The sequence below is a fragment of the Alligator mississippiensis genome, chromosome 3, assembly GCF_030867095.1.
Source record: "Alligator mississippiensis isolate rAllMis1 chromosome 3, rAllMis1, whole genome shotgun sequence".
Classification (NCBI taxonomy): Eukaryota; Metazoa; Chordata; order Crocodylia; family Alligatoridae; genus Alligator; species Alligator mississippiensis.
In genome coordinates this window covers 7033432-7145741 of record NC_081826.1, presented here as the reverse complement: position 1 = coordinate 7145741, position 112310 = coordinate 7033432, and the positions used below count along the sequence as shown (strand labels likewise).

Here is a 112310-nt window from a genome sequence, read left to right as displayed (position 1 = left end):
CTTTCCCCACCCTGCGCCTGACCAAGCGACTCGCATGCTAGAGGCTGCTGTAGGCTGGCTGGGGATTCTCCATCAACACGTTGCAAATCCTGAGAAAGCTGAGAGAGACTAGAACGAGAGTCACAGGCCACATCTACACAAGACTGACTGTGCAGTTGTGACCGTGCAGCCATTTAGTACTTACAAGTACAAAGTGACTGGGCAGTACTGCGCAGTAGTGTCCCCGCACGGCTGCTTGGTGATGCTGACTGCACGGTACCTCGTTACTACTGCGCAGTAGCATCGCATCACGCTTTGTGCCACAGGACCCTATCATGCTAGTAACGAGCTACTGTGCAGTAGTAACGAGCTACTGTGCAGTCAGCGTCTTAGTTTCATAGTTGGTCGGGTTGGAAGGGAGCTGAGCAGATCATCAAGTCCGACCCCCTGCCACGGCAGGAAAGAGCACTGGGGTCAAATGACCTCGGCCACGTGTTCATCCAGCCTCCTTTTGAAGACCCCCAGGGTAGGATCCAGCACCACTTCTCTTGGAAGTAGGTTCCAGCTCTTAGCCGCGCTGACTCTGAAGTAGTGCCTTCTGATGTCTAGTCTGAATCTACTCTGAGTCAACTTATGGCCGTTGTTCCTTGTTACTCCCAGTAGTGTTCGGGGGAACAGGGACTCTCCCAGTGCCTGCTGGTCCCCCTTGGCCAGTTTGTAGATGGCCACCAGATCCCCTCTCAGCCTTCTCTTGTGGAGGCTGAACAGGTTCAGGTCCCTTAGCCTCTGCTCATAGGGCCTGCCCTGCTGCCCCCTGACCATGCTAGTGGCCCTCCTCTGGACCCTCTCCATGCTGTCCACATCCCTCCAGAACTAGACGCAGTACTTTAACTGCAGCCTGACCAGTGTCGCATAGAGGGGGAGGGTCACCTCCTTGGACCTGCTCGTGATGCATGTGTGGGTGCATGACAAGGTATGGTTGGCCTTCCTGACCACGTCCCCACATTGGCAGCCCACGCTCATTTTGGCATCAATAATGACTCCAAGATCCCTTTCTGACTCTGCGTTGACAAGAAGGGAGTTCCCCAGCCTGTAGGTCTGCTGCTGGTTCCTCCTCCCCAGGTGCAGTTGATTGAAACCCATCCTGTTCTCATCCGCCCACCCTTGTAACCTGTCCAGATCCAGTTGCAGCCTGTCCCTCCCTTCTAGCATGCCCACTTCACCCCACATCTTAGTGTCATGTGCAAAGTCTCATGTAGACGTAGCCGTTTTCTTGCTCTGTGTGTGTGTGTGTGTGTGTGTGTGTATGCCTAATGCAGTAAAGAATTACATGCTTTATATGTGTGTGTGTGTGCATATATGTATAAAGCATGTAATTCTTTACTGCATTAGGCATTTCTCTACAGATGATGCAAGAAGTCAGTCAGGGAGAAAGTCATCTGCTGATCAAGTTACTTTGCTTCTCATCTGTCTGCATCTGCCTCCATTTTCAGTCTCCCAAACTTGCTTTTGCTTAGCTTGCCTCATGGGCTTTCCAGCACAACAGGAATTTGGTAACCAGCACCTGGAGACGAGGGGCCAAACCAGCTGCCACCTGACGTTCCTGGAATTGCTTACAAGGATAAAAGAGCACGTCTAGTGAATGTCATGGAATAATTTTCTTTTTTTCAAATTCCACTCTGCTCCTGTGCTGCTAGAGCTGTCGTGCACTGGCATGGCGTTCCAGATCAGCAGGGTAATTAAAACAAGGCACCAAGGACATGAGATGCTTCAAACCAAGCAAAATATGCCCAAGCACTACCTGCTGTTCTCACTGGGCACTGCCTGCCCCCTTCCCCCCTCCCCGAGGGACTGCTCAAATATGGCCAGTGAAGCCCAGCACCCAGGTCCCAGTGCCGCCCTTGGATCTGGCGTTGATCTGCAGGCTGTGCACCAGGCCGGTTCCATGCGCCAGGCCCAGGACCTGCGCTGTACTTGGTGCCTGCTCTGCCCTGTCCAGGACTAAACCCCATGGTTTTTAGTTCACTGCACCCTATTTCTTTATTTCTTCTTCCTCAGCACCAGGGGCATGCAGTCCTGATCCCAAGAGGTTCTTGTTTCCCTAAAAACCAATGGGAGTTGTACTCAGCACCCTTAAGGATCGGGCCCCCTATGTGATCTCGCCTTGCCAGGGTTTGGAGTACAGCTAGTTTCTGAGCACTGTTGCTTGAATGTCCCCGAGCCTGGCTGCTATGAACAGATCCTTGGCTGCTGTGCCCAGACAATATCCATCTACTCTCCATTTCTTCATTAGCTTCTGACCATTATTATAAGAGACTGAACAGCGCAGCTATAACACTTCATTTTTTTCCCCCCCTAGTCACCTGTTTGCTTTCCTTTCTCATTACCTCTAACTCCGGCACTCGGGGATGTCAGCTGTGGAGCAGAGCCCCATGTAACCAGAAGGGGCCCTAGGGAGAAAATGCTGGTCAGCGAGATGCCGGACAGTCTTGGTGCACCAGACACCCAGCTGCTGCCAAGGTTTTGTGTAGCGGTCTGGGCAAAGCAGCTTTCCAGGGAGGCACTCGGAGGAAAACAGGGCAGTGTCTTTTTCTGCGTGTTGATGTGAAACCTCTTGCGAGTCTGAATGGCGGAAGGGGAGGAAGTGCAAATGTACTTGTTTGACATTTTACCAAGGGCGATGGAAGAGGATGTCATGGCCTGATCAGACACCAGACTGCTACACTACACTGCACTTTGCTTCCTGAGCCTGTTGCCATGCCCGTGTCTGCACACCCGAGCCATCGCTCACCCCCACTGCTCCACCACAAGTTTAGGAGCTTTGGTACGAAGACCTCAGTTTCATAGTTTCTAGGTTTCGTGGTTTGTAGGGTCGGAAGACAGATCATCAAGTCCGACCCCTGCAGAGACTGGAGAACAAGAGACACCTGGACACCGCTGCGGTGCTGGGCCCCTCCGCTGTCAGGGAAGACGCGCTCCGGTGATCCTAAGAAGGGGACCATGTCCCGTACGCAGAGAGAGCCTCTTCCTCCATCCCACGCACGACCCTTGCCACTCTGCCGTGGGGTGAAATCCCTCGCTCTCGCAAGGAAGCAGAACTCGTGGTACAGGTGATATCTTTTATTAGATCAACTACATGTTTACAAAAAAAATCCTTTATTTGCAAACATTGAGTTGGTCTAATAAAAGATATCGCCTCTACCACGAGTCCTGATTCCTTTTGCCTCTAGACCAATATGTCTACAGCCTGGATACTTAGCTCTCACAAATGTTTTCACCCTGAGTTGTCAACGGGATCCTCCCACCCAATATCAGAGAAGTTTTCAGTACCAGTCAGAGCACCCATCTTACTTCCGTGCTTCAGGAAGAAGCAAAGGTAAGAAGAAAACCCCCAAACCCTTAGAAGTCAAGTAATGCAGTTGAATCCTCCTTCCTGAGCCCTGGAGGTGACCACAGAAGCCCTGAAGCATGGCCTGACTACGCCATGACCCCATGCGGCCTACAGGATGATAAATGCATTAAAAGCTCTAGAGCAGAGAGGAAAACCATGGGAAGGAAACCTGACCTGGAAGGCTCCAGAAAATCCCCTTGCCTGGCTGAGCTGCTTTGCTCGCTCTCTGAGACTGCACCTCGCTGTACAATCACTTTCTGTGGCCCTGAGCCTTGGTCCGAGAAGGCAGCGCTGCCGACACCTGCGTTTCTGCACTGATCGAAAACGTGCTTCTTTCCTTTCCGAGTTCCCGGTGCGTGAGATGGCAGCTGGTGCCCGGATGGGGTCTGTCTGGGACTTACACGGCTGTCAGCACATGCTGCAGGGGCTCAGGGCCTGATAAAGAGGTAAAAACCCAGCAGCGCCCTAGGCCCTCAGTCCAGATAGCAGCGGCTCGTGCTCCTCGCTCTGGCCATCCCTGTCCAGGCGCCGGTGCGCTGTCCACCAGCAGGGCCGGTCTGCGGCACAGACGGTCCCTGCTGCACGAGTGCAACGTGCTGGGAACGGCTTTGATTTGCTCGAGTTGAGCGTCCCTGTCTCGAGCGGTTCTGACCCGCACGCAGACGCATGAGCCCTAGGAAGACCCGCTGCCGCTCGGCCCGCATCGCATTAGGAGACGGTAGCTAAGAGACGACACCAGACAGAAAACAGCCTCACCTGTTTCGTTGTGCTCCCGTCTTTTCGGTGTCCTTAAAAGCTCCTTTCCTCCCGCTGGCAGCAGAGGGTGCTGCCGGGTTACTTAAGAGGGAGAACTCGGCTCCTCTTCCAAGAGAGCTCGGCATCAGCTCAACAGGGAGGACGTGGTCACACGGGTTCGAGCCCTTCAGGGGACGTCTGGGACCAGATTTGCCCCCACTTCTCTTCTTTGCACGTGGGGCCGTGGCAGAACGTGTCGTGCCTTTGCGCCCACCGAAGCTGGTGTGACAGAGCAGCCCCCCGCGTGCAGCCGGCTCCAGGGCCCGGGGGTTAGATCGCTGCTTGAGGGCAGGCAGCCGTTCTCCATGAGCCGATGCGTCCCCCTCACCACCACTTTTTCAGAGGATTCAATGCAGGGAAGAAGTAGGAGCCAGCAGAAGCCGCCCCTGGCTGGGGATGTGGCCAGAGGATGACGGCGCTCACGGGAACCCTGTCGTTACGGGGACACGTGCTGCGTGTCGTTCTTGAAGGACTGCAGCGTCCCGGGGCTGAGGGGCGCCGCGCTCAACCCAGGAACAAGCCAAGCCGATCTTAGAAGCTCCTGGGCTTTGCTGGAAGACCACCAGGGGATCGGGCAGCTCTTGCCCCTGTCCGCAGCAGCTCCTTTTCCTTGCGACCCAGCACGTCTGCTTGCTGTACCACCTCCCACCCTGCAAAGGCAACGTGGGTGCCAACGCGAGCGCTGCCGCAGCTCCGAAGGATCCCCACCGGCACGGCAGTGGGCCCTAAGGCTGGTCCACCAGCTTGAAGCTCCCGCGGCCCTTCACACCTGCTCCCACAGCCAGCCCACCGCGGCCAAGGGAAAGCCACCTGGATTATGTCTCTGCTCGTGTGGCTGCAGGGCGGCACAGGGGAAAATGGTTTTCGGAGCAAATGGCTTTCCCGCCTGGGCAGGACGCGGCCCCCACCCCCGCCCCCACCCCCGCCCCCTCTTGCTTCTGACTTTGTGGGGGCTTTCCTTCCGAAATAATCTCCCCAAAATGCGTCTGCCAGGCTCCTCCCCGAGCCCTGCTCAGCCCCCACCCCAGCCCCTCGCACGTCCCTGACGGCCCGAAGGTGCAACTCGACCTGCCGCTTCCCTGGGCCCGCGTGAGCTGCGGTTCGCTCGGAGCCGCGAGCTCAGCGGCTGCCTCCTGGGCAGGGCGTTTCGGGGACTGCCGCCAGCTTGATTCGGGAGCCAGTCTTCCTCCTGGGCCCCCGGGCACTGCCTCTTCCTGGCAGCGTCACCAAGCCCCAGGGCTGGGCTTGTGCTGCCTTCATCAGAGGTCCTCCTCTCCCTGCAGCGCTACTCATGACCCCCCGACCTCCCCGCAGCCCCCCAACCTCAGCCCCCATGAGCCTCCATCGCAACACAGGCCAAACAAACGGCTGTGGCAGGAGCCCACCGAGCGCATCGGCGGGGGCAGAGCGCACCCGGAGGAGCTGGTGCTGGCCCTTCTCCGTTTGCAGCTGGTGCTGCAATGGCCCGGCCTTGGCTCACACCCCAGCTTTACGGCCCCGAGGGCTCTGCTACAGAGACCGCTGCGTGGGGCCACCCCTGATGGACCTGCCACATGCACGGAGCCTGGGGCACGATGGGTGGGGGGTGCAAGGGTGTGGCTGCACCCCTGCCATCATCTTTCAGTGGGCATCACTGCAGGAGTAAGTCCCTGCATCGAGGGGACGCGGGTTAAACGAGCAGCCAAGGGCAACAGGTAACCCCAAACCCCAGCCAGGAGGTGGTGACCCTACCTGTGGCACCTCCAGCCTGTGGCCTGTGCTGCCGCTCGGCGTGGTTGTGGCTCTGTGCTAGTGAGACGCGCCCCCTGCCCCGGCCGTGGGCCTGGTGCCTGCACACACCTCCCTGCGCTGCCGATCTGGGCAAACCCGGGTCATCCGTGGTGACGTGGGGTCAGTGGCCCACCCCACGTCACAGGGATCCTGCTGGGACAAGTGCAGCACGGACCAGGAGGGGCAGGTCACAGGTGTTGGGGAGTCGCCGAGGGCGCTGGGCTTGGCGGGGGGGGGCCTCAGCTCCTGAGGATGAGGGCAGGTGCTGGTGGAGGGGGTGAAGGGGCACTACAGCAGCATAGGGTGAGCAGAAAGTACCAGGCAGGTGCCTGCCCCCGTGGAAATGCCACAAGCGTTTGCATGGGGGTAGGAAGTGCCTTCCCCGGTAAGGAGGGCGGCCTGGGCCCTGCAGCACCGAGCCCTGCACTCAGCCCTTGCAGGGGGGACCAGCCGGCAGCACCAGTTTGGGGAGCTGCCTTTTAAGGGGACATAAAGCGGAGAGGATCTCGGGGAGAGTGGCTAAAAGGATTGCAACGCAGCAGGAGAAGTTGAAGGCGCCGGGTATGTTTAGCTTGGAAAGAATGAGATTCAAGGGAAACGTGAGAGTAACTTCCAAATACTTGAAGGCTGCCGTAAAAGCAAGAGAGAAGGAACTGTTCCCCCTTCCCACAGGGAGCGGGCCGTGCGCCAGAGGTTTTGAATTGCAACGACGCAGGTTTAGATCAAATCTCAGGAAAAACTTCTTTACTCTAATTTCCCAGTGTCCCCAGGCAGCTGGTCCCACTGTGCTTCGAGTTGCCAGGACAGGCCTCTGCCTGGGATGGTTTAGGAATAAATGCCCTCGCTGAAGCCTCCTGCTCTGCTGCTGCATTCAGAGCCGCGTGCGCCGGCCTCCTCTGACTGCAAGGCCCCACGCTGAAGTGATGGGTTTATTCCTTAAGTCAGCCCTAGCGGCCCATGCCTGTCCACAACTGCTTGAAGGAGAATGAGAAGTCACCTCCTCGCAGGTAACGTCAGATCCAGGAGCTCCCTGGGAGGACGCTTACCTCGGAGCAAGGAGAACCGGTTTCAAATCCCCGCTCGTCTTGATTTGACATCTGTCCAAATCTCCCCCAGCCCCGAGGCGCCTTGCCACCGCCTGGTTTGGTCATCGAGTAAGGCACCTGTGGTCTCTCCTGTGGAAGCTGTGTTGCTTTGCATCTTTAATGAAGCAAGCCTTGACTTTGGGTCTCCTCCTCCCCTGCGAGTGCCTTGATTGCTGTTGCTTCTCAGAAAGCCAAAGAAAAAGTCCTTAATATGAGGTAGAGCAGCTCCAGGATCGATCTTCACCCCCAGTTCCCAAGAGGTAGGTGGGTATCTTTTGGGGCTAGGAAAGACCTGGGTTCATGCCCTCTCTCCTAATCAGGCAGAGAAGGGAGTCCCACCTGCGTGCCCCCCTCCCAGGGAAGCGCCCGGCCTCTGGGCTGCAAGTCTGGCGTGGCCGTCTCCTTGCAGGCTGCCCCCGAGCCCACAAGCATGCCCGCGACGGGCCAGGGGACGCTGCTTAGGGCTGAGCCGGAGCTCGGATACCAGCTCCGCAGCGGCAGGATCCAGGCGGCTTTGCGCAGGGCCAGGCGGCAGCACAGCAGCGCAGGGCCGGCAAGATCCTTCTCAGGCTGCCGTGGAGCATTGCTCAACATCAGCACGGCGAGGGGTGCAAACCCCTGCCAGAGGGTTCAAGTAGGAATTCACAGCATCAAAACCATGCTGCCCTGCTCTGGTCTCTCCAAGTTCTTTGCAAGGGGAAAAAATGGCTCTGGCGTTTTTTTCTTAGTCAGAAAAAAAGTGGAAGCTCGGAGCCAGCATTTTCCAAGGGGGGCTGGAGTCTAACGAGGGGGTCGAGAACCACCGATTTAGCCCTACACATAGGGTCAAGCTGTTGGAGTATAAGAGCTCCTTGCACTTGCTACCACGACAAAGCTGTACCATCGTTTCCCGGCACAGCGAATCGCCAGGCCTTGCTTGTGTAGGTTCCCTGGACTGGAGAACTGTGAACGGCTCATTTCCATCGGCTTTGCGGGGAGGCGATGAGGTGGAAAAAGAGGCCAGCAGGCACAGGGAATGAGGAGTGCTCACGCGCGTGGGGCTGGAGGGAGCAGTAGCTGCACGGGCTGCAGAAAGGGAAAGGATTTTAAGCTTGGAATTGGCGGCGCCGCCTGCCAAGCGCTCGGCCTGGGAAGCTTTATTCTGCAAGCCGGGCGGCAGAGCAAGTGCACCGAGAGCAGACAATGGCTTCGGTGAGTGACGTCCATTCACGTCAGCGGTGCTTTCCCATTGGTGCCGAAGCCCCCTCCTTCTCCTCGGCCCACGTCCCGGTGCTCAAGATCAGGCCGTGATCACAGTTATTCTGCACAGCAACAGTGAGCACCAGGGCAGTGGGGTTGATTCACAGGGGCTTTGGGGGACACTGCTGTGCGGGGAGATCACGTCACGCAGCACCGTGAGGTCAGCGAGCCAGGTGGCTGGTCATTTCTCCCGAGCTATACAACGGGCATTCTTCTCTTCCCTTTGCAGCAGGCTCTGGTACAGCAAGGGAACATCGTGGCTCGTGGTTCTCGTAGATCAGGCCTGTTCCACGTCAGGCTTTGCTTGTGGTCTGCTGGGACGCAGAAGAGTCTGCCAAGCTCCCCTTTCCTCAGCTGAGCTGCCTCGCATCTCCCATGCAAAGCAAAGGCCGTGAAGCTGCATCTCCCCAGCTCAGCCCCTTTTCCTCCGAGGAGACGGTCCATCCAATATTGATGCTTCAGCACAAAGGCAGACCAGGGAGGCTGTGGTTGGCCGGAGAAGACCAGCTCAACGGGGGAGCAGGCAAAGCTGGACACCACAATGTCCCTTCTCCCAGAATACGTGCGGTTATGGGCCAGAGGTGAACAGAGGCACAATGTTTTACACCAGCTGAGGGTCTTGTCCCACAGGCACATCCCCCTTAAGAATCATTTTAATTTAATCAGAGGCAAAAACTGAACATCTTAGTAACTGGTTGTACCTGTCTGCCCTGATGGTAGAGGCCATACGGTAGTGACACGACGGTACAGGTGCTTTGAGCCGTCTGCAGCTGGACTGAGATGCAGGGTGGCCCAAGCAACCTGGGACCAGGAAACACCTAAAAGAAGTACAAGTAACTCTTGCAATTGGTCCTTCCTGCAACGGCTACTAAACGCAGGCTGTGCTTGGTTTTCCCTAGTTCCTGTTGCCCTGACTCAGACAATTCGGTTTCTTGGCTAGGGACATAAATTACACATAAACCGGTTTAAGCGACCAAAAATTGGTGTAAACCTGTAACAGAACAGAAGTTCAGTGCACATCAACCAGTTTCAAAATGGCCAAAACTGGTTTAAGGTAAACCTGGTTGAATGTAGTATCACACTTAATTGATTTAGGTCAAACTGGTTTATGAAACTTCTGTCCCAGATCCCTTCCTGGTTCAAGTTGAATCAGTGTCCCCCAGCATCCCAGGATGCTTTGCAGCCCTGGGCTGGGCAGTGCTGTCTGCTCCAGAGAGCAGGGTTGGCCATGCCCCTCTGCTCTCTAGCTGGAGCAATGAGGGCTGGCTGACGAGGGGGTGGGAAACCTGGCTGGGGACTGCAGCCCCTACCTGGCAGGTATTGCCCCTCCCCGCCCAGGCAGACCTTGGGCCCTGGGCTAGGGCCAGGCCATGCCCCCTCCACTTGAGCAGGGAGGGGGGAAAAGCCTTGGCCCTTCAGTCCCTTCCCCTTGGCAGCAGCTGGCAGACATGCTCTAGCACCTCCCCAGCTTCCAGCCTGAGCCACTGCAGGCGTGTGGCTGCCTCTCCCAAAGCAAAAGGGAACGTCTGTTCACTCGCTTCTTGGTTTAATCTCTGCTGCTTAAACTAACCTGCAAAGACTGAATTGATTCAGCCTGGGGCTTTTTCGACTAGCTGTACTTCCACCCCTGCTCATGTTAAAGCATGCTGGGCTCAGCCCAGATAAAGTAAAATCTTATGAGATGGGAACAGGTTTCTTCACTTGACCCTTTTGCCATGAAAGGTGGGGCTGAACTAATGCGTGTAGGCATTTTCCAAGCCAAGCACAGCGGGCTTCTGTGTTCCTGAGCAATTGGGTGTTTACCCTGGAACAAGTGCCAGCTCCCAACAGCAGACACAACCCCTCATATGCAGGCTGCAGCACCAAGCCCAGGTGTCTAATGCTTGCAAGCCTGAAGGAGGATTAAAAAGGGGGTGGTGGGGGGTCAAGATGGGGCATTACCTTTGTGGGAAGTCTACTTGCTCACTTCTGGCATACAGATTGGCAGGGGCTTAGTGTAGCCCGGTACAGATTTTTCTTTTGCTTACAACTTGGCCAAACTCTCTGCAGCAAGCCTAAGGCCAGACCTGTTGGTCATCTAAACATTTATAAAAACCCAACACTTCAGGCCTAGAGAAAGCCAACTCAGGAGGAAGAAAATAGTTCGCCGACTCGTAATGCCGACTACTGAACAGCAAAGGCTTTAGCAATAGGATAGTAAAATAATTTTGGGGCCCTACTGTCTATGAAATTCTGACCTAACCTGAGGAGACAGATTAACACGGGTAAAGAGGGATAAGGCAGAGATGCACCTGACCTCTAGCAAGACTCAATCATAATCCGGGTTAGCGTCGTGTGGCAGAGAGCACTGGCTTCCCGAGAACTGCACCTGCTTATAGCGGTTCTCAACTGGTCTCAAACGAGGAAGAAGTTGCAGAATAAATCCTTGCAACAGGCAAACAGGGCTAGAGATTGACAGGAGAAAACTTGATGATGCACATATGCAAACCCAATGTGATGCTCTAACCCGACATGGATGCATCAAAGCCTTCCACAGTGCCTTGGGCTTCAGCTGTGCCATCTTTCCAATAAAACCCAAACAGTTAGTCAACTTGAAATGGTTTCTTTGGGCACAGGGCAACCTAGAAGTGGGTTTTAAAACAAGGTTGGCCTTAATTTCCTCCAGATAAGTAGAAGAAAGTTATATTTGAGTGGTTTTCACAGGTATTTATGACAGCCAAGTCCCAAGTCAGGCAGCCTCTAGCGTTCAACCATGCATGAGCAAAACCCAAGTAGGTGAGAAGTGGCAGTGAAGTTCTTGCATTGGGGAGGGTGGCTCACAGGGTACTGCCTTTGTAACAAGTTGGCTGTCACAGCCATCACTTCAGGCATCTGTCGGAGGCCATTTCTAGAGCCCAAAGCCCATGAGCTCTAGTTCTAAGTTACAAGGTCCCTCCCAGGATTTTCCTTCTACTGTGGATTACAAAAGCTCAAATGGCTAGAAGGGTTGAAGCCAGCGGTTCTTAAACTTTTTAGGTTCAAGGTCCCCCTCAGAAGACGACAGCTCTTTGCTTTCCCTCACTTTTTGAATATAGAAAAATGCTAGAGCAATTCTGCTGCTGCCAAGGACCCACTGTTCTCAGAAACGTCTTGATGTGATGGGCTCCTATTTGACTTTTACAGGTTTAATCTTGTGAGTCACATGGAGGTGTTTGTGCACCCAATAGTGCTAATATCATGTAGCGCCCCACAGCACCCTGAAAAGGATCTCATGGCACCCTGGGCGAGAATCACTGCTCCAAACCCAGACGGCTGTCTTCACGCGAGGCTAGAATCGTCTTTCGTGATCGCCCGGTGGAGTTGAGCTCCTGTTGACTCAGTAGGTGACAGCTGCTCGTTACATTCAGGAAAGGTTCAAGACCGTCTTCTGCATTTAAGCTCGCCGCAAGTGCTGGCTGCTCTTGGTGCTTGGGACCTGGGATCTTCTAGACTCCCGCCCCATGGTGGCCTACTGTCAGCAGTGTTCACCGCCTTTGAAGAACAACACTGAAGTAGTTATTTATTTTATGGACACTGAATTGAACTTTATAAAGCTGGAGAGGTTGGCGATTTCATTCCCAATGGACAGTTGAGGGGTACGGAGATGAGGGGAAGCAGATTGAGTTAGTGTTATGAGATGTATCACATCCCCATGACAAGCAACTCATGTGTTATCCCATGCTCATGGCTAGAATAGACAACACGTGTTGGCCCTTGCACCATGACCGACAGCAACACGCCACACAAACTCTGAAATGTTTATTAAGATCGAACTTCAGAACAACGGCTTGGAACACAAGGTAATGTGAAGTAGACCAATTTCTAAATTGATTTCTTTTTCTATGCATAAAAGAAAATCAAGATTATACAAAAAGAACAGAAAGTGCAGAACACAATAAAACAGTTTCTCATGCAACAAATCTTTACCGTAAATCAGAAAATAAGCTCAACAGTGTAGAAATAAAAAAAACAAACACATACATTATGCTGTCTACTCACTCAAACACATTCATCTGTGACGTTACTTTTCTTTATCCCTTTTTCCTCATAAAACTTGTTATGTGTTTAACACATGCTTATAAAACATCGCTAAACTCAGCAAGAGCTATTATAGTGCCCCAACTTAATAAGTTGATAAAAAAGTAGTTGTCATATATGGCCAGTTCACAATGGAACTAAATATTTCTTTTTTCATTATGAGATGCCTATATGCAGCTTTCTATTAATGTGAGGCATTTAAAATAAGCTGGTCATTTGGCTACCAAAAGGTTGTAGTGTCCATGTTATATCAGAAGGAGAGATTTGTTCAGAGTGAATTGCAGGCTTAATTAACTACAACCCTCACGTAAGCTAGTGCTGGTGGGTGCAGATTCAAAGCTAACGCTCCGCGTAGCGGGGCTACATTCCTCAAGCTCCAACTAGGAGATTTTAACAGTAAATTGTTATTGAATTGAATCCAGGTAATGGATTTCCTTGAATGTTTTTTTGGGGAAAAAAATAGCTCAGTGACAGTTTGCAATTGCTTTTCAGGTGGACAAAAGGTTGCACCAACACAAGTGTGTGCTTGCTGCTGCTGCCAATTCCTTTGCTTCAGGGTTAACCAGGATGCTGTGTGATGCCACAGGTTTTCAGGCTCCTGTGTCACAGCAATTCTGTTCTTGCCAGCAGTTTGCAGACTGGAAAGGCAAGGTGAAAACAAGACAGGGCTGGAGGGCTGTTTGGGTCTAGAAATCAATAAGGATAACACAAAGTCTTACAGAGAATTGTCTTAATTTATATCAGAGGCAAAACTGAGCATCTTCGTGACCGACTGGTCCTTTTTTCCCCCCTGGCTGATAGAAGCCACACGTTAGTGACCCATTATGAAAAGACAATCCAGTCCTTTCATTCTGCTCTAGGATGCTCTCCTTAGCTGACTGTACTGAAAATCCCATAAAGTAAAACCTAGTTTAATACTGGAGCTAACAGAAGATGCCTCTGCACAATTTTTGGATGCAACATGAGAAATACAAGACTTTGGGGAGCTCCACTTTCAAGGCAATGGACAATTTTTGAGTTTTGTGGTTGAAGGAAGAACAGCTCCGGGCCTATCTGTACACAGAGAAGTTCCTATCGGGGAACAATACAATTTGGTGCCTCTCACAGTCAAAGACCATTCTGTGCAGCATTTGGTGTTTGTTGCATTTATTTGGCCTATTAACAGAAAACAAGTGATAAGACAATTGCAAATAAGAACCGCTCATGCACAAGAGATGCTTCAGATGCAAAAAATGCTACATATCCTTGGAGTATCATGCAAGGTTTTTATTTAAAAAAGCTAAATATTTATAGCTCAGCTTGTGCACTGGACTAAGATGGAGGAAGCTGGAAGAACGCAAGTGAAACTCTTGCCCGGTAGACCACAAAGAGCCGTCCCGTTAACTGCACTCCCGGCAGAGCTAGACGTTGACCCATGGGTGTCAAACCACCAAACCGCTTGCCCATGTGAAACTGCTACGAGGTAAGATGTGAAATGTTGAACAAATGCTTTTGACAGCTGAAATATGTCTTGAGGAGAGAAATCATCAGCTGTGCTGTGCTGTTCCACCCATTTCCTCCCTCTGAGCAGAAACAGGTGCAAATCTTGAGTACGACCATTTGACTTCCTCCTCCTATTTGGAAATTACTATTAATCCAGAGAGTTGCAAAGTTGTATTAAGGACTTGAACCAAAACCCACTGTAGTGAATACAAAAAACAAAAAAGTCCTGCTGGCCGCAAAGGGTTTTGGGGCAAGACATTGGTTTACCAAGATCTAACATTAGGAACAAGCTGGTACCATTTTGGTCTTTAAGTACAGGCCTGGCAGTATTGCTACCTCTGCCACAGTACTGAATGATCTGGGATAGCAGCAATTCAAACTAAAGGACACAAGGTGGAGAATCCCTCTGCTCTAGCGTCTCTGCCCTTTAAAACAATATATGTCCCACAAGAAATGTGCTCGAGTCAGCCTGCTTTAGCCGTCCGGCCCGAGGAAGAGTTTCCACCCTGCAGGGTGCTCAAGAGCGGCCGATTGAGGAAATCCCGATTCCTCGCATCAGATCAGGAGGCTACAATTCCTTTCGTTCTCAGCAAGTCCTCTTAGCTTGGAAACGTGCCATCTTGTAGAAACAGCACACGCATGAGAGGATGCAAAGGCTGCGAGGAGTTTCGAAGAGTCCCGATTTCTACTGGATTCACTGTCATTTCCCCCTGACAACCTCGCAACTTTGGTGATGAAAGACGTGCGTCTTTCCATAGTGACAGTCAGAGCTGTCTGTCTGATCTAGGATAAGTCAGATTTTTATTAAAAGCCTAATGTGAGCAAGACATCAAGGAACCACCTCTGACTATGGGGATGGGAACGTTCTGCAGAAATGATTGCACCTGTCTTCTGAAATCATTGTTAGCGCACAGCACAGCCCAGCGCTGATGGGACTCTGGTAAATCAATGCAGCAAATTCAATTTTCATTTCCAAAACGGTTACATGAACACACCAGCCTGCTAACAGCACAGCCTAACAAGCCAGTAACTCGCCCCAAGAAATGCTTTTTAACAGTACAAAAATCCGATCCCGACTTGGGGGCGTCTAAATGGTGTTCAGAAATGAAGACTTTTATCCGAGTATAGTGCTGCAGAGTCTGGAGAAGCGCAGGAAGAATGAAACCCTCAAAACCTAAACCTGCTGCAGCGTGCGTCTTAGATGGTGGAGTACACAGAATAAAATAGACTGTGGTCAGATCAGCAAGCCTAAATGGTATTCAGAGCGACTACACGCAGCTCTCTCAGCACGTTCCTCCAGCCACGTTGGTGGGTGCAAGTAGTGCAACCTGATGGAAATCATTTTTGCATTTGCAGATAAGGAGTCTGGTTAGAGGAAGGAAGTGACTGGGCTTGAGAGGGACACTCCTTCAAAAAGAAAGTAAAATCGAAGAAGGACATTTTCAGAGAAACGACACCGGCAAGGGACGCCGCCTCTTTCTGAAGTTGGCTAAGGTACAGAGTGAGCTCCTTTGGTTACAAAGCTGTGCTGCACTGGAATAAAACTCCACACTACAAAACAACGCGCTCACCGATGTGCTACAGCAACTCGCTAAACCAACTCTTTAAAAGCCCAAAATAGGAGTATTCCAAATGTTCAGTTCTTAAGAAAAAGGTTTGGCCAGCACAAAATTCAACCTGCCCCCACCTGTGGGCTGGGATCCCGTGGATTTGCAATGGGAGTTCTCCCACCTTTCCCGAATAAAGCCTTGTGCGCCCTCAGCCCCCGTGAAGCAAGACGTGATGTTCGCTCCGGCAGTACAGCAAGAGGTAGCTAAACCCCCTCTCCCCACAGTCTGTCTCATCAGCTAACTAGGCCAATGCCCAATATTTTGACTCAAGAGGGTGTTGCATGAAGTAATGCCAATTTAAAACTACATTCAAACCAATGAAACGCATCTGTCAAGGAGAAAAAGGGCAAGACTGGCATTAAGAATATGATGAATGTTTTCAAACTGCAATTTTAACACTAATGGAGACCGTAAAACGTGTTTATATGCCTAAGTTAAGAACTACTCGACTGCGTCCACTTAACACAAAGCAGAGCTTTAGACAGAGCATTTAAAAAGAAATTATTAAAGCCTTTTAAAAAATGTCTAATTAGGTTTATATTTTACAAGAATGCCAGCTCCCATGGTGAAGCACAACACTGCATTCGTTATATGCGAGCGCTACCAGGATGCATTAAAACTTAACCGAGATGATTCACTCCTACAGTTCAGTTAATATATTTGTCATAACTGATTTCTTCAAGGTCCTAAAAGGTTTCAGTAGTATTATTTTCTCGCCTGAAAGCAAAATTCACTAAAAGCATTCTAAATAAAAACAGCTGTCGTGAGAAAAGTAAGGAAAAAAATCAAAAAACTTTGAAACACTTAAAAAAAATCCTGTGCAATTCTATGCTTCAGTGCTATGATATGCTACCAGCCTAAAGACAGCTTATCCGCTCCCGGGGGAGTTTGACGCGAGTACTGACTGAAGTCCTTCCACTAAGAAACGAACCTAGATGCCATTAGTAACCTAGCAATGACGTTGGCAAGACTGCATGTTAGCTTCAGATATACCAAAACATACATATTCTCTTAAATACATTGACAATTCAAGTAATTTATTAAATAAAACTGCTTTTCATTTTGAAATATATATATATATCTATATCTATATGCATCTATAATTTCTGAAGGTATATATTGCAGCATGATTCACACATGCATTTTAAAAGACTGTCGTAAGGAGTCTGAGGCAGCAGAAATATTACAACAAGCAGCTTGATTTGTCATTTTAAACATGTGAACTGGCTTCAGCCTCTTATACTCCACATGGAAATAGTCACAACTATTTCTCGTAAAGACCGGAAGTTTGCTGCCTGTATTTCTAGAAGAGCTTAAAAAGGCAGCTGCACCTCTGAGTTATGTCTGACCCAAGTATCTGGGCATTGCTAACTATTCAAATAGTCGTTTCAAATTAAACTAGTAGCACTCTTCATAGAAAATTTCTTTGCACTGCAGCTATGTCCTGAATCCAAAAAGGAAGGGGATAAAAAGAGGTCATGCTTCAGGATTAAATTCAGAGGCTCCAAGGGACAACAACCCCCATCTACAGGCAGGAACAGCAGTAAATGCCAATGGGCTGGTTAAGGCCCAAAGCCGATTTTCATATCACCAGACTATGCCCAGTTATTACACTGGCAGGTCTCTGGTTTAACTCGTTGCACTGATGCTGTGCCTTCAACTCTGCCACTGTCACTCCCAGCCAGGATGCTAAAGGATCATAAAAAGTGCAATTAAATTAACAACTTCTTTGCCCACTAATGGGCTCCAAATATCCATCCGTGAAGCTGACCTGAACAGATTCCCCTCTCCACAGCAGCTCCATCAAAAGGAGTTGATCACCTTTAAACACCAAGAGACAAACCCAACCCCAGGGAGTCCACCAGCACACAAAAGCTCCCAGCTGAAAACTGTTCTGGTGTGTTCCCACGATGCTTATTAAATTCAGCACTCCTTGCAAGTGCCAACCACCTTTTCAGCTGTTTCAACCACGCACCGACCGCCGTCAGTTCCTTGCAAACAGCAGATTTGGGAATAGATCTGTCAAATAAAGATTTCACAGCAGCTCTTGGAAACTGCAGTAGTTACAAAGAAAAATGCCAAGTAATTATTGCACCAACAAAAATACAATGAAATCCAAAGTAAAATTAAAATACGGTAGACCGATATTGTGTTTGAGGACGGAACCTCCCCACCAATCAAGATGCCTATGCATTCGCTTACAACACTAGCAAGATCTGAAGTGTTCAGGCAAAAAACTGCAAAGAATATGGCCAGAATAACGTTTGTTTTGTCTTTTTCCAATTACAGTCTAAAAATTGCTGAAACTGCTAAGTGTATACACCGTGAACCTGTTATAATGTTTTAAAAACCATGCAAGAATGATGCACCTGCAGCTTTGTAGAAGCTAGCTGAAATTTAAGTATGTGTTCTGAATTTAAAAAAGTAGCGTTCAGAAATGACATTTTCTAGGTTGAGAAAGCGATTAGCACTATTGCTACCTGTTCAAACCTATTTTAGGACTATGGAATTTAGTCTGCATTTTTGCACGAAATAGCCTTTTTTTGCTGCCGTTTCAAGCAACACATGTTGAAGGTTCTTGTTTCTCTCTTCCCTTAACAACGTCCTCCCTCAAGCGCTCGAACCACTTGGAATGTGCATGGATGAGAGGCGGCCCCTTCACACAACAGACTCGCTTTGCACTTCCGTTGAAGCGGTCCCTTTCCGTGTGAGCTTTATAACAGTTGGTTTCTCTGCGTTCACGCTGTTTTTGTCAGTCGTCTCTGGAGGGCCCAGTCCCTTCTGCTCTTCTTTGGGATCCTCAGTGACGTCTGGGTAAATCACCAAGAAGGTAGCGGTCAAAAAGCCTAGGAAGGATCCCACGGATGCCACCATCGGAATAACCCGGACTGTGCCAACGGCATCCACCACTCCACCAAGCGCTGAGGCCGCAAGGATTTGGGAGATATAAACCTGACATGACAGAATGGCACAGTCTATGCCAAATCCTCGCTTTGAGTTTCCAGGGCTGTGGTGAATATACTGAAAGAGGGAAGGAAGAAAGACCCATTAGGAGAGAAGAAAAAACGGTGACGGGCAAAATACTTAAAGCAATGAATAATCCTCCCAGGATTTCTTAACCATGTCCTGTCTGCACAGGAGGTGAAAGGCTAGGGAAGTCAAGGGCAGGGACTAAGAGGACTGCAAACTTTAGTGCATCATGCTGAATGACTAAAGGAAAAGTCACTTTTGCTTGAAGGTCACGTGGCAATGGGAAGCAACGCTACCCACGCAGCACCGAGTAAGAAGTGGGAGTGCTTCCATCGGCAGCCACCGTTCCTACTCGCTTCTCACCGGACAGACATGCAGTCGCTCTAGTTTACTGGGATAGGGCCAGCTTCAATATGGCACTTACTTCAGTCTCACAAATGTAGTTTTTTTCCTTTTTTGGTTAAGCAAAAATGAATGGCCACAGGAATGTTACCAGGATTTTTAAACAAAGCTTCAATACAAACAGATGCATTAAAACCAGTTATTCCCTTCAGGCTCTCAAACCCATGCACAGCAGTACTAAGCTGAGAGTAGCGCTGTCCTGGCTGACTTCTAGCAGAACCTTTTTAACTTTCCAGTACCCCGTACCTGCGGTTGTAGCTCCAAACCCTTACTGGAGCACCTACCACGTCTCACAAAACGGGAAACCTCGGCAGGCAGATGCACTGAACAAAAGGGTTTGCTAACACTGAAGTAATGAATGTGCATATCGTACAAGCTTTTATCCACTGCCACTGTATCCTGTGACCACTACGTCATAAGAGGGATTCACTCTGTATTCCACATGTATTTAGCTTCTTTAAATGCCCCACTTCACTTAGCACCAGGCAAACTAGTCCCCAACGCAACGTTTTCTCCAGTTCTGTCCAGATTAAGTACCAGTCTTTGCAGTCAAAGGCTACACTGCTCTGTACAAGTCCTGTAACATCGATACCCCAAATAAATGGATTTAAAGCCGAGTGACAGAAGGAAATTTGCCAGTGGTGAAAATGCTCTGTTGTGAAGGAATATTTCACCTACCTCTCTGATATCATGGTATTGTCCTAGAAGCGCGTAGGGGCAATACGATATACTCATAGACACGATGCCCATGGTGCTGATCATTATCATAGAGACGTACACGTTGGGGAACATCGCCATGACTGCGGTACCAATAGAAAAGCCCAGTGTGCCCAGAATGTAGATCACCCTTATACTAAGGTCGTAGTTGTCCAGATATTTTTGTAATAAGGCTACAGAGAACAAGAAAAAAGTGATTAGCCTATACAGGGAAATCGTACAACACTGACAGCCTTTCCTCAATCAGAGTCTCAGTCCAGTCATAAAAATGTAGTGCATGCAACATCTGCGTGCTCTTGTAGCAGCAAAACCCTTGCAACTCTAACCCCATTTCATTCAACATTAAATTTACAGCTATTTAAAATTACTGAGATCACTATAGGATCATGTAGATGTCACAGATGTGTACGTGCCCCCCCACCTTTCAAAGAGGTTAAAATTTCCCTGTCCTCAGCTAGACATTGCATTGTAAAACACTTGGCCAATATAAGGAACTTGTGAAAGGTATTTTTTCCCCGCAAGATCTCACAGGCAGGAAGAGAATTCCTGATCCGAAACCCCTCTTCACAGACCTTTAAAGGAAGGACAAACTGTACTGCAGAAACCATGTGCAGCAACGCACAGCTGACTGAAGCACGGTGGTTCGGCATGTATTCTCCGAGCACAGAACTGACTCGGTTCTAATAAAAACCTCTGCTAAATTAAACCAATTAGATACGGTTTTACTGTGGACAACACGTGTCGTTTTGCATTTTAGGATGGGAGGCCTGGCTGGATTTATATTTGACATGCCTCGATAAAGAGGCAGGTCTCCGGGATTTTTATCCGCCACTCACGTCTGTAAATATGCCCACAGATGTGAAGCAAAAGCAGATTGCAGCATGTACAAAATGCTGTATTACTGCATATACTTTGAGTCTGAATGGTAGCTCTAAGGCTTACAAGTGGTTTATCTGTCATTAGAGAAACCTAGTCCTTGAAGCTTCCCATCTCTTAAGTGCACATTCATCATTTTGCTTTGCAAAGCGCTGCCATTTAAAAAAAATACCCTCTTGTTATGAGCTTTAATTTTTAGCAGGCAGAGTCTTAGTTTAATGGCTCTTAGCCATCAGAAAGTGTCCTCAGTGCAATTCTGTATTTCACTCTACACAGGATCGTTTCACACCATCACTTCTACTCTTAAGGACCGTCTCCACACCGATTCAGCCTCACTTAAGACACCCATTATAAACATTTGAAATGCACGTAAAAAAATTTCCTCCGATCTCAAGATTTAACTGGAAGGCGAACACTAGTCTACACTAGTGTTTAAGTTACTGTCTCTGGAACTAGCTGGATTCGCCTGTTGACAGGCTTACCTGAACAAACAGCAGCAGTAGCAGCATAAATTACCAATCCCCAGCAGCCCATCTGAACTCCAGCATTATAGGCATGAAGCTCAGTAGAATTAGAAGGGCCCTGCAAGAGAGAGAGAGAGAGATTTATTATTAGGGAATCACAAAACAGGTACAAAGCAAAAACTAGTCTGCCTTAGGCAACATACACTAATTGCTCACCTTGGGATCACCTTTAAAAATGACCTGTCCCATGAAATCTGTATAAAACACAGCTTCAGCAATGATTGAAAACCAGGTTAAGAGGTGACAGAGGCAAAGTCTCAGTAGCTCCTTTGGCATCTTTAGCATGGACAACCACAGCAGTCTGACAGTGGTTTCAGTTTCCCCTTCCTCGCTCTCTGTGTCTCCACTAGAATTAGTTGCACCACTCTGATTCCTGTGCCGGTATCTCTGCCGTTGCCTCTTCTGCATGTCATAGATATCATTCATGCTGCGGGAGGACTTTATCAAGACAATGGCATTGGCCCGTCGGAAACGATAGCGGCGAGACCCTATTTTGCCATAGTATGAGAAGGTGTAAGAAGGCTGACGGTAGAACATGTGTCTCCGTCTGCGCATGGAGTTGGAAGTACTGGATGGCTTCATGCCAATTCTAGCATGTCCATTCAGGAGCTCTTTTGGTAGGGAGCCGTTTGCATTTGGGACTTTGCCTACATTCAAGTGATTATCAAGCAACATCTCCTCCTCTTTTTCATTTTCCCTGAGGAAAGCAGACAAGCGGTTGAATTTGGACTTCATAAGTTCCTGGCTGGTGGTGTGGGGTGTGTTTGGGTAGGATGCATCCTGAAAAATGGAAGGCTCAATGTCTTGTAGAAAAAGCAGCTCTGGCTCGATTTCTATAGTAGCATCAGGCATGTGCAGGATAGAATCGCTCTTGCTCCTGACGATATTCACCTCGAGGAAATCAAGGTCGAGGTCTGCCTCTGAACGACCATCGTCAGGGAACAGAGAAGCTCCATATGGATCTTCCTCACTAATTGCATTCAAACGACTGAGGGGTGGGAGACTGCCACTGTACTTGACACTAGACAGCGTGTCTCCTTCTTCATCAATTCTATCCTGTTGAGGGTTATACTGCTCTTCTTCAATACTAAAAAGATGAAGAGCTACGGAGACGGAGAAAATAATGGCTGCAAAGAAGAAAAGTACTTGTTCTTGAGATTTGAAGAGATCGCCCAAAAAGGTCTGTGTCCAGTCAAGCCCTCCCAGCATATAGCCGATTGCTCCTCCAAGACCTGAGGAAGAGAGGGGGGAAAAAAGAAAAAGGCATAAAATGTTATCAACTGGAAACAGGGATTGACTTAAAGTCTGACATCAAACCACAGCCTCCCTTCAAGCACCACGTGAAGCCTGTGATGGAGATGTAGAAATATGAGGAATTTAAGCAGACAAGGTTCCACTTATTTTGAAGGCAATATGAGCCTTTGATTTCAGGCTGACCATTTAGCAAGCGGCCCAACTTATTGTTCAGTGGTTTGTGTTTGAATCTAAAGTCTGGAAATCCAATGCCAGGCTGGAGGCTGTTCTTAGCCAGGTGTGGGCAAGAGGTTAAAGAAATGAAGACTACTGCCCCTTCTAGTAGGCAAATCCTTTCAAAATAGATTTAAAATCCCTTTTTAGATGACAACTTTGGATGAGCCCATGCTCTGAGAACGTGTCACCTGCTGGGTTTGTAGATTCATAGATGTTAGGGTCAGAAGGGACCTCAGTAGGTCATCGAGTCTCACCCCCTGTTGCTGGGCAGGAAAAAGCGCTGGGGTCAGACAACTCCTGCCAGGTGCTTATCCAGTCTCCTCTTGAAGACCCCCAGGGTAGGGGAGAGCACCACCTCCCTTGGGAGCCCATTCCAGATTCTGGCGCCCTTACCATGAAGAAGTTCTTTCTAATGTCTAACCTAAATTTGCTCTCCATCAGTTTGTGGCCATTGTTCCTAGTTACTCCAGGGGATGCCCTAGTAAATAGAGCATCTCCTAATCCCCTGCTGGCCCCCCCCGATGAATTTATAGGCAGCCACAAGATCCCCTCTCAGCCTTCTCTTGCAGAGGCTGAAGAGGAGATCTAGGTCCCTCAGTCTCTCTTCATAGGGCTCTGCCGGCAGGCCCCCAACCATACGAGCGGCCTCTGCTGAACCCTCAAGGTTAGCCACATCCCACTTGAAGTGCAGCGCCCAGAACTGGATGCAGTACTTCAACTGTGGCCTGACCAGTGCCACAGAGGGGAAGCATCACCTCCCTGGACCTGTTCATCATGCACCTGCTAATGCATGATAAAGTGCAGTTAGTCTTGCTGACCATTTTGTCACACTGACGGCTCATGTTCACCTTGGAGTCAACAACGACTCCGAGATCCCTTTCCGCTGCTGTGGTCATCCCCCAGCCTGGAAGCGTGTTGGTGGCTCTTTTTGCCCAGGTGCAGCGCTTTGCACTTGTCTTTGCTGAACTGCATCCTATTTTGTTCTGCCCACTTTTCCAACCTGTCCAGATCTGCCTGGATCCGTTCCCTACCCTCTGTTGTGTTAACTTTGCTCCATAATTTGGTATCATCTGCAAACTTGGACAGGGTGCTCTCTATGCCCTCATCCAAGTCACTGATAAAGACATTAGTATCCAAGTCTCTTGGTATCATGCCTCCAGCTGTGAAGTCATGCTCTGCCCCATGGGTTTGCAATCTGTGGCCCATGGGTCTGCTCACTGTGGTTCTTGGGGCCATGGCCACAGGAATGGTAAGTGAGGGGGGGTTTCTTGCAGCCCCACTCACTGCTTATGGGGAAGGGGCAGGAAGCCATGCAGCTCCCTGTACCACTGTGTCTGCTTCTGCTGTGGGAGCCAGGACTCCACACCCTGCGAAGAGGGATGGACAGGCAGAGCTGAACCTGTGCTCTTCCCATGCCATGGGAAAATGGAGCGGGGCAGCTCAGTTGGCCAACAGAAGCGGGGAGGATCAACCAATAAGAGCTTATGCTGCTGCTGCTTCATGGATATACAATATATTGTGTCTGGGTGCTGGCTGAACAGATGGAGGAGAAGCTGAGAACAGTTCTGAGTAGAGAAGGCAGGCTGGGGTGAGCTTGCCTGCGAGGGGCGGAGAACCTGTGCCTGCAGAGACCCTGGCTATTAACAGTACACGATTGGCAAGTAGACCACTGGATGGTCGTGGTGAAAGGTGCAGGCTGTGTGATGTTTGGAGGGCTGCACGTGTGACCTGGACCGGTGATTAGGTTCAGAACCACTGCTTTGGCCAACTGCATCAGTATTTTGTCGCAAACGAACAGATCTCTAAAAGACTTGCTCGGCTTAGAACTACGGGACTTTAGTTCTGATGCAGTTTATTAAACATCTCCTCAGAGCTGCATTAAAACCAGTTCTCCTTTCAGTCGCACTGGGGGCAACCCAGACTCATTCCACTGATGTCAATTAGCATCTCCAGGCTTAACAGAGCCTTACGGCACAACCCGGCTTGGCTCACTGACTTGTCGGTCTTTCTAACTTGCATTCTAAAGCCTTCAGACCAGAGACCGCCTCAACGTGCGTTTGCATGGGTCAGGATGATATGGATTCATTCAGAATTAGATCTCCAAGTACCTCCGTAAACAATCTTTGCACTGCCTGCAATTACTTTTGCTTTGCCGTGGCGTGATATTCATAGACCTTTCTCCCATATAGCACATCCTCAGCCTTCAGATTAGAGCCACTCTGCCATTGAGAGACAGGACACCGAGATATGTGGACCTATGGTCTGATCCAATAAGACATTTGTGTGCTTATGACAATTGCACGATACTGAGTCACGAGGACCGAGTTCAGAGAATATCTACAACTATGAGAGAACCGAGTAACGAGTCAACGTCAGAAGATGCAAGGGTTGCATGAAATGCATACAAATGAGTTACGTACCAGCTGAGAAGGCATGGATGTTGAGTGCCATGTCCTGTTCCTCGCTATCCACCACATCAAGTAAATAGGCTCGAATCGGCCCTTCTGTTGCATCAGCACAAAAATCCAACACCACCACCCCCAGCACTGTGAGAACTATGCCAATTGGCTGCTTGTCTGGGACGTCTCCAATGGCTAGACCTGTGAACACAAAGGCACCTGTAGGCATTTCATCCAAAGGGGGATAACTACTAAGAAGTAGGTTAATCTCCTTAAGAGAAAGGCAAGTCAATGCACTTACTGGACACATTCCTTTACTGAATAAAATGGCAATTTCAATTCTTTGCTACAGCTTCTGGAAGGGTCTGGGACAGAAGATACAGTTCTTTACGTTGATGAGATTGACATTTATTTCTTAAAGTGTTCATCTGTTTGAAGCCCCCCCCGCACGCTTCTCAAAGTAGTGGTTATGTGTCTACCCTGCCACGTTTCAAATATCCTCCAAATGTGGAAGGTACTTCTTTGTGAAAGGCAGCTAGGATATGAAAAATTTGGATCCTCAGAACAAAAACTACATGCATCAAACCCCTGGTTAAGTGCGGCTATTGCAACTGCATTTCTTGCATTCGGTTTTGCAGACTGCACCCTGAACTTCACATGGTGTCCCACGAGACATGTACTAATAGTTGGGCACAAGAGGACACCATAAAATGGGGAAAAAACTCCAAAACAAATCAGTCGCTCAAATTGATATTTGTTTTGGTTAAATACTCATTTTTAAAATTGTAACTTCCAGAAACAAAGCAGCAAATGAATTTGGCACTGTCATTGCTGTATAATAAAAGCATCTTATGACGATATACGTATAGATCATTACAATGGGACCAATCAGCTTCTGCTCTCATTGCAAGAGGTCCTCTTGAAGCGGAGCCGCTGAAGAACAATTCCTGTATAAAACAAACTTCTCATCGGGGAACATTCAAACAAAGGTGTTCATAAAAACCGTAATGACTGAAAACCGTCAGTGAGATGCAGGAATTAGAGGTGCCAGATTGTGACACAGCCCTTAAACCAGTGCAGTGGAAAACAATCCTGTGGGGAGCTGGACTAGATAACGCAGGAGAGGTTTTCCAGTGCTCAAGAATATTGATTCCTGAGTTTATAAGGAGAAATCTGAAAGCCAAGCAAGAGGGTCCTGTACATTAAACAAATGCTACTGGCAGGTGAGATGCGCTGCTAACATCAGTGCTATTCTTGCTTTGAAAAGCTGGACTATGCAGATAATAGACAGGGCAATAACAATTAAGGCTGTGCCTAGAGCAGAGAGGACCTGTGCATGCTCTTACGCTGGGGAGGTGCTGGCAATGCACTGATGCAATCTTCTAGCTTTACAGCCTGGGCAGCTCTCCTGTGCTCCCTGCCCCTCGCACAGCTCCAGACACTCAGACAGGCGAGGTGGCACCATTCCCCTCAGCTCCAGGGTGAAAGCAGTGGGGTGGGGTGAAGGCAGGCAGGGAGCACGGATGTGCTGAGTCCACCTTCAAGGGTCGCAAGGCACACACGAGTGCCTTCCTTTCGTATTGCCCCTCTTGGGACCTTGGCAAGCAGTACCTCTTTTCTCTGCACAGTGGGACCGGGCAAAGGGGTACAGAGAAACTAATGCCATTTTCCTAAACCAGGCATCCAATCTAGATGCCAGATCATAAAAGCTAATGTCTGAAGATTTCCAACATGGGGCTACGTCAGGGCAAGTGGTGAAGCAGCTTTCAGTTGAGGAGCGCACTTGAAGCCACACTGGGAGAAGGGAGAAAGCATTCATAGAAGGACCACCTACCCCCACTGCAATGCTGGCAAGAAAAAAGTATATAGATAGCACTCCCATGGCTTCTCCATGGACAGCTCTTGCTTCCATATTTTGGAAAAAAAACCCAAAAAAGGGTCTTTTGGAGCACATTTGGCATTAGGCTACCAAGACAGCCTGGTTGCAAAACTATTGCAGTGGCTCCAAGAGTGCTGAAAAAGGACTCCAAGTTTGAGAACAGACCCCATTCCTTTAGTGCACATTCACCAGAAGATGACAAAATATTGCCACATAAAACGTTAGCTTTCCTCTATCTGCATGGCTTGCCAAGGTCAATAAAAGCTGGCTTAAATTAACATAGAGAGGCCCCTTAAGTCAGAACAGGCTCTCTCTGACAGCAGATGGGGAGAGGGGGTGCACCATGAGCCTGACATCAAAGGGCGTCTCTGGTCTCAGGCTTGCTGCATCCCAGACCTCCAAAAGGCAAGCAGCTGCCCTTCTGCTTTAAGTTTCCAGGGTGCCTGTGGAAATGGCAACTGGGAGTCCCCAGCTCCCTATACCATTGGGCCCCAGGACACAAGGAGCTTTGAAGACCACATCTGCAGCCTTGGAGTGGAGCTGGGCTGCAGCTCCTTGGGCACCTGGACCTAGACAGCAGGGAGAGGTGGCAGCTTCCCCACCGGGCACTTTGAACACTACACCTAGCAGCTCTGGGGTGGCTGCTAGGACATGGATGATCATGGGCTTCCATGGGGTTAAAGTCCCCATTTGGGGAAGCCCTTTGGCTTACCTTGCTTCCCAGAGGCTCTGACCTCCCATGCCTGGCGACCCAGGCAGAGCTGCTGGGCACAAGGTTTTGATTATCAGTGTTGCCAGCCTGGCCTGGACAGCCCTAGTCTCTAACTGGACCCAGGATGGGGCAGCAATCAGCCGACTGTCAGCTCACCACGCTGGGGACTCGAACCTGCCTTGATGAGGCTGGGGCTGGGTCCGAGACCAACAATCAAATCAGCTGATTGTCAGCTTCAGCCCCAGACCTCGCTGATGCCGGTTTGAGTCCTTGGTGTGGTCCCAGAGTGGACAATCGGCTGATTCTCAGCCAAGCTGGACCTGTGGGAATTCCTCTTTCAACTTCCTGGTGCTGGGGGGCCAAGTTTTTGATCTCAGGATCCCTTGCACTGCCATGCTGTAATGGCACGACTGAGATCCGATCCCTGATCCCAACAATCATGCCTTCTGCCATGCCACACGGACCAAATTGCACCATTAAACATGTCAGAGGCCTAAACATCAACTAGATTGCGTATTAATCATCTCCAAGCATTAATTTTTATTTATAAAGGAAGCTAGTAAAGCATTGCAGCAGGATGCACCCAATGTCTCCAACGAGTCATCGTTTGTTCATTAAGAACGGCTTATCCTTTGCAATCTGTAGGGTAGTAAAAACAATCCCATAGAGCGTCTCTGAGGCTTTGGGAAGGTGAAATACTGACCCAAGGTTAAACGCCTGGTTCATTCCCCGAATTGTTAAAACAAATCCTCATCTTACATAAACATGAGAACAAGGAGTCATAGGTACAAGGCTCCTTTCTGTTGCATCAACTCAAAGGTGTTGTAAATGTTTCCTTAAATGTACTTGCTGCAGCACTAAATTCACAGAGATTCTTAGATTAAGTTCCCTTGTCAACTATGTTCTAGGGAAACAACTTATTTTTAACAGATTTGATGGGGGCTCGGGAAAATTTATTTTCCCACATAGAGATGTTGATAAACTAATATTAACCGTGCTCTGGACTTTTTCAATACCAGGTCTAAGAAAAGAACAAGAAAAAGTGAAAAGATAATTTTTGAAATAATGCTGGAAACAGGATGTGTCGCCAGATATGCATTAAAGGGAAAATGGATCACAACAGGAAATGTTTCCCTGTGAACAGGTTGCTACACTTTTCCCATGTCAAGAACTGGCCGAATTCATCTTGGAGCCTACAAACATTATGCTGGCAACCGTTGTATTAATGACTCAGTATCAATGGTTATAGTTATTCTGTGCTAAATATTAGCCCTGTAAGTACTGTGACTTTAAATTTTCCTTCCTCGTTAAAGTCCGGGATAGTTCACATCTTAGTTACCCAATACAACATGTTAATGTTACACTAAGCAGCTTGTAAGTTAATCAACTGCATATCATGCGTATCTTAGATAAGACACTTTATATCAGAGGCTGTAGTAAGTAAAATGGCCAGGTGATTTCCCAATTACTTACCTATAACAGAGCCATTAAGGAAAAGTGCAACTCCAAAGAGGACACCGATGGAGAGAGCGAGAATAAAAGGCCTCCGGCGGCCCCAGCTCAGGGTGCAGCGGTCACTGGCCGAACCTATGAGTGGAGTGAAGATCAAGCCCAGGATAGGGCTAAGGAACCAAGTGAGGCTGTAGTACTGCTCAGGAAGACCTAAAAACCAAAGAAAAAGGAGTTACCAGTTATATGCTGTACATGGTACATTGAGATCTAAATGCAGGATTTAGATTTTTTTTTTTTAATAAAAGGAGTATAATAAAAGAACAGCAGCACACTAATCTGTTGCAACCCCTCACCCGAGGGCACACCTGGATAAGGTCACCATAATTTTGTGCCATTCTCTAACAGGCAATAAAACATTTACACATGTTTCATAGGGAAGAGAGAACTTAATGTATAGCAAGGAGTTCACCACCTGCACATAACTACTGGAATAAAGGTTAGGACATTGAGTCACCAGCCTGCACTGATCACTGCCTCCTCATGGCCCGCTGCGTAAAGTGGATGTTACAATGGCTTTGCAAGTCTGAAAGGCCAGCGTACACGGGCATCTCTAAGCTTTAACACCTTGATAGCTGGGGACAGAGTTTTACCATCGTGTGATGAATTGTTTTTTCTAGCACACAACCCTGTGCCACTAGTTTCTGAAAACTAAGCTTGCAAGGTATGGTAGGACATATTTACAACTAGAGCGGTAGAGGACACCAGCACCCTGCTCCTCCTCTGGAACAAAATTGTAGAGCAGATAAACTGAACAATAGCCAATACCCAAACCAATTATTTTCGAACCCCGACAGCAGACACGTAGATCGCTCACCTCTGTTACCCAAAGGGCCAGTTTCTGAAAGCAGTGGGTAGGCACAGCAGAAGGGAAATAGATTTATCCTATAAAATTACTTGGGGGTGAGAGGATAGTTGTTGCCAGTGATTAATAAGGTCTAGGGAAAGAAAAGTGCATGGAAGGATGAAAACGGCAGCAAAGGAAAAGCCTCCTGCACCCAGTTACTGGGAATAATACCAGCCATCAGCCCGTAGATGGCAGAGTGTCTCACTCCACATCTGAAACATTTTCTTCTTTTTCAATGCACCAGTACTATTTCATACATCTTTTCAAAGGCAGAAGTACAAAATGGTCTGCTGCTTGTTGTCTAGCTAGCACTGGGGCTAAAAAAAGACCAGCTTTCTCACTCAGTAGAGGAAAAGGGGGCTATCAGTCACACCCACAGCATCAAAAGCAGCGAGCAACCGTTACTGCTTCATTCTGTATTTGGGTAGCAGGTGCCATTAATCGTTCAGAATAACCCATGCAGGAGGTCAGGAAAATTTAGTCTCACTGGCATTTAAAACTACCATCACATCTGGGACCTGCATGGTGACTTATGTTCTTACAGTGACTTAATGTATGTGCCAGTGAACTGGGTTCTCCCAAACTTACTATAAAGACGCTGCACATGGAGAATTTAAAGCCTTGCACACAAGCTACCGTAAGACAGCCAATTCCTCGGATGATGTCAGAGGCCAAACGCTGCCATGCCTCGTGTGATGGGATCAGCCCTGAGCAGGCTATGAAGTCCTTACCCGAAGGGCCGGACAAGCATTAGGAACATCAGACTTGTGAACTTTGTGGAGACCGGGGCTACCCCTGGGAAGCCAGACGCTAAAGCTTCCTTTTCAGTGAAGGGAAAAAGTAACCCTGGGAAACAACCTCATTGATTATGCAGAGCTAGAGACCAGCTGTGGGACTTTACAGATCCAGCTCATGTCAACTATCCGGGGGATCTACTCTCTACCAGAGAAAACAGCAACTTGCTTGTTAAGGCTCAAATAAGCACATGCATATGCTCTTTTCAGGCTAGGCCAGATAGTTAGGAATGGCCTGTGGAACGGACCTCATACAGAGAAATGCCATGATTATTGGGTGCAGCAGTGGTTGCAAGACCCAATGTGTATAGAGCAGTTCAGATTGCCACACCAGCCTTTCTGACCGGTAAAGCCTGTGCCCCAAGACAGGATCTGTGTTGAGTGGTAACAGAAGAGCACGTATCAAGATCTTATGGTGCACTTGGGGTCCACCTCCAACACTTCAGGAGGAATTAGAAACTGGCTCTGCTCCGAGACTGCAGCTCCTATATCGCTGTCCTTGGCTTAGCCTGCTGGTAAGGTGAGCACGCAGAATCAGGATGAAAGGTGGACAGCGGCATGGCACGAGCCCCTCAGAAGGCAATGACGTTTTTGGGTTTTTTTGTTTATTATTATTATTATTATTATTATTTTTTTTTTTACCAAATACTAAAATCAGAGACCTACAGCAACCACAAGCTCAATGAACGTAACAGGTCTGCTGCACGGGGCACGAGGACCTGGAACGTAGCTATCACCACTGGTCTTTTAATGCTGGGAGAAGCTGCTTGCTCTTTTAGCTGGAACACTTGGCGATATGCAACTGAGATGCCCATTTGTGGTCCCCGATAAGTTTGTACAAAACCCTGCTCCATGGCATTTGCATTCCTTTCATACCATGTCTGGGCACACTGCAAAATGCGCCTTATTTATTGGCTAGGTGAACAGTGAAAAAGGAACAAGGTATGCTATTGGCTTGTACACTATTCCAATTAAACAGATCGCCCAGATACAAAAAACTTAAAATTTGCATTTGTCTGAACTCCAAATATGAGCAGCTTTATTCATGAAGCAAGTTAATGAACTGTTGCACAAAACATCTTTTTATTTTTAAAAATGAATTTTATGACATCATCTTTTGTTTAATCCCTGCAAGGTCGTCTTGTATTTGCATAATTAACATGTGCAATAGTCAGAAGTCTGGCTGAGGCCTACGCTGTGGTCAGGTTTACGTCTGGCCTCCTAAATCTATGTCCTGCAGGCATTGAGAACAACTCAGATTTTTCAAAGAGGCCAACACGCTGGGTACTGCAGTGTGGTGGGAGAAGGCATCAGGACATGGGCAAAACCATGTTTGCTCCTATATACGTACAACTTCAGGCAAGTATTGAAAATCTGCTAGCTCTTTTAGCAGCCTGAATATTTCTCCTTAGCAAAAAAAAAAAAAAGGAGGTGGTCGGAGACCCTTTGGCACTGATTGGAACAAATGGAGAAGCAAGATCTGATCAGCTTACCCTAGAGGTAAATGGGGCTGAAAGGCAAAATTAGAGACTTATGCAAGCCTTGAGGCTACTACCAAGAAAAAGACTCTACAAAAATAATCCTTCATGTTTTTCAGCAGTGGGCAATACTTCTAAACTTGAGCTGGGAAGGAGATAACTTTATGACACTCCAACCATGATCTGAACCTTGTCATTGGTATAGTGGTAGAAAGAAAAGGAGCTGCCCCCACCCCCGTTTGAATTATTTAAACGAATGTTGTTAGAGAATTGGTTATGTCAAGAAATGCATTCTTCAATTATATGCTGAGCAGCCACATAGTCTCCACGCCAAACCTGCTGCTTGAAAATCAGAAGTTTGCCAAATCTTCCCAAAAAATTCTTGGTAGAAAGAAATTCACAGGTGGTCCGTGTGGACGCTGACTAGCGCCCCAAGAGTGCTCCAACACAACAGGCCTGAGAAGTGACACTGACTAGGGACAAGAGTTACACAAACTGCTATAAGTAATTGGAAACTGGTTCAAATCTGTAACCAAAACAGAAGTTCGTGCACATAGACTTATTTCAAGATGGCCAAAACTGGTTTAAAATACACCTGGATGGATACAGCGTCAGACAAACTGATTTAGCCTATCCCAGATGCCCTCCAGATTCAAGTTAACTCAGTCCCCCAGCATCTCAGGATGCTTTGCATCTCCCCTCTGCCCTCATACCTTTTATTTGAATGGCTCTTCTGTTTTCTGACTGGTGGGAGGGCAGTAAAATTTCAAGCAAGCTTAAGGGACAGGCAAGAGTGACAGGGGATGAGGGGAAACTCTTGGCCCTGAGAAATCCCTGACTTGCGTGGTGGGAAAAGACTTCTCACCATCCGCTAGTGGCAAGAGAGAAGAAGCAACAGCAGCATGGTCAGATGGTGCAGATCAGATTAGGCTCCTGAATGCAGAAATCAGCAGAGGTTTGCGACTGGCCTCCGAGGCTAAGAGACAAACGGTTCGATTCAGATTTGATTGCTTAGTCTTGCAACAAGCCCAGACTCACAGATGGACAATTTGTGCCCATATTGTCCCATGTTCATTACCTGGGATGTATCCAAATTAAATGCATGGCCTCAGAATAAACCGCAGCTAATTCGAGTCAATGGCCAGTTAAACTGCTTGTGTAAATGACTGTTCTGTGCCTGTTTCAATGGGAGTCAAATCTCAGACTAATCAGCCCTGGATTAAACCAGTTGTCTGCTCTTAGCCCAAGGGAATACTGTATAATAATGGGTTATTTCCATTTATGACCATCCAGGTAGTGGTCTTTTCAGCTGAGCTTTGTGTCCTGTGCTATACTCAGCTGGAAACTGGATGCTTAAGACTGATCTCATCTCGCGAGGGCTAAAAGTGGCCATTAGGCAGCGAGTAATACTGATTAGGAAGAGACCTGAACTGAACTGGGGAAGTCGAAGGGTCACAGCAGAAGTTTCCCATTGCCTCTATGATGCTGTTCCTTTGTTACAATGCAAGTTTTCCATTATTCTGTTGGCCAAATAATAGAAAACCCCAACTAAATATGCTCTGTAAATGTGAACAGTCGCACTCTGAGCTGGGCAAGATTCACAATAGGTTTTTGTTTAATTTATTTTTCTGTTGACATCTTGGGAAAAAAAATTGAAACTCAAGGACTATTATTTAGCTGTCCGTGAAAAAACACAAATCTGAGGAAATACCAAGGAGGAAAAAACACTACGGATAAACAAGCGCTAGCATGTGTCCCATGAACTGACTTTGTGGCTCAGGTTAGAAGTCAGCAAGTCCGAAGCCCGACTCAGATCAGTGAAAAAAAAAACAAAACACCAGCTTGTCTACAGCCTCTGTCCGGGGCCACTGAGACTCCAGCAACGTGGCATTTCCCAGCGAGCTGCAAACAAACAGGACACTGGCTTCTAGTAAATAAGTTTTTGTTTTCTATCCCAAGGAAAGAGAAAAAAAACGGTCCCAACAATAGTGGGACCAGCACCACTCACGGTTCACAGGAAATGCTCACTGTGTCACCACTGGTCTGAGGGCCGTGTGAGGTCACAAGTTACACGGAAGAAAGAGCAAGTCACATGCAGCAGCTTCTATTCAAATCCTCTTTTTGATAAAGTTCGGGGGGAGGGGGGAACAGTTCCTTATAAAGTTTAAGAAAAGATCTGATATGGGAATGGGAATCCAGCTTCTATTTTCAGTGATCAGGAATTATCACCTAGAGGTTTGTTTGCAGTTTAAACATACCCCAAAACTTATAACCAAGAGACGGTCAACCCACAAGCCTACATCCACTGTTATCAATTATCGTGCTTTGCTAGCACTACACAGCCCGCACTTCCTGCCCTTGCAAACATACTGAATATTTTTAATATTTCCCAATACAAAAAAAGGTGCCACTTAATTTTTTTTATCCTCCAGTGAAACTGGTGCAAGGGGCATGCTTGTCCTGGGAACTGTTGTTTTCAGCGTGAATCGCTGTTAGGAACATTGAAGTGATGACACTGCTCTGCTCCCCAAAATAAACCCTCTTCTAATCTCTCTGGAAGTCAGAGGTGGGAGAGGCTCAACAATATACTCCCCCAGAGACTCCACATCTGTCCTGTAGCACCTATGGCCGAGGGAGCCACTTGATTCGGCCTGTGGACGTGGGGCTGCAGTGGCAGGCTTGCTCTCTATGCTGCTAGGAGGAAGAAGGGGTGGTGGTCAGGTCCCATCTGTCCATTTCTGACCTGAGGTGGGTCATTCCAGCTTGCAGCCAAAAAAAAAAATAGTTTGCCAACCATTGCTCCAGCAGGCTCCTTTCATATGCATTAGGTGTCACACTGTGGTCTGCTTCCGATGTGCTCTGGGGACAGTGGCAGACGTGTTTCTGCATCTGCTGGCAACTCAGGAGGCCCCGCTGCCTGCTGCTCACCTATAAATGCCTACCCTACACAAGCAATCCTTGCCGTTCCCTTTTGAAGCTGTTCCCTCACTTATTCTCCACCCATCCTGATATTTAGAGACCCATGCAATCCATTCTTTATTCTTTTACTCCCATGTCCCACAGCCAACCTCTCCCCATCAAGGGAGGTGGTGCTATGCCTCAATCGTTCCCGTCTGATCCAGAAAGATGACAAGAAAAGCCATGGCAGGACCAGCTGAGCCGGGCACAGCGTTTGCCAACTGTCTTATTACCCAGTCTAGGAGAGGTCTGAACAGAAAGCCTGCTCCAGACCATTTCAAGACTGTGGGTCAGCTTGGAGTTGGGAAGAGCTCATTCTGCACTTCCCCATTTATTGCTTCGCCAGACAATGCAGATCACTTGCTCAAGGAATGCTGCTGGCTAGAGGGAGGAAAAGAAAATGAACAGGATGCTCCTGCCAGAGCTAGATTCAGCTTTCACAGGGACCCAGTGCATGCCCTCGTGTCCTGAACATGAGACTTAGCCTGTGGACAGAAGCATGTTCCGAGGATGCTCTTATTGCGTGATCCCATTTGAGGAGGCTCAAAAGGAGCCGAGCAAATTAAAATGCTTGCTGTTTGCCGACCAAGCCTTTCCCACAGAGAGCTATTTGCTGGTACTAGTACAAGAGTGCTTCACCTGCACAGCTTGCTCAGGCTGCGTCCCTTCACCTTCTAGCAACCCCCCAGGGGACGCGTGCTCCGATGCTCGTACAGCTGGGGAACTGGAGCTCCCTTCTACAACACAGCTCCCTCGCTCCCAACTCATTCGGAGTGAGGAAAGAGGTCTACACAGTGGTCACATTACCCTTGCACTGCACATAGCAAGCTGGAAGATTAAAACCTGGAACTCCAGTATGACGTGCAAACGCCACGACACCAGATCTCGCCGCCGCTTTGAGACCTCTGGCGGAAACTTGTCCTGATGGCCATGCATTCTTGTACCATCTGCCTGTTGGGAGGCTACAACCCTAGATCTCTGGTGGGTCCTAGAAAATTAAAATCTCTCCCTCTTGACCTAGAAAGCAGACTACCTTCAAGCAGCACCTAAAAATAGGTCTCCCCATCTCCAGAGTTTTTACTATGACAGCTGGAAACCTGCATAGACAGCTACTGGCTTTCTACAATTCTCGCTCTTCGAGTTGAGCACTTTCCCCATTGTCCACTTCATATTTATTTATTTTTTAGAGGATAGTCTTCATCAGTGTATTTTTTATAGCACTTCAATTTATTGTGCTGCCAGGCACAACCTCGCACTAGTAGCATTTGCTCTATGGTTTTTCTTTGTCTGTACTTTTGTGATGCACGAGGTCCGAGCATTCAGAACAATGCCGCTGGGTTGCACAATGTCGCCGTTCTGGCTTTTCTCAAATTTGGTCTCTCCCAGGCCAGCATGGGCAGCTCATATATACATTATGCCAGCGCCCAAAGTATGCCAAAGCAGAAACTCTTCCCACCGCACACCCAGCTTGAGAGACACCCATTACTTTTTTGATGTTATCATTTACATGTATAAACACACAAATAAGGCTAGAAGCCTGTTTGGATTTGAGAAACACCGAGAAGAAAGTACATCTCTGTATACAGTACCCACTTTCGAGATGCTGGGAAGCAATCAGGGCTCAGTGTCCATAGAAGTTGGACGCCATCAAGAAATGTGTTTTTAAATGGAAAACAGCTTCTAGGGACTTGAAAAACAAACTTGATTTTCTCTTTTTATAGTTGAATAGAATTGATGAAAACCCGTCGATTTGAGTGCCAAGCAGAGCCTTACTCTGGAGATTTTTATTTATTTTTTTTTAAAAGAAAAAGAATAAAGACTTCCTTTCGAAATATGAAGATACTTGAACAACTAAACAAGTAACTGTCATGACCCAAAGGTCTGATTTTGTGCGCGCTTCGGCACTAGAATGATCCCCGTGGGATTGCACGGTGGAGTTTTGCTGCACAGAGAACCCGCGTGCAAAGGAGAGAGTTCCTGTCACTTTGCAGCAATCTTTGCAGGGTGCATTTTCTTTGCAACACAGAAATGCACGGTGCAAAGAGTTCCCGCTCTTCGGATGCAAATTTGTTCCCCGCTATTGGCTAGTTCTAAATTATTCCCACGTGGCGGCTAGCGATTGGCCTGCTAGCCGTATAAGAGGCTTGAGCGGTTTCCGCCCAAGCCGAAGAGGACTCCACATCCATCTCGTGGGGACTCTGGGTACGCGGCAGGGTGATAGAAACCCTGTGTGGGACTCAGAGGAGCTTGGCAGCCTGATCCACCGCCCACCTCTTCCCGTCTTCGAGCGGTAACCTTTTATAAGACGTATCGACGAGTTTTGAGGCGCGCTTGTCCTGGACATCCGGAGTTGTCTGCGTGGAGCCTAGCAAGCTCTGCGTGATTGTTCGTGTTTTCTGTTTGTAACCGCAACTCAAGCAAGTTTTCAGCCTGCACCGCGACCATCCCAGTGTAAGTAAACAATCTTAAAGTCAACCGTTAAGTGTCTGTGCCTAATTCTAGCTCGGCGCCCGCCCTCTCCGACCCGGCGTGCCCGGGCTGCCGGCCACAGCCCGCGTGCAGCGTGACAAAGGGCCTGGGTTTGCGCCCGGCCCGCACAGTAACAAGCTATATAACCTTCTTGGTATGCCCATGTCAACAACGTACATGCTAGAATATTTGAATCCAGAAGCCCTGCAGGTATTAGCACTACAACAGCAACGTGTCTTGTACTGGGGAAAATGTTTGAGTAGAGCAACTGCTCTCAAAATTAAAGGAAATAACCCCCCTCCACATTATTAGTAGCCACAACAGGCTCAATAATACTTCTGAAGAAGAAAAATGATGGGTGAGCAAGAGGCCCTTTAGACAGCTTCCTGTTACTGCCAAGACTTTCATCTGCTGTGTCTGTTCAATTATTATTGCCTCTTAACCTCACCTCCCACTTGCCCTTGCTCTCTTCCCTTCTAATATTTGGCAATAGTCAAAGTAATCATCACTCATGTGAAGCTCTGTTGCTATATTCTCCACAACTATTGGAAGCAAGATTTTTTTATTTTTTTTTTAAATGCACTTGACTTGGTTATACACCGGTGTATAACCAAGTTACTTAAAAGAAAAGAAAAAAAAAAAAAAAATCAATAAAGAAAAAGGATGGAGGAAGAAGTGTAGCTGAACCAGTGAGAGCCACAGGGGCTGGGCTGCTCGTAGTGGGGCTTGCAGCCTCCGGGCAGCAACGTGCCGAGCAAAACGGCCTCGCGTGCCATGCGCGGGCGCTTGCCGACCCCTGTCCTACAGGACCCAATAGATATGACAGCAATAATCAATTTGCGTCCTGGTGCCTAATAAGCTGAAACAGGCTAGAGATTAAATGTCATGCAGCCCTCTAGGCAGCGTCTGACAAATTCCTTCTGACCTTTCAGCAAGAGCTGCATGGGGATGAAGGAAACTTAACTCCACCTACAAACGTCCCTGAAAGCTGAGGGAGATTATCCCCCCCCACCAAAAAAACCCCCAAACATTGCTCTTAGTGTCATCCAAGAATTGCACCTAACCTTTGCCCCCACCATGCTTACATTCACAGGATACATCTAACCGTTTCCCCAGGAGGCATCGCTGCTCTCCTGCTGTTGTCAATTTAAACGGCGTGCAGACAGACAAGGACTTAAAGGTCACATGCAGCCGCGCGAGGCATGCCGAGTGCACATTAGTTTACAGCTGCTCCACTGCCTAGGAACAAAGATGGATGCAAGGGAGTCAATAAGTGACTTGCCGCACTGTAATCTTTCCTTGTCTTTTTGTAAGGGACGTGATTAAAATGCATAAGCTGTGCACGGTGCCCCACATAGTCCACATGCCTTATGTAACACTGCAGTACTTACCCGTTCTGTTTCCCTGCAAGCAGAGACATCAGTCACACTGACATGTGTTGCCTGCAGATACGCAGCATCCCTGTTTACCCAAAGCTCCCGTGTTCCTCTGCCACAGTTTCAAGAATATTAGTCAAATTTAGAAGAAACAATATTTGAGGATGCACTTTAATATACTTACCCAATTTAATAATGCAAAAAGCTTTCAGTATTTATTTGACTATATCTTGATATACATTATTAACCTTTTATGGTTCCACCAATTGATTCTGCTAATATCTGTAACAAGAGCTATATAATTTTCATTGGAAAAAAAGAAAATTAAAAACATTAAGGAGAAGTAGATTTCTGCCAATTAGCTACCCTTTCCACTTAAAAAGAGTTTCAGCCACATAAAGCCAGAGATGATAATTTAGTTGAAAGGACAAAGTGATGAATGGATGTCAGTGACTGCTCTCAGCAGGTTAGAAAGTGGAGGAAATTAGTGAAGACTACGGAGGCCTACACTGCATGTAGCTTTTAGGTCTGCCAAAGTGTCCCCCGGTATGTTCTGACCAGTTATTGCTAACACCCAAGTTGTTTTAGAAGTTACCCAAAATGTATATTGTTTGGTTGTAGAAAATATTTTCTTACATTTCTATGGTACCTTCCTTCCTCAAGGGTCTCCATGCCTTTGTAAACCCTGAAGGTACAGTGCTAGAGCAGTCTGCTTGGGAATGGAGGACGGGCTCATCTCACAAACAGGAAAGTATGGGAGATGCAGGGTATAAACACTATTTTGGATGCTCCTCATCTCACGAGGTCTCATGCTGCAGGGCTCTTCGGATTTAATGTTTTAATATCTCCTCTGACCAACTCGCACACAAAGCTACGACAAATCGTACTGCTTGGCGAGATCTGGGACAAACAAAATTCCAGTTGGGGCATGACATGCAGCTATTTACTGTCTTGCCAAGCAAGCAAAGGGTGCGAGCTTGGTCTTGGCAACACTAACCAATTTTTATTTGGAGTACACCTGCATGCATGTGTGCATGGGTCAGAACATCTCCAGGATGCACAAATGCCAGATCCCTTTGGTGTCCTGTCCCTTTAGTCATGACACGCACACACGTAGGTGCAGAAAGTACTGGACTCGAATGCCTTGTCGGGAATCCCGACTGCAGACTGGCTGCCCAGTGCTACCTTCCTAATTAGCATCTCCTCCCTCTTCATGCTTAGTCCTGTTTGCACTAGACACCCATGTGGCTAAGAGGACGGGCACTGGACAGTCTCTCTTTGGGTGGATTTGTTTGCTAAATGTCAATTGGCGACACTTGTGCAACTCCCAATAATGGCTGTAGTAAGAGCTTTGCAGCACGTTGTCATCAGCTACTCCCGGGGTGTCTCGCCAAGAGCTTCATTTGGAACCCTTAGCTAGAGACCCAGACAAGACGGACAAGCTAGCGGCTATGGGAAAAAAAACAAAATACACGTTATCCTTTGCAGACTGAACAAGTCTGACATCCGAGACACTCCAACAGGAATCCACAAGATCACAGTTCAGCCCCCCCCAGTTTACATGCAGCACATTACACTTCTTCCCTGCTCTATTTCCGGGGAAGACTTCTCCAGGGCCCCCAACCTCAGACCAGGTTTTGGCAACAGCCCCATCTAGAAGGGCTCTCATGACTCAGGAGGCCTGACCTGGCTTGGCAGCTTGCAAAGCCTTCCCTGTGTGAACCGCACCCCCAAGTGACTGCAGCGACCCAGTCCAGCCTTAAAACCAAGCCTAGCTTAATAAAACCTCCCTTGATCTGTTCTTGCTGTAGGGATTAAGAACAGCCTGCAGATCTGTCTTGCCTACAACGTCATGGTTCACGGGGGGAGTCCTAGTGGCTGCAGCTGGGAGTGAGGACCAGCAGGGTTGCAGGGATGAAGCACTAGTTGGAAGAACCAGAGGGCAACCCATCTCCAAACTGAGGGGCGGGGGCCAAAGCCCCCAGTCCAACACCAATCCAGATGACTAAGTAGGGGCCTGACAACAGGAAGCAAAGCTGAGGTCAAATTGAAGTCTAAACACTGGCCCAGAGGGTTAACCAGGAATTGGGAATCCAGAAGAGTTCCTGGGACAGGACCTGTGCAAGAACTGGAGACTGTTTTGCAGCAAGGTGCAGGAGGGGTTGGTTAAGAGCAGACCCAGAACCAAAGGCTAGGACTGGCTGGCACTGGTTAGTTCGTTAGGCTCAGTTACTCTCTGGCCTCACTTAGTCTTGCCCTTGCAGGCGAGGCTCAGCTAGCCCCGGTCAGTTTGCTGGGCTCAGCTGACCCAGGTAGTCAGGCTTCGCCCAGTCCTGACAAAGCTCAAATACAGCCATTTCTGCAGGCTGGGCAAAGCCATTTGCCTGCAGGCTCCATCTCTTCCTGTCATGCTGCGGGGCTTCTCTCCATTAACTCCAAGGTCCTTTCCCGCGGAAGGGCTCCTGAGGTTACAAACTGGGAACCCCACCCATCCTGGAGATACCACCAAGCCTTTGCAAACTGCACCAAGGACAACATGTGTCTATCTTCCTAAGGAGCAGCAAATGGGATAACTCCAGCAGGGGTCAGTTGCCCTAAGAGCAGAGGGGCCACGATGTGGCTGGGCACCTGGGGCAGTGGTGACTTCTGTTTGCCACCGCGATTCCCACCAGCTGCCCCAGTCGCTCTACCTTAGTTATGCTACTGCCTGAAGAGCCACAGAGCAAAAGCTACAGGATCCAGAAGCTAGGGGCACACAGTTTTATGGGAAGGGAGTGTGCACAAGTGCTATTTTTTTAAACCAATATCTAATCTCACGCTTGCACTTGCAAGAGTGACTTCAGGGGGAAGACAGCTGAGCTGAAAACCAAGTGCGTAGACCCAAGGAAGAACGTCTCGCCTTCGGAAGCTTGTCTACCCTTATCCCAGCTGCACAGTTGGCCCAATAAAAGGTATCACCCGAAGAAATCCTAGACTGCTCCAGGGGTGTACATTTGGCATTGAAACTTTTGCTTCTGTTTTTAAATAGTGCAGCTACTGAAGGGGCACTATTTTGCACAAGTATTTTGTTGTCCATTGCTAACATGCTGCAGAATCAGCCCTCTGTCCTCTCTAAAGGCTTTAGGACTAGCGGCTGGTTTTGAATCGAGACAAACATGTTCCCATTGGCCCAGGCACATTGTGTGTCTAGTTGTGTTACCGGGATACAGTACTAACAGAGGCACAAAAGATCCACACGCTCACTCACTAAACTATCTGTTAGTTTAAAAAGTTTGCTGATTTAGACATTCTGATAAAAACAATAATCCCTTCAGCCCATTATTCATCATGGATGCAAAAAAAGAAGAGGATGTTCAAAAATAACATTCACTAAGCTCCTAAAAAGAAAGTACATCTTTCTATACAGTTGTCATATGAGGCGTTAACCACAAAAAAAAAAAAGACATCAAGGGGGGCACAAATCCTATTATGGCTTTAGCAATTAGCTTAGATGAATGAATTGTGGGTTTTAGTTTGGATGTATGGTTTACTATTTAGTTAGACAATCGTTCCAGGAAAGCACAACAATACAGCAGTTGTTAATTGAAATGCTGTATGAATGGGCTGCTATATGCACTCACGCTGGTAAAAAGGGCTATCGTGTAGCTTTTAAAAATCAACCGATAAATAGCTTTTGTTCTGGTTTATCTTCTTTTTGCAAACACTTCTCTCTCTAGAACTGTGGTGTATATTCAGTAGAAGTCCATCGGCTGTCCTTGCTGTCTGTACTCGATACGTATTAGTTGTATAACCATTAAGAAAAAAAAAAGAAAGAAAAATCAAGAAGGTTATTAAAGAGACAATGTTCAAGCCAAAAACTGAAGGTCCTGTAGGATAGTATGCTTTGGAAGGTCTGAAGGAGCATCTCAACTTGGTGTCAGAGCAACAGTAGGCTATTGTAAGTATATTCTAAGCACTTTCCAAAAAAAGATTAAAAGCAGTTAGGCCATGTATACTGGCATTTTGGGTTGTTTTTGGGTTTTTTTTAATTTTTTTTTGGGGGGGGGGGGGTTGCAACTCCAGCATTTTCAAGGACCTTCAGTTCAGCAGACATTGAAATAAGTTGCAAAAATATTTCACAAGTATAACAGTGCACCTATCAACCTGTTTTTCTGGTTGTCATAAAATATTAAGCCATCTTAATTATTAAATGTCTTCAATGACTATAATGACAACCATGTTGAAATGATCCTTTCTGAGCACACGACCTCAATCTTTATAATTTTCACCTCACACATGTGCCATTCAGTAGCTCACAAGCCTGTTCATGTAAAGCCGTGATTCTTAGCAAGAGGGCCAGGACACCCTGGAGTGCACTGAGGTGTCTTCAAGGGTAGTGATCATCAGAAAATTGCTATTAGACCATCTCTCTCAATTTAGAAGGGCTACCCAGCCAACCTAATGCAAAGACATTTTTTCTTATTTGCAAACCAAGAGATGAGAACTAGATTCAATAGCAATACAAAAGCAGATGAAAGATCCTGTTTCAAATAGAGTTATTTGTACTGCAGTTTGAGAAGCAGATTTGCTTCTAGTTAAGGGAAGAGAAGACACTTTGCAAAACATGCTGATTCCTGAGATAAGTGATAACACAGTAACCATAAAATGCATGACTGGAAAGAACCCCAGGGGGTCAACCTTGTGCTCAAGGCAGGACCATCCCTGCCTAAACACAGTCCTAGACAAGTGTTAGTCTAACCTGCTCTTAAACACCCCCCCCTCCCCCCAAACACCTTCCGGTGACGCAGACTCCATAATGTTTCTAGATAATCTGTTCCAAAAGCTAAACCACCCCCCGTAATTAAAGTTATTCTTAATATCCAACATAAATTTCCCTTGCTGCTATTTAAACCCATTACTTTCTTTCCTGTTCCCTATGAGCAAAGAGAACAACTATCATCCTCTATGTAATAACCTTTTTTATTTGAAGACTTATCAATTCCACTCTTGGTCATATCTTAATTCAGACTAATTAATCCCAGTTCTTCCCATCTTTCCTCATGCCATGTTTTCCTAGATCCCTAATGATTTTTGTTGCTCTCCTTTTCTAATGTGAATACCAAGAGCTTGTTGAATTATGAGATATTAAATACATCTTCAAATCCAGAGAGAAAACTGCCATCTGAAGAAATGAGTGTTACAATTTTAAACCATTTGGGAGAGTTTCTCAAGTGGAACAGGCTAGGTTACACAAATAGAGACATCTGCAATACGGAAAATACATCCTTTGGCTTTTCATTTTCTTCTGTAAAGCCTTGTCATCTTAGGCTGTTTGACAACTATCTACTTTTGGGCAAGAGACAGAAGTTACACATAAACCAGTTTAAGGGATCAGAAACTGGTTTAAACCTGTAACAGAACAGAAACTCGGTGCGTATAAACGCATTTCAAAATGGCTGAAACTGGTTTAAGATGCACCTGGCTGAATGCACTATCAGATGCAACTGATCAGGGTCAAACCGGTTTATGAAACTTCTGGCCCAGACTCCTTCCTGGTTCAAGTTAAAAATCAGAGTTTCCCAGCATCCCTTGCACCTCTGGACTAGGCTCTGCAGAGTCCTGATGCTTTGATGCCGGAAAGCAAATCCCAGAGACCTTGGTAGCAGGAAGAAGCAGCAAATACACAGCCCATGCTGGCTATGGGCCAGAGAACCATGCTCTTGCACCCCACCCCTCCGGCTTCTGGCTTGAGCCAACTGCAGGCATGTTGCTGCATTTCCTGAATCAAAAGTGAATGTGTGTTTGTTTGCTTATTGGTTCAATCTCTGCAGTTTAGTTTAAACTGCAAAGGCTGAATCAATTCGGCCTCGGGCTTTTTGACCGTCTGTACTTAGGCCCTGGAGAACATCTGGCAGAACATGCGTAATCAACCATCACCAGTGGTGAAAAACTGAACACAGGAAGGGGGAGCTGAGACTAAAGAAAAAGGGGTGAGGCTGCCAGAGTATTGCTTACCTATGCTAAGGAAAAGCAGAGGGGAGCTCTTTACATGCTCACCATCACTTCTTTCCCCCCCAAACTGCCCAACCTCCAATAATCCCTCTCTTGCAGCTTCTCTACAGTCACAGAACAGAGACCACTACAAGTGGTATCTCTTAATTACAGATCTGAACACAAGCTGATGCTGATTATCTCGAGGCCATTAAATCAGTACAAGTTTGTGAAATTCAAGAAATTCGGCTGTCCTGTTTAACAGAAAATAAAAGGTTTGCATTGTTTCATACTGAAAAGTAGAAGAGCAGCAAACCTCTCACATTTCAAATGGATGGCAAAGTTACCCTTTGTTCCCAGGGGAGTGTTTGAAAAAAAAAAAAAAAAATCACCATGCAGTCAAGCAAGCGGCATAAATTTAGGCTGTAAGGACCTTGGCATCAGGCCATCTATTCTTTGCTCTATAACAATAGCATTGCAGAAAACTTTGAAGCAGCCTGCTTTCTAAAATACAGATTGAGACACAGAATGGACAGCCCTGGAGATGGCAAACTGACAAGGCAATTTTGTGACCAAAAATGACTCTGCCATAGTGCTACTGAAAGGATACCAAGAAAAACAAATACTGCAGAAATCAGGGGACAGCAAGAGGGACTGATGAATCAGGCACAACTCTGTAAACCATTTGCTTTAAGATTAGTGCAATGCAGAAGGGCAAAAAGTTCCTCCAAAACACATGGAGTTTCCTTAAGCCTGTCTAATCTGTATCAGCATAACAGAATGAATTTCAAGTCGCACAATATAACTCATATAAGATACAGCAGGTATGTCTGTTATGATGCTTCCTGGCCAAAAAAATGTCTGGACTGCTAAACTGCTGTGCCTGACTTTCCAAATCAGGAACCAAAAAACAGAGCTTGTGCCCCAACGGTACCCACTGCCACTGACTCTGCCCGTCATAAACAGTCAGATTTCTGCATGAGAAAGGCATTTTGTACTGTTTACCTTAAAGCCTAAACTGCTATTAATTTAGAGTCCTAATAGCACTCCTTACAAGTGGGAAACCACTGGTCTGCATCTCCATTTACAAAAGGAGGAACAATTTATATTTAACTGGCTCAGAAAGGGATCAAAACTGAAGAGGAGCTAATTTTACTACAAGGGTTGCTCTTTTTTTGGACCATTTATATGAATTCTTGAGAACCTCAAATCAATCTCCATTTGCTCAAGAAGTGCTTTTATGTCCCAAAGTGCAGTCACGGTACTTCCAAAGAAATCAAAAGCACCAGCCCAGACCATGCATTCAAGTCAGATTTCTGAAAACATCCATCCACCCCCTGCACCAGTGAGACCAAGTCACTGGCAGACCATATTTCAGACACAAGGGGTATCAGCAAAGGGATACTTTCTACTAGGGGTGCACTGATAAAGACTTTCATGGTCAATACTGATGGCTGATTAGCCAGCCATATTGGGCAATACCGATTCGATAGCTAACGTGCAGCCCAGCAGCTTGGAGAGCAGCGTCAGGCCGATAAGTCTGTGGGGAGGGGTGTGTGCAGACAGAAGCCCCCTCAGTGAAGGAGGGAGTGGGGAGGCATGGGGGATGTACCCCCCAGATTTATGCACGGGGTGGAGGCGGGCTGCACTGGCCTCTTCCTGGTAGGGGGCTGGGCCTGGGCTGCACTTACTTAGGGTGGGAAGAAGGGGCTATGGCAAGTTTTGGGGTGGCTGTAGCCCCCCTTCCCAGTGCTACCTGCCCCAAGCACAGCCCCAGTCTAGTCTGCCCCCCCTCCTTCCTAGAAGATGCCAGCTCGGCCCCTGGCACTGCACTTGCAGCCCACCCTTGCCCCACACAGATCTGGGGGGCATGTGCCCCCCCCCCCATGCCTGCCCCAGGGGTGGGGAGCTCCCCTTTCCCATGTTCCCCAGATAAGCTGCCCACAGCTTCGCTCCATTTCCTGCCCCACCCCAGCTGGACAGCGCCTGCACCTGCCCCACTCTCTCCCTCACCATGGGGGCCTCAATCTGTTCCTTCCCCCCCCTTGCACAGCTCTTCCCTATGCTTCTTTCTCCACACAGGTTTACCGGCCTGATGCTGCTCTCCAACCTGCCTAGCTGCATTCCTGGCCGCATGCGCACAGTATTTATCAGTGACATTATTAACTACACTGGCCCAAAAAAGCTTTTTGCCAATAATGTCAATTTTCCATTTATTGGTGCCAATTCGACGTGGACCAATATATCGGTGCACCTCTAATTTCTACATCTTCAGAAAGCCAACATGCAAGGAAGGCATAGAGGGAATTGACCCTTTCAGGCAGAACAACAATGAACTAGCAATCAAAATATGAAGGGCATAGGGCTTGAATAGCTTGACAAGGATCATCAAGTATATTAAGGAGTGACAGCCCCCTTTGACATCTACCAAGAGCAGGTTACAGATGTACCATGAGGCTAGGTTCTGCTTCTATGCATCTGAGGCATCCATTCCTGGCCTGGTGGCAAGCTGCTATGTAACACCACCATCTCCTGCACAGCAAGACCACACTAAATGGTAAAGCACATGGGGCGAGGGATACTAGGACAGAGAGGGGACATGTCTCTTGAAGGCTCTCAACGAGAGGGTCAGAGAACAGAATTTCTGGGACCGTGAAATATTTGCCTTTTTTCACCTTAGCTGAGGCTAGTGGAAGCAGTCAGACTTATTTTTCGGACTAGAGGACCAGCAGGTCTCATATGCCTTTTGATTCAACATGGGTCTCTCTGCTCACGCTGTGCCTTTATCAAAAGACAAATCAACAGCTCAGAACGATTCAGAGAATTTCTGGCAGAATGACCTGCAGGTTACACATCGCAGGCCTGCCCTGCTCACACATGTTGTCGGGTCAGAAAAAAAAAGTGCGATTAAAAAGGAATCTCAGAGGACGCAGCTACATGTTCATTAATGCACTTTAGGTAACGTGCATTAAATCTAGTACCTCCACTGTGAAGTACTAGAAGAATGTGCATTAGCTGATTTTAATGCACATTAGCTAAAGAGCATGTGTTTTTGTGGTGCTTTAATGTGCATTAATAGGCTAATGTGCATTAAAGTGCACATATAGACATGCCCAGGTGAGCTATGAACAGGGCTCTTCTACCAGGTATACACAACAGTTGCAGGCAGCATCAGCTCTAACAGTGCAGTGGCAACAGCAGAGGAAAGGAGGGTGCCAGAATTGCAGTGTTTTGTTCTTATTTTTGCTTGTTTAAAGTGCACACACGAACAAGGCTTCTCCTGTGACAGCCTCTCTTTGAGAAGAGGAAAAAGGCTTGTAGCTTTACCTTGGACGGCAGCTCATGTTTCTTTCACTATGACGGAAACAAGTGTCCTGTGATCTGCAGGCGAGGGACTTGCTTCACTTTTCCAGCTCAAAAAGCTTTCATACAAGAGGGGATCAAATTCCAAGTCTTGCACTTTTGTCAAGCTTCAGTAGCTTTGTGCCTCCCCAGAGTATTCCCTGGTCCAAGCACAGACTTTGGGTAGCACTGTGCATTTCTACAAGAAAGTGCTTTTTGTGCCACCCCGAAGCAGCACCAAGGCTCCCAACTCGGGGACAGTCCAATTCCTCCCGAGTGACCAGGCAGCTCTCAGTTTGGGATGAAGGGGCTTGAACTGCAGCGATGAACAAACAAACAAGTTCAGTGCAAAATGCCTCTAGTGAGCATGCAGGCCAACAAACCAACCCAGCGCTGATGCATTCTGGGGCATTGAAAAGGAAATGGAAACAAGGATGATCTACAAGGACTGCACGTAGGCATGGATGTAAAAAAGGAAAGTCAAGACAAGCAAAAGGAAGTGGTTGGGCAATATAGTCTAGCCAGCCAGTCAACATATTCTTCAGACATGCATCACGGTTCCCAAACTGTGGGTCGTGACCCCAAACGGGGTCCTTGATTAAGCAAGGTAACTGGACCCCTCCTTCAAGTAGAGCCATCAGTTCCAGAGTTAGCTGGGTTTTGGCTCCTTGCGGTGCACCCTCCAGGTATGGTTTCCCTGGGACCTTTTCAGATGAAGCACTGGTTCTACCTCCACAAATGCAACCCTGGGAATGCTGTGGGGGACATGACTGCATCTGAACATGGCAGGCCTCCCTGCATATGGAGTTTCCTCCTTAAGGAGCCCTTGCCTAGTCGCTAGGCAGCAGCTCTTCTTTCTCTCCCCCCGCTTATCTTTGCACAGCCGCTCCCAGAAATGAGAGCACAAATCTCCCAAAATGGCAAGGCAGCTCCACAGCACATGAAAAAAATTCCACAAAGCGACATGTCCCCAAACACAGGTTACACAAGCAATTGCTGAAACCTGCCCCAGCATCTTCCACTAATGAGACTCCCCATTGCTGCCTGCAGGTTTCTTGCAACATTTTATGATGCGAGAGGGGAGGGGAGAAACCAAGCATTTTATAGCAGCCTCATATAGCAGTTAGTCCAAAGCAATAAGCTTTCAGGCAAGTTAATGACTGTTGACTAATGCTATTTTGGGAAAATTATGTTGCATTTGTTCAATGTAAAACATCCTCAGGGTTCCCCTCGGGGCATAAGATAACCACAAGTGTTTCCTTACCAGGCTATGAATGTTAAAAGCAACATCTTGGACCAGGTTAACAATTTGGTATAGTCTTCAAGTTGGGGTAACACCCCAGACAGTCTCCCAGCCAGGAATACAGGAGGGCTGTATCTTGGGAAGATAAAGCTGCATTCAGAAAGTCACGTCCCTCTTAACCAAGCCTACCTGCATGAAGATTTACGTTTAAAACTTGCACAACAATCCAGAGTAGAAGCCCTACTACTCAGCTTCAGGACAGCAAAACGAGCGCTGTTTCCACTGGAGTCAGACAGCATTGCCAAAAGGGAACCGGTCTCATGTCTGTTTTTCAGGGGATGAAATTTTAGATTATGACATTTTCCCATAGAAACCCAAACCAACAAAAAACCAAAGAAAAATAGATGTTTTAAGAAATTAACCATGTTTATAAAATGCATTTTTCCCCCTCTGGAGAGTTCACGCCCAGAGGTTCACACTGTTAAAAAAGCACAGATTATGCAGAGCAACAAACAATATAGAGGTTGAAAGCAATCCTCATCACCCACAGAGACAGACTCTCAAGGGTAGCAACAGGGTGGGCCCCTAACCTCGGGGAGGATCACAAGAGAGATCCAGCAAGTCTCCCTAGGGCCTGGCAGAAAGTGGAAAGCAGATCTGTAGTGGACTGATGGAGCAGCGTGTGCCCATGCAAGCAGCAGCCCAAAGAGCTTTGACACGGGATTCGAGTTCCAGTTTTGAAGCCTCTCTGCTTGCGTATTGATGCATTCACATTACAAACGTAAGATTCATTAGCCAACTACTGCTAACCAGTCCCTGGTCATGTAGCTCTGCACTCCTGGAGTAGCAAACGGAGACAGGGGAGATGCAACCCTCTGAAGCAAAGCTGCAGCTACTCAAGATGGAGGGAGACATGCCGAGCAGGAAAGGTTTGGTGTCAAGGTGGGTCTGCAGCAGAGCAACACTGCCTGGGCTTCTCAGACAGCAGGGCCAAGACTGGAGTTCATTTATTTTTTAGTTGGTTTTAAAAAGATGTCTCAAGTTCTTTCTAAAAGGCTGCAGAGACGTTATCCATTTCTTCAAACAGAAAAAAAAAAAGAAATGAAGTTCAAGCTTCACTTGCAAATAAGAGGAGGAATCAGATGGTTGGAAGAGCAAATGTTTTTGACCTACTTCTTCAGAAGCTGACTTCATAAATTAATTGCATTTGGCATAGAAATGTGCATGGATTAGACAGCCAGGTAGCTTGCTCTTAATGTCCTGTGTGTGAAGTCATTTATTTGCATTTATTTATTATCTCGGGCAAGGTTTTTGGTGTGGGATCTGGCGGATCTCTCTCACAAGAGACTCGGAGCATGAGACTACCTAACAAAGGAGTTGAAGAGCACTTACAGCAAACTAGCACATTCTCATGTGTAACTGCATTACGGCTATTATTCGTGCTAAGGAAAACTGAACTGATTTTTTGTTTAATCCTCTAATCTAGAAACCTTAAGAAAATCATCAGGCCCTTGACTTGGGGTCAAAGAGTTTAAGGGGAAGCAAGCTTTAAGTAGAGAAAAACTGAGGGAATACCCTATTTCACTGCTTTAGAATTGCTTCTTCCTAGGTGGATCTTAACTATACCCTGCACATCCAAGAAAGGACAGAAAAAATCCCTTACTCAATATTTTGGTAGAAATATTCAAGCCAGTCCATGGACTCGAGACTTCTTCCATTTGTATCAAAAGAGAACATTTTCTACATCCCTTGAACTGCTTGACATTCAACTTCCCTTTCTAAGACTATTAGCATTAATCCAAATTACAGAGACGCCAGGAACGTAGAGCCAGCGTCAAACCCTCATTTTATCTTTGGCAAAAAGCCTGCCTGTTCGTTATCAAGAGCATCTCTGAAGCCCAGGCTCAAAGCTAGCAAAAAGCAGCAGATTAGGCTCGTAAAAAGCTATTTTTCCAAGTGGTATGGTTATTGCACAATTGCCAAAGTGTGTGGCACTCTGCCTTGGCATGAAGGTAGAAAAAAAATTAAAAAATATACATCTATTGATCACAGTATGCAAAAATCTTGATGAATTGCTTGTATAGCATCCTTCACCCAAGAATACTGCGTGGATTCTAAACCAGTCCTCCTTTGGGGGGTGGGAAAGAAGTAATCTGATGTCCTGGCTGTTAAAATTACATCAATAGTTATTAACTACAGAACTGGGAATCGCACAAAGAAAATGTGACTCCTTTGTTCTTCAGCAGTAAGTACAGCAGATGCCTTATTCAACTCCAGCAGCATGAATTAGTCAGTAATTAAAAAGTAATAGGTGGGGATGTTTTATGGGGCTATTATCATTTGCCCCAGGTGCACCGTTCACAGCATTATGTATTCAATCATTGGAGACCTGTATTAAGAGAATAAACACACTGCCTATTAAATCTTGTGCTAAGGATAGGGATGTTAAGTTAGCTACTTAAAACAGATTTGTAAAGCTCATTTTAATAATTGAGGTGGATTGGAGAAGTTCTCCCCCAGTCTCCAGCTTTCTGGCTTTCCAGTGGCAAGTGGACAAAACAACACGCTGTTTTAGTTTGCAAAATAAAGCTTAAGAGCAGCCCAGGTTACCACACTGAGCTGATGAACAGGCCGGAGCACACACCCCTTGCAGCTGGCACGCTTGTGTCCGCAGTCAGCAAGTCTCTCGCCGATGTTGCACAGTACAAGATACCTAGTGGGGGCTGTCACTCATGTGATTGCTTTGATCCTACTTGGTAGCTGGGTGGGCTAGGCCACGTCGCTCCTGGGGACAGCGTGTCAGTATGGTGCGTCTGCCTCCAGCCTCTTCCCCTGCCGAGGGTGGCATTTTATTAAATTTGCCCTCATGGGCCAAGTGCATGGCACCAGCCCTCTCTTCCCCCTCGGTTCGAGTGGATCTAGATGCTCATCATGGGGTTGGCAGCACCAACACTGATTACAGCCAGAGGTCTCTGCAGAGCTGCAGGACTCATTCAGCCCACCAGCTCTTTCCATTGGAAAGCTCTTGGGCTAGCCCCTTCTTTCCTAGGATCTGAGATTAAGATCTCCTTTGATCCCAGGCTTAGCCTTAGAAAGAAGATCCCATTCTAGCTTGGACTGAGCTAAGAATAACCATCTTTGCTGTAGACTGGAAGCAGGTTGCTGGTTTTTAAACCTTTCTTGCTCGTTTTTCTCCACCACCTTTGTAACCTCATATGACTTAAACTTTCTAGCATCAGGAAAGTGCCAGTACAAGAGATGACTAGGAAACCAGCCATATACCATTATCATAATAAATGCATCACAGAAGTGCCTTTCCTTGCAGCGATCGCTGCCACATTTCTTGGCAACCATTAGCTGGTACGCCTGGGTAATGCATCCATTTCACCTGTGCCTGAACTCTGTTGTATGTTCCTTTGAATGCGACTGCAGAGCCTTTGGTTTGTGAAGAGCTCCACATCTATTTGAGCCCAGACACAGTAAATAAGAGGCTGACAAAAAAAGACAAAACCAGAAGACAAACCCCAGTTCTCCATGCGCAAGGCAGTGCAGTAAGTACGGTGCTTTCTCAGTCCTAGAATATATAATGAGAAGTCTTTTCAGACAAAAATAACCTATTGTATTCTGCTCAACTTGGCTCAGCCCGTCTCTTTATTAGAGCCTATTAATTAGCACTGAAGCATTCAGTTTCCTGAGATACTACTGCTTAGTGTCACTGTCTGATGAGAACATTATGTTCAGAATTGAGTCTAAAACAACTAGCTTCAATATTCAGAACATCAGACAAGTGCATAAATGCCCATTAAGTCCCCACTACATTAGTGGGATGCGACTGGTTAGGCTCTTGTATAGGGAATATATCGAAGCGAGAAACAGAACCCTGAATAGCAGAAAATTCATAGCCAGACTAAAGGAGGAATGATGTTTCATATAGAAGCAGCTTTACATTGCTAAAGTATGCAACCACCTAATAGGACCGTTAAAATTCATCATATCCATTTGATGCAAAATGAGAACACTTCCTTTTCAAAAACCATGAGCGCAGTATATTTAATAATTCATGCAGCTTTAAAAAAAGAAAAAAGGAAGCGAGGAACATTTTTGCTGTGGACAATCAGTTCTGTGCTTATTAACTATTCATAGGAATTACTCAATAGCTTGGGGAAAAGCCTTTGAAACAACAATAAGATTCAGTGGAGCCTTTACTCTGAAAAAAAAAATAAATAAAACAAACTCATCTTTAGCTGCAGCACCATTACTCACTGCAGCGTTGCAGAGTTTTTACACGGCAAGCGTCACGTAGCGAGGGCTGCAAGTCATACATTTCCTTCTTTGGTGAAGCCCCTCGATTTTTTCCGGTTTAAATGGAAATGCACACTCTCCCAATAGGCAGGCAATTTACCCAACTGCACAGCATGAGGCCAGTCCCAACTTGCCACACATGACTTACGTTACAGCAAACACTGGTTAAGTGCATACATCATGTAAGTGCATAGCATCTTTCAGTCCCATTTTCTAATACAACTGCAACTCCTTTTAAATGCATCATAATTGGTGCCAGTCATGGTGAAGGGAAGCAGCTGTCAAAGGGCTGCTATTAGAAGCCCTGAAAAAGCCATGGAGCTGGCAACCCTAGAACAGAGAGCATCTCAGTTTTCTCCAAGGCTTCTAATAGTAGCCCCAAATCAGCAGCTGCAGCCTCAAAAAAAAAATTAAAAAAAAATAAGATAAAGGGAGTTAGTATTGAGGCTGCTCACCCCACAGCACTGATGGCCAGGCTGAGAAATGTATCTGTATTTAAACAGACATTACTTACAATAAGTTTGGGTAAGGGCATGCTCCAGGTAAGAGCACAGCCTCTTTTCACTCTCCAGTTTCTGCACAAGTTTTGCTTTTCAAGAGAACAATGGGTAAATTTACTTGAACTAACCCTCAAAGACCATCTCCACCCATTTGAGATGTGTTTTTACTAATGTAATTATGTACTCATTTGCTAAGAAAGGAGGGTTGGTCACAAAGGTCATAGCACCAGATATGCATGTGAACAGTCAGATATGAAGTATTTAGTTATACAAAGCAGCCTTAGAAGAGCCAACCCTCATTTGGCTCTCACCTCTGCTCACTGCAATTTTCTCTTTTTTTAAATGAGGTATGAAATTGTTTCAGCTGAAGGCAAATGCAGTTACATCTTGGAAGCCAAGTTAATAACTGAGGCATTGTCACCAGTCTCAGGTACAGTGCCTAAAGTCTTATTATGGCTCCTCGCAGGTGCAAGGACTAGATGCTTCACATCTGACTGCAAGAACAGCTTATGCTCCCAAGACCTCCCACGCCAAGGCGGAGGGAAGCAAGCCCTAGAGAAGGTAGGTACAGAAAAGGAGGGTGGCAATGTGATTAGAGTTACTTGGTTTCAGCACATACACATGTCACCATCTCAATTAGGTTTTTAAGTAGTGTTTAAATATATGAAATCTTAAATAAATACACAGATGGAGAAACATTTGATTAGGATGACTCATCTTACTACTTCTGTGCAAACACTGAGCACTTGTCAGATCACCTGTTGAGAAAAAAAAAAAATGGTTTGGGACTAGGAAGGGAAAGCACATGTCTAATGCACATATGCCTTGGTGGGGGGGCTGTTTGTATTAGCTGAGCTCAGGGGAAATGGAGACTGTCGAACCGATTCGTGCCCGATCTGACGAGTCAGATTCCAAAGGGAAAGCACCAGCTGCAAGAGGAAAGTCTACCCATGGTTGCAACTAGAAGACATGATCTTGGTATAATGGAGGTTTGAAGTGTTAAAAGAAAGGCAAAAAGCAGAAGAGGGAGGAAGTGTACCTGCTGACACTACAGGACACGATCCAGGCCACTGCTGGGAGGCAAAAGGATATTCCTCTGCTATGCATAACAGCCAGGGTCCAAAATAAATGCCTTTCTAGCACCCGACTAGGAGATTTTTACCTCTCTACCAATCTAATAAAGTTGTTGGTTAATACCATTTGAATCAGCTTTGTAAACTACTACATTTGGGTAATAACTAGTAGGCAGAAAAGTGAAGGTGGCAGTCACCTGGGTAAAGGGCCGTAAGGGGGCTAGCAGGGACTACCAGGCTCAGAGCCAAATGACCTCAAGTCTCTCTTGGCAAAAAACTCATTTTGCTCAGTCTACCTTCAAAAGTTACATTTGTCCCTTTCCACCCCCAGATGCACACATCTGGACACTACAGTACCATCTGCACTACAGGACTCACAGTAGGTACACATCTGTTTACTACCCCAAAGCCCTTGACTAACAGTATGTGCAACACTCATTTCTAACAAGCCTGAAAAGATAAGGGGGCTCTGGAAATAAGGCAGTTAAAAGGTGAGCACCCCAGAAGAGGCAAGTGGGCAGAAAAGAAGACTACTAGCACCACAACTGGTGTGGAAGTTGAGGTAAACAGTATTAAGCCACTGGGGTGGCACTCCTTTCACTTACTGCTGCTTTACAAGTAATCAATAACAATTAGTGTGCAAATGAGATTCCCTGCAGGAGGGTACTCCTGCCAGAGTCCCACCAGTATCAAGAGGTTTCTAGGGCAAGCCCCATCAGAGTGCAAGTGTGATGGCTGTTATAAAAAAAAAAAAAAAAAAAAAGAGAAGAGTGCAGCTCTGCCCAACATGTCAGAAATCCATGTTCAACGCAACAGTTAGCTGTGTCAGTTTGAAGCAGGGATGGGCAAAGTGGTGGGCAGGGGCGTGCAGGCAGCAGGTAGCAGCTCTGCCCTGGCTCCAGATGATGCCGTCACTGGTGCAAGATCCCCGTTCACGGCTACAGAGCAGCTCCCTACCCAGTGCGCGCGCACGCACGCACGCACGCACACACACACACACACACACACACCACACACACAGGTTGATTATAAGAGAAAGCTGAAAAGTTGGGTGCCAGATTCAACTACCCAGGTCACTTAGGAACAAATTGTTAAACAGCAACAAGGAATGTACTCAATGCATTATTCTCCTTTCACTAATGCAGAACAGCTAGAGCAGTTGTTTTCAATCTGTCATGTGTGGACCCCTGGGGGTCGGCAGACCATGTCTACAGGGTCCACTAAAGATGACTATGATCAAAAATATGTGAATACTCAGACTTTCAATTCAAAAGTGGTCTGCACCTGCATTCAAAATTTCCAAAGGGGTCTGCAAATGAAAAAAAAAAAGTTGAAAGCCACTGAACTAGACAGCTGCCTCTAAGAAAATGACTAATCTATATTAATGCCTACCCATATGACCAGACCTACAGTTCTTATGAAACTATAGATCTGTTTGCCCTCTGAGCATACAAGAAGCCCTTCACTAACGTTAAAAGATGCTCCATGACAGGGGTGGGCAATTATTTTGGGCGGAGGGCTGCTTACTGAGTTTTGGCAAGCCATCGAGGGCTGCATGATAGGCAGCCAGGGGCAGATAAATATTCATTTTCTTATTTTTTTTAGGGGCCCCGCGGGCCAGATAGAATGGCCTGGCAGGCCGCATCTGGCTCCCAGGCAGCATTTTGCCCACCCTTACTCTACGATGTTACTACTTGTAGGACTGTGATACTGCCTTAGGGTCTCAGCTGGTGAATAAATAAAACCCAAGATAGCCCATCTCAGCAGCTGCTCTTTAGAAGGACTGGTGGCACTGGTCTCATGGAGCCAGTGTTGGTATTAGGTATGCTAAGTGAGAGGAGGGGCCGGGGGGGGGCAGCAGAAAAAGAGAGAAGTTTCTGAACAGGCAGTATTCAGATTTTGCAGAGCCTTTGGGCATATAAAGCGCTATGGAATACTTAACTGGTAGGCATACACAATTTAATGAGATTTACAGTGTTAATGATTATGTAGTGTAGAAGTTGACAGCCTTTTTCGTCTGTGAAAATTTCTACCTGGGTTGAGAAGAGGTGACTGAAGGAGCCCCAAAAGGTTAATGTATAATTCTTGATCTGAAAACATTTAAGCATCAGCCAGTACTATTTTAGCTGGAGTCACCTTTGTAATTCCCATAGCTGACAGTTTTGAAGTAGCTAAGATATTCTAAAAACATAAAATAAAAGAAAGTTAGCCACTTATTTTAGAACTTCAGTTGCAGAAAAGAGTAGGTAGCAATTCAAAGCAAGTGTAATAAATACAGCTTACCCCTCTGTTGCCAAGCTACTAAAGCCCAGTTACGATTACAGAAGGTCTTCAAGGTGCTTACTTGGAGACTGCATTTTTTAAAAAGGTAATGTTAAGTCACTTGAGCATGGCCATTCCGGGAACAGATTAAAGTTGTAGTAAAGAGCCAGATCCAATACTTCTTGAGTTCCACAAATTTTCGTATCTTTCTGCTTTGAAACAGATTTAATCCGAAGAACAAAAGAGACACAAAAAAGTGCTAAATTCGAGAGAGAGTTTCAAACTTTTGGGAACTTCAGTAGGTCACTGCTTCTTTAGTCATTGTTCCCAAGTTTGCCGGCAGAGGGAAGGGGTATAACTGCAATGTCTCACACACAACATGCCTTTAAAATACAATGTGCACCTTGTTTTTGGAAGGCAGAATATAGAAAAGGATTTTCTCAGAGTTGTGCCCGACTGCGGGATCCAAAGCAAGTCTTTCTGGGAAGTATCACAATGCCACATCAGACTCAGACTGCCTCCTGGGATGCCACACTGTTCCCAGACAGACATAAGGCTAGGCCCTATAATCTTGCAACGGCAGTAACGAGGTTGTTCGATCTTTACTGCAAGTAGTTCCTTATCATGATCCCCTTTAAATGAAGCACTGCTTCCATATCATGAGCCTCATCAAGATACTACCAGCAGCGTTCTTGCCGCTTCAGACAAGAGATGCAGCGCTCAGCCAATAGCTACACCTGGGAGAGGGTTAACACAGGACTGCCCCTTTAGTTTGCCGAGTCAAATAAGTGCCAGCCATCTTGGCAACTGCTTGCCATGCACTGTCTCCAGGTAGGTTTCTTTTCCAGTGGGGGGGGGGGGGAAAAAAACACTCTACTGCCCTGCTTAATGTATGTACCACAATGTCAGGGGACTGCTTTTGGAAAAGAGATGCGTACTGTACACAAGAAAGTCTGGTGCTTCCCCGATACCTTGGTAGTTAAAACGACTCTCGCTAACTTAATGATGTTCCCCTGAATATAGGAACTGCTTCTACTAGTACAGGTGGTTGAAACGGCTTTGCTGCAGTTTCCTTGGGACAAGACATGTGCGCATAGCACACCAACACTAAAAAGCCTCTAGACGTCTACCCCCCCCATGATATGATTTTATAGTTGCTTGCAGCACTTTGTTTTCAAATTCTGCCTACCAACCAAGACGGCTGGGAATCACGGCTAGCCTTAGGAAGACAGAAAATACAGCAGAAGCTCAAGCAGTGGCTGAAAATAAAAGACAGCTATATAGTAACTGATTACCAACCTGTCAACCAAGTGATCCATAAACACTTAACCCTCCCAGTTTAATTTTTACTGTAGAGGTAGCATAATTTAATGGCTGTGGGAATTTTGGAGGTTCTTAACCTGCTCGTAAAAACAACTTACTGCTCAGCGGTGAAGAGACAAAATTACTGATACCTGTAAAGAGCCTTGGTCCTGTGATGAAAGGCACCACTAAAAAGCTGCCAATACAAGAGCAGAGTTAGACAGATATGGGTTTTTAGAGACTCTCAAATCTGTCCAGTGCATCATGGGTATGGGGTAGAATACAACCAGTTTTTCTAGTGCAAGGAGCTAAAGGTCCAACACACTCTTGATATGTTTAAGGAACAGTCAATAAGCAACATGCAAGACTCAACATTTTACTTTTATACTAAGCCACTTTCCCCATCAAACTAGTCCCATAGACAGACAGCCAACCTCAATGCAAATCATTTCTCAGGTCTCATGTGCAAGAAAGCACTGACTCTGGCCTGTCAGGCTGGGCTCAAGTAAACAGCAGCATCTGTCATGTTTTATGCAGGCAGCAGTACTTTTTCCAGCAGCTCCCCAAATATGCCATGCAGCCTTTGCCACAGAGTCTGTACACAGAGGCTACAGGAGCGTTTCAGCTCCCAGCTTTCCTCCCCCCCCCATGCAGAAAACAGCCAGGTCACTTTGGAGAGTGTGTTCACACCACTGGGGATTCTTGACAAAGGTGATTAAATCAGGCACATTTGTGAGTAGTAAGAGTATGGCCTCTCATTTGCCAAGGAGAAGTAACAAGTATCTATACCAAAGAAGTGTGAGGGATGTGACAGAGGATAGTGCCTTGAGGAGGAGTCACCCCATTGCTCCTTCTCTCCCCAGTAGTGCATGGTTCAGGGGGAAAGTGCCTGCCTTACAACATCATTCACTGCATCCTCACCATCGTGCCTAAAATCAGTTCTTTTCCTGAAGTGCCCCTCATGCTGTTTAGACCATTTAAATCCTCATTTAGTGGTTAATATTGGAAACCAACTTATTTTTACACTGTCACATGGCATAGTTATAGTACTGATGAGGTTGGTGAGAGAGAAAGGGAGGCGAAGGAGGAAGTTTTAATACTGCTTTCCTGCATTTGGAAAGAATTTGGATAATGTATTTGTATCTTACAACAACAGAACTAATTCATCAGAAGCTAGCTGTATTGTACTATTTAAAAATAGAAGAGAGAGGTTGTACTCGAGCGCATCAAAATTTGGACAAGGAGCTAAACCATTAATTATGATTTGACAAGTGACTAACACTAGGGACGAAGTAAGGACTGAATAAAGCTTAAAACACTGGCATAATACTAAAAAGAAGACAACTCAGACAACCCAGAAGGTTATAGGCTGGTTAGCTCAAGATTGATGCTAGGCAAAAGTTTAAAATCACAGAAGAGAGTGACATGGGATGTAAATCAGTAAAGAAAAGAGTGTTAGTCTAACAAGCAATCTTGCAGTTTTGGACAAGATGGAATTACCTTGTTAATTAAATAAGACAAGTCAGGATTTCAGCTTAATCCTGAATCTCTGATCCTTCTGACTACATAAAAATCTTTGCAGCCCATCTTCTATGTATACATATAGGCAATTAACCAGAACAGAAAGACCAGGTCATTCTCAGTTTGGGAGACTCGATCCTGAAAAGAAGCTGGCCTGCAAAGGCCAACGGGTACAGGACGGACCCAAGCTTCCAGTGCAGGTCAGTCGTCAGTCACCTGACATCGCTAAATCATAATCTTAAAGATCTCTCTACAGCTTGGTCCCCATCATCAAGTTTTGCTGGCATAGCTACATCAAAGGGTGTGAAAAAGATCTCTACTTCCCCCTCAAGCTATACTAAACAGAAGAGACTTTCTGCCAGCAGAGCCCGTTTAGTACAGTTTGCTGTCCTGACATTAGTCTAATCAGACTACTAATCCGATATGGTGATGCATGCTCCTAATAACTACAGGATCTGGTAGGGGGATGTTCTGCATCATGTTTCTGGCCACAAGTTGAAGAGTTCTTTAGCCTTGTCAAATGAGCTAAATGTGAGAACTGTAAGACAAGTTAAGGTTCAGCTTTCAATACTAAACTTCACATTAAAGCCATGATTCAAGTAAGACTTTGCAGCACTGGGTAACAAAGTGGCATGTTAAAACTTGGTTATGGCACAATCATTTTATTTATAATTACCCCCAATGCCATTTAGCTTCTGCCCTCCCATTCACTTAAGTGTTCATTAGCTTTAACAGTATAATTAATGTATTTGGTTGAAGTCTAGGGAATCAGACTAGCACAAACACTTCATGACAAATGTCAGAGCCATCTATACTGGTCTAATCCTCATTTTCCCTGCTAACTTTGTATTGGCCATTGACAGTTCATTGGACCTGATGAGCAGCAGTACATCTTAGATGTTTTGTGCCAATATCCCCAGCCCAGTTAAAAGGATAAAAAAAAGTTATTGACATCTAGGTTGCAAGCTGGTTTGAAGCATGACTGCAATTAAAAAAACAAAAAACACCAGTGGCTTTCATGAACCAGAACACAAAAGCTTCCAAATCTACAATAGCCAGGATCTATTTCATAAGCTTTTCACAATTTCAGGTTCAGCAATGGATCTATCCCGCTTTTAAAAAAAAAAAAAAGCCATCAGGTTCTGAAATGCACAAGATGAAGTTACTTTGTCATTTGGCATTATCTGCAGGTACTCTAGTGAAAGGTCAGGTAATGAGTAACTCACTTTTCCCACCCCCATGCTCTGAATATTTCATAATATAGGTAAGTCCTTGGCATATAGTATGCATCTTATCATCTCATTTTATAGTTTTTATAGGTAAAAGGAGACAGTTCCATTGAATTGCTCAGAGATAAGGTAAGGGTTATTCCGGTCTTAAAACAGCATATGCAATAGTTCCAGTCCTTTATTCTAAAAAAAGGTCAGAGCTGATTCAGCAATGCACCATGGCTATTTTCTTGGGCATGGTAATCTGGTTTCCAAGGTCAGGTCTCAAGGTTTTTTCATGGGCAGATCAGTTCCAACAAAGAGTGGTTTTCAATATTTGTCCAATATGTTAGTATATTTGGATATGTATATTCTTACCTGTTTCTGGACTCTAATATTTTAGAAGTTTCATACATTTGATCTGATCAGTTTCATAGATTTGAACTGACCGCTTTAAAATAGAAGAATAAGACTCTGCACTTTGAGCTTTCTTCCTCCAAGAGATCTATTCCAGAAGATAAAGCCTCCCAACCTGGGTGTGAAGTGAGAGCAAGGTCTTAAACAAGGTCACAAGGAATCAGTAGCAGGAGCCAAGATCAGAAGACAAGAAGTCGTTAACATGTAAGGTTGGAATTAGGGACAAGGCAACACTTCTTCCACTGACATCAAACAATATTCTCTGATCACACTGAAAAACCAAGTCGTGCGTTTTGATTTAAATGCAATAGCTTAAAAATAGAGAACCGACTTACCAATTTGCAGCAATACTGGAGTGACCAATGCCGTTTCCATGGCGTAACAGAATTCCCTGCCAAACATGACCGCGCCGTGCATCACCCACAGGCGTATCGGTATCCGGTCGATGGAGCCCTCGCTGATGGTCTCCTCTCTGCTCTCGTTCTCCGGTTTCTCATCCTGGGCCACAGGCAGCTCTTGAACTTGCATAGATTCCGAGTCAGCATTCTGAGGAGCCATTCTCATCACCATAAAAATATATCTCTATATAAATAATACTATCATATCTCCAAGGGCAACTTAAGATTTCTTCTGTCAGCTTCTGCTTCTCACTCAAGTAATGCTTATATTCCTCTTGTACAAACAGGTATTTCACAACTTCTCATGTAGGTAGGAGACAACAAAGCTATTTGGTAGGAATTTCAACATATGGCTTGCCGGCTTACTGTGAATTAGAGTTAAAAATCCATAATTGCCATTCAGTTAATACGAGTTTCATAATTATTATTGAAGAGGTGCTGAAGTTTTTCTTGTTGCACAGAGGTGGAAAGGCGACACAAAGAGGTGCTCCACTGTTAATCCCCATCGAGTGGCTGATTAATCTGCAACAAAGAGCAAGCCATTAAATACTCAAGCATTATATTTCAAGTTGCCTCCCCCTTCTGGCTGCATTCGCTAACAAGCTTATCATTTTCCTTCATTATCACCATCTCCTGCCCAATATAGCTTTTTATCCCACTGCTTTACAGGCAAGTAACAGGATTACACCACTTCTCTCTGCTATTAACATGCAGATACTGTTCAGCTGCACTGAACCCCCCCCCCCCCAAAAACAGTTTAATTCTCCTAGGGCTTTACTTCATCCCCAGATCTGCCAGAACTGCAGATGTGAGACTCAAAGACCTAAACCCTGGATTCTTTAGTGAACTTGACTGAGCTCTTGATCCCACTCCAGAGACAGCACCGCATATCCCAACTACCACGTTCACCAGATCACTCAATGACAGGTGAAACAGTCTCACCTGACTCACCACCCAGACTCTCAGGTCTCCATGCACGATAGTAGTGCCCCTTAGATATGGGGAACTAAGCCGTCATTGACATTAGTCAATGTTACCCACGATTCCACAGCTCTTCTGATGTTAACACAAGGCAGCACAACCTCATGATAATACTCCGTGTTTATAATAAACCATGCCAAACAAGCTATTTCAATATTGTGATACAGCAAATTGACCAGCCCTGTTATAGTAAACAGCCTCTTTTAATTAGCTTTTCTTGTGATCCCATGGAGGTTTGTTATAACAAGGCTGCACCATACTTCGAATGTACAATCTGTCGGACAAGTCATTTGAGCCGCAGCTCTCAAGCAACAGCGCTGCCGCCTCAAACAGACTCGACTGGCCTTCCATTACCCAGAACAGGCTCCGAATTGCAGCATGGCTGCATAGCGCCATGAGTCACAAACTGGAGCCGTGGCCCAAAATTAAAAGAAGAGATTAGGATAACCACAGCATTAGAAGTCAGTTTTAAGGCTCTGCTTTTTTGACCCTTGCGTATTCTGGGTTTTTATAACCAATAAAGAGGGGCATTATGCTTTTCCTGCAACAACTATGAACAGAAGAGTTGCTCATTAGGAAGCAGCTTTTGGAGGTCAATGCTCAAATATTTGTCCTCCAATAGCCTTGATTTTGGACCCACCAGGTGCCTAGTGCTTCTCTTCCTTCACACTAAGATAAGTAACATCCTTAGATCATGTTCTGCCCAAGATTTAAGACGAGGGCCCACAGGAAAGATAAAGTAGTCTAAAGCTGTGTCTAGTTTCAACAGCTGGATAGGCTTTATGAAAAAAAAGCATTATTTCCATCACCAAGTTAGCTTTCTTGAGTTTTATTCTACCAGTTATGCTGATTTCAGCAAGGCTTTCAGGATTTACCTCCTGAAGCTAGTGAGAACAGGGTGCCGCAAGCTTTTGACAAGTGCCTCGAGGTGTGAGCAGATAAGCAGAGGCTTGGGCTTGTCCCAGCCCCACTGGGGTAGGTAAACACTGTAATAAATTAGTTAAATCTCTTGAAATGGGGTGCTGCTCAAATCCCAAGTTATGGAGGAGTGCCTCAAGTCCAGTGAGGGAGTGTCTCAAGTCTAAAAAGGATGAGAACCACTGAACTAGACCATAAAATTACATCTGATGCTACTGAATTATTTAGAAGTCTACTCATGTTAACAGTCCTAAATTATTCCTTATTTGGATATGAAGTTGGGTGAGCCAAGAAGGAAATTAGTTTTCATTAGCTTAATTTTCAATTGAAATTATTTCTCAATTTTTGGTGAATAAAGAATGAATTATGGTCTTCTAAAGCTTTCCATTCTGCAGGTTTCCTGTCATTGTCAGTCACAATGTTATTTTGCGAGTCACCCGTACAGCAGGTCTTTTGAAAATGGTGTGAACAGGCTCCTGCCCCAAAACCAGTCACATTCCCTTTGTGTTTATCGGCCCCAAATCCTGTCCTGTGGACAATCTATTTTGTGTGCGCTCAGTTAGGAAACAAGTCAGCCTCCCAAAGCATAATGCTGGGAAGGGATTCAGCTTAAGAAGGCCCTAGACTTTAAAAACAAAGTTGAACACAACTCCAAATTCAGAACTGAGGCTGCGCACGTGTGTATGGGGTTTTAAAGCACATATGCACCGTGGCTGATTTTTCACCCTGGCAAAGGCCCAGGGGATGGCTCTCCATCCACCACAACCCTCAGGGAGTTTTCTGCCCTTTCCTTGGTCACACTGACGTTTTATTAGTTTGCCTTTAGCCCTGCTCTTCTGACAGTGTTACTGCTTTAAAAAGATTAAGAACTCTAAAGGGATATTATTTATTTAAAAATACCTGTAGACTAAAACCTTCCTAGCAGGTATTTTTCACAGCAGAGAGGCAACCTAATTTAATCTGGTTTCAAAGCCAGTACAGCTGAATATATTTTACAACCCAGTGCTCAACAGCTCCACTATAAAACCCAGAAAGTTATTACTTCTAGCCCTCAAATTATGGGAGGTCTTAGATCCTTTGGTAATGAACCGGAATACTGTAATATGCTCCATATGCAAGTAAATCTGGAGATGGAGTGGAAAAGGTAAGCCAACGCAAAGATACAGCAGTTGGCTTGTGCTGGGAACAAATGCTTTGTGAGTTTTAGGTGTTAGATTAAAACAATCAATCCTAAAAGATTTGGGACTAAGTTGCCCAAGAAATCATTGTTGTCCTCCCAGCACTACCGCAGTTCAGAGGCTCAGCTTGGGGCCTTTGAGTTTTAAAGGCACTGACAGCAGCTGCTGGCGAGAAAGTTATGAAGTTCTCTCTATTGAGGAATTTGTTGGGGTTTTTTTTTTTTTTTTCCTCCTTTTGATCTCCTACAGCTTGAATTTATCCAACTTACACACATGTTGCAAAGTCCACCTTCTCCTTTGGGAGCTATGAAAGCAGCATGCCAAGGGCAAAAGCAGACATCATTTTGTGACCTGGTTTTTAGCCTCCAAGATGTGAACCTGCCGACTATGGAATGGGTTAAGTGTGTACTTTCATTTGTGGTGAATTAAAATGTTATGGAGAATTATATAGACCCTCCAGTTTTCATGCATTTAAAAACCTTAATAGCCAAGGACTCGGAGGCTAGATAAAAAGGCAATTAAATTTAAATAATGGCCAAGTATCAACTAGTATCATCTAGTAAACAGCTGATGTTTTGAAAATTGGCATTGAGAATTGCCAGTAAGGTATTCACAAATTGCTTAGGAAAGGATATGAAACAAAAAAACAAACAAACAAAAAAAAAAAAAAAAACAACCCCACAACCCTCCCTCTGCTCCAAGGGGATTGCAGTCAAAGAGATACAGACCTAGCAGTGTTCATTATACTCCAAAGAAGCGTATGGACAAATTTGACTTTGCTTCCTTGCTATATAGTTGGGTTGAGAAGTATCTGAGTTAGGCAAGTGTTCCTGGGTGCCTGTGAATTAATAAATATTTGGGAGATACCAGATATTGGAATGGAGGGAAGACTGAATGCTGAACTCAACATTAGGATATTTTTTTCTAATTCGGATATTTCTAAGGCCCACTTAATGTAAGGTGGTGTTCCTGTATCACTTGGATAGAGAAAGATGTGGGGAGAAGGCAAGATGCATCTGAGAGTAAGGCCCAGAAGATGCTGGAGTTTGAAATGAAAAAAAAAAAAAAACCAAGAATGAGTCACATTGCGATAGTTAAATAAATACACTACAAGCTATATATTATACGACTGGGAGAGAGCAGAGGCGGTGCAGGCAGGAGAAAGCAATTACACTAGTCATGACAAGTAGCGACGGGGAATAGATGGGCTTTTGAGTGCCGCAGAAAGCATGGCAAGCAGTGATGCCAGCCTGATGGCCTTTCCTCAAGCCCCAAACCGACTCCTTGTGCACATCTAGTACCCAGGAGACTGCTCCTGGGAATGAACCGTCACATCTTCACCGCCATCTCATAAGACTAGCTGTGTTACTACGGTTTTAGGGTCGACTCTTCTCCCCACACTAAGTTTAGAGAAAAATGAGGGAAATCTGAATAGTGGGATACCTCCTTACTGAAGACTATACCAAATAAATTGCTTGTAGAATTAAAGTTTCTAGTTCAATGATTCTCAACCAGGGTGCTGCACCCTGGGGGGACTTGAGGTCCTCTCAAGAGTGCTGCAGGGTGCCTCGCAATATTAGCGCTGCTGGGCCTGCAAATGCGATTCGAAAGCTAAAACGAGTTATTTCAAATAGGAATTAGTAGTGCTAAAAATATTCTGACATGTTGCAGTCCGAGTTCTTTGCAACAGAAGAACCGCACTGCTATTTCCCTGTAGTCAAAAAAAGCAAGTGGAAACTTAGAGCTGGCACACTGTGGTACCATGAGAGTAACAAGGTTGAGAATTACTGCTCTAGCCAACATAAAAAAAAAAAAAAAAAAAGAGAGAGGTAGGAAAGCTGAAGACTTAGTCACTTTTAAAATTACACCATGACAACAACTACTTTGAGGCGCGCACCAATTTTAGACTATAGTGAAATCAGCTTACTGGTTTCATCACACATTTCACTTCATTCAAATTCCATCCAACAAAGCAGTTGAGTCACCATTTTTATACCGAGAAGTGACACCACATTGTTTTGGTTTTCCAATTACTCATTTCAAAATATTTATTTCACAGTTACATTTTTAGAAGCGATGAGTCTGGTTTACATTTTACCTGTCATTCAAGGAGTCTAGGCATTAACGCAGCTGGCTTCCCTTCTTCAGGCAGTGCAAACAGAGAGTTTGCACAGGTAGCTTCACTGCCTCCTATAGCCTTACGAATCACAAGCTACCTGGCATCTTAAAATGTAAAAGGAGGAAACAAAAATCAGCATATTACGCCAACTAAAGACAACGAGTCTCAGGCAAACTAGCACATTCCCCACACCCAGCTGTCAGCGGACAGTTTAGCCAACTTTGGCAAAGGCCAGGTAACAGACAGAGAAGCAATCTTAAGGCAGAAGGGCACATACTTGGGGAACAAACCGATTCCATACTAGCCATCATCCAAGCCCAATTTTCCCCACAGATAGTTTTTTACCTTGACCATTAGCTAAATGAGGGCACTGATAACTGACAGTTAATTCTTGAACAAGGACTTTTGGGGAGCAGTCATGTTCTGCTGAAAACCAATCTGCGAAAAGCAACTCCCCAAAATGCTAGTCTTCTCATATGTTTGACACACAGTCTGCAGAAATTCAGCGTTTTTACAGTATGTTGCCATGTGTTGGTCAACTGGGACCCAATGTGCCGCGTTAAGGAAGGACGCAATATAGCAGTCAGCGCAGCAGGTATGGCAGGCACTCTGCCGCACTACAGGTGCTAGGATACATTTCACAGGGTGAAACACATCCTCCATCCCAAGCCAGATCCAGCCTGTGAGGACCCTTGCAGTCCAGATCCAAGGGGCAAGCAGCAGAGCTGGTGAGATCAGTAGCCACAAGGCAAGCAAAGCCATCAGCACAGCTGCCCCCTGCCACTCCCTACTATGAACGATGGGGCCCTGGATCCCCTGGCAGGCTCTGCCCCAAGTTTCCTGGCCCACTAGAAGCCCCATGGGACTGAGAGAGAGGGTCCACGGGTTGCATGTTTGACACCCCTGGTATATTTGGTTCAGGTGCAGTAATGGGGCGGGGGGTGCTTTGCTGCGGCACTTCTTGGACAGTCCTTTGATGCCAGATAGGAGGGTGAAAAGGAAGATAAAAGAATAAACCACCTCCTTGATCTTCTGATAGTAAGAAAAATAAATGGAAGACAAAAAGAGGTGGCAGAGAGAAGCAGTTCCCTAGGACCTAACTCCCAGTTCATCCAACCCCCATGTCTTTTCTCAAACAGGGAACAAGAAATGTCAGAGATGTTTCCAATGCAACATTAGGCAATAACAACACTCCTCAGGCAGTTACTTATGAACTCTCCTGCTTAACCAAATGCTTACACTTATTTTCTAGAGCTTAGCTACAGATTGCCAGACATGCTGGTTTGCAGTAATGCTACCTGTTGAGAGTGCAACTCATGAGACCCAAAAATGGGGAAAAAATTAGATATTTTCCTTAAAGTATCCAACACAGAAGGTATTTTAAAACACCCACGGCTTGTAACTGAAGGATGATGGGAAGCAATAATGTACTGTTTTACAAACCATCAGAGCTGTCAGTCTCAAAATATTAACAGTTATCCCACAGGTGAGGAGCAGAGTTCAGGCTCCGAGTTTGGGAAACTGCAGCATTAAGTAAATGGAGTCTGCAAGACCAGCTCCGATCTGTCTGAAGCTCTACTTCTCTTCCTCCTTCAGTTCAGATACTTTCTTGGTGGCTGCTTTGTGCAATTAGCAGCTGAAAAAGGTCAAAGGTTTTGTCTTTAAATTTATAAAAGTAACTCCCCCCCCCCCCCCCAACCTTCCCCACTGGGATTTTGAAGCTTTTTCTCCCACTGAACTACAATATCTCCTTGAACTATTTATAATCCAGGCATCATCGCATTATTCTGCAAGAGTGAAACTGCTGATGTATTTGTTAGCCGAGTTAAATAAAGGGGGAGGTTCAGTAGGCTTTCAATTTGAATCGTTTGAAAGGTCTCAGTGGTGTTCAGGCAGTGAGGGAAGGCTTCATCAATGCTGCGCCTGGACAGCAGGGAAAGCCACCAGCAACGGCTAGGTCCTGGCACAGGCTTGCCGCGGACCCACAGCCTGGGCCCCAAAAAAGCTGCTTAATCATGGCATTAAGATGGGCAATACCCAGCTCTCGGTTTGCTTTTCACCTGAATGTTTCAAAGCCCTTGGTAAGAGTTCAATATCTTCCCATGTGTAAAATGTGGGCAGCCCTTTTCTTGGTTGTCATCTAACATGGTTGAACTCATGTCTACACACAACAGATGACTAAAGTGGTTCTTCAGTTGCTAAGCTCAACTACCATATGCTTAGATGAGTTTCATGAAGATGAAACCTGAAAAAGGAGTACATACTTTCCTCCAAGGAGCCTTAAAAAAAAAAAACAAAAAAACAAACACAAACTTTGCTTAAAGCACTGGTTATGCACAAGACACCAAAAGAGTGTGCTATGCTACAGGTCAGATTAGGCAGCACATGATTTTTTCTCCTTCCTAAAGATGTATTAGTTCTGGTGGAGAACTGGCTCGTCTTTTTTAGTAGCAGATTCTCTTTCTGGGGTCAAATCCTTCATGCTGTGCAAGTCTGCAATCATCTCATCAGATCTGCCCCTATCCTGGGCCCATGTAGAGAGGGGGGAAGAGGAGGGAAAGAGCAACTAAAGCTTCCCCCCCCCCCCCCCCCCAAAGAGTTATTCCTTTAAAAAAGGGAAGCATGCATTTCAGCCAGTCATACATAGCCACAAGTTACATATTTTTAAAATGCACTAGAAGGGCTAAACCTCAGTATTGCACAATGCTGGTGATCAAACCGAAACAAAAAAGCCTCCTTGGTAAACTTTATCACCAATTACATGTCACTGACCCCTCAACACCTGTACCCCTTTCAGTCAGGGCATCCCAGAACCACATCAATCAAGCTACAAGGCTAACTTCATGGTGCCCGTGTTACAATATTGAATTGAGAAACCCCCAGTGTTTTCATGCTCCAGGAAAAGCAGCATCATGAAGTGATCATCAGGCTGCAGGTGCTCTGTGGTTCTGAAGATCAACAACATTTATCCACTTCTTCCCTAATCAGGATGCAGAGGTGCATGTATTGCCTCCTCCAGATCAAGCACCATTGTTGGTAGAAAAGTTAGGGGCAAAGGAAACTTTTGTTTGTCCCCGAGGCCTAGCAGGAGTCAGTGCACACGCCCTCCTAGTGCACATGAACCCCAGAGAGCCACAGGAACTCATGCACCAAATGAATCACTCTGCAGAGTACCGTTTTAAATCAACGCCCCCTTCCAAAAAACTTCAAGCCCTGTTTTATGTGGGGGCTCTCCAGGAGTTCTACTTTGCCAAGCACCAAAAACATTTATCAAGGACTGGCTCCTTTCCAAACCTCTGAAGCCCCCCGCTGCGCGGTTCAGATGCCAAGACAAAAGCACATTAAAATGATATTAAAGCAGGGTAAAATGAAGATTACTGGTATATACACAACATTTGACAAGCTATTCTAAAACCATGAGTTATCAACCCAGAGCTAGGCTTACTTGTCAAAGAAATCCAAACATGTTGAAGTGTAGGAAAACTTATGTTTAGCCACAAATCTCTCAGTCACGCTGCTAAAGAATAGCCATGTTAAGAATCGGCGTTCGCAATTCCAAATGACCAATGCGGATTTGAGAAGAGGGCTCCTTCCCTGCTCCCTACTTGGGAATCTCCTAAGCACCTAGATCACAATACGCTCCCCATCATCACTGTTAGAGGCGCAGAGGCGAGCAGCTTCAGACCCGCAGTCTTCGCAGCACAGCCAATGGTCTAATTTCCATCCAGCACCACACCCATGAGATGAAGCAGTTTAATGCTACATCTCATTCACCTTGGCTACAAGTCACAGGTGATTAGGACCAAAAGGCTTTTTCTGTTCCCTGCTGGACTGCAACTCAGCATGGATTAGACTGATACAAGTAACCTACATGGCCAAATATAGGTCTGAGATCCATGATGCACCTTTGAGCTGTGATCATTTTATACAGCATGATACCATAAATGTGCATTCTCCCCCCCTTTTCTTTCCTAAAAGATGAAAAAAGATTACCTTAATAGAAGAGGCAACTGATCCACACACACTCTGTGGATAGGGCAGCTATTTAAATAGACAGACTATGAAGATAATTCTTTAGTAAGCAATTTTCAGCTCCTTGATCCTATGCCAGGTAGTACAGAGTAGGGCTATAGCACTCGGGAGAAAATAGTAGGGCTGGAAAGAGATGTGCACTGCATGTAATTGGTAGGAAACTCAAAGTAGCCATGTCAGGCTTAATGCAACTTTGCTCTTATCTTTGGTCACAAAGAAGGTCACTATTGTGACACGGCATATTTAATTCTGTATACCACAAGCAATCAGAAAAAGCTGGCACTGAAGTAGAGGGGAGCATATGCTGCCTAGCAAGTCATTTAAGCTTTTATTATTTCAGAATTAAAGAGGTCAGTCTATTTAACTAGCGGGATGTCCCAAGAGTCTGCAGAAGCAGATCGTATGTAGTTTATTCACATGGCATTGAACAGCAGCTTCCTAAAGGGTTCCTTTGCGTACTAAAGTGACCAACATACTTGGGTCCTTGTTGTTCAGTGGGCACTAAAAGTTAATTTTTGAAGCCAGAGACATTTTTGCACTCCATTTTTGAAGCTATTTCTAACCCCTACCCCCAGGTGATAAAAAAAAAAAAAAAACACACCCCAAACATGAGAGAAATAAATGTCCATCTCTTTCTAGACAAGAATGCAATGACAGTGGTCAACTGGACACATTTGTTCCTTTGTATCCATTCCACGTTTCAGGAAGGAAGACCGAATTTTAGCTAGTACACACACACATTTTAAATACGGCAGTTATGGCAAGACTTGGCAGCTACATTCCAGCTGAAATGCAGTGAAGCAGCTTACATTAAATTACATCATTTAAAACTTGGATTCTTTACATAAGAGGCCTTTGGTTCAAAAGCACATTATTTATAGCAACACAGGACTAGATAGAGAAGTTCCCTTCTAATCCTTCACAAGCTGTGGTTAGCTTTGGACTTGAAGCGTGAGCTGCTTCACCACTGCAGCAGCCCCATGCAAACCAAGTTAGACACCTGCTGCCCTCACTGGTATCCTGTGACAGATTTCTGCGGATTGGTTATTCGGCGAGTAAACTAGTAGTAGCTTTTGCCACCTTTCATTTGGTTGCTTTTCAGTGCCTATGAAATATTCCCATGTCCTTGCATCACAAAATAAAATCAGGTTTGCCTCTTTCTTCGATACCATTGACAGAACATGCTGTTATTTACTTCTAGCACATTCAGAGTCTTTCCTCATTCAAGCTTATCTGAGGCTCTCCCTACCCATTCCTTTCTGGGACTACATTAGGATGCTAGGATCAGTTTTCATAAGCGAAACATGGTGTTGCATACCAGTAGTTTCAGAACGATTCCCTTGAAGACATGCTAGTTTTTTAACTATGCTGCATAGTACGAATATTTGAGCGTTTTCCAGCGATATAGAGATCTCACTCCAATGGATTCCATTAAACGATACAAAAATTAGGCGGAAAGTGTAGTTGAGACTAACTGCAGGAGTTACTAAAAGGTAAACTCCAAAACATTTAGTCAGCACTGGTTTTTCCACTTACCATCTCTTCCAGTAATAGGAATCCATCACGACATTTCACTGGGCAACTTTTAGCATCTCTTCTCCACCTCTCCATTGGACCATGGTCTTTCATTGAATATCTTCCCGTTAAACTCATGTTAGGAGTACCAGATGAATGCGTTTCAGTGAACTGCTGCAACACATGGTGTAGCATTTCACCTTCAAGGCCATGTACCCCACCCACATGCATCCACTTGGAAATATTTACTGAATACAAGAAAGCTTTGCATTTCCTCCCATAACTGGAATGAGATTTGAATCGACTGTTTTTTTGCAGGGTAGGGGAAGACATGTGTCCTATCAGTCCCATGTACACCTGCCATCTTGTAAAAGAAAAATTACTTCCAAGATGGTTCTATTGGGAATCTGCATTTCTGGTCGATGCCCACACTGCAGCAGGAGGCCAGTCCTTGAGCCATCTGGGCTATGTTGGTTAGGAGCATAGAAGTGGAACTATTATGCATTACCAGATGGACAAGGCTCCATCCAGGTAGTAAACAGACCACAGCTAGTCTTATTTAATCCTGGTATTTCAGCCAATTCAGGCATGTATTGCTTCCCTCCTCCTGCACACATAGGAGAGATGGCTACTGCTAGACAAGTGCAGAGTGAGAACAAGACTGCTTTGGACTCTACTCTCACTCCATTGCACCTGCTCTTCCACTTCCTCTAGGAGGATAAAACTAAGTTCTCTATAGTATCCCGATGTAGATACTTGCAAAGTTTGCACTTCTTCACTATAACTCATTTTAACAGGTTAAGGGACATACAAAACATGTCTTTTTTTTTTGGCGCAGAATCCACAACATGAAGCTTGCTAAAAATACTGTTCAGATTTGCTGACTTCAGTATAATCTACATCTCATGCACAAGATGCTCCTTCCGATAGCATCCGACCGAGTTAGAAAACAAAGCTGCGTTTGTCATCTCTTTACACAAGCCTTACCTTCCTTTTAAAAGCTCAAGAAGGAATTGGTTCACCAAACTGCCATGAAGCTTTCAGCTTGGGAACAACTTAAAATGGTCCTTTAAAAAGAGAATCATGACCACCACGATAACAGCCCCAGAGAAATAATCGTTTTAGTTTGCTTCTGCTGCTCTAAAGGAACAACTATTATCCTCCCACCAGGTATGAAGCAGTGTGGGGGAGAGAAAAAGCTCTTTGTTCCCAGTTTGCCTTATTAAAAATCCAAGGTCATTTAGTTCTGACATCTCTTAGCAGGAGTCCCACATCTGAGCTCTGCAAGTCTGAAGAGAAAGAAAAAAGGGAACAGAAAAGTCAGTCTGCTGCAGTTTTTGAAAATTAACAAATGCATTCACTTGTGCTGTATCTGCCCGTGCAGGCCACAAGGCTCTTGGTGGCTTGTAGCTGAAATGTTTAAAGTAGTCATTTGAAACAGGGTGCAGTAAGAAACGGATTTGATCTGTTGCCATTTAAGTGAAGCTATTTACTAAATCACCAAGGCCCGTCACCCAGGTGGTCAAAGTCACAAGGGAACACAAATGGGCTTGTTTTTACAGAGATCAAGATGGGGGAAAACCCTAAATTTTTTGATAGCAAGGCTCTCTAGGTCCACTTCCACACCTCCTTTTCAATCTGCAGTCAGCAAAGAAAAGTAAGGGTGCTCTGGCATCATATTGATTTCACTGAGAATGGCAGCAAGTAGCAGCTCTGCGCTGCCACATTAGTGACCCAGTTTTCAAAACAGCAGTCGCTGTAGTGTGCAAGTGCTAATAAGACCACAGGAATAGAGTCTAGAAAAGCAAAATAAGCCATTTTGACAATGGATTCAGAAACCATTTTAGTCCATGAATAAAGACCATCACCACACAGAGGAGCAGCACTTTAAGCCAGAATGATTTATGAACTTTCTACAAACTGACACGCACAAGATCTGCCTCCACTTGCATGAATAATCTTTGTTTGTCTTGAATTCTTCATCCACCTCAATGCAAGAGAAGAAGTGCTTTCTATCTACACAGGCTCCCCAAGCCCCCAAAATGTGTCCTTCTGCTGCACAAACCCCACTTCCCTTGCTACCATCACCTCTTCCACAGCCACTACCACCATGCAGGCAATTCACCCCTCCCTCCCGTTCCTGCCATGCAAGCACCCCAAGCTCCCCTGCTGGGGCTGCGGGGCAGGCAGCAAGATCATCAGACCTTCACCTGTGCTGTCCAGCTCCAGACACTTTGGCTCTTGCCTGCCACAGCAATCTGAGCAAGGGGGCAATGACACAGGGTGGGAGCATGTTAAACACTGCATGGGCTGGATACGACCCCTGGGCCACCAGTTGGACTGCCTTGGTTTAGGCTAAACAGATTTCTTCTTCTCTGCACATTTGGGGACCTGCCTCATTTCCCCTCTGCAACATGGATCAAGGCTGGTGAAAGGCAGGGAGCTAGGGTCCTTGATCAGCCTTTAGAAAGGGCTCAAAAATGCTGGGAGGCCACCTTCTTAAAAACAGTTTAATATGAGAGACCGTATTCATTAGATGCTATGCAGCTCCCCAAAGGCTCAGACTGTTACTAATATTAGATCTGATTACATGGTCAAATCACTGCTGCAGTTAAGCAAATCCCAACCTCCACTTCCTTTTTATAAACGTGGGAAAGGCATAACCTGATTTAACTCATTCTAGGTTCACTGCTAAGTAACAGAAATAACTTGCTACCTGAGCCTGTTTATTAAAGCCAGAAGAACCCAACTAATTCTCTGGTAGTCGGTAACAAGTGGCAAAAAAAATAAAAAAAAAATAGTAATAAAAATTCTTGAACGCAAGCCATGGAGAAAGTTGGCTGGTTGATTAACTATGCCAAGCCGTAGGAGCCTGTGTTTTGGCTACCACTCTCAACGCGGATCTGTAGCTTGCTAAGGTCCGCGATACATGTGCAGTCAACACATCCCAAAATGTAAACGTCTCCGTATTCAAGCAGCAAAATGTGTTAGGTGTGACTATCGTAGCAAAGTTAGTCCTCCCATGGAAAGCCCCATCTCCAGATCACATTACTTAATGTGTGTTCAGTTATAGTGGGGCTGCTCCACGGAGATAATGCAAGGTAAAGATTGGGGTGGGAGGCTACAACCAAGAATCAGCCCCAGCCCCCACGCCGGTTCCAGACTGCCAGCAGCAGAGACCCAGGATCAGGAAGTGGCAGCAACTCTTAAGCTTGGCCTCCTGTGCCTTCTTCCCCACACTGCCAGAAGCAGACAGCTGGCTTGCCCTGGAGTACAGGATGCAGGTACTCCTGGGCTGCACATGTGGTAGGGAGAGTCCATGCTCTGGACATCTGAGATGCGGTGCCTGGTACTAGGAACAGTGGGGGCACAGTTGGCTCCAGCCCTGTGCAGAGTGGGCCAAGATCACAGCGAGCATTACTGTGCGATTGCTTGGAACAGGTTTTAGCTTTTGCTGTGATGTGGTAACATTTATGGCAATCTAAATAAAATATGCGCCAAGTGTCCCATGCAACAAGACCCTAAAATATATTCAATTTCTTCCAAGCTGTCCAAAGTTGGATTTGAGTGCAAATCTTGTGCATGATGGGGTTATAGAAACAGAGAGAAGATAAATGACCATGGTCAGTGCCTGAAGAATACACCAAGAGTGCAGTCATTTACCAATTGCTTTCGTGCAAGCATTTTTAATAGCATTAGGGAATTTTGCTAGTTTTTGTATTAAATAAGTAGCCATTGTTTTGATCATTTTAGAGATTCACGGTTGCATGTTATGAATAACTGTAATGGTCCCTAGTGAACATGTGCACGCACATGCCACTTTCACTACAGACAGTTATGATTGTTCATAACATGCAACCATCTCTAAAATATACACGTTAAGAGTTTTAGATCCACTTACCAGTGTTTAAAAAAAGAATTCTCTACCAAGTTCTATTCAAGCTCTTACCACACAGACTTAAAATCAACTGCCAGTGTACATTTCCAGCTGTTTGAAATCCAGACACAAAGATCTTGTTTAAAGAATTCAAAAGACTTTTTTTAAACAAAATTGTACACTGTTCTTGTCGACAGATCTAGTAGATTGTATGGAAAACGAGTATTCTCTTTTTAAACCAATTTCTAGCTTATTATAGAAAGATCACTGAATGTTTTCCAATGTTAACTGGATTAGATTTTAGCATGCAACTTCTTAGTAAGATGTTCCAGTTCCTCAGAAGAAATGAGTTTTATTTAGACAGGAGAAAAGACTCCAATTCTTCATGGTTCTGAAGATTTGTTCAATAAGTGCATCTCTTCAGAAAGCTGGTCCTTTAAAAAAAAAAAGTCTTACAGGACTGAAACTGCTTATACTAAAAGGCCTTACACAAAACAAAGTGGATAAATTAAGATCCATGGTGGATCTCACTTTAAGGATAACAAGATATACTAACTAAGGCTGTATGAAGCTTTGGTCACCAACTCGATTCAGTAGCGAATCGGCAGCCAAATCTCTGAATCCGAATTGAAAATCGGGAGACCTTTTAATCTCTCCAAATTGATTTGATGATTCAGACATAGACACAGCTTTAAATGTTTTTTCTAAATACCCCAAGGTACCAGGCAGCTTGCGAATGCCGAGATGCTGGGGCAGACAGCATCCCACAGGAGCCAGCTTGGGGGGGGGGGGTGCATCATCTCCAGCACACTTGGCAGCAGACCCAGAAGCACTTCTGGCCCACTTCTGGGGAGCACGTGGGGGACTCCCCTGGCAACTGGTGCCTCTTGGGTCTGGAAGGGGCACCTGGGGTCCCCCTGTGGCCAATTGTTGAACTGGGGGGCCCCCTGCACACTCCCCAGCAGACCCAGAAGCAGACTGGAAGTACTTCCACTCTGCTTCTGGGTCTACCACTGAGCACGCAGGGGGCCCCCCCCGCGCTCCTGTGGGACACTCCATCTGCCCCACCATCTCAGCGTTCATGAGCTGCGCCTGGTACCTCGAGGTAGGTAGGAAAAACAAAACCAAAAACCCAACCCCCCCCCCCCCCCCCCCCAAAAAAAAGAAAACCAACAACCAACCAAAAAAAAAAACCCCCAACCAAAACACACATTTAAAGCTGTGCTTATGGCCAAATTGCCAATTCTCTGAATATGCATCAAATATTCAGATTTTGCTGAATCTGAAAATTGGGACAGGGATCCGAATCAAATCACTGTCCCCGATTTAGGCCAAATCGAATCAAATACACCCCATGTCACACCCCCCCAATACTAACCACCACACGCTAACCATCTCACCGACCACTCAAGTATCTGATTCAGCAGTCTTGCATACATACATATTTGACCCATCTTCTTAATAATGGTTTAGTGACTTGCCAAGGGGCAAGAAAATAAGAGTTCAATTTAAACAACACCCCTTTAACATTTCATAGTCCATGAGTCTCATAAAGCTGAGCAAAGCTACAAGAAGATGCTACACACGCACTTTAATGTGCAGTAGCCTACTTTACTGCACATTAGCACAAGTGCCATTTAAATGTATACTTTCAATACTGCCCATTACGGCAGCTTAATTGACAGCTTAATTTATTTAGTACCTCATATTGGAGGTACTAAAATTTAATTGTGCATTAATGCATATGTAGATACACCCACTGTATATATTACTAGCTTATGTTTCTCACTTCAACTGCATTCCACTTTCTCATATGAAGGCACCATCTCCAGTCTACAGAAATTTTATGATACACTAAGGCTTCCCCTTGACCCTCAGGTTACTCCATAGGAAACCCTCCTTTAAAAGGAACAGATTATGCACTGTTGCTTCCTCTAGTGAAAGCTACCTCAAATGAGAGGACAAGGTAGCAATGGTGGGAAGTGAGTTTAAAAAAAAAGAAAGTATTTTTGTAGCAGAGGTAGCCTAGGTGTTTTTATTGACAAATGAGGACATATTAATCTCCACCCCCCCCCGCCCCACCATCCTCCATTTTTAAGTTACTATACAAATCCTAAATAAAAGCTGCTCTCTTCTCTCAGCTACAGGGGTGGAAACTACTATTTCCCAATCCAGATGTGGGGAGACATCCCGAATAGAATTAAGGCCTGATTGTGTGAGGAATGCTCTTGCTCTCAACTCCATGAACCTCCCCCCCGCTCTGCTCCCAAAGCAAATTGGAAAGAAATCCCATTGTAGTGGATTTAGTGAACAATGTTCAGTATTTCAGCACACTGTAGACCCCAGAGTAGCTGCAATGCAGTAGAAAATAAAAATCTTATATAAGTTTTTAAAAAAAGTTTATCTTCCCAAAACCTAAGACTTGCCATTATGAGAAAGACTTCATAATAGCCATCACCATATAACTGCAGAGCAGGTCTTACTACGTTTCTTTGGATGCCAGAGAAAAACTGAACAAAGGGACCTCTCTTAGGATTTGTTACAGCAAGCGATGAATATTCAGACCATTGATTTAGAGACTCAGCAACTCTTAATTATTTTTTCCTTGCAGGGGTCTTGCATGTTCTATATTTAACCCCCCATTTAGATATAACACATACTGAATATTCCTCATGTAGAAGACTGTGCTAGCAGCAGTTAAGTTCTTTACTATCTAAAGGAAACTTCAGTGAAGAGAAAATGGTGATAATCAATTCAGACCACATGTGAAGCTTGGGAAATGAAATCATCTTTTACAAAAATACTCAATAGAGAGAGCACCAGCATTTTAAAAGGCACAAGACAAAATCTGCCTGCGCACAGTATTTTGGGTAGGGGCATATTTCACCCATTTGTCTCAAAATGAAGGGCAAATTACATGGATTTTAACTTTTTTTTAAAAAAAATTAAAAAGTTAAGCAACATTGCAGGAATTTATTTAGGAGCACTCTCACAGAGAGCCAGGTGGGCATGCAGAAGTATAAATTTGGTTGAAAGAGTCAATTTTAACCCCACAGCTGAACCTTGCAAGTACTGCGTTATTTTATTGGTTGTGCAACCTGTTAATGTAGTTCACCAATGCATCATGGAGAACTGACTGCTGCAGGACCAACACTAAGCATTTGCTATTTAAAAAAAAGTTTGCTTCCTGCTGCTCACTGCTTTTGATTTCGAAGAAACTGAGTAAGTCCTGGATGTTAGGCCCACGCAAAGTGAAAAGCATTAGCTTCGGATTCAGCAGATTCAGAGGCACCCTGATTTGATTCTGTCGAATGTGAATCTGCAGATATTCAGTACCAAATCTTTTTCAGCCACAGACTAGAGACAGGCAGTGCTGGTGGGAGCAGCTGGATGAGCCCTGGCTTGAACTGGCAGCCCTGGGAGAAGCTGTGGCTCGTCTGCCTGCTCCCTCCCTTGTGCTGGCAGGCCTGTGAGAAGCCATGGGGGCTGGGGGGAAGTGAACAGGGGCTTCCCCCAGCTCGATTTCCCAGATCCCGATCAGTCCTCACAGCTTCTTCGAGGGTTGCCAGCACTGCCTGCCCCCCCCCAGCCAAGGCAAGGCAGGCGAGGGAACAGCCAGACGGCTTCTCCTGGCTCAAGCCGGGGCTCATCCAGCTGCTCCCACTGGCACTGCCTAGTGCTTGCCTGTACAGTCCATGGCCGAATCTCCCAATAGAGTTGGAGAGACTAATGGGTCTCCTGATTCAATTCAGACATTTGGCCACTGAATCTCCTCCACGTTGAAATTGGCTACTGAAACTTTGCAAAGCCTTATTGGGTGTCTGTATCCCGAGCCTGGATAAAAACCAAACACAAACCAACAACCCACAAACAAGGGAATTTTCCATCTCTTGTGAAGTTTCTGGCAGGTCTGGGGTGGTTAAAGAGCAGCAAATCAGATTGCTGCTATGCTGGGGGTCAGATTAGCTGAACTCGGGTCCCTTTCAACTTTAAGATTTGGATAGAAGTTACTGTATTTCATGGTGTGAAAGTTGAGGGTCGAAGCCAAAATATTAAAAAAATTTCTATGTACACTTACACACCATATCAGTACTTTTCACTCCCACCCCAGCCAAATGAAACTGATGCATACACATCAGTTTCTTGATGATCCAAAAAAGTAAGGTCAGTTTATCCAGATGTGAAGAGCATTAAGAAGAAAGGGAGCTAGGTTTTTGTCAACTGGGGTGTGGCTGTCTGTCAGGGGGACTAGCCTGTCACAAGCCAGGACTGCACATAACAGGATGCCAGCTTAAGTTTAACTGGCTTGAAGCTCAAGGTTTATCATTCCTAGCTTATATTTAGCAGTTAGTCTTTTAATCTTCTGACATATGATGTTGCCCGCTGAAGTGAATGTTGACAGAAGCAGCAAGCATAGACAGCTTTGAGCAAGCTAACCACACCCCCTAGACAAGTCATAAACATGCCACGGCTCCTGCCCTTGTTAGGGTAAAAAAAAGCATCTCACTTGGAACAAAATATTAACCCCATTGTACCTTCACTGTGACAGCACGGTGAACAACAAATAAACGCAATTAAAAGAAAAAAAAAATGCAGTGTCTCTCTTTAATGATCTTCACTTCTGCAAAGTGGCAGGACTACCAAAGACCAAACCAGTTAATGTACTGGTTATACCTGTTAAGTCACTGGAATGGGCTTAAAAGTTGACAAGTGGGTATCTAGTAAGATATGGGAGAGTTTAGCATGTGCAAATATAAGAAAATCCTCTGCTCTACTTATTTGCCGTTTAGCAGGAAGAAGCCAGTTGTGTACCATCTAAAGAACAGTTTTCTCCAAGATCTATTTTAATGAGCTGGACAGATCCCCATCTTTGATTTATATAGGTCACAGTGATTCGACTTTGACCTTTAGGAAGGGGAATATACTCACCCAGTAAAAAGTCACGTGTTACAAGAACTGGAAGTGACATTCACTTACAGACACTACCAATGAGGAAACTGGAAGAAGGTACTGGGAGACCTGGACACAGGTCACCAAAAGGTGCTGTGATCTCGATCATGTTAAAAGTAGTAAGATGCTTGCTAAGCTGCCCTGGAAAGATGTAGTCAGAGTTTCTCTACCAAATGTACTTTGGGAGGTGGTCAAGATTTTGGTAGTACAACAAATAAGGACTTGTCCTAGTCCCAGAGGACACAGGGAGGACACGTAGGTCAAAGAGTTTAGAGGAAATGAACAAAATCTACCAAGTATGAGGCATAACTTCTGAGGTAGGTGGGATCCTGCAAGTGAAGAGAAAATGAGTTTCTAGTCATCCTGGTCCTCTGCACTGCAAGAGTCTTTGAGCCTTCACTCATGCATCGCAAGTTGGGAAGTCTCGTAGAGAGGTATGGCTGGAAGGTCACCTAGTCCAACCCCATCCAAGGCAGAATCATCCTCATCAAACCATGCCATATAGTACACCCATAATCTAAAAACTCTATAAAAGCCTACCCTGACCCATCATAGACCCAACACCCTAACCTGCTACACGTAAAGCTAGGGAGCCACAGCAGCCAATGTCCCGCTTCTATAAAACATTGTCAATATATGCTCAAGAGGTCCTGGGCAGAGGCTACATCCTGCACTACAGAGGCAGGCAAGCCCCCCTCCACCATCCATACTATTCTAACTCTAAATATGGCAAAGTCTGACCAAGTGGAGAGGCAAGACCCTTGAGCCAGCAACCTCCGACTTTGCTCCTGGCAGGAACAGCGGCACACTCTGGTTGAAGTCCCCAGCCTTAGCTGTAGTCAACATCCAATGCATCTGGGGAGGCCTAAAAACATCTGGACACATAGCAGGAGAGAGGGAGGGGGGCAGGAAGAGCAGGAGCAATCAGCACAGCCCAGAAGCATGGAAAATACCCATGGTAAAAAGTAAGCATAGCTATGCCTAGATCATCCCCCAGCCGGTGGCTGTCCAACCTTGCCCTTAAAACACCTCCAGTGAGGGAGTCCACAGCATCCTACTCTGTAGAGAGCGCGACAGTGCTTTCCTTCTTTATGGCAGCCCTCCAAGTATTTGAAGAGTGCTTGGATGTCCCCTCTTGCGTGTCTTTTCTGCAACTGAACATGCCTAGCTCCTTCAGCCTCTCCTTGTAGGACTTGCTTTCCAACCCATTGATCATCTTTATGCCCTGCTTCTGGACCCTCTCTAACTTCTCCACGTCCTTTTAAAAGCATGGAGCCCAGAACGGCACACAAGACTCCAGATGAGGATAAACACTGTCGAGTACAGAGGCATTATTGCCCCCTGGGTCTTGCACCTAAAGCGCGTAGACTACAAACGCACCATTGCAAGTGTGGCGAGGACTTCAAATCAGGCATCAGATCCAAGCACTATACAGAATACAAAATGTCCGGGTGTTTAAGAACTTGTACCCAGAAGACCCCTACACAGATAGTACAAATCCCTTCAAAGTGTGCACTTAGCAAGTATCCCAGAAGGCAGGTATAAGTAGGGAAGTGTTAAAGGACATGTAGGATCAGGAGTAGGCTTCATCCTGACCAGGAAAGGACTGCCTAGCCTGTCTAAGAGGCCTTGTATCCTTGAGGAAAGGACCTCAAATTTGATTAAACAAGCTAAAAGTAACCAGTTTGAGGAAATGCTGACCAAGACGAAGCTAACCCTAGGAAGGCAAAAACTGACCTCTAGAAGCTGCCTATTTTCTGCACCTGAGCACACTGGCCTGACATCAAGGGCATTTTGTTGCACAACTGATTGTGTAACCATGCTCTGCTGGGTGGGAAAGATACTATCCGACATGCATTTAAAGAAAGAATGGTGTGGAGGTTAATCTGAAACAGCTTCCCTTCTACAGATCTTTTCTGTTTTACTCAACCACGTGTTTTTGCACAAAACTGGTTTCATTCATAACAGCTGCAGCAGGGTGAATAGCATGGAGCACGTCCTGCCGAATCGTTTGGTCAATGAAAAGGAAAAGGTGCATGACAGCACGTTGTCATAAAGAGTGCAAGTCCCTGGACTTCATGCACCTTCTACAGCCTCTCACTCTGCGGGGAGGGAAGTGTGACCGACTGAGTTATATATACTTCCACTACCTCCATCTTCCCTCTGCAAACCTGACCTTGCCCGATGGTCCTGATCCTTGTGTTTCCAGAGTCTTTCTGGGTCCCAGTTCTTTTCCCCTTCTGTGGAAGTCCTTTCCTTTGGGTGAGGTTGCCTGAAAAGTGTCTACAGTGCCCATGCCGTCTCCTTACATGTTAACCTTTAATTAACATGGGATTGAATATATTCAGACAGGAATTCCGATCTTGTTTTATTTGATCAGTGTGGCCAGGACAGGACAAATTGGATTTTCGCCCCCAAGCTCTCTTAGATCTCTTTGTCTTTGAGTCATCTCAAACTGGCAAAAGTGAAAAAAAAAAAAAATCCCGAAACACAAACACCCCCTCATCAATAAGTGTAGTTTCCATTTCTTGCTACACATTTAGACCATGCAGGATTCTTGGGTGGCGTTTTAAAAGACACCACCTGTCCTGCTCTGTCCCAGTCACCAGATTTTCCATCCCCTTATTTTGGATTCTGAACTCTTGATCTCCACCCACCCCAATCTGGCTAGACTGCCTTGGCTGCTTAGACCATATCTTCCTTTACCAGATTGCTCTGCTGGCTTCTTCTAGTTGCAGTATATGCTCCTGCCCACCTCCACGGCCCAGCACAGCTCACAGCTGGCCTCATGTCTGGTTCTCCCATGCCCTGTGAACAGTGCCAGCCTCACCACCTGTTGTGCTTCCTCCTCACCCTTGTCCCCCTCCATGCATAGCGGACAACATGGAAGTAGTACTGGAGAGCCATCCCCCTACCCCTCTGAAGGGCTCCAGGCAGAAAACTAAGGCAGCTCTTTCCACACTTCACATGCAAGCTCCTGGGGATAGGCTTGCAAAGTTATGCCGCCTTCTACCACAGATGTTCACATCCTTAAAAAAGCAATAGCTTTATTTCTTACTCAGCTCTCATAAATGGAAATGTTACTGGAGGATACAGATAAGTGTTTAGGCCTCTAGGAATTTTCAGTCTGTCCACTACTGTATAGTACTATTACCAAAATTAACCTTTTCACTACTCACTTGCAAAAGAAGTTATATAAAAGGAAGTATATGTATTAAATATTCAGTTGCAGTAAGTTTCTGCTCTGTTGGGTCATCTATCAGAAGGAAGAATCAAAAGTGTTTACCCTATTCATGGTTGATAGATGTTGAAAAGCTAATTTTTTATTTTATTTTTTTTTTGAATATGAAACATGTTGACCAGCCTGATCTGTTTTGGCAAGCCTGTACAAGGATAATGTTCTTTTCAGTCATCTTAATGTTCCTTTCAACAACAGTGGCATTTCCCTGTGGTTAACTCATCCATCAGCTTATAGCAACTGCCAGATGAATAGCAAGCAAACGTTTAATCAAACCTCAATGTGTATTATGATTGTGGCTTAAATACAATAAATGGTTAGTTATGCAAAAAGCCAATTTAAGATATAGACACACACTGGAGTCATCTGTATAAACAATGCTTTGGCTGTTTTTCAGTCGCTATTACTTTTTTCCAAAAACGTCTGAACTAGGAAGAGCAAGCAACTTGTTCATCTTCTGTGACGGCATCTGTCTGAAGCAAAAAGCTAAATAAATCACATTAAAGTTTCTCCCACTTCATAGTTGGTCGGGTCGGAAGGGACCTGAGCAGATCATCAAGTCCGACCCCCCACCCTGGCAGGAAAAAGTACTGGGGTCAAACAACCCTGGCCAGGTGTTTGTCTAGCCTCCTCGTAAAGACCCCCAGGGTAGGAGCCAGCACCACTTCTCTTGGAATTTGGTTCCAGATCCTAGCCGCCCTGACTGTGAAGTAGCGCCTCCTGATATCTAGCCTGAATCTCCCCTCTGCCAGCTTGTGACCGTTATTTCTGGTCACTCCTGGTAGTGCTCGGGGGAACAGGGACTCCCCCAATGCCTGCTGGTCCTCCCTAACTAGTTTGTAAAACTGCCACTAGATCCCCCCTCAGCTTTCTCTTGTGGAGGCTGAACAGGTTCAGGTCCCATAGCCTCTCCTCATAGGGCCTGCCCTGCTGCCCCCTGACCATGCGGGTGGCCCTCCTCTGGACCCTCTCCATATTGGCCATGTCCCTCCTGAAGTGCGGTGCCCAGAACTGGACGCAGTACTCCAACTGCAGCCTGACCAGTGTCACAGAGGGGGAGGATCACCTCCTTGGACCTGCTCGAGAGGCATCTGTGGATGCACAACAAAGTGCAGTTAGCCTTCCTGACCGCGTCCCTACACTGTCTGCCCACGTTCATTTTGGCATCAATAATGACTCCAAGATCCTTTTCTGCCTCTGCACTGAGAGACGGGAGTTCCCCAGCCTGTAGGTCTGCTGCTGGCTCTTCCTCCCCAGGTGCAGCACCTTGCACTTGTCCATGTTGAAACCCATCCTGTTCATCTGCCCACCCCCGTAACCTGTCTAGGTCCAATTGCAGCCTACTCCTCCCTTCTAGCGTGCCCACTTCCCCCCACATCTTAGTGTCGTCAGCAAATTTGAATAGGGTGCTTTCTACCACCTTGTCCAAGTCACTGATGAAGATGTTGAACAGTGCGGGTCCGAGGACTGAGCCCTGGGGGACCCCACTGCCCACATCCCTCCAGGTCAAATAAGACCTGTCCACCACCACTCTCTGGGTGCGGCCCTCCAGCCAGTTAGTGATCCATTTGACTTCTAACCCATTATACGTTGCCACTTTACAGCTTCTTGGTCTTCATGTACGTAAGTGATGGAATATCCCTGGTGGATGAAACATTTCTTGAGTACTACTTTAAAAGTTAGGTTGGCCGATTATTTTGACCCAGTCACTTGTGGAAGGAGACATGGAAGCATCTGATGGGGCAGGAAAGCTATTCACTGGTAACGACCCACTTGTTATATGTTTACCCCATGAAAGGTAGAGTGGGACAGACCAAGCATCAATTTGACTTTTGGAGAGAAGAAAATCAGGACCAAAAAAAAAAAAAAAAAAATTGTTAGACCATTTTGCATTCAAGATGAATACAAGTAATTTCAGGTACTGTAGCTGTGCGTGTCTCACAAAACATTATTTAACCAATTTCTGGCAATAAATACAAGACTTGATTTGTATCCAGTAGACAAACAGAGCTTCAATAAGTTAAAAAAAATATACCAGTCAGCATGATAGTGTCAGAATGAAGGCAGTCATAGAAATACCAACAAGCTTAAAGGCTGGGCATTTTATTGATTTAATTTAGCTCTCTTTTGTTGGAAGAATGGAAACACAGACAAGAGAGCTGTGTTCTTTGGACTGACTGCAAGTCCTATACTACTATTTCAGCCAACAGTCATGGCTTAGTGACTTTCTCAACTGTAAATTAAAACAAAACCCAGTGTTTACTGCATTAGTGCTCAACACAAGATAATGCATGGAAGAAGTGGGGAGGCATAAGCCTGCTACAGGTGCTGCCTTCCCAGCGCTGCGGTGCTCGCTGCAAGTTATCAGTCGTCCTCCATCGGTTCTCAGACTGAAAAGCTTTGCCTGGATGGCAGCGACTCAGTTCAGCATAAGCATCCAAAGACAACTGCCAAAGTTCAAAGCCTGTGGAGAAGGTGTGGCTTAACATATCAATACCATGCCTGGAAAATTTAAGTTCAAGACATGTTGACACCAATTTTATGGGCAAAGGAGTCTGTGCTGAAGTTGTGCCTCACCCTTAGCAAGAGGCTAACTGAGCCCACCCAGCACCATGCCCCGAGTCTTTTGGCCCGGCTCGAGGGTTCAGAGACGAGCGCTGCTCTGCGGTAACCTGGCCCAGTGCATTCTGGTCCGTGAATGTAAAGGTACTCCAAGCACATGCTGGGAAACTCCCTGGCCACCAAACAATGTTTCCGTTTATTTTACCCGGTTAGGGGTATCCAAGACCTGTTTCAGCTTGCTGAGAACTCATCGAGTAATTGTTAGAACCAGGAAGCTCAAGTCCAAGGAGGAGCCACCTTTGTGGCCAACAACAGAGGACTTGTCCTTTTGCAAGAGGGAGACTGTTTGGCCTAAGCAAAGCCATGAAGGCAATCAGCTGCTAGCCCAGGAGCTGAAACCATTGTGAAGGTGGGCAAACAGCTGTGTTTGCTCCACACACCCCCCTATGAAACAAAGAGCAGAGTGAAGCAATCTTGTTTGTGCATTTGCTACCCTGGAGCCACCACAGCTTCACTGGGGCAAGCACAACATCTGCAAAAGAAAAGAAACTGCGCTAAGAGCATTAGGCTGACTGCTGACTCCTTTTTACTGAAAGGGCCAAGAGATACTGCCCTTATCACCGAGTTGTAAGGAAAGCGATCCTTCAATGAAAGCAACTGCACCCTTGGTCAGCTGCTTAATGAATCCAGCCTTGTTACCTCAAGCCTCAAGGATACGCATAGTATTGCCCCACTTAAAAAGTGAAGTCCACCCTCATAACAGTTAATGCAGATGCTCTAATACCTACAGCTGCAAACTTATCAGCTCCTGCCCGAATTTCCAGCAACCCCCTCTTTTCTCACATGCAAGCTTTCAACATCCTCAGTCCTCCTCTTCTGCAGTCTTGTGATAAGGAGACAGCTCTGCACTTGATTAGTCCTAGACCATAATTCACTCTCCTTCCTTGTGAGCTTTCCCTTTGCATCCCTCACTTCAAATGCTTGGGTAGGTAACAGTCTAGTGAAGTCTGCCACTCAGCTAAGCCCCATTTTAGCAAAGACGTCTCAGTTTGCTTCTGACGAAGCTTCAGAAATCCAGAGTTCAATTTTAGTGTGCAACCAATTTAGATTATTTTCTGTTGACACTTGTTCTGCTGAAGTGTCAGAAGTGAGAAGATAAGAAACAAAGCTGGCTCCTGCAGAACTAATCTTCCATGAAAAGAAAGTCTATGAATTAGACATTTATAAGTGAACTCACTCTGCTGCTAAAGACTTTCACTAGTCAAGGGTAACAATTTTATTGGCCACAGGGCAGCAATTCTGAGCCACAATGCTGCAGCACCCTACAGTGCCTCGAGACCCTTTCAAGTGTGCCCTGGGGTACCATGCAGTGTTAGTACTATTAGGTGTGCAAACATAATTCACAAGATGAACCCAGAGATCAAGTGGTTAATACATTCTGACCCACTGTGGTCTTCTGTAATAGAAAGCCTGCTCTTATTTTTTCCAGTCAAAAAAGTTGGTGAAAATTAAGAGCTAGCATTTTCCAGAGGTTGCCTAGAGTCTAAAAAGATTGAGAACCACTGCCAATGGGAGACTGGAGTAAAATTTCAGACAACAGAATTTAACTTATAAATTGTTTAGCAGACTCAAAGTAGCTGAACTTGGAGTAGAAAGAGCCCTGACTAGACTCTACTGAAACCCAAATGAACAAGCCAAGCTGCAAAGAGCAAAAGAACACCACTTAACACCCATGATGGTTGGATGTTGAAAGCCAGACTAAACTGTAATTTGAACAAAAACAGAATTTAAAATTGGAAGTCTATCTGGGAATCCATAATGTTTCAGGATTTCCTCTTGGAGCAAGCAGTTCTCAGAGGACATGCTTGTCCATCTGTGGTTAAAGGTGGCTCAGTTCTTCTGACCTATTAATTTACCAAATGAGCCATAAAAAAATTCTTTTGCATCAGAAGTTAAAATCTCTTTTCACTACACACTGAATCTCAAAGGCCTACAATACACCACACCTTGCTCTTAAGACCTCTGAAGGGCATCTAGTGCCATGAGCTTGCAGTACAGATTTATCCGTCTGCAGTTGTTTACTACGCGGCAACTTTTCCCAGCAAGGCATGCCTCTGCCAGCTCAACCCGTTGATACCACTAGTCTCTATAACCACAAATAAAAGAGCTACTAAATATCCAACATGTAGCTCTCCTTAAAATTTAACAGGCTTTAGGGCATTAATGTTTTAGTGAGGGGTTCTGAAAAATGCTGGTTATCTAGCAATGGTACAAAGAAAAATCAAGAGCAGATATCACTTGTCTAGCGCTCCTTTAAGCACTGCCCACTCAAGCAGTATTACAAGTTACCTGTCGTGGCATCCAAATTGATGTCTAAGATTTCAACCTGTACAACACAATTCTTCACCCGTCACCCTTAAAGAGGGTGGATAAAGACAGTGTTAGACAGACACAGGAAGTATGAGGTTTTTGAAGACCAAGGGTTATCATTAATAACCTGGAAGAGAGAAGCAAGACGCATAGTATTTCTACAAGATGAGATGAAAGGGAGACAAATTGGTATAAGAGGAGTATAGTAGCAAGGAGATGCCAGGAGAAGGTTTGTTCTTGTGGGTTGTACACATAGGGGTAAATTAAACAAATATCTGAAACATGTTTGCACCTGTCTTCATGTTTTCCAAGTTAATCATGCTTTGATACACATACCATTGCCATTTGTGGTATTTAAATACTAGTCTAGTTGGCTCATCTGATCTTTCTATTAAACAAATATACTCCTATCATCACAGAGAAAGTAAGGCTGGAAGGGACTGCAGGAGGTCATCTAGTCCAGGAAGAAATCCACCTTTTCCATCAGGCATTGCACAAGTTAGCCCCATGTCTTTCCTGCATGCCACTGATCCCTTTCCCGTGCCTGATCTGCTGCTCTGCCAAACCTACTGCTCTGCTTTCTACCCCCTGAACCCTCCCCAATCTGCTACATACCACATACACAGGCTGCCCATGCCACTTGTGGCAAGTATGCTACAGGTTGGCCACCTCAATCTAGTCCAGCCCCCTGCTCAAAGTAGGACTGTCCTTATCTAAACTGTCCTAGACAACTGAGCATGCAACTCAGACATCCAATATATGGCCCACAGGGCTTCCCCTGGACTGGACGACCCACCACTGCAGGCTGGATTTGGCTCACAGGGCTCATCACAGCTGTCAGAGCCCCTGCAGCAGCCGTGCTAATCCCCACAGCTCCAGCACCCAGGGAACGAACGCCACTCACCCCTCCCTCTTTTAGCCAAGAGGGAGTGTTTTTAGTGGTCTCTGGTGACTGAAGGCAGTGAACAGCAGTGGTATTAGCTCCCTGGGGTCAGGAGCCATGCTGAAAGCAGCAGCTGTGGCTGCCACAAGGATTGATGCCATTTGTGGGTCATCCAGCCAGCAGGAAGCCTTGTGGTCTCAATCCACTCTCCAAATTGTTACAGGAAAAGCAGGGAGGAATATCCTTATCCTGTGTTTTGCAAGGTCAGCATCATAAAAATCAGGGACTCAAGGTCGTGGCAAGACGATGGTTTTTTTTTTTTTTTTTTTTTTTTTTTTTTTTTTGTGGCCCACTTGCACCGCACAGAGCCGATTTCACAGGCATTTTGTGGTAGCCTCACCCCTCACTGCCAATTTTCAGAGGGGCCCCCAGTAGCCCTGCCCCTCACCACCGATTGGCAGAGGGCACCTTTACTCAGCCTGCATCACTACCACTTTTTTTTTGGTTGATGATTTCACAGGAAGTTGTGCCCAATGCCAGATTTCCCAGTGACTGCAGAGAATACCGTATTTCGTGGCTTCTGCAAGATCCATGAAACTGCTGTTTAGGTAGGCCCCTAGCCATAATGAAGGAAGATGCGCCTCGACTGCTTGGCCTTCTGAATGTCCAAGTACTTTCCAGCACATACTTAGTGATGCGTTCGCTAACCAAGTATGCTGTACTTCAGATACTGAAACAAGCCTGTGCATTATCTGCCCGGTCACCATCCCCCACTTACTATTACTCCAATGCAAGGTCTTGCCAACAACACAACATTTAGAAATACCCGCATGGATAGAGAGGGTCTTTACAGGAATGACCCGAACAATTGATCTGTTAACAAAAAGCTTCCGAGAGGGAAGCTGGGAGTTCAGGGCACAAAGCAGCTATTATTGTTATTAATGCCTCAGTTTCTTTATTTTTTGAATAACTTTCATTGTTGTATTGATAAATTGTTGTGCATTAAGCCAAATTGGGACTTAGGATATTTTGCAGGATAAAAATTAATTTGGTAAGGTATTTAAATCAGGATGTAAACGTTACTAAAAATGTGGTTTAAAGTGGGGAAAAAAAAACCAACAACTTAGAACTGGGCAGATACAATAACCTGGAGTATTCCAGACTTTTCCAACAAAGCTAACATTACTGTAATTTTTGCTGTGGCACTCTAGCTTTTTTCCCCCCTGGTATAGCACATTATAAAAGCAGCATGATGTAGAGGACTGGACTGCATGTGAAAACAGTTGGAGAGGACAGAAATTCAGCCCCCAGTGCAGCAGAACTAGGTTGAGACTATAACATGTAAAAAGGATTTATCTACTAGACCCACTCCTGCAAAACTGTATGCGTTTTGCCAGAAGCAGCCACACTATTTCTTCAAGAAGATTTGAGGAGAAAAAAAAAAAAAAAAGATTAAAAAGGTTCTGCTTTAAAATCAGCATAGCACTGAAGGTGGTAGTTTGGCCACTGACGCACAGCAATATCTTGATTTCGTAGGCCTCAGAGGAGGGTTTTCACTGCTAGTGGACTGGAACATGTCACAAGAGATCCAAGGAGCCATAGTCTGCCAAGCTGAAAAGCTGAAGGACAAACCCAAGCCCTTTTATATTACAAGTTAAGATTTGCCCCTAGTTAGCTTCTCCAAAACTATGCTTCTCTTCCCACTTGGGGTCTTAAGCTGATGAGTTTAGCTTTCAGTGTCCATGCATAAAGACCCCACCAATATCCGTGTCTTCTCTTTGCAGAAGAGACAAATTCATCTGGCTCCGCAGGCTAGATGAGTGGCAGTCAGTCCACTGGGCCTGTGGACTCCTTCTCTCAGCATACCCGATCCCATGGCTGCTCCAGCCGCTGTGGCTCCTGTGCCATGGAGGGCCTAGATCATGGAGTAGCTGGAACAGGTGCTGAAGTCCAGCCAAAGCAGCAGCCATGCTGCACGTGGTGGCCACCTCAACAACTCCCAGACTAAACTGGAAGTGGTGCCTGCTCCAGCCAGTCTGGGTTCCACACTGCATGCAGCACCTGTAAAGGCTGCGTCAGTGCGGGCCCCAGATTGGCTGAAGCGAGCGCCTTGTGGGGCACAGTCCAGCCAGGGTGGCTGCCTTGTGCCGTGGGCCTCACTGTGCCACATGCAGCACCTATTCTGGCTGCATAAGGACCCATGCTGCACAGGTCTCAGACTAGCTGGAGTGGCTACCAGATCAGGTGTGCTGGGGGATGGGGAAGCATTGGCTGGATCCAGCTCGTGAACCAGCCCTGCACCACAGCAAGTCTAATCAGACTCGGGAACAGCAGTGCGGGCTGGATCTGGCTTTTGGCCATTTGGTCAACACCCCTGATAGAAAGAGTCTGAAATTGTCTAGAGTTATTGTACGGCTTCAGCAATAGGATGCAAATTTAGAAGTACAATAGTTTTGAAGGCCTCAACTCATTTAAGGATGTGGCAACATCCTGAACAGCCTTAGAAATCTTCAGTGCATTTCATGACAGACAATTATGTCATGTGGCCTCAAATACTTTCCCCAGTGAGATTCAGAAGAGCAAGGAAAGCAAGTCAGAGCCTGGGAGCCCTACTTGCACCTATTCATACTGACTTGCTGCATAACCCCATTAAGTCATTTACTTCTCCTGTCCCAGGCTATAATACCCATGGCCAAGTCTTTAAGAAGATTTCTCATGCCATGCCCTCATTTCCAAACCTTCTGTAGAAGGATTGGGTTAAGTGCTCTGCTGAAAACAAGAGTCAAGAACTGATCTATAGCTCATTCTAGCCACCACACCTTTCTCTGAAGGCTAGGGCTTGTCTATATGGGGACATATGTGCAATCAAGTCTAGGGTGACAGTTCACAGCACATGCAAGGTAGCTTACTTGGTGACCAGAAAATGGAGTATCTATACAGGGAGCTACAGCAGGGTTACCCTGCACAGATTTTACTGAATCAAAAGCCTGTCCAAAGGCTGACCTTACTACCTTATTCCTGAGATATAAGCATGTAAGTGTAGAGTAACTATTGACCACAGTGGGTCTATAACAGGCTGAGATTCCCTTCACACTGAGGCCAGGATACATACTGAGACTCAGTATGTGCCTTGATTTAGGCCAGTGATTCTCAGCCAAAGTGCCAGGGCTTCCCAGGGTGCTGCCAGATTTTTTGAAGGTGCAATGAGGTATGAGGAGATGAGCAGCAAAACTAACCAGGTAAGGCTCAGGCTTGTCCTTGCCTGGAATATCAATCCCCGCTTCCCACTGCCAGGCCTCTCTGCTAGGGAGGTAAGCACTCCAATTTATAAGTTTGTTTTTGAAATGGGGGGCTGCTCAATTCACACAAATGGTGGGATGCTTTAAGTTCAAAAAGGTTGAGAACAACCAATTTAGATACTGCTCTTCCTAACTTTTGAGCACCTACCCCAGGAAGGCAATTCAAGACTACCTAGGCTCCCTGTACAGTCAAAGGAAAGAGGTGCCCAGGAAATCCATGCAGGGAATGTGGGAGTACCAAGTGCTCAAGGGCAGTTCAGAAGGTCCAGTAGTAGCAGCCAATGGACAGTCCTGTCCAAACACCTACTTGTCTTGGGGACTTGGACACCTGCACAGATACCTAGTCATCCTGTCCAGTCCTACTTGGGGGACAGCCAAGTGAAGGGCTTCTGAAGGCATGTGACTTGGCACACCTAGTCTCACCTGGTATAACAGCCCAGAGGAGACAAGGATGGTATTGCTACCCAGGGATCAAAAGACTTGTTCAGATCTGGGTTCCCCCTTACACAACTGGTTGGGACCCCCCCCCCCCCCCCCATGTAACACCATACATATGGGTTGGGAAAAGAAACCAGGGTATCCTCCTACTGCCCTCCGTTTCCCCTCCAAATGCTCTATTGAAAGCATTAAGCTACCATACCATACCCCCCTTCCTTACTCTTCTGACCCCACAGCCTTCAGCTACCCCATGTCCAAGCATCAACAGGAAGGGTTAAGGGTCCTCCCACTCAAGAAGTGGCCAAGCTATGGGCTGGAGATGAGAGTACAAACCCACACAGGACAAGGGGGACACACCTATGGTTTCCCATTTCTTAGGGGAATGCTCAAGCCACTAACCTATGCAAGATATTGGCACCATGATGAGTTCCAAGCAGAATTTAATGCTTGGAATGACTCTGCCATGGGATTTTCTGCTTCCTGTTCTGGAGGCTTAAGTAGAGTGCAACTGCCTTCCAGAAAAGATTTTCATTATACTGGTTCTTGGGTGGGAGTTGGATGCTGTGCTGAAGTGAGCTTTCCTCAAGACTGCACCTGTGCACACAGAAAACCAGTGCAGACAGTGAGGAAGATCTAGTTGGTCACCTAGGCCATGAAGGGAGAGTGCACTTTGGGCAAGGCCACCAGGGATTTGAAAGCCTTACATCTTGAACAGTTCCATTCTTTTTGATGACAGGGAGATAACTACTTGATCAAAGAAACCTGCAGATGAGATGCTCACATCTACAAACAGAAGAAACTTGACCCTCACAGCTGGTTTACTCTGCAGGTATCCCTGAAGGATAGAGATTTAAAGCACGTTGTCCTTTAAAATGGTATCCCCGTGTAATGCATGCTACAGGTATGCCAGGTTGTTAAAACCCATAAATTTCAAGTAACTGTTTAGGACTGAGATAACAGTGTCTAGCCTTAGGGCACTTCTGATGAAGTGAACTCAAGTTCATGAAAGCTTGTGCTCTATCCTATTAGTCTACAAGGTGCATGTGTACCCTGCTTTCAGCCTCAGGGCAATCAGCATTTTTAATCCTTTGAAATGGAGACAGCAGTGTTGTGGTTTCAATTCAAAGGCACATTTAGCCTTTGAGGCAACCCACTCTAAGCAATTCATTTTTCTAGCACAAACTAGCAAAAAGCAAGAAACTAGTCATACTAAGACCTAGTATGTATTCAAGTTAACTGCATTCATGTAGGTGATCCTGTGCAGTTTTCCAGCTCTACATACACTATTCCAGTTCAGTAAGCATAATGGAAGTGATGCACTCTTATTTATGGCATTTCAATGTAATGGCTTATGATACTACACTTTAAAAATAAAAACAGCATTCCAACATGTGTGTCCAGTTTAAAGAAAGTTAAACATAACTGAAGTAAGGAAATCTATTGCACAATGGTTTAGAAGATGGGTGTATTTTGTTTTATTTACCATGTGGACAGTCAAGGCTATGTTAGTCTTTGCTGGAATCAAAGTTATTCAGCCTTTTTTGCATTCAGGTTGTGTCAGCTGCAGTTTTGCATACATCTGTACCTACAAGGCATCTAGCTGGACATTTCTAACCTTCCCCTTCCCAGTTCTGCTGTTGTAGAAACCGGCAGTGAACATCTTGCAACTGCAAACATAATTTCATTATTCCTTTGACCGATCCCTTGACTGGAAGAGAAGGGCCGCCTTTTCTTACTTGCCTAACACGGCAACATCTGGATGTTCCGTTCTGGTTTCTCGGTTCTACCACAATATAAATACAGGTCTGGCATAGGGAGCATGGGTCTCGGAATAACTAGGGGGCCTAGACAAGAAAGCATGAATTGAGACCCAGGACAGTTACTGCTGATCCAGCAAAGCGATGGGTCCCCGATACCCCCCGCTCCCTGCCAGTCTTTTGGGGGTGAAAAGTAGGAAGCTAGGATAAAAGTCTTAGTAACAGTCTCAGCCCCATTTGAGTTGTCAAGTTTCTGTTTTCAGTGCTACTAAAGAAACTACAAAAGGGAGAGATCAGGGTAGAGGAAAGACTGCATATGCTCCAGGATGAACCCGGGGCTGGCAGTTCCCATAAAGAAGGAAGATCACATGGGTGCATGTAAAGAACATGCTCATGACCATGGTTGTGAGCAACCTTTCACCAACTGCTGCCTGCATAAAGCCATGGAGTTGGAAAGTTAATCATCTGCAAAGCACCACGACATGGCAAGCGAAGTGGGTTATGTAGACATTGCAGTGGCTCTTCTACACTAAGCATCCTGAGCAACAGAATCCTGCATTTCTCAGTGTATTTAAAGGCATGGCCACTGACCAGGTCAAGTGTGTTTTGGGATACTTGTTAAGGCAACTCCAACCAGGTAACACCACAGGTTTATTCATCTATAGTCACTGCTGTGGAATTATCTACTGCCTTTGTGCTTTCCTCCATGCCATGCACCTCAGATTCCTTAACTGACTTACTATGGATAAAATTTTATGTTGGATAACATTAGCCCATAAGCTTCCAATCAGAATACAAAACACGAGCAAGTAGTTTGGTGGCTTAAGATGAAAATTGGATATTATCACTTAATAGCAGCTTTACCTATGGAACCAGCTGATTTTATAGGTCTTGCAAAGAGTCCGCTTCAGCTACAAGACAAACTCAGTCTCACTGCCAGGAATTATTTTGAGCAACAAAGATAAATGTAGTCTCATAGCTGTCACTTTAAGAATGTGAGCCAGACCCCCACCCCCCACCCTGTGTGAATGCAGGTTTGCAGACAAAGTTTGACACCACAGTAATCATTCAGTATTAAAAAAATAAAAATAGACTGGAGTAACTTGTTTTGGGGATACTAGAAGACAAGAGTTGCTTCATTGTGGGACTCTGGGTGAAGACACATACCCAGGTGCTTAGAAGAGGGAATAAGAACACTAGATCTACATATATTTTATGATAAACCCAACTGCAGCTTATTCAGCTTTCCTGGTTTACTGTCCTCCACCCTCCTGTCGAGAGTAATCGGAGCAAGAGCAGAAAGGCACGTCGTTCACACTGAACACGGGGTCTTAGCTAGTTGGCTGCAAGGACTCTGCTAAGCAAACATCTCTCCTTGAAACACCACTTCCACAGCAAGAGGGCCTCTTGAGAACTCATCCCAAGTGGTGCTCTGCTAGTGTATGACCGGTTCTCTTGGCTAGGAAGGGGTATCTAGCAGATAGGTTAGCACTGCTGCATTAGTCTCACCCTTCCCCCCCCGACAGCTGCTCAGTTTCCTCTTCTCTCCAATATTGCATTTTGCACCACTGTATATTTTAATGAAGGAGCCTTTTAGATGGAAGCAGTCAGGCTCAAGCTCAAGTCTGGAGGGTTACAAAAGAAGGACTCGTGTGGGCCCTACACACAGAGGATTAAAAGTCAAATAGCACTACGGTACCAGAGACCCTTCCCCAGGTACAGAGCAGAAGCAATGCCACCCCTGAAGCACTTTAAGCTGCTGGAAGTGAGAATTATCCTTCCCTAGCTTGACTGTGCCTTACTTACTGCTCCCCACCCCCACCCTTCAAATACTATATAGGCAGATGAGATGTCTGCAATGCTACCAATATAGCAATACTATTAAATACTCTGATGTTGCTGCATTATGTTGAACGCCAGGATGTTATTAATAAGCCTAAATCAGCTGGGTTGAGAGCAGCAGAAGCAGTTGATTGCTCTAAAACAAGCCTTGCTGAGGAAGGGTCATAGCATGTGCCAATTAAGCAAGCAGTACAGCCACCTCTGCATTTCCCCCTCCGAGACTCCTGGGGGAAACACTATCACACACAACTGGGTGGGGCACGTTCACTAGAAAGCACACTTGGGTTCAAACAAGTCAGGAGGCTTTGTTCTGAACTCTCGGGAGTTTATTGCTGCTGTTGGCCAGTGGCTAAGAAACAACAGCTTGGACTGCCGAATCACTCCTCTGGGACCATCAAGCCACCGTCTGCACAGGCCGCCGTATTCATGCCTGTCCCTGCCCCCTGACAGGAAGCAATACTGCTTCCATGCTGTGTATTTTTATAAAGCTGCCTCACGTTCGTGGTCTGGGAGCAAAGATTCAACCCTTCAAACTCTGAGGCTAGTTTACTTCATGCTGCAAGTCACCAAGGAAAAGCAGAACAACGGAGCACAGGCTCCGAACACACATATGGCCTTAAAGATTCTCTGAAGGGTTTCTACCAAAGTCTGTGTGTATTATGAGAAATAGGAAACGAACTGGCACAGCAATCTGTTTAACTGGTCTGGAGTAAGGCAGCAAGTGACTAAATTGCTGCTTTCTGGATGTGGTCCAGAGACTGATCATATATTCAAGGACAAAGAAAGGTGTGGGGGGGTATGACTCCCAAGTATGAGCACAGCATTTATGCTTCAGTAAAGAAAAACACACCAATCAAGTGGGTTCAGACCCCAGTTAGGTCACTTATTTATTTGGCACATCAGGTGATATCTTGAGACTTAAAAAACAAGCCCATTAAGTGAAAAAAATACTGCAAGCAGAAGTAACCCAGGCTGGCCAGCTGAGGAGAGGAAAATATGCAGGGTCAGCAAAACACTGCTTTCATATTCAGTTACAAAAACATTGGAGCTCCCTTTTAAAACAAGAGGAGGAAACAGAGCTAAAAAACGGAGAAACCCCAGCTAAGACTGGGGTCCTTAATCTCCCTGCAACAATGATACAAGCACTCCAGATCCAGTTTATCAAACCAGTTCAGAACTATAGGCTTTCCTGTACAGCTGCCCTCTTTTTTAAAGAAAAAAAAAAAAAAAAAAAAAAAAAAAAAAAAAAAAAAAAAGAAAACCAAAAAAAAAAAAACAACTCAACAACCCTCTTTACCATCAAGGCAGGTCTTTGATGACACCAGAACCTCTCATCCTGCTCCTGGCCTGCAAGAACTGCAAAGTGCATTGAACTCCCCCTTCCTGCCTCGCCCAAGCTCACATCATTTAGCCCATTACTAGGTCTTGTAGACAGCAAACTCTCTGGGGCAGGAATCTCTTTCAATGTGCTTAGTGCTACACAAACACCTCGGGCCCAGATCAGACTGGCTTCTAGACCACGAACAAGCAATGGGTAATGCTAGTTAGCAGTATCAAAATTTACTCTTTAGGACTTAGCTTTACGAAGCAGCTCGCTGTAGTGTTTAGCAGACAGCGCCCACCTGACAATAGGATAAGGGCTGGGAACATTATTCTAGACCATCTCTGTGGTTTTTTGTTTGGTTGTGTTTTTTTGGGTTTTTTTTTAGGAAAGCATTTCAATGTTATAGCATCTGCCATCACTGATCACAGGCCGTTTAAAAGCTGCATTTCAATGATGTCACCAAGAACAAGCTGGGACAACCAAAACCGCTGCTACTGCAATTGGGAGCATCATGCCCTAGCAGACCACATGCTAATAAAGCCAAACCAGTGAACCAAGACCAGAACAAATTAGAGTTTCACACTAAACCAAAATCAACTCATTACTAAGCGAAGATGAGCCTTATGTTGTGTCCTGAAGCTTGCCAACATCTAGGGACATACCAAAAGAATATGTTGCAGAGGAGAAATCCCTGCTGCTGGTCCTGGGACTGTTACACTGCAGTAAAAATAATGTAAACCAGAGGAAGGGGACAGTGGTACTGGGAAGCTTGCCCATGTCCCTCCTAACTACATAATAAGAAATATTGTCCACAAAAATCCTCATCTCTCAAAGAATTAAAGAAAGGAGTTTGGGACTGGTTGGAGGATCAACTGATGCTTTTAGTGACTCAAACCCCTGGAAACAGAGCTAAGTGATTTAAGTACTAGAACTGGATACTGATATCTTGGCTGCAGGAAAGTTTCTATACAGTGAGCTACTGTGTGAATTTATAGTGCACTACCTCCTCTAGGTTAAATGCCTGTGTGTACAGTTTGTGCAGAGTGAGGAAAACTTCATTCTGGGGACAGAAGTTGCACATAAACCAGTATAAATTATCAGAGACCAGTTCAAATCTATAACACAACAGGGCTAGGGACAGAAGTTGCATATAAACTGGCTTGAGTAATCAGAAACTGGTTTAAGCCTTAACAAAACAGAAGCTGAGTGCACTTGAAACCTCCAGTTTCAGCCATTTTGAAACTGGTTAAGATAAACCTGGTGGCATGCAGTATCAGACTTAACTGATTTGGTTTATGAAAATTCTGTCCCAAAACCCTTCCAGAGTCAAGTTAAGTCACAGTCCCCCAGCATCCTAGCATGCTTTCCAGCCCTGGGCTGGGCTGTTTGCTCCAGCAGAGAAGGGTTAGGGTTGGGGGAGGGAAAGAGGCAGGGACTGCACCCCCGGCAAATCCTGGCAGGAGTTTGGGGCCAGGAAGCAGGGTTAAAGCCCTGCTCTGCCCTAGTAAAAACTTAATGAAAGCTACTGCTGGCTGCCACTGTGGACTACAAATCCCAGAGGCACCTGGAAGCAGGAAAAGAAAGTGATGAGCAACCCTGCAGAGTCCTGCTTTTATGATGTTGGATTGCAAATCCCAGGGACTGCAGGGACAGTAGAAACAGGAAGTGCCAGAGAGCCATGCTCTAGCGCCCCCCAGCTTCTAGCAGGTATATGGCTGCATTTCCTGAATCAAAGGTAAATGTATGTCCAGTTGTTTATCAGTTTAATCTTTGCAGTTTAGATTAAATCAATTCAGCCTTAGGCATTTTTTACTCTGTTCTTAGCCCAGAAGTTCAGTGCACATAAATTACTTTCAAAATGACCAAGACCAGTTTAAGATTAACTTGGATGGATGTAGTATCAGACTGATTTAGGTTGAATTGGTTTATTGGACTTCTGTCCCAGATCCCCTCCAGATTCAAGTCAACTCACAGTCCCCCAGCATCCCAGCATGTGTTGCACCTCCCTTGCAGGGTGGGTGAGCTAGCTTTGACTCAAGCCTTTCACTCCTGCTGAGCAAGGAGGTGTGCTCTAGCACTCCCCCGTTTCTGGCTTGGGCCACTGCAGGCCTGTGGCTGCATTTCTGGAATCAAAAGTGAACATCTGTTTACTTGTTTATTACTTCAATTTATGCAGCTTAGTCCAATCTGCAAAGATTGAATCAATTCAGCCTCAGGCTTTGACTGTCTGTACTTAGCCCAGAGGTGGAATACTGCCTTGCATAAGGGCATGCTTAGTATGCACCAAGAGCATCCACATGGGTTTGTGCACTGTATGTTCACACGCTACTTAAAAGGGGAAGGTAGCATGTGAACATACAGAAGGACTTCAGAATAAGTCCTTCTGAAACCCAGTCTATCTAGGAAATGAGAAGCTCCATTCTCCATCAGCTGACATCTGCAGGAGGTCAGTGAAAGCACTGTTCTTATAGCCCAAATGCTGGAAGCATGAGAATGACAGGCTCAAAAATGAAGAGGAACAGGTGACTGGATAAGTATTTTTTTAAATTGCTGTAGATCAGAGTAGCACAACTCGGCTGCTTACACAGAAGTACAGGGATCAAAGATAGCACAGTACTTTCAGTTAAAAAGTGCTTTTGAAACCCTAAGAGTAACCCCCATTTGAGTCCACAAGCTCAAAATTTGGCACATTTGCCATTGGTGCAAATGAACCATGGCTGCTCAGACTTTTTGTATGCATACAGATCTGCTCCACAACACCACTACCCCACCCTACTCTGGTGCCTCAGTGTGCTAGAAACTGGAAGTTCAGCAAGCATGTTGTTTCTTATTTGAAGTTTGGACAAGATCTAAACAAAACTTAATTCCGCCTTGCACACAGGGCATGTTGCAACGGGCATCTTTTAGACACCAGCCACCACAAATTGCAGTAGCCGCCTGCTTTTCTAGTCGCACATGATGGACTGCTGGTTGCAAGATAAGGGCTTGCAGAATATGCTGTACAGGAAACAATGGAGCCTTCCAAAGGAATAGAGTCTGTCAAACTTCAAAAAGTATCTGAACCATTTCAGGCAGCAAAGTAGATTGGGCTGCAATTAAGACAGAAATAGCCTGGACTAATCAAACTGCCTATGGTTTAGAATAAATTTTCCTGGCCTGGATTTGATGGGTGTTCAAGTAAGGAGGGGAAGATTAAAAAAAAATCACCTTGGTTATGACAACTGTTAGTGCCTGCAAAACCACAATAACTTGCCAGGATGATGCTAAGGGAAGTGGGGATAGGGTTGGACAGCAAGAGGTGAAGATGTCTGGTTGCTTCTGCATCAGTGGGTGTCAAGACATAGTTGTGATTTTCTAGTAAAGCACAAATAGAGCAACTCAAAGGCCAAGTAGTCTGTAGTTTATTGTGATCCGACCAACACAGCGGTTAAAGAACAGACCAGGAACTTAGCCTAGCATAGGACAGGAGGAATATCTATACAGAATTATGTTAGTTAATGAAGATTTGGAACTCTCAAGAGGTGGAGGCAACACATGGATGTGCAATTTGTGACTTGATGAACATCAAGGCAGGCAAACAGCAGTGAGATTCAGAATTGTATCCTTGACATAGAAGAACCATGACAGAAGCTAACGGAGGGCACAATGCCCGTGGGAAGTACTGATACTGTGAGAACTGAAGCTCAGGCTCCAAACTTATTTTTAAGATAGGAGAGCTGCAAAAGCAATCAACTCACTGCCTGGCAGAAACAGGCTTTAAAGCCAGATACATGTTTTCCTTGGCCACAACGTAAGGGGCTGGAAAGCAAGAAAGGACTTGAGATGACCCATAGCCATCCAAAGTAAGAGCTGTAACAAAGTCAAAAGTTCAAGGAAGTTGCTGTTAATATAAAGTCATACAACCATGGAATAAAGAAGAAAGTGTCAATTGTTTTTGCCTCCCTCAGAAAGGCTGCTAGTGATACAGCAAAGACATTACTGGGCAGCCTCATTCATCATCTAAGAGCTAGCAAGTGAGAAGCTTACACTGCTGAATTATCTAGGCACTTGCAGCATGCCTAGCAAAGCTTAATATAAAATGCTCTTAAGAAAAGGATGCCAAAGCTGCTCAGTTGGTGACCAGCAAGACTCCTTACCTCCTCCAAAGGAGCAAAGCTTTTGAGTAGTTGCAGATACAGCTGTTCATCCATATGAAAAATTTGGTGCATGGAAGCTGACACTCGTCACACCTTTTGTTTAGCTTTTACAAGTATCCATCCAGTTTAACGGAGACAGGAAGGCAAATTTACTTTGGCAGAGGCAGAGTGTTTTAAGAACACTACAGATTCCAAGCGGTTATGTTGATATGTACTGCATAGTTATAATTGAATCAGCCAGTACTAAGAAAAACAATTCAGCTTGGAAGATAAGCCATTAATAATATTTTAATCAGGAGGTCTGGCAACTGAAGACACCTTGCATCACAAGATTTCAGTGTCTTCGAGCTTAGTAGACTGCAGACAGAATACTCTATTAGGAGTTTACAGAAGGCAACACATTTCATATACCCCAGGGAAGGCGAAGGACAAAGGCATAAGATGGGTGGTAACAGATCCCTTGGTAAAGTATGGATGTGTGGCAAGCAGTATATCACCACAGAGACTGCAGTTACACACTCCGATTTGAATAAGGAAACATTTGAATGCAGATCTGCCTCTGATATTTCAAGTGGCTAGCTAGGAAATATCAGTAGCCCTGCTAATGTGCCGATTAGATCATACAATTGTTCAGTCATGAAATCCTCCTTAAGTACCTGAATAAATCCCAAAGTGATTCATTTGAGGGGGGTCAGCTATTATTTGTAAAGAAAGCAGCTGCCACTACTTTCATAATAGCTGGCATATCAATTCCCTTACTCGTCTTCTGGCAGACTCCTGTTCCGACTCCAAGAAACACTGTAGGGAAGAGCGAAAGCAGGGCGTTCATCAGTGCTCACGCTCAGCCTCCTGCAGCGCTTGTGCCACATAGTGCAGCTCCTGCACTTGCACGCTGCAGATGCTACAAAACTCACATTCAGCTTGTAGGAGGGAAGTGGGGAGGGCCATCTCTGCATCTAGATCATTTGCGATATCCACCAATTATCACTTTAAAACTAACAGCAACTGCCAGCTCCAGCAGCATTCCCTTAAATATTTTAGCAGCACAGCGCGATCCAGACAGCGGAACATGATGCAGGTCAGCGTTTGCGAGCCCTATACGAGAACAGCGCGTTACGCAAGTCGTTACGACTATACGCGCTAGCGACAGCACGCATTTCTGCCGCCACTGCTACCCCTGGTAGGCACTCCTTACCATCCCTTTCATTTCTGGTCCACACATCTGCTATACGTGCATCTGCGGGGGAGGGAGAGGAATAAACCGGTCTGGTATTTAAACCAACCTAGTATGACATGAAATATCTTTAAGCTTCTTTTCTGCCCCTCCCCCAGTAGGGACAAGCAATTGCAGCAACACCACCTTCGACCGGCGGCCAAATTCTCGGTGCCACTCGGCTAATTAAAGGCAAGGCGTTCTCCCTGCAAGAAAACAGTTACGGGACTTGTCTCGCCGCTCCTCGAGCGCCACAGAGACAGCCCCTGGGACCTGGGGTTGCTCTGCCGTCTCAAGGTCAGCGAGTATGTTTTCCACCTGCTCCCATGCAGAAATTTTTCCAGAACCGCGCCCAGCAATAAGGGAGCCCGCCTTTAGACCGAGCGAATCTTTTTAAACACGTGCATTTCTTTACATCTGCTCAATAATTAAAAAAAAAAAAAAAATAGAAATAAGACTCCTGCTCCTCTCCCACGTCAGACTCAGAAAGGCGAAGGGAAGCGTGGTGTTGGGATAACCTTTTTCTGAACTCCGTCCACCAACACGCCTCAGCCCCATCCAGCGCTAGGTGGGGACAGGTTTACGGGGACCTGCTTTGACCAGAGACACGACATCCGATTGCACGTACGGCGCTGAACGGCACAGTGCCAGACTCCAGGTCCCTAGGCGTCCCCTCAGCTTCCAGGCCGGCGTCTCGCAGCCCCGCGGAGCCCCTGCGCCCAGCCCCTCCCCCCACACACCTGCCCCACTGCTCCCGCATGTACCTCAGCGCCCCACCCCCCGCCCATCACTCGCACGCGCGGGCCCTACCTGCGCGGGGCTCCCCGCGTGCCCTGGCCGGGCTCCCTCGGGGCGGGCGGTGCGCGGCGGGACGGGCCGGGACGAGCGGCCGCTTTATATCGGGCTCCTCGGAAACCGTCTCCTTGCAACGCTTCCGCTTCCGCCCCGCCCCGCCTGCCTCATGAATATGCAGCAAGAGGGCGGGGCCGAGGGGCGGGCGCGCAGCCAATGGGGGTGAGCGTGTGTGGGCGGGGGAGGGGGGGGGTAAGCCCCAAGAGAGGCGAGCACTCATTGGTTGCGGCGGGTGGGGTGCTTCGTTCTTCCCCCGTCCGTAGGAGACACCGCTCATTGGTGGGGTGCGAGGGGATCTACTAGATCCCCGAGGCCGACTGCCTGCTTGCCACCTGCACCACCCCAGACTGGGCTTTGTCCACCTGCGTCTTGCACACTGCACGGGAAAATGCTTCCTAGTGTCCAGCCTCAGCTTGCCTTGCTGCAGCTTGCGCCCATTGCTCCTTGCCCCCCACTGAGGGCAGCCCGGCTCCATGCTCTGTGCAGCCCCCCTGCAGGGCGGCGAAGGCTGCCGTTCAATGCCCCTCGGTCTTCCCTTCTGCAGGCTCCGCGCGCCCACTTCCCTCGGCCTCTCCTCCTCCGTCTCGGGCCGTTTTCGTTGCCCTCCGTCGCTCACCTGGCGCGTCCCTCCGCACGTGGCCTCACGCTTACGGCTTCTGATTTCACCGAGGACATGCCACCGAGTCCAACCCCCTGCCCGAGCCCGTTGCACCCCTACCGATACAACCCACCATCTCAACTCGACAGAAGACGACCGTCGACCCCGACGCAACGCGGCCACGGGTAAAGCGGGGGGACCAGGACAGCCACTGTCCCCCCACAAAAAGCTTGCTGCTGGATGGTCATTTTATACATAATAAATCCAACCTTTATACCACGAGGTTGCCGGAGCAGGTGGCGCCTTTCCCACCCTGCTGCTCTGCAAATTCGGGCCGCACGTGCCAAGTCCAGACTCCCGGCTGTAAAGGGGATACCTATCGCTACACAAATATTGTCGCGGCGGCCACCCTTTTTAGCACAGACAGTTTTTACTCGCAGTTTGCCACATATCTGAGATCCCAAGCGTGTGCCTACAGCACTGGACAGATGACCATAAGCATTTACGTTTCCTTTATCTGTTAAACTAGGGATGCACAAAACGTCCCGGATGTGGTATTCACCTGCTTTACGCTCTGTTGCATAGCAGTTGTTATTTCTCTCCTATTATGCAGCTATTATGAATCCAGCCCAAAGCACAGTCTTTCAGCTACTGGGAAGCTTACTGAAGGTAACTCCAGAATAGACAAGCTATTGGGCATAGTGGTTTTTTTTTTTTAAACACCGAAATAACGACAAGTAAACACTGCTTCCATATCCTCAAGGACCAGCATCCAAAGAGCCTAAATCCATGCGTACACAATAATTCAATAGTCACAAACTCTAAGATAGTTTGTCACGTGGCTTTCTCCCAAAACTGGAAGCAAAACATTGAATACCTTAAATGAGTTCACAGACAGGCTTTAAACAGCACGCGCCGTCATAAAATCATGCACAATCAAGATCAGATCGGTTTCGATCAAGAGTCCCATCATCTCCTGTTCTAATGGGTTTCATGGTAGCTATGCCTATAATATAATTTGGTCACCCGAGTTTCTATTTTTTAATGAGAAAAATGATGCTCTACATAAGGCAAAACCACAACCAACAAAACCATGCTCTGACAGTGACATTCCCTTCCACCTCCTAGTTGCTACCCCTAGTAACTGTTGGTGACCAGGTCCCAGCCGAGAAGTGGGCTGGTAATCTAACCTTGTGACGAGTAGCCTCTGCCGCTCTGATGGTGCCTAACGCCAGGTGAAGTTTGCGGGCTATGAATCCTGATGGGGACGGGAGCCTCCCTGCAGTTCTGCCTAGGTCCCCCAACCATAGCAGAGCCCTGAGCAATGCACTAATTGGGGCCGGTCCCGTGGCAGCTGTGATATCATGGGGTTGATCTGCACGGCTACAGAAACAGGCACAGACAGCAGCCTGCAAGGGGACTGAGGAAGGTATTTTTGTAAATACCCATTTTACAATGTTTAAGCCCTTTTCGCAATCTAGCTTTTACCTGCTTTTTGTGCATTTCATGGCTTACACAGGGAAAGCAGCAAAGTTCATCTGCATGTCTGAAACCAGGAGACATGGTGCAACCTGGTCCAAAGGACTGTCAGATGTCTCCTTGATGTCCTCTATCTATAGCAGTGGTTCTCAACCTTTTCAGTCGAGACACCTCTGGTTAGGTTCCTGGCACCCCTCGGCCAGCTCTTAGCTTTCACTTATTTTTTTGACTACAGAAAAATAATAGTTCAATTCTGCTGTTGCAAAGAACTTGGAAAGCCTACACCAAGGCAGAATATTTTTGACCCTGTGGATTCCAATTGGAAACCTCTGGGTTTATCTTGTGGATCACATGTAGGTGTTTGCACATCTAACAGTGGTAATCTTGAGCAGCACCCCATGGCGCCTTTAAAAGGATCTCTCGTACCCCGGGGTATGGCAGTTCTGGTTGAGAATCACTGCTCTGTGCATACAAAATGGAAAAGCAGTCTGCTCCTTCTTCTGGGGATGCATTAATTAATCTGAATATAGGTTTGCCCACAAGCAGCCATCAGCTGCCAGGCTCTGCTGCACAGGTGTCTTCTTCACAAGAACTCACGCTTGTAGAATTGTCACGGCATTTCACAAGCCAGCACACACTGTCTACTACCCTGCCCTGTTCAGTGATTATTGGGCGGGGGACCCCAGCTCCTAAGGAAGAAGAGCAGACTCCAGACAAGTAAAAGCCTTTTGCAAGGCTGCACATGATCCTTGCCTCCTTATGGTTAAAGAACTGTTTGTATAATGAAAGGGGTAAGGCAAATGGTTAGAATGGTTCAATGGTTAGAAACTAGGGAAACGTTATAATATTATTATGAGATAATGGATTTCATTGGACTTGCCAAATTTCACAGCTGACGTGAATTGCTTTGCATAGATACTAGCGTGCCAAGGTCATCTTAATCCTGTTATGTCTCCATTGCTCAGATCCTTGAAACGCAGCTTTTAGGAAGGTAATCCATCAACAGAAAAGGCTGAGTGCCTGTTTCCAGGACACCCAGGTTTGACTGGATGTAGTGCTGAGTATCTGCAACTTCAAGTTTCTCAAGCTGGGATGGAAGCCTGAAAAGCATCTGGCATTATAAATGGCTCTCAGTGTAAGAAGATCCATGGCCGTAAGATTACATGCCTTTTCCTGAAAGCATTTTGTAATGGTTCTGAGTTCTGGTATGGGGCAAGGGACACAATTACAGGGGAAACCTACCACAAGAGATTTGCTTGGACACAGACAAGCCATAGGAAGGTCTCGCATAAAGGAGGAAGGGCTCTTAAGACTGGCACATGTGTGTGAGTATGGATGAGGGGCTGTCTCGTCACTAATTTAGGAGCCAGACCATGGAGAAGGAACCTTTCAAAGGCCGTCATCTCCCTTGTTGCAAGAAAGCCAGTGGCTGATTCTCTAGCCACTCTGCCAACCGCTAATGCAGAGCAGCAGGAAGAGTAGTGGCGTCGACTGCTTTTGCTAGAAGTGAAATCCCTAAATTAGTTTAGGCCTTGAAGAATGAGATTTGCCTATCACCATTTTCTTGGTTTGCATGGCTGAAAAGAAAAGATACTAAACTACCGGGAGATGATCCTGCCCCTTCAAATTGCAGCCACACCATATAATTAGCTTCATTATAGACCTGCAAAGAATTGAGCTAATATGCAGTTTACTCTTGACAAGGTTTGGCTTGACTGGCCGGAAAATTATGTGGTTTTTGGTTGATATTTATGTGCTAAGGGCAGTTAAAAAACCCCAAACTAATGAGCACACTATGAAAACTGTTGTAGATGTTCAAGGTGTTAGAGTGATGTTGTAGCCAAGATGGTCCTAAAATTATCTGAGAGGCAAGGATCTTTTTGGGTGATATTTTTTAATAGACTTGAAGAATGCTTTGTCTAACTTTATCCCAACGATACAGTTGGTCTAATAAAAGATATCACTGAACAAATAAAAAAGAGAGTCCTTACTTTTCATATATGTTCAAGACAGACTGTCTTCCCTTAAAGAGATGTTGTCAGGAGAGACCTGGGTTTCTAAAAATTCACTTTCCCTCTGTTGATCTGTTTGTATTTTTTTCCCCGTATGAACAATGGAATTAGATTAGTCCAGTTAAATTCCTGATCATCACATTAGCTCATGGCTTCGGTCTTGGTTGCCAGTGCTGCCCCAGTATATTTAAACTCTGGTCTTTATAGTGTATTGAAAGACAGATCTAACCAGAAACATTGTCTTCACATTTGGTTTGGAAAAGGCTGAAAACCTAAATTAAAGCGAAAGCACTAGCCAGCTGCTAAAGCAGAGCATTCACACTTGTTTTGTACTGGTGTGATTTTATTCAAGTTACTCCAAGATCTTCTTAGAGAGAGTGAGAAGGGAATCCAGCCCCAGAACTCAAAATATTAATTCTGGTCCCATCAGAGCTGCAGCAAGGCACTCCGAAAAGGCAAAGCTTTCCTAAGCTCCTGACCCCTCATTGGAAGGCTGTCCTTGATAACCCCTTCCTGATTATCAGAACAAAACAATTTTGCATAAGCATGGATTAAACTCTTCCAGAGATCACACAGGTTTGGCTAGCCCCGCATGCATTATATATATTGCTGTCAACGTATTATCCAATTAAAACAAAAAAAGGCTTAGCCCATCAAATTAGAAGCTAAACCATGGTTTCCACGTAGGTATCAGTAATGTTTGGCCCCGTTCACCCTAGCTTGTTATCTTGTGACCGGGTCAACCATAATAAAAGTCAAACAACACTTAGATGTTATCTTGATCACTTAGATGAGACTTTGATTACTCCCTGATCATTCTTCGAGGAATGACTTTATTCTTTGCTGTGCCAAATACTGTTTCTAAAACCTTTCATGAGTTATCTAATCTGCTCGCCCTCGCCTAAACCGTGCCGAGTCAGATTAATGATAGCAGAATCTACATTAGAAAATGTTTTACCACGTTTCTAAAGATAGCATAGTTGCATCAGTGTCAGAAACTTTGTGAGCACTCAAGACTTTTTAGCCTTGTCATTAAGTGCTAGGAACTTAACAAACAGGGACAATATTCTCTAGTTCAGATGCAGCCTCAAAAATTTTGTGGACAGTGCGAGGCTGCATGCAAACAAGGGATGCTGGTAGTTACAATTCACAGCCAGCATAGCTTCCCCAGCAGCTGCAATGGTAGAAGTTGTCCTATTGACAAGTTTCAAGTATTTAAAATACTCCCTAGTACATCTGAATGACTGAATAGCAAGTTGGATTAACATTTATTGGCAAGAGAATAGAAAAAATAAATCAGTATATGAAGAAACCTATGATTAAGACAATAAAAGCAATAGTATGTTGGAGTCATAGGCAGAGCCAAGTTTTGCAGCCTGGAGCTTCCAATTGTGAAACCATTGGCTCAGATCTCATGCCTGAAACAAATACGTTTTACAACTTTAGCAACTCAAGTCTCTGCCCTGCCAGTATGTGGTTGTAACCACAGAACCAAGTAGACATGGGTGAATAATTGATTTTTGGTTCACTAGCAAGTGTTATATTAACAAAAGGCATAAACGATTCCTCCTGGTTTTTTTTTTAAAAAACCCAAACATTTAAATTTCAATTTTGAGCTACTATTAATATTTTTAAATAAATAAATAAATAAAAATTAAAAAGCTTTTTAAAGGAAAATTCTATTCAAATAGAACGTGGTTGTGACCACAGACCAAGTAGATATGGGTGAATAATTGATTTTTTGGTTCACTAGCAAGTGCTATATTTTAAAAAAAAAAGCACAAAAGATTCGTTCAGGTTTGAAAATAGCTCAACATGTAAATGACATGTTTTATTAATATCTTTAAATAAAAATACAAGTAAACTCTAAGGGAAAAAATGACTTGTAAACTGAAAAATTAAGTAGAACTTAGATCGTGTTTGGAGTGTCTTAGGTTTCCAAAAGAACATTTTTGGCCAAAATAGACACCAATTCAGTTTGCCACAGCCAAATCCTCACCTTTTCATTGGAAAGATCTTGCGGGCAACAAATTTAGCCTTGTTCTAGGACAGATCACATTTTTCAGGTTTTACATGACTGGGGTAGATGGCACCACTCTCTGAAGACACTCTGCACCCCGTACGCTACCAGACTTAGTCTCTGGCTTTCTGGGGATATTGCTGGGACACTGCTGCTTTTTGGAGGTGTCTTAAGCAGCTTTTAGGACCTCAAAACAGATTATTTCCTCTCTAAGCAGAAGCCTGGTAACCTCCAGGTTTGGAAGTGACTGGAATGGCTGCACTTCCCGATGACATGGAGGGCTCATCGTCTCTTCCTGGCTTTCTCCGATGACCCCACGATGCTACACTCCCTTTCAAATCGCTTCTAAACTATTGCTTCGCAGAACTGCATCATAAGCAGCATGGGGAGGA

The 112310-nt window shown here is 45.8% G+C and overlaps 1 protein-coding gene across 2 annotated transcripts; it reads right to left on the bottom strand.

The window, feature by feature from the left end:
• Positions 1 to 12021: 12021 nt before the first annotated feature.
• SLC45A4 (solute carrier family 45 member 4) lies at positions 12022 to 105884 on the bottom strand. 2 transcript variants are annotated; one of them, XM_059723699.1, is made up of 9 exons: positions 105768 to 105884; positions 67501 to 67625; positions 62263 to 62847; positions 28830 to 29018; positions 24787 to 24966; positions 21053 to 22128; positions 20855 to 20954; positions 19458 to 19669; positions 12022 to 18428 (listed from the first exon to the last, which is right to left on the bottom strand). In XM_059723699.1, exons 3-9 carry the CDS (start codon positions 62495 to 62497, stop codon positions 18066 to 18068), a joined length of 2355 nt encoding a protein of 784 aa, XP_059579682.1. In that variant the 5' UTR covers positions 62498 to 62847; positions 67501 to 67625; positions 105768 to 105884; the 3' UTR covers positions 12022 to 18065. The 2 variants fall into 2 exon arrangements, with proteins under 2 accessions (XP_059579682.1, XP_006271308.1); XM_006271246.4 differs by lacking the exon at positions 67501 to 67625.
• Between the last annotated feature and the right edge of the window lie 6426 nt (positions 105885 to 112310).

Coding starts and splice junctions, on each gene's coding strand:
- SLC45A4 (XM_059723699.1), bottom strand. CDS start 62,497: ATGGTGATGAGAATGGCTCCTCAGAATGCTGACTCGGAATCTATGCAA. Junction 24,967..28,829: donor CCTTAATGGCTCTGTTATAG/GTAAGTAATTGG, acceptor TTGTGTTCACAG/GTCTAGCCATTGGAGACGTC. Junction 22,129..24,786: donor CATCCATGCCTTCTCAGCTG/GTACGTAACTCA, acceptor TCTCTTCCTCAG/GTCTTGGAGGAGCAATCGGC.